We start from the raw sequence: 117,674 nt of genomic DNA on the forward strand, positions 1-117,674 counted from the left end.
ACCATGTACCATTGTATTCCTTTTGATTCCCATTGAATTTTTTCCAGATATCATATCTAGCTTATCTAAAATTCTATTTACTTCCTTGACTACTTATTTATTTATTTATTTATTTATTTATTTTTTGGTTAGATTTATCTAGTTCTGAGAGGGGAAGATTAAAGTACCCTGCAATTATAGTACTTTTGTCTATTTCTGCCTAATCTTTTTTTTTTTAAGTTTAGATGCTATAGTATTTGATGCATATAGGTTTTATATTGATATTGCTTCAATGTCTATGGAACCTCTTATCATAATTTTAGTTTTCCTGCTTATCTCTTTTAATTAAATCTATTTTAGCTTGAATTTTGTCTGAAATCATTATTGCTAGCTCTGCTTTTTTTTTTTTTTTGCCTCAGCTAATGCATAAGTTCCACTCTAGCCCTTTACTTTAAATTTTAAACTGTATATTATAAACAACATATTGTTAGATTTAATCCATTTTGCTATCCCTTTTTGTTTTGTAGGCAAGTTTATCACATTTACATAAAAAGTTATAATTATTGTATATTTCCCCCATCCTATTTTTCTTCACTATTGTCTTCAGCCTCTTTTTATTCTCAAACCATCTAGTTCTAATCATTACTCTCCTAATCCACATCCTTTTTATGTTCCTTATGATTTCTCCTTAACTTCCACTTCCTTATTTTACCCACCTCTCTCTTTTTTTTTTTTAATTTTATTTTATTTAATAATAATTTTGTATTGACAGAATCCATGCCAGGATAATTTTTTTACAACATTATCCCTTGCACTCGCTTATGTTTCGTTTTTTTTTCCCCTCCCTCCCTCCACCCCCCCCCCCAAGATGGCAAGCATTCCTATATATGTTAAATATGTTGCAGTATATCCTAGATACAATACATATTTGCAGAACCGAACAGTTCTCCTGTTGCACAGGGAGAATTGGATTCAAAAGGTAAAAATAACTCGGAAAGAAAATCAAAAATGCAAATAGTTCACATTTATTTCCCAGTGTTCCTTCTTTGGGTGTAGCTGTTTCTGTCCATCATTTATCCATTGAAACTCAGTTAGGTCTCTTTGTCAAAGAAATCCACTTCCATCAGAATACATCCTCATACAATATCGTTGTCGAAGTGTATAATGATCTCCTGGTTCTGCTCATCTCACTTAGCATCAGTCCATGTAGGTCTCTCCATTCATCTCTGTATTCATCCTGCTGGTCATTCCTTACAGAGCAATAATATTCCATAACATTCATATACCACAATTTACCCAGCCATTCTCCAATTGATGGGCATCCATTCAATTTCCAGTTTCTAGCCACTACAAACAGGGCTGCTACAAACATTTTGGCACATACAGGTCCCTTTCCCTTTTTTAGTATCTCTTTGGGGTATAAGCCCAATAGAAACACTGCTGGATCAAAGGGTATGCACAGTTTGATAACTTTTTGGGCATAATTCCAGATTGCTCTCCAGAATGGCTGGATTCGTTCACAACTCCACTAACAATGCATCAGTGTCCCCATTTTCCCACATCCCCTCCAACATTCATCATTATTTTTTCCTGTCATCTTAGCCAATCTGACAGGTGTGTAGTGATATCTCAGAGTTGTCTTAATTTGCATTTCTCTGATCAATATTACCCACCTCTCTTAAGAGTTTCTCTTACCTTTTTCCCTTGGCCTTCTAAATTTTAATCTACACACACTTTTAAACATTCTTCGCTTACCTTATCCCCTTGCTCTCTTATTTCTTTATAAATTTAGAAGACTTTTATACCCTTCTAGATATGTATGTGTGTGTATATGTATGTATGTATATGTTGTTTTTTTTAATACAGATATGATGAGAGTAAAAAGTTCCAACACTATTAGCCTTTCACCCTCACTTGCTTCCTTTGTATCAATTCTTCCATTCATTGTCTCATTTCTTTTTACCTTTTTGCTTTTTAGAATCTCCTCCATCATACTTAGCTCAGCCCAACGTTTCTTTCAAACTCCTTAAGTAATGATAGTCTCAACAATATTTATAACATTTTCACGTATAAGAAAGAGTTTGACCTTTTTGAGTCCCTTATAATTGTTTACCTTATATTCTTTCTGGAATTTCTATGTTGACTTTTCTGTTGAGTTTTCATTGAGTTCAGGTATTGGACATAAATACTTGAAAGTCTTTCAGTTAGTTAAATGCCTATTTTTTAAAATTCAGAATTATATTCAATTTTGTTGGGTGAGTAATTTTTGGTTGCGCAATCTCAGCTTTTTTACTCATGAAAATATATTCCAAGACTTACAGTCTTTTAATGTAGAAACCACAAGATCTCATGTGATCCTGATTATAGCTATGTAATATTAAAAATTTTTATTCTTGTTACTTGTGAAATTTTCTCCTTAACCTGGTAGCTTTGAAACTTGGTGATAATATTATTATAAATTTTCATCCTGGGATATCTTTCAGTTGATAATCAGTGGATTTTTTTTTTTCTATTTTACCTTCTTGTTCTATAATTTCACTTCAGTAATTATCTTTAATAATTTCTTATAATATTATATCAATATTCTTTTCTTTGATCATAACTTTCAAGTAGTCTACTAATTCTTATCTTGTGTCTCCTAGATCTGTCCTCCAGATCAGTTGTTTTTCTAATGCAATGTTTCACATTCTTCTATTTTCTCATTCTTTTGATTTTGTTTTATTATTTCTTTGTGTCTTGCCCAATTCTTGTTTTCAAAGAGTTATTTTTTCCTTAAGTTCTTGGATTCCTTTTTCCAATTGGTTTACTCCCTTTTCATAATTTTCTTGCTTATCTTAGATTGCTCCCCTCCCGCCCCTCTCAATTTTTGCTTGGTTTCTCTTATTTGACTTTTGAAGTCTTTTTAAAGTTCTTCTAAGAATTCTTTTTGGGCTTGTGACCACTTGACATTTCTCTTTGTGGTAGGAGTAGCTTTTATTTTAATTCACTGTCTTCCTCCCTATATCTTCTCTGTCCCCATAGTAGCCATCTACAGGTGGGTTTTTTTTCTCTTTTGCTTACTCATTAAAAAAAATATATATTATTTAATTTAATCCCTACAATAATTCTGTGAGGTTACTGTCCCCATTTTACTAATGAGGAAAGTGAAGTTAAGGTAAAGTGTATTTATTTGTAATTTTATTTTATTTTTGTATTTTATTTATTTTGAGAAGGGATCCTTTCATAGGTTCCATCAGATTGTCAAAAGGGGCTCATGGCCCCCCCAAAAGGTTATTTCTGCTTTAAAGCAGAAGGCAGCTATTTCTGGTGAAGGCAAAAGCCTCTGACAAAGTTCTTTTATAGAGTGGGACGGGGAGTGAGAGCAATTAGAAACCTCTGATTGTAGCGTCCAAAAAACCTGTCCACTAGGAGGAACCAAGATATGGGCTCAGCTCTAAGGAAAGTGAATTATCCTTATTATATGAGAATACTTTTCATACAATGTCAGAAGAATTGTAAAGACAAATGTTATGAGAATTCAGAGGTGGAAGTAAGATTACTTACTGTTGGAAGAAATGAAGGATTTTCTGAAGGAAATGATATTTGAGATAGACTTGAGGGCCATTATAATAAGTAGCATATAACAAGTGGGGAAAGCATTCTGGGCAGATAAGTTCAGATGGAAAAGAACTAAGCGTTTTATTTTTATTTCAATGGAGTATAATATAAATGTAGCATGTGGTAGTGTGAGAGTGAGTTGAAGTAGAGGGGAAACTAGATGGTTCGGGAGATAGAGCACTAACCCTGAAGTCATGAGGACCTGAGTTCAAATCCAGATTCATATACTTTTAACATTTTTACTAGCTGTGTGACCCCGGACAAGTCACTTAATCCCAATTGCCTCGACAAAAACAAACAAAAAAACACCCCACCAATCAAGAAAAAAAAAAAAAACAAACAAAACTGGGTGAAGTACAGAATATAATGGACTAAATGAAAAAGTAGTCTTATGTCATTCCTTGATTGCCTCTCTTCCTTCCCTCAGTAACCGGTCCTTCCTTCTCCTTCTAATATCATCTACTACTGCTATGAGTCCTCTGCTCCTCTACTTAGGTCCCCTTTGAATCTCTTCTCTCCCTTCTCTGAGGACTTTGCTCTCCTCTCTTCCACTCCTCGCTTACTGATAGACATGTCCTTCCCTATTGAAAAGGGAAGAAAATGAGAGATGGATTCCACTCCTGCCTTACGTTAATGAGGTATCTCCTTTCTTTCCCAGGTCAGTGTTGGCGTTGACAGAGACACTTGATGCTCCCTAAGGTGATTAGACTGGACCTAAATGTGATTGCCTGGGACGGTGTGTGTGCAAGCACCTGTGCACATGTGTGCACCTGCTATTTTTCTGCTACATGCTGAATGGGATGGTAGGGGTACATGTGCAGTATGTGATTGGGGTAGTGGGTGTGTATAGTAGGGTACTATTTGTAAGTAGATTTGATTGGAGAAGCTTCTGTGAAACTGGTAAATGATCATGGCTTGCACCGCTGTGTAGAAATACAATTTAGGTGGATTGTGTGGGAGTGGTGTTTCTTGGGGCTGTGATAATAAATGTCTGTGGTTGGGGGTTGTTTTGCTTGGATATAGGCTCAGACTCTGTGCTGTGACAAGGGCCATGAGCTACCCTATGACTTCTTCACCTAAGGAGCATGGCTTACCTTCATCGCCTCCATCCTCCCCTATTCTCCTTAATCAGGAAATTAAACCAGGTGAGAGGGGAAGGGACTGGGGATAGAGGGGAAGGTTAGAACCTGAGAGTATCACCATTATAATTTCAGCCTCATTGAACCAGTTCCTTGTTAGGTCTCATAGGATAAATGGCTGGAGAAAGATAATATGGTACTTTGGAAACTCATGGGGTCCAATCTTCTACCTATTAAAAGCCATGGAGAGGCCCCATCCACCATCCTTTCCTCTGTTACCTCTCTCGTCATAAATATTGCTCTGTCACTACACAATTCCTAGTCTTTTCCCACCTGTTCTGGGGGAGAGGTTGGGAGATGGTTCCCAAGCATTCTGTAGGCTTGCCAGTTACTCAGGACTAGGCAATCATTTACTTTGTATATTCCTCAAATATTTTATTGGGTGGGAATGTACAAAGAGGAAAGCAGAGAGGCTACTGAGACTTTTCTTCCTTATCCCTATTTTGGAGCTCTTCTCTTACTCATCTCTTCTTCCCTTCCTGCTCTCCCCTCTCTTTCTGTCTTCTCTCTCACATTCCTGTATTTTTTTTCTCCCTAGTAAAACCATTAGCCTGGGACTGGCAATCAAAACCAGAGCTGTGGGCTCAGGCCCTTCGTCAACAACTCAATGCCCAGCTGCAGCTTCCCCAGAAACTGGACCAGTCCCCAGCAGTGGAGCTCCTTTTAGCTGAACTTCAGGTCCTTCTGACTGCTGTACTCAAGGATGGTAGTCCTGCAGCTTGGTACTACTTATATAATGTTCTGGCCTCTCTGTCACCTTACCAGACGCTGCTTTGTAAACACCTTCACATAGTCCCTTTACTGGAGCAGTTATATGCCTGGGCCCCCCAGATCCAGGCCCAGCTTGGTCTGGATTTTCTGGAAGTGCTGAAACAGACCTTTCCGCCAGACACCTCTATGATGTTCCCATCCAGCCACACTTCTTGCAGAAACCAGAAGAAGATGAGAGTACCATACTCCCAAGCTGCTTTGGGCCCATCATGCCCCTTTATTCAAGATGAACAAGGGCAGACACAGAAGTCTGCAAATGAGGATGAAAACTGGGTGTACCCTGTGACCCTCCCTCAGCTACAATATGCTCTGGGCATTGTGGGAGTAGATGTGGCCCATGATGAAGCCTTCTGGATGAATGGCCTTGGTCTTCTGCCTTTGGCCTTGGCCACAAACATCCCTGTGAAGTACCTCAGCAGAAAAGAGGAGGAGGAGCATCCTGGAAGTAGTGCCAGGTAAGCAAAGACAAGAACCTGAAGAAAGATGGGAGTCAAGATACTCTGGCTTTCCTCTTATTCTCCTCCTTGCCAGTCCCTTCCCAACATAGCAATAGAAACTTTGGCTGATTGGGCCCCCTGGGTGAAGGTGAGGGAAGCTCTGCTTCTAGACTCTCTTATTGGTATAATCTCTAGATTGTACCATTTTTGCTTTTTAGCCATGGGAACAAAGCCATCCTGCTTATTTTTTGCCCACTATTGCTAGACATTTTATGCTAGGCACAGTTTTTTTTCCTTGATCCACTTACTGTACACCAGACCCACATGAGTATTCATAGCAAATGAATCCTTGCTTTCCCCTTCTGACCCACTTGAAATATTCAGACAATATGAGTACCTCTTCAGATGTTTATTCCAGTCTTGGAATGAAGTGGATGCAGTTTCAAGAGTGAAAGAACAGAAAGAGGACTGTTCCATGGGATTTCAGAAGTTCAAGGAAAGACTCAATAGGTTTGGAATTTGAAAGTGTAGAAGCTGCCTTTCTTGCTTTAGCTAGAATTTGTAACAAATTGTAACAAAAACAAGGTTTTGCTTGAGAAAATCTTGGCCCCTTTTTTTGGAGCTGGGAAGTCATCAATATCACCTCTAGATGACCTATTCTTGCCTACCTCTTAGAAAAATATTACATTGGACTTTTGACAGAAAGTCATTGTCAGTTATTGAGCAAGTTAGTTTTCACTTCATGAGAAAAGTTACAAAAATTGTTATAAATAAATAAAGCCCAACTGGTCAAGGTGAATAGATCTGGCATTTAATCAGTTTACCTCAGCAGTTCATTGTGGAAATTGGCCCCTAGAGCTACCAACAGGGAAGATTAAGGTTTCATTTCTAGCAGTTATGAAGAGCAGGGAGAAATTTTCAGTGGCCTATATACTATATAGCGTGAGATGTTTGTTTTTCTGGCATAGCCAAGTAACTGGCCTTTATCTTGAAAATATAGCCTAATCTTGCTCCTATAAGGGAAGAAGCAGAGCTTGCACAGTGCCTTTCTGTTCTCCAGTTTATTAGGAGAATGAAGTATTTGTAGTTGGGTATAGAGTTGCTGATCAGGACTCCTCAAATCAATTGATTTTCCAACTTCAAGCCCAGTTGATAAAACTACAGAAGTTAAGGAACAGACAACAGAGATAAGGACATGTTAAAATCTTAAACAAAATGTAAAAAAGTGCTTTATACTTCAACATTTTATGAGGAGTGAAGGTTTTTGGCTCACAATCGAAGTAGTGGATATTCAGCCAGTTTGCCAACTGAAGTCAGTTAAGGTGGCTCTGAGGAATGTTGCCCAGGTTAGAGAAGAAAGCCACCTATGGATTCAAGAGAGAATTACCAGTTAGGAGATGAGAATTACCAGCTAAATCCTGCCCAAACACAGATAGTGCAGTTTGAGAAGAGAAGGGATACTATAGAACCAGAGTTGTGAATTGCCCTTACCATATGTGTTTCCTGTGTGTTACCTCCTTTAGCAATATAAACTATATGTGTGCTCATTCTTCCCTCTCATGATAATCTTTGTGCGAGAATACATTTTAGGTATGGACTGAATGTTTGGTAGCTATTATCATCATTCAATATGACTAAAAGCTTTTGCTTGTAGGTAATTGTCTTTGCTGGCTAATTGTTAAAGGTTAACAGAATATTAGGTATTTGTGAGCCATAGTTTTAGGAGTTTGAACCCACAGAGCTTCTTGAACCTAGGGATAGTTGCCCAGTGGGGACCCAATCTGCAAGCATGAATCAAGGAGCATCCCAGAAGGGGAGTTACATTTTAAAACTATAGTTTCAGGTTTTCAAATCAGTAAACATTAAGTATCTTCTGGAAGAAGGGTATATCAGCATAAATAAGGATCTGAAGAGGTAGGAGAGAATCCCTAACTTGTAATACTATATATAATAAATGTGGATGTGTCTGTGTGGAGAAATTAAAAAAGAATATGAAGAGGTAGAAGGAAATTCTTACATAGAATTCAAGGAAAGAAGACATCGAAAGAAATATTTGGAGCCAAGATATAAATTTGAGCCTCTTTCTGAAGAGAGAAGGGAACTTGGTGGTTTGAGAGAAAGCAATTGTTTGTCTTCCAATAAATAATAAGATTAGTAGATATTAGGCTTGTCAGGTCAAAGCTCATCTAGTAAGGGTTGTTGAAGAAGAAAATAAAAGAAATCAGTGAGTCTTTGCTGTGAGGATTATTGAGATAGCCATTTAGCAACCTGATAAAGATATAGAGATTTCCCATTATTTCTAAATCATGTATATAAGATATGACCGGGAATCTGCTAAAATTTGTTAAAACAGATGACTACTATCCACTTCTGGTGATTCATGTGGGCAGAAATGATACTCAGAAGGAATCCAAATTACAAAATCTTGGGCAAGAAACAGATATAAGAGTACCAGTAGTGTTTTTATTACTCTTGCTCACTGAAGACAAATAATGTAGCAGAAAAAAGGAAATTTGACAACTAAAAGTTAAGATGATGATAAATGAGATTTAGATTTCTAGAACAAAACACAGGAACATATTAGCTTAAATAGCTTAAATTATAAGAATGAGAGACTCATATGGTGATGGAATTTACCTCCTCAAAGATCGTTGAGCACATCTAATGAAGAGGATTTTAAACCTCTTAATCATTACAGGATCATAAAATTTATGGTATATGTGATGGAATATTATTGTGCTATAAGAAATGATGAAGGGGATAGTTTCAGAAAAAGCTGGATATGAATTGATAGAGTGAAGGGAGCAGATTCAGGAAAACATTAAATGTGAAGATTAAATGAGATAGTAGGTGACATATAATATAAAGGTCTTTGTAAATCTTGAAATGCTTTAATAAATGTTAGTTCTATATAGCTTTTGTAGCTAAATAGCTAGTTAAGTGCTACTTTGCAAGTGACTTAATCTTTCAGTCCTCCCTAGCAACTGTGATTAGTTGTAGAGAAATTGCTAGTTTACATTGGGAGAGAGAGTTTCTACAATGGAAGTTTACTATAAAAAAAAATTATAGTTGCTATAATTTCAGATCTGGAAGGGACCTTCAAAACCATCTTTTATATACATGAAAAGGAGTTCCCTCTACAATTCTCCAAAAAGTTATTTATTACTTGAAATCCCCTAGGATGGGGTGGTCAACTACCTCCCAAGGCAACCATCATCAAAAGAGAGAATGAAGGAGGCAGAAAGCAATCTGTGTAAAACCACTAAACTACATAACTACCTAACAAACTACATAACTACATAACCTACTTAGAAAGTAGTTAACCATGTAGGAAGAATAGTAGCAGTTATGATGCTCGGATTTGAGACAAAATCCAAGGAAAGAAAACTAAAAATCTATGTAGACCTGAAGTCAGGAGTACCTTACTTTAGTTCAACATTTTCCTTAGATACTTATTAGCTATGTGACCCTAGACAAGTGACTTAACCTTTCCCACCTTCAATTTTTCATTCATAATAATCTATAATAATACTTTTCTCTCAGAATTATTGTTGAAGATTAAATGAGATAGTCGGTGACATATAACATAAAGGTCTTTGTAAACCTTGAAATGCTTTAATAAATGTTAGTTCTACATAGCTTTTGTAGCTAAATAGCTAAGTGCTACTATGCAAACGACTTAATCTTTCAGTTCTCCCTAGCAACTGTGATTAATTGTAAAGAAATTGCTAGTTTACATTTGGAGAGAGAGTTTCTACAATGGAAGTTTCCTACCAAAAAAAAATATAGTTGCTATACTTTCAAATCTGGAAGGACCTTTGAAACCATCTTTGATAATCTGTACATGAAAAGGAGTTTCCTCTACAATTCTCCAACAAGTGATCTATTACTTGAAATCCCCTAAGATGGGGTGGTCAACTACCTCCCAAGGCAACCCATTCTACCTTTGGAGAACTCTAATCCCTAGGAAGTATTTACACTTGAATTTATTTATCCTTAAATCTAAATCCTACTGCTTTGCAGTCTTCACTACTGCAGTCCCTGGTTAATAGCCTTTGGGGGACCTGGGTCCTAATGCTGATCCCATGGAGTAATGTTAGAACTTTGGGAGCTTCAAAAACAAAGGTCTAACAGATAAGTACATGTTGCACTGTCCTGAACCCTTATCCTTTGTTGGAAAAGAGAGTACTCAGGAAGAAGCCAAAGGACACCCAGAGTCTATATAAGGACCCAATTAAAGCAAATAGGAAGTATGTAACTGTGGAATGTGTTAGTAGTGGTAGTGAACCCCTGTTATCCTCTTCTATATAATGCCCCTTCACATACTTGAAAAAAACTATCCTGTATCAAGTCTTTTTTTCCAAGTCTGAATAGTTTTAATTTTTTATCTAGATCCTTTTACAATCTTTTGTTTAATTTTTTTTATTTTCAGTTCAAAATTTGTTCTTTCCCTTGACTCCCTACCCTTGCCTATCGAGAAAGCAAGCTTATACTTATGAAGCCATTATACAGATGAAGTCATGCAAAACATATTTCCACATTAGCCATATTAAAACAAACAAACAAAATATGTATCAATCTGCCTTCTTGAGTCCATCAGTTCTCCATCTAGAAATGGATAACATTTTTCATCATGAGTCCTCTGGAATTGTTGTGGATCATTGTCCTGATCAGTCAAGTTTTTCTCTGTTACTGCATGTGTTGTTCTCCTGAATCTGCTCTCTTCACTTTATCAATTCATATCCAGAGTTTTCTGAAACCATCCCCTTCATCATTTCTTATACCACAATAATATTCCATCATATATACCATAAATTTTATGATCCTGTGATGATTAAAAAGATTCAAAGCATAGTTTCTGGGTAATCATTTTATTAATAAGGCCAATAAGTTATTAATAATAGAAGGGTCATTTGATTGTCTGTCTTAAACCAAAGACAATCCTGGCTTCAGATTCACAGTTTGTGTATCCTTCAAAACAGTAGGTAATCCACCAAACAGCAATCAAATCTAATTGGTTAACATGATAGAAAGTGAGTTATATTAAAATGAAGGGTTGAGTGTCTCTTGGATAGGGAAAGTCTTTATACCAGACCACCCATAGTTTTAGGCTATCAATTCAAAGAATGTATACCCCATTCTAGCCTGAGCAAAACATAGTGGCTTCTGCCAAGTTAGGACCTTGAGCAAGAAAGTGAGCCCAATCTCATCATTATTAATCATTCTTAAGAACTGAATTTAAAGTCAGGACTTTAGAAAAAGGGTCAGGATCTGAATTTCTACCTCGCTCTTTAATTTTCACCTTGGTCATTAATAATAATTTCTCATAATCCTTTTATGATTTTAGGTCTTGATTCCCACAATCATTTGTCATCCTCCTCTAGACATGCTCCAGTTTATCAATGTTCTTTCTAAAATATGCTCAGAACTGAATACAAATTTCAGATGTGACTTGACCAGGAAGAGTAAAAATGACCATCACGCAATTCTTAGCCTTCTGCCCCATGCTACCTGAGATAGCAGGTTACTTTGACACCCAGACAAGAGATTATACTTTGAAGAGTATAATCCTTTCAGTTTTGGAATACATCCTGCATCTATCCTGTATCTAGGTTGGCTTCAGCCTTGTTTCACTTTACTCCATCTTTTTATTAGCCACTTTGCCATCTTATATTCCTCCCCATTTCTGCTCCTGTTTTCCAGTAACATGCCTTAATCATGAGGAATCTTAATCAAATGAATATTGATACTACTACTGAAAAGATTATATTAGTCTACTTATTGTTTCACCCCTCATGGCTGCAACTTTCTGAACCAAAATTCCCTCCTGGCTACCACTCTTCTAGAAGTATTATATCCCTTATCTGAATATAAGACTCCATGAGATTGGGAACATTTTTTGCCTTTGTATTTGAATCCCCAATGCTTATCAGAATGCTTGGCATTTAATGGAATGAATTCATGAATTCATTAGCTTTTTTGTTAGGTCCAGAACTTGAAACAAGGTGCTAAGTCAGTGGAGTTGATAGAGACAATCGTTATTTAGCATGATGCTTAATAGTTCTCTCGTTCAGTATATGTACTTAGTACTTAATGTAGGTCTATAAAATTCATACCTTTGATTAGAGAGGATATAAACTCGAACAAACTCAGCCAGAATGAGAAGGAGGAAAGACAGAGAAGTGGTGGCAGGTTCTCCTCCTTTGCTTCCCACTAAAACAAGATCCAGAAGGCCTCCAGAAAAAACTAGCTAAGCCTCCAGACAAAGCTTTGAAGGAGACAATAAAGGATTTGGACTTTAACCCCTGGCTACTCGTGTGGTGATTACTGAATTGAAATGAACAGAGAATATTACATTTTAGAGAAGAATATTACATTTTGGCGTCCGAACATGGGACAGACATGATCCTGATTTCAGTGGAAAAGTCTCCTCAACCCAGAAATTAGGGTGAGTCCAAAAATAGACAAGGAAACTTTGTTAAAGGGCTAATACTTCAGCTAAAATGAGACAGATGTTTAGAAAACAGCCTTCTTTTCCAATCGAAGGAAAATTTGTAGAGAGCATTGTGAGACTTATGAAAAGCCAAGATTTGATTATAATTTGGGAGCATATCTCTGAACTTTTAGAAACTGTACAGTACACATCTCCTTGGTTCTCTAAGGAAAAATAATTGAATTCAGATGGAAATTAGTAGGAGAACAACTATGTCAATTCTACAGTGAAAATGGACCTGACTCAATTTTCAAAGACACACTTAATACATATAATTTAATACAACTGGCTTTAAGAAATTGCATAAGTGTTAGAATAAGAAAAAAGAAGAAAGAGCAGGAGGGAGCAGGATCCAGAGAAACTAGGTGAAAAGAATGAAGAATCAGATAAGAATGGAGTTAAGTACAATTCTAAGTGTAGTGCTTCACAGCAGAAGCCATTAGGGCATTCCCCATCCCCTGACCTACTTCCTTCAATTAACCTTTCATGGGTGGAAGGAGAAGGAGGAGGGGGAGAGGCAGTAACACAATCAGCACCATCTACGAAGCAGCCTATGACAAGATTACAAAAGGCACTGATTAAGGCAAAAAATAAAGGACAGGATGTATCTGATTTAATAAATGCATACCCTGTGATTGAAGAGCTTGACTCTTCAGGTCAACAATGGAAAAGATACATTCTTTTTGATCTAGAAAAAAATTAACGATTTGAAAAAGGGTTGCACTCTTTATGAGGCTACATCATCTTATGTTAAGATGTTACTAGAGAGTTTGGCTTATGAAAATTTAACCCCCGTGATTGGAAATCCATAGCAATGACATGTTTAGAACCTGGACAAAACTTGTTGTGGCTTTCACAGTATCATGAATTATGTAGGATTCAAGCCCAACACAATAAACAAACTGGAGTTAATGTACAAATCACTAACCAACTAGCAGGTGAAGGTCAATATGCAGAGAATTCAGCACAGATTAATTACCCCATAGGAGCATATGAACAAATTGCTACTGCTGCTATATAAAAGCATGGGGCTCGCTCCTAGGGAAAGATCGAAAGGAAGCCTTCACAAAAAATAGAGCAAGGCAAGACTTTGAAGGAGACAATAAAGAATTTGGACTTTAACCCCTGGCTACTCGTGTGGTGATTACTGAACTGAAATGAAGGCTGCCTCCAGAGACCCCAAGAAAACTTCAACAGAGAAAATTACATTTTAGAGAAGAATATTACACTTTTTTGTCTTCTGTGTGCCATTGTTGACTCATTAAGCTCTGTGTCTGCTTGAACTGCCAGGATTTTTTGTGTGTTCTTTTTTCTTTTATAGGAACTATTTTCTAGTTATGCTGCTTCCATTTGGCTCTTCATGCAGTTGCTTTTTGGAACACAGATATAGGACTTCACATTTATATGTCTACAGTTAATATTAGATTTATACAAATTATCCGACATACCAGCTATATCTCCCAGCATATGTCATCTAGCAGTAACAAGTTGTGAATATGGAATTGCCCAGACTTGGTAACTGACTGATTTTTCCTTTTTCCTTCAACTCAAATCCAATGGGTTGCTGGGAAGATGGAGGTTTCATTAATGGAAATTAGAAATTTGGGAATAGAGATATGCTTAGCTGGGCAAAGATGATGGATTATAAAATTTCAGATTTAAAAGAGACTTCTGTGGCCATCTAATCCAACCAATATATAAATAGAATCCTTACTATAACTTAACCAAGATCTCCACAGAAGATAAATATATCTCTTGAAGCAGCCAGCTTATTTCACTTTTGGATACCTCTAACTGTTAGAAAGTTTTTCCTAAATTGATCTTTTCACTCTTCTAAGTACAAACAGAAGCCCACCCTTAAAACACTAATCAGCAATCATGTCTCTCCTGAGTTTTTTGATCACCAGAGCAAGCATAAAAATTCCTTCAACCAATCCTCATATGTTATAAACTTGAGCCTACATCATCCTAATTGCTAATCTTCATATACTCTCTAGGTCATTAATGATCCTCGAATTTAACACAATATTCCATATGAAGTTTGATTAAGGGCAAAGTACAGTGAAACTTTTACCCACCTCCTAATTTCTGGAGGATTTGCCCCCTTTTAAAAAAAATATAAAGCTTTATATTTTCAAAACTCATGCATAGATAGTTTTCAATATTCTCCCTTGCAAAACCTTGTGTTCCAAATTTTTTCTTCCTCTCCTCCCCCCAATTTCCTCCCCTAGCAGGCAAGTAATCCAATATGTTAAATATATGCAATTATTCTATACATATTTCTTTAATTATCATGCTGCACAAGAAAAATCAGATCAAAAAGGAAAAAAATGAGAAAGAAAACAAAATGTAAGCAAACAAGAACAACAAAAGTGAAAATACTATGTTGTGATACATTCTTAGTGTCCACAGTCTTCTCTCTGGGTGCAGATGGCTTTCTTCATCACAAAATCAATGGAACTGGCCTGAATCATCTCGCTATTAAAAAGAGCCACGTCCATCAGAATTGATCATTGTATAATCTCGTTGTTGCTGTGTACAATGTTCTCTCGGTTCTACTTCTCTTGGTTCTACTTACTTCTTTTGGCATCAGTTCGTGTAAGTCTTTCCAGACCTTTCTGAGATCCATCTGCTGATCATTTCTTATAGAACAATGATATTCCATTACATTCATATACCTTAACTTACTCAACCATTCTCCAATTGATGAATTTGCCCCTCTTAATGTACTCCATAGTCATGTTAGGTTTTTTGGCTATCATAATATAGTGATTACCATATCGAGTTTGCAATCCAATAAAATCCCCAGATCTTTTTCAAAACACTTGTTAATCTATTAATGTTTTCCCAGTCTTATGGTTGTGAAATTGATTTTTTTGTAACCAAGAACAAGACTTTACTTTTATCCATATTAAATTAAGTTTATTACTTTTTTAGTGGATATTGCTTCCAATTTTTTTTGCAATCACAAATAAATCATTTAACAAATAGCTCTTTTTGTTTTTGGTAATACTTTCAGATCATGTCCATGCCAGTTGTTATAAAAAACTTGAAGGATTGTTACGTGGAAAAGTTAGATTTATTTTGCTTTGCTCCAGTGAGTAAACCTAGGATATATGGGTTAAGATTAGACTTGTTTTATTTTTTAAATGTATAACATTCATTAAAAAATCAGTTCTATATTCTTAATTTTTTAAAAATGAGGTATTTGGGGGTTAGGTGACTTGCTCAGGGTCACACAGCTTATGTGTTGAGTATCTGAGACTGGATTTGAACTTAGGTCCACCTGATTCCAAGGTCAGTACTTTATCCCACCTCCCAAAATTCTTTCTTCTGCCTGTCTCCTGTCCATTGAGAAGCAAATTATACATGTGAAGTTATGCAAACATTTCCATATTTGCCACATTAGTTAAAAAATAAAATTAAAAAAAAAGGAAGAAGCATCAGTGGAAAACACATGCTTCAGTCTCTGTATCCAAAGTTCATCAGACATTTTTCTGAAGGTGGATTGCATTTTTTAAATTCCTTTGGAATTGGATCATTGTATTGATCAGAGTGGATCATTGTTACAATATTGTTGTTACTATGCATGATATTCTTTTTGATTCTGCTCACTTTTCTTTGCATCATTTCATATAAATCTTCCCACGTTTTTCTGAAACCATTCTTCTCATTATTTCTCATAACACAGTAGTATTCTATCATTCTATACCACAACATGTTTAGCTGTTCCTCAATTGTTGAGGATTTCCTCCATTTCCAATTCTTTGTCATTGCAAAAAGAACCGCTATAAACATTTTTTGAATTCTTTCCCCTTTTTCTTTGATATCTTTGGGATAACACCTAATTGTGAAATTGCTGAGTCAAAAGATATGTAGATAGTTCCAAATTATTCTTCAGAATGGTTAAACTAGTATAATTCCATCAACAGAACATTAGTCTGTTTTCTCACATTCTTTCCAGTATTTGCCATTTTACTTTTCTGTCATGTAGGTAATCTGATATGTGTGAGGTGGTACTTCAGATTTATTTTAATTTGTATTTCTCTAATCAATAGCGATTTAGATAATTTTTTCATGTAATTGTTAATTTGATTTCTTTGTTGGAAAACTTGCCAATTTTTAATTTTTTACTATTAATTGGAAAATGACCCTTATTTTTATAATTTTTGTTCAATTCTCTATTTTTAAAAATGGAGACTTTTATTAGAGAAATTTGCTATAATTTCTACTACCCTTTCATTTTCCTGCTTCCCTCTTAATCTTGCTGCATTGGTTTTGTTTGCAGAAAAACTTTTTAATTTTATATAATCAAGATTATCCATTACTTCCTACAATCCTCTTTATATCTTGTTTGGTCATAGACTCTTATCAATAGATCTGACTAGTAAAATTTTCCATATTCCTCCAATTTGCATATATCACATCACTTCTTATGTCTAAATTATATGCTATGTATGGATAAAAATTAGAGGAAGGCAAGTTTTAATCACCTGACAGAAAATTTAGTGAAAATGGCCAATTAGCCAAACATAATGAGCTGCCTCAAAAGTACTGTGAATTCCTTGCTACTTAGAGATATATAAGTGAAGCCAGGGTGAAATCAAGAATATTTCATATTGGATTCATATTTTGGTTTTTAGTTGGTACCCTGAGGTCCTTTCCAGATATAAAATTCTATCATTTTATATATATATTTGAGGGGGAGGAGATAGGAGTATCTATATGGTATAGACCTATCTGTGTAGTCATATGTGAAGAATGTTTTTATGTTATATGTGAGTTTCAATATCTATGTATGTGTACCCAGATTCCTCTTGTACCAAATCTCTTCCTTTTTGTTGATCTGTACATTAAGAATGAGTATATATAGTTTCTCTCTGCTCTTATGGAAAACAACAGTCAGCATGCCATGGACCCGAGCTGTCTTTATTTCCTTAATAATTCTAGGTAAAAGGATCCTTTGTTTTTTCCCCTACTTTTACCCCTTCTTTCCCTCCTCTTTTCCAGCACTTTAATATATTCTGTTTTACAGATACATACCTCAGCTCTTAACTGCTACTAAAGAAAGGAGCTCTGAAATGGTAAGCTCTGACTTCTCATCTGAGGCTAACCTGCTAAAGAACAAGATCATTTCTTTTCTTAAGGAGAGCAAATACCTATCTCAAATCCATTTCATTTACCTCAATTTGGCGACTACTCGGGGTTTCAGGTAAGGATCTAGAATCCAGGCATTCTTGATTTAGTCTCATAGCTTCCAGTCACTTTTTTCACTTGACCTCCTCTTTTTTGGTCAATGTCCTAAATCCTACTTTTCCCATTCTTTTTCTTTGTTCTTTTCCTATAAATCTTTCATCCTATCTTTATCTGACATTCTTTCCTTGGCTTGGAATCCTAGAATTAGAAATTACTCTAGAGGTCATTTAATCCAGTCTTCCCTTCTAGTTCAAGAGTTCTCTTTGTAAATGTTTATTCTGCTTGTTTGAGCAATTCCATTAACTTATCTCCAAAGGCAGCTTTTTCCATTTTTGTACAATTCTAATTGTTAATACATTCTTTCTTGTATTGAACTAAAAACTTCCTCTGTGCAACTTTCCATTTATTGGGCCTAGTTCTGTTCGGCAGCTCCTTCCTTTATCATCCCAGTATTTCCAGATCAACTTTTCCTTTTTGTACACTCTTTCTGATGCTTTTTTTTTTTTGGATCATTTCCAAGCATGAATCTCCTTTTGTCTCCTCCTTCCTCAGCTAGGAAAACTGTACTATGGAAGACTTTTAATTCATATAGGATATAGAAGAGCAGCATATATCACCATGTTCTTCTGAACTTACTTTACTTTGTCAATATTTTTCCTAAAATATAACACTCAGAGTTGATTGTAATACTCAGATTTGTCCTGAGCAATGTGAAGTCAAGTAGAACTGAACATTTCTTGTTCAGTTCCACATGCTAATTAAACATTGGATTTTGTTTGTTTGTTTGCCATATTGTCTTGTTGACGTGTTTAAACACATAATTCAACAAAATCCTAGAACTGTTTTGTAATCATGCCTCTTATGGCCATTATTGATGGAACTATTTTTAAAGTTAGGCTCAGGTCTTTTTATATAACCCCATTAGGTCATATAGGTGGTGCAATAGAGAGCTAGGCCTAGAATCAGGAAGAAGTGAATTTAAATATGGCCCCAAACACATTTACTAATTATGTGATCTTGAGCAAGTCGTTTAACTTCTGCTTGCTTTAGTTTCCTTATCTCTAATAAGGTATCCTCTAAATGAGGATAATCATAGCACTTCCTGCAATTGAGGTGAAGATCAACTAAAATAATATTGGTAAAGTACTTAGCAGCACAGTGTCTGACACATAACCAACACTTGTTCTCTTACCTTCATTAAGTTCTCTTTGGTTAGATAAAGTTAATCATTCTAGGCTCTAGAAATCTATTCCAATCTTGATTCAATCATCCAACTGTATCTTTGTTCCCATCAATGCAACACTCTCTGATTTAATAAACATGTATTCTAAATATTAACATAATTGATAAACATGTTGAATGGAATAGGACCAAAAGTATATGTCATGCCATTAGATAGCTCTCTATCACTACTCTTTGTGTGTGGTTGTGCTACAAATCCACTATCATCCGATCTTCATCACTGCTTTTTGCTTACAAGAATATCATAAGATACCTTGTCAGGTACCTTGCTAAAATTCAGTTTAGTATCATTTCTCTGATTAATCTACTAGTCAAGTAACCCTATAGGTTTGTTCATATAAGTTGTTCTTATATATCATATATCCATGCCACTTGATTGTGATTTCTGCTTCTAAGTACTCCCAGACCTTTCAATCAATAAATCACTTTGAGTTTACCAGACATCTATAGCTAGTAGTTTCCAATGGAGGGGGAACCTTTGTCTTTTTCCACTTATTTGACAGCTTGCTTTCTTCATGATTTTTCAGCAATTACCAATACCAATATCATATTCTTATGTTATTTGTGTGAGCCTAGAGGCTGATTCATTTGAAGTGATCCTTACTATGATCTTATCTCTCTTGAACTGCATTTGGTTTTAGTTCTTTCCTGCTTGAAGATTATAATGTCTTTTTCCTATTTCTCTTTTCTCCTCTCCTCCTCTCCCCCCATCTTCTATCCCGTTACTTCCCACCTCCTCCTTCTCTGTCTTATTTTCCTAAGCAATATAACCTAATTGTTGGGGTTGAGGGTATGTTTGTGTGTTCATTGATTAAAACACTCTCTTTATAGGCCATATTGCCTGACAGTGGTGCCAAAGAGACTGGCAAATCCAGAGCACTACATCTTTTCTCCTTTTGGAATCCTGCATGTGCATCCTGAGGAAGGCAATGAGTTTATAACCCTGGGGGTCTGGCACCGGCATGCCATGCTCTGGGAACGACTCCAAAACATCTCTTTCTTCAAGCATTATTTTGTGAGGAAAGCCTTTACTTGGTGAGCATGAAGTGATTGGGAGTGCATGAATGAAGCAGCAGTAGAGAGATGGTGGGAGGTGGGAGAAGGAATGGAAAAGGTGGGTGGGAAAAGGTTATGGGGAAATGAGATTATGAACATTGCTGCAGATTAAGGGAGGCTTCAGTGATAATGAGGAAATTCTGGGATTAGAGTTAGAGTCAAAGAAGGGAGAGGATGAAGAAAATTCTGACTGATCCTTATCTACAGCTGGAGGAAGAATGTTAAAAGGCAGGTGCTGCAGAAACGCCAGGATTTCCTGAGGAACTACCTGTTCTTTGCGATACCCCACTTTGGGATTTGTCTGCTTCATATTAACAGGTGAGATCATGATCTTTATTCCTTGAAATCTTTTTCTCTCTTCTCATCAGCCCTCTATCCTCACTCTCCAAGTGACAAAATGTCACATTCTCTATAGCTTTTTCCTTGGACAATGTGTAAGGAGCAGAAGACAAGTCTAGCTGTATTCTGAGGGTCCAGTTCCCTTATATCAGTCCTTTCTCACTTTATAGTCCCCTCCCTTCTTTGTGTTTCTCAGATGTCTATCTTCTTTTTAGGGTTTTGTTTACTTTTATAGACAGCTTTGGTTAAATCTTTCTAGGCTAGTCCTCATTACCAGGTCCTTCAAGATTGACTAGTAAATCTTGAAGAGAGCATATGAAATAGATTTCCTGGCAGACTCTTATAACTCAGGTCTCTTATCTTTTAGTCCATTATTTTTTCCTCACTCAGATGCCCCGATATTACCCTTTCTTCTTAGCTGGTTCAGTTCTTCTCTCTTGGCTCCTAGCTTATCCAACACATATCATTCCTTTCCATGTACCACATAGTCATTTAATATGAAGTAAACAGATAGTGATTTCCTGATCACAAGATCTTTAGAAATGATATTTACAGGGCAGGGAATTCTTCCTTTTTCCTTTTTCCCTGATTTTTCCAATCCCTCTTCTTAGATTTGTTTTTCTAGATTTCCTGTTTCCTTTATTCTCCTGCCTCCTTGAGTTTTTACCACAAATCCTCACATCCTAATATTTCCACCCCTTGCTCTTATCTCTTTTTTCCTTGACTGGGCTACTATAAGCCTCTGGCTCCTTCTTTCAGTCCTCATATATTTTCCTTTAAGGAGAGTAGGGTAGCCAAGGAGAGTCTGGTCCAATCTAGTAAGCATGTAGTATTTTGCCTCTCATAAGCAGCTGGTCTTAAAGAGTAAAAGCCTAGTCTCAGTCCTCAGGTTTTCAGGAGGAGGAACTCAACTCCACAAGGTACTTTTTCTGGGGTCAGAGAGTGAAACTGGTTTCTTTATGATAATAAGCTCAGGTATGGGAGAGAGGAGAATATGTGGTTATTGCCTTCATGGAATTTATTCTCTCTATATAAGTGGCTCAGGAAAAGTAGTGTTACCTGATGCTAGCCTAGATAAAGTATTTTTTTTTTAAAGTTATAGGTATACCTCTTTTTATCAAGTCCTGTTCTCCATCTCTCACCTCTTGATCTCAATGATCCTCTTTCAGCAAGTGCTACAAATTTTTTTGCTGAAGAGATCAATTCCAGTTTTCTGCTATGCCAATAAAGGCCAATAAAAGTCCAGGTACCACATCATGGGGGGCGGGGAGGAGGTAGGAGGAGAAAGAGAGGGAAAGGGAGAGAGAAGAGAGAAGGTGAGAGAGAGAGAGAGAGAAAGAGGGAGGGAGAGAGATGAAAAAGAAAAGAGAAAGGAAGGGAAGGGAAGAAAAGGAAAGGAAAAAAGGGAGTGAAAACTCAACAGGAATTATTCTTCTATCTCCATATAGATCTTGGTTTGTCCAGATCTTGAAAACAAGATGAAAAGAGAAACTAGAAGGATACCTAGTCTCAGGGGATAATTAGGGAGTTAAAGAAGTGGGAAGGGGAAGGCCCAGAGAAAATATCTTGTGGGGTTGAGACCTATCCTAACTCCTTCCCCTGAAAACCTGAGGGCTGAGACCAGGCTATCATTCTTGAAGATCAGTTGCTTAAATGAGAGGCAAAAATGCTACATGTTCATTAGGTTGGGCCAGACCGTCCTCGGCTATCTTATTCTTAAAGGAAAATGTTAAGAGGACTGATAGAAGGAGTGAGAGAATATAGTAACCTATTCAGGAAAAAAAAAAAAGATAAGAACAAAGGATGGAATGATTAGGATGTGAGATGATTTGTGGTAAAAACCCAAGACAGTTTACTTACCAAAATCTTGGTTCTGCCTCTGAAGTTTGAAAATAATTTTAGGACTCCTTCACCAAAAAAACTAAATAAAACTAAATAAACAATTTGTACAGGAGAAATTGACAGTATAAATCAGATTATTTGGGAGATGGTTCAGTTACCTAGATCAATCAAGAGAAGAAGATTGTTTTCTGATTTCTTAGAAGCTCCAAAAACCTAAGACATAATTAGACTTAGGAAGGGATACAGAAATTCTGCTGGTAAAATTTCTTATAGATATTCAGAGAAGGAAAGTGGGAAGTCCACAAATGACTCCCGTCCCTTTGTGTAGGGGGCCCCACAAGAAATTTTGATCTTAATAGTCTATGGGCCTTTCTTCACAGGTTTTTGCAAGAACTACATTCTGTTTCCTGGCTGCCCCAGGAGGAAAATCGATGTTATACACTAACAGAGCTGCAGCGGGCCCTGGCTAAGATGAATAGAGAGGCCTTGAAGGTGTTGCGACGTTATCTCCGCCTCTCTGCAGCTGTCCTCCAGTTGGTAGGCTTTCTAATCCCAAATAGATATCTCAAAACCATTCATTTTCTGTCCCCAAGGGTTGAAGATAATATAGCATTGATATAGTAATTTATGGTTTGCAAAATGCTTTATAAATATCTCATTTTAGCTTCATAATAACCCAGGAACATAGGTACTATTATTACTTGCTTTTTATAGATGAAACTTGCTCTTGCTCTGGCCTAACCTGTTGCCCCTTACCAAAGTGCTATTGGGCAGATCTTTGTGCAACTTGCTGAGGAGAAACTTTGATGAAGGACTTATCATGGACAGGGCTTTGACTCAGTCTGAGGAGGAGAGAAGGGAGCTACAAAAAAACGACTGATTGCTACCCTTTTTCACTACTACTCTGTTCCTTCGGTTACCAGTTCACTCAAATATCATTCTCTTGCCTTCCATCTCCAATTCCAAAGTCTCATCTACTCTTTTGGGTATGCAAATGTTCTTTCAAAAAGTAATTTATTATGTACTTTAAGCAGAGATAAAACCAGTCAATCATACACATAAAATGATTTAAGTTTAAAAATGAAATTCTACATAAAAATCCGTAGTAGCCTATTCATTACTCCCCTCTATCCCATTCTGTTCTTTTTGTCCACTTATGTTTGTATTTGTATGTGTTTAATATATCTCAAATGTCTTATACTTTAAACTGCATTGCCAATATAGTTCTTTGTATAAATTTTTTAAGTTATAATTTTTTTCAATTACATGTAAAAAGAAATTTTTATCATTTAATTTTTTAATGGTCAAATGGCAGTTTTATTTATTTGTTTTTGGTTAAATTTTCAAGTTCTGAATTCTCTTCCTCATTCCCTCTTCACCCCACACTAAAGAAGGCCACCATTTGACACAGATACATATGTAGTTATATCATATATATATATATATATATATATATGTATATATATATATTTCTTTCCATGTATTTATCCATGTTAACCATATAATGCATACTTTTATTTATCAGTTCTTTCTCTCAAAGGGGATAGCATTTTCCATAATAAATCTTTTGGAACTTATATATATATGTATTTTTTTTTAAATAACTTTTTATTGATAGAACTCATGCCAGGGTAATTTTTTTTAAAATAATTTTTTATTGATAGAACGCATGCCAGGGTAATTTTTTACAGCATTATCCCTTGCATTCATTTCTGTTCCGATTTTTCCCCTCCCTCCCTCCACCCCTTTCCCCAGATGGCAAGAGTCCTTTACATGTTGAATGGGTTGCAGTATATCCTAGATACAATATATGTGTGCAGAACCAAACAGTTTTCTTGTTGCACAGGGAGAATTGAATTCAGAAGGTATAAATAACAGGGTAATTTTTTACAACATTATCCCTTGCATTCACTTCTGTTCCGATTTTTCCCCTCCCTCCTTCCACCCCCTCCCCCAGATGGCAAGCAATCCTTTACATGTTGAATAGGTTACAGTATATCCTGGATACAATATACGTGTGCAGAACCGAACAGTTTTCTTGTTGCATAAGGAGAATTGAATTCAGAAGGTATAAATAATCCGGGAAGAAAAACAAAAATGCAAGCAGTTTATGTTCATCTCCAGTGTTCTTTCTTTGGGTGTAGCTGCTTCTGCCCATCTTTGATCAGTTGAAACTGAATTAGCTCTCTTTATCGAAGAGATCCACTTCCATGGAACTTATATTTGATAATATCTACAATCATTATATTTCTGAGAGTAGCTAAATCATTCATAGTTGATTATCAGACAGTGTTGCTGTTAAAACTGTGTAAATGTTTTCCTGGTTCTGCTCATTTAACTTTGCATCAGTTCATCTAAATATTTTTCTGAAATCCTGCTTATCATTTCTTATAGCACAAAAAATAGTGTTTCATCACAATCATATATCACAACTTGTTTAGCTGTTTTCCAAATAATGGTCACCCCTTCAATCTCCAATTCTCTGGTGGTTTTTTTTTTTTTTCCTGAAGCCATCCTTCCCTTTCTCTGGAGGGAAAAAAAGAATCTGGTGGTATCTGGTGCCTTCTTCCAGCATTATAATTTTCTTACTACTTTTGAGTATGTTTAGCTCTGTCTTCCTCTTTCCTTATTTTAATAGACCATAAAATCTAATGCCAGACTATTTTGTCTTGATTGCAGCCACCTAAAAGCTCTGTCACTTCTACAATTTAAATTTTTTTTGAAAACTAAACTATCATACTTTGTATTAATACAAATTCTCTTCTCCTTAATAATGCAGAATTTCTTGTAAAAAGTAAGTTTATGCACTTAATTTTAAGCATCAACAAAGCTAATATGTTTATAGTTCCATAAAGTGGAAAATTATGTTTTACATAAAAATCCAAAGCAGCTCCTTAATTACAACTAATGTATTCCCATCAGTTGTTTCTTGTTTGTTTGTGTCTAGGTGTATATGTATATATAGATATAGATATCTATATATCTATGTATCTATGTCTACAGATCTGTAGATCTATGTATCTATTTATATATACATATACACATATATACATGTAAATATATTTCTTCCTTATAGCTAAATTGTTGACTTTTTTTTGGTTTTAGTTTTTTCTCTTTGAATTACTTTATAAACGTTTCAAATTTCTTCATTATTATTCATACTTGTAATGTTTTATTGTGTTATACTATTCCATTGTATTGACAGACCATGATTAAGAAGTTTCATTAATTTTTGAACATTTTAGTTGTTTCCAGTTCATGGAGTGATGTGGTGACTAGTGCTTGAACCTCATCTTCTATTTAAACAGGTGGAACCATGGATATATATAGTATCACTTAGAAATGCTGTGTCCTACTATTTTTTTCTTGGAATCTTATCCATTTAGGATTATGACTTAACCAATTCTTTTAGGAGCTCATCCCCCAGCTTAGCTTTTTCACTCTTTCTTGTCAACATATTATTAGAGGATTGTTATCTTAGTAAACAATTCAACTGGATTAGGCATAAGATTAATAAAAACAGAAGTGTTTATTTCATGTAATATAGACTATATTTTGTATTCAGTTCCCACAACTAGTTTACTCTTTTAGGCTTGCATCATTTTCTTTCATCTCTCAGTCATGTGATGGGATTAAATCATGAGACCTAACCCAGAGTTTTGTTTTATTTTAGACTTCCTATCTCCCAATGAAATGGCAGCTGGATAGATGCAATTTAATAATTAATTTAGAAAGCACTATAGAAAACTACAAGATTCTTAGAGACACAGGCATATGGACAAATAGCAAGGAGGATTCTGACTTCAGGGTCTTGGTAATTCTGCTCCAGGATTTAGAACTTTACTGTACTTCACATTGTTCCTGCAGTCCCATTAATAAAATAAGGTGGGGTTCAAGTGCCAACAAAGTTAATGCTTAAATAGTGCTTCCTGTTTATGGATCTAATATTAAAAGTTACAGGGAACAAACATAGCCCCTGCTGCCCATATGTCTTTTCCATACTGTTTCTTTTCCTTTCTTATACTCTTATGTGGTGATGTCTCCTGCATAAGAGTTGTTCCTAAAGTCTACCAATCAAATCCAATGTTATTATCATGTTATCATAAAGCCCCTTATAATTTCTCAAATAAAATTTACCTTTCTAGGTTTTTTTGACTATTAAAATTTCAAAAATCTTATTCAACTGTTCTTTATATCCTTAACTGTCTTCTTCCATTAAAGATCTATTTTTTTCCTTGTAGGAACTTTGAAGGGTAAATTATTCTCATTTAACAAGCCTATGTCTCTTATCTTTTATAATATTGAATTTCAGGATTACTTCTCATCTGAAACTGTTAGGTTTTGAGTGACTCTGCATGTGATTCTTTGGTTCCTTAATTATTCTTATCATTTCCCCCTGGCTGCTTGCAGTTGTTGTTGTTGTTGTTGTTTGTTTGTTTGTTTGCTTGTTTTTTTCCACTTGGAGGGTTTCTTTTAGGAAGTGAGCAAGACTTTCTATTTTCTTCTTTGCTTTCTAATTCTGAGAGTAATTCTAATTCTGGTGTAGTTTTTACCTGTTTTGTATATTTCACCTGTTTTGTATATGCTTAAGCTTTTTAAAACATATCCATAATTTTCAAGGAGTCTGATGATTCTTAGATTATCTATCCTTTACGTATTATCCAACTAAGTTGTCTTTGGTAGAAGATAGCTTATGTGGATCGGCCGAGCGAACATAATAAAGATGACAATACTCCCTAAACTAATCTATTTATTTAGTGCTATACCAATCAGACTTCCAAGAAAATATTTTATTGATCTAGAAAAAATAACAACAAAATTCATATGGAACAATAAAAAGTCGAGAATCTCAAGGGAATTAATGAAAAAAAAATCAAATGAAGGTGGCCTAGCTGTACCTGATCTAAAATTATATTATAAAGCAGCAGTCACCAAAACCATTTGGTATTGGCTAAGAAATAGATTAGTGGATCAGTGGAAAAGGCTAGGTTCACAAGACAGAATAGTCAACTATAGCAATCTAGTGTTTGACAAACCCAAAGCCCCTAACTTCTGGGAAAAGAATTCATTATTTGATAAAAACTGCTGGGATAATTGGAAATTAGTATGGCAGAAATTAGGCATGGACCCACACTTAACACCAAATACCAAGATAAGATCAAAATGGGTCTATGACCTAGGCATGAAGAACGAGATTATAAATAAATTAGAGGAACATAGAATAGTTTATCTCTCAGACTTGTGGAGGAGAAAGAAATTTGTGTCCAAAGATGAGCTAGAGACCATTACTGATCACAAAATAGAAAACTTTGATTACATCAAATTAAAAAGCCTTTGTACAAATAAAACTAATGTAAACAAGATTAGAAGGGAAGCAACAAACTGGGAAAACATTTTCACAGTTAAAGGTTCTGATAAAGGCCTCATTTCCAAAATATATAGAGAACTGACTCAAATTTATAAGAAATCAAGCCATTTTCCAATTGATAAATGGTCAAAGGATATGAACAGACAATTCTCAGAGGATGAAATTGAAACTATTACCACTCACATGAAAGAGTGTTCCAAATCATTATTGATCAGAGAAATGCAAATTAAGACAACTCTGAGATACCACTACACACCTGTCAGATTGGCTAAGATGACAGGAAAAAATAATGATGAATGTTGGAGGGGATGCGGGAAAACTGGGACACTAATGCATTGTTGGTGGAGTTGTGAACGAATCCAACCGTTCTGGAGAGCAATCTGGAATTATGCCCAAAAAATTATCAAATTGTGCATACCCTTTGATCCAGCAGTGTTTCTATTGGGCTTATATCCCAAAGAAATACTAAAGAAGGGAAAGGGACCTGTATGTGCCAAAATGTTTGTAGCAGCCTTATTTGTAGTGGCTAGAAACTGGAAAATGAATGGATGCCCATCAATTGGAGAATGGCTGGGTAAATTGTGGTATATGGATGTTATGGAATATTATTGTTCTGTAAGAAATGACCAGCAGGATGAATACAGAGAGGACTGGCGAGACTTACATGAACTGATGCTAAGTGAAATGAGCAGAACCAGGAGATCATTATACACTTCGACAACGATATTATATGAGGACATATTTTGATGGAAGTGGATTTCTTTGACAAAGAGACCTGAGTTTCAATTGATAAATGACGGACAAAAACAGCTACACCCAAAGAAAGAACATTGGGAAACGAATGTGAACTATCTGCATTTTTGTTTTTCTTCCCGGGTTATTTATACCTTCTGAATCTAATTCTCCCTATGCAACAAGAGAACTGTTCGGTTCTGCAAACATATATTGTATCTAGGATATACTGCAACATATCCAACATATAAAGGACTGCTTACCATCTAGGGGAGGGGGTGGAGGGAGGGAGGGAAAAAAAAATTGGAACAGAAACGAGTGTCAATATAAAGTAATTATTAAATAAATATTAAATTAAAAAAAAAAGAAGATAGCTTATGTTTTCTTCTGTTTTTTCAATCTTTTCATTTTTTAATAATATTTTGTTGTTGTTGTCTCATGGAGCCATTCGTTTTTCTTTGATATATTGTAATTTTTATGGAATCTGCTATTTTGGCAAAATTTGCCATTTGACTGTGTGTGTGTCTGTGTGTGTGTGTGTGTGTGTGTGTGTGTGTGTGTACACCATATAGGTTATATATGTCTGCATGAATTGTCTAAATGTGGTATGTGAAAGGTGTTGATATCTGTCTTTGGAATCTTGTCTCCCTTTTCAAGGGAGATCACAGATTACAATTTCTGTCTTAAGGGGAGCAGAAGAACAACCTTGAATCTGAATGCTCTGTTCTTTAGTCTCTAAGAAGAGTATTGGCCTAGAATGATATCAATCTACTGTGTCCCCTTCTCTCCTCCCCACTTTGAAATTATTTGTCTAAGGGTAAGATTTAAGTTCAAAACAAAAAGCCACTTCCCTTGTAGTTCCTAAAGAAGGAGAGTTACCTTAAATATATCCATAGACTTAACTTCTTCCTATGGAATGTTAGTTATATTAAAGATTATCATAGACAGTTAATAGGTATCAAAACATATAGCAAACAGAATTCAGAAAATTTATATAGATTAGAATTAACAGAATATAGAGTGAATGGGCTTTTTAGATTAAAGTGAGATGAGATTTTGTTATAATCCTTACAAAGTGTTAAGTCGATAGAAACAATGTTTAAACCTTTTAAGAGTTTACACATTAGAGGTCACACATTAGAGTTCACAAATTCGGGAGATTCACAAGTCAGAAACCCACAATCCCACTCTCTCAGAGGAGGAGTCAACCTTTGGGTTCACACCTTTAAGAAATCATATATAAGGAGCTCCTGGAGTCAGTGGAGAGGAGGAGAACCAAGATTCAGAGGGAGCTGGAGGCGACAAAAGACAAGCTACAAGAGCTCTTGGAACCAAGGAGGGAGATAGGCCTCTAAGAAAGCTACACGGGCCCCAGGAAAGAGACAAGACTTGGAAGGAGAAAATAAACATTTGGATTTTATCCGCTGGCTGTATTTGAGGTGATTATTACTCTGAACTGAAACTAAGGCTGCCTCTAGAAACCTCCCCAAGAAACCTGCTCCCAGAGAAGGATCATATTTTAGAAAAGAAGAGCACACCACAAGATTTCAACTCAAACAAGAGAAAGGTCCTGATCTTTCATCCAAAGGAAAATTATCTAATCAGAAAAGCTTGAAATCAGGAACTTATTGAGGAGTTTTCTTCCCTATGTCTGCTATTTCCAGAGACTGTTTCTTTCTCTCCATATATTCAGAATTAGTCCCCAAAAGACTAATTTTTGGAACCTAATATATCCTTTTGATAAATATCTCCTCTCTAAAATTCTGGCACCTAAACTGCATTTTCACATAGACATGTACCCTGATGAAAATATACCATATTTGGAAGCCTGATTATACAAGTTTCTCTTTTAAGCTATTTATTCTCACTATTTCACTGTGTTTTTTTTTTTTTCAGAGATTTTATTTAATTTTTTTTATGTCTAGCATAATTTCTTTTAGGTATTTCCACAGTCCTTGTGGAAAATTTACTTTTTCCTTTGCAATTAATATTGAGATATTTTCTCCTTCTAGATTGTATTTTTGTATATTAAAAATTTTTATAGCAGCCTATATCTTCCCTGTAGTCATCTCTTTTAGATTTTTGTTGGGGCTTTTTACCAGAGCCAGACTCTGCCTTCTTTGGTACTTTTGAGTGATGTGGTCAGTTCTTTTTGTCCTTAGTTTGATTTATCTGAGCTCCCTGTTCTAACCGCTTATCTTTCCAGGTTAGGCCCCCTTGAATTTTTGAGGTTCAAAATGCTCCATCTTCAGGATACTTTGTGTTCTCAGGAGTTCCAGGGAATGTGTTTCTGGCTGAGTGCTGCTATATCTCTAGACTGATTACTTGGAAGCCCTGTAGCTTCTAAGATAATCTTTGTGGGTCCCTTGTTCTTCAACGGATTTATCAAGTAAGTCCTTCACTCTCTCCGACTGGGGAGAGAGAATCTTATCACCAATATATATGTCTGGCCCATCTCTTGACATGTTAAGAACCTGCTTATGTTGGCAGGTCCCTTGCTGACAGCCTTCTTTACTATTGCCTCAGGCTTTCTGGCTGATAGTTTCTTGATCAATTTCCTAATCATTATTTGATCTGATGATTTGTTGTTGTTGTTGAGACAATTGGGGTTAGTGACTTGCTGAAGATCACCCAGTTAGGAAATGCTACTGATGATTTTTTTAGATTTTTGTTTGAATAGATTTGGGGGAGCTGAACTGCCTTTATCGTCTTAGGCAGGCATCGTTGGCCAGAAGTCCCAGGTCTAGACATCTAGCCCTTCACTACCTCCTGAGTTCAGTTTTTGCATCATTAGCTACCTCCTAAACATATCCAACTGATATCTTTTAAGCATCTCAAACTCAGCATGCCCAAGACAGAATTCATTATTTGTACCTACCCACTTATAACTCGTATAAATTTCCCTTTTCCTTTTGTGGACCCTGTCATCTCTTCAATCAGGTTCACCACTTCAAGTTCAGTTTAATTACCTCATTGTTATGCACCCTATATATACAATCAGCTGTCAAGTTTCCTTATTGGTTTCCTTGTTTCATGTCTAACTTCTCTTCAATACATTCTCTACAGTTGTGAAAGTGGTACTCCTAAATAACAAGTCTTACCATGGCACTTTCCCCTGCTCCCTGCTTCTTGAAATAAACTCCACTTATTACCTCTAAGATCAAATACTGATTGACCTTAATCAGTGTGTTTTCCTTTCTCAAGATTTTTGTATCCCCAGCACCTAGAACAACCTCCAGAACATAGGAACTGCTTCATGAATGTGCTGATTGTTTAATTGATTGAGGAGGGAAGGGGTATCATTGGTCACTTGTCTGAAAGTCTTCAAACTTGGACTTTCCCCAGCTGAGTTTTGGTTCTCCGTATCTGCTTAGGACAGCCTAATTTGTTCAGATAAAGTTAGAGCCTTCTTAGTCTCTTTTTAAGGAAGAAAAAAGAAACAAGGAAGAGCTATATATGTAATCCTCTCCCACTTTATCTTAGCCCCAGTTGCTAGCTAACCTTAATCGCTGAATGAGTGTTTTCTCAGTCCAACTTGTTAAAGACCTTGGCTTGGAAAGGTCTAGGTCTCCCATTAGATTCAAGGCCATCTCCAGTCATCCTGATCTATATCTGGTTCTGGAGGGGAAAGTGAGGCAGGTGACCTTGTCCAGGCCTCCCTCGCTCCAAACCAATTTACTTGCATGCCGTGGCATCTTCTTCCTAATGTCTTGGTTTTTGTGAATGAAGGCCAAACAACAGTACTGTGTTTGGTATGGAAAGCCCTTTACCATGGATTCTTACCTGGCTTTCCAGTCTTATTCAGTATTACTTCTCTTCACCTATTACACATTTCAACCAAATTGATCTTGTTCTTCACATAGTACATTCTTTCTTCCATCTTCATGTCTTTCTATAAGCTGGACTCCTTATCTCTCATCTCTTCCTTTTGGAATCTAGTTTCCTTTAAATATTAGCTAGAGTGCCATCTTCTACATGGCACTTGATTGGGAGAGAAGTAAGGAATGAAGGAGAATGAGCCATTAGATTTGGCAATTAAGAGATTGTTCTTATTCTTGAAAAGTTTTAATGGAATGATCAGTTAGGCAAAGTTAGGATTACAAGAGGTTAAGGAGTGGATAAAAGGAAAGGAAGTAGAAGCAATCAATGTAGGTGGGTGCTTCCTTTTGTTTTTAGGAGTTTGAGGAAAGGAAGATCTAGACTAGAAATTTGGAAGGATGGTAAGGTTAAGTGAAAGTTCATTCTCTTACTTCTCTTTCCCATTGGGCCTTGTTTTCTTCCCCATCACCTGCCCTGAAGCCATATCTTTGGTCTCATAGAGATAGGCAAACTTTAGAAATTGAGTTCAACACCCTGATTGACAGATTAAATAAAACAAAACTTGTTGACTTTTAGATTTTTAGCTCTATACAGATCTATCCTTTTTTTCTTTACTTTTCTAAAAGGTTGTTCTACTTCACGTATTTTTGCTGCATTGTATATAAATGGTCTGGACTTTGGGTTATATTGGACTTATAACTGGGTTGGGTCTGTGGCTGTGCTTTACTGTATTTCCATTTTTTATGCCAGGTGCATGAAGACACATATCGCATGCGGCAGGGCCTCCAGGAGCGAGTGGAGAGTGTCTCTGAGTACAGTTCAGCAAAGGGCTCCATGTACCGAAAGTGGTTTCGTCGGCAGCAGCTAATGCAGAAGCTGAACCGAGCTGAGCTGTGGTGGCAACTTTTGGGGCGCCTTGCCTGCCTTGTTGACCTCATGACCTGTCAGAACCTCATTTCTATTTTGGAGAACGAGCTGATCACATTTGTTACTTGTGTCCAACAGGTAAGAGCAAAGCACTATGGGTAAGTACAAGTTCAGGAAAATAGAGGTTAGCTCCCCAACGATTTTTGTTGGGTATCCTCTCCAGGGTCCAAGGACAGTTGCCTTGCTGACAGGAAAGTTGGCCTTTGATGAAGATGGAAAGCTACGTGTGGTGCCAAGAGCAGAACAGATGGCTCATAGTTTATCTGAGGGGTTGAAGACTGTGGTGACCTCAGCCCTAACGGTAACTGGACCAGGGGTGGAGTTTGAGAGGGAAATATATTTCTCTGTCACCTAGTATCTGGGACAGATCTCTGCAAAGTTGTAGATATTAGTGTGGCCAGGCCCTCTACTCCACCAAAATTCTGTGTGGTAGGAACTCTGTCCTAGCTGTAGCTCCTACAGTCCTCCATGTACCTGAAATATATTTCTGGGGGCCACCTTGATTCCCACCGCCCTTCTTTCCTTTCTTATTTACCATCACCACCACCACCATCCATTCAAAGTGCCCACTGCCCTAATGTTCATTACCTTCTCTGTTCTTATTTTCTGCATTTTCTTTGACATCCTCATTTGAAAGGTCATGAAGACGGCAGATCCTCAAACCCCTGTACACCTTTTCCAAGCTTCAGGTATGTAACAAAAAAGACACATTCATTTTGGCCCTGGCTGAGGCCTGACCAAGCTTGGAATGATGAGCAGGAGAAGGGGGAACCAGGGCATTGGAGGAATAGGGGGAAAAGTGACATGAAAAAATTGCCTAGGATAGGTTATAGTGGCTTAGCTCCTTCCTTGTGACTCCAGAAAAGAGTTTTATGGAATTTGTGTTTAGTGAGAGAGTCGATCCAAAGCTCTGAGAGTAAATATTGAGCAAATATTGGGGGGGCAAATGAAAGTGTGATAGTGGAGAGAGTTTTTAAGAATATTCATAAAAGTAGATATTAGTAATCTGGTCTTATTTGGAGTTCAGTCTTAAGAGTTACTATGATGCTCTTTTTACAATTTGGCTCTTCGGCTTCAGGTATTGTCTTCTCTTTGTCTCTACCAGTTCTTTCTCATTGGGCCTTGTTTGCTTCCCCATCATCTACCCTGAAGCCAGATCACTGGTCTCACAGAGACAGGCAAACTTTAGAAATCGAGTTCAACACCCTTGACAGATTAAAAAAAAACCCCAAAACAACTTGATGACTAAGCTTTTTAGCTCTAACTAAATCTGTTGATGTCTTGACTTGAATTTAAGGGTTTCTTCTGGATCAGTGCTGAACTGGACTTTCTATTCTGTGGGCTCATCTTAGTTACTTGGCTCCTGAAGGAGAAATAAATTTTTCTTTCTGGCTTCAGGTTGCTTGTATTGAACTTGTACTTATTTTTGTTATCTCTTTCCTGGAAGTTTCTCTGCAGATTTTTTCCCCTCTATCTTCTCTTCTTTTTGGTACCTTATAAACTGATACTTTAATTGCCATTAGGAGTTTTCCAGGCAGATTAGTTTACGAGCACTGTAGCCTGCCTCTAAAGGACTCTTTAAGACCCAAATTCTGTCCTATATAGTTAGTACTATCTCTGAATGGGGTGAGGCTTGGAGAGAGGTGAGGGAGATTGCATAATCTTATAAAATCTATAAAAATCCTACACTTGTGAGAGGTCCAATCACTATACTGTGTACTCTCTAGCAGTAACTTTCAGAAATATAAACAAAATATTGTACTCTATGCACATGCTGGGTCAGGTAATGATTGAAAATGTGCTTAGGGATTAGGGTTGCTGTCTTATTAGAGAAGTACAGAAAAATGTCTGATTATAGGGCCAGATAGAGATTCCCTCTATTACCAAACTGAGAGCTTGATAAGTGTCTTGGAGAAATTTGGTTGCCAATTTCCTTATCTCCCAGCATTTGTTGTTTTGCTAAAATTGTTAATGGATAGGTTTCCTATCTGACGGGATCGGCTGTTCTCTGGACCACATTTTATCTTATGGCACACAACCTTACTGCTTAGCAACTTAGAAAACTTCATATGAGGATGCTAAAATTCCTTTTATGACTCACTTCACAAAGAGTCAGTCAATGCATGGCTCCACTGACTCTGAAGGGGGTGATGATTATTGATTGAATATGTAAGTGTAACTATTAGGTGTCACTGTGCAGTTCTATAGCAGGTATAAGGAAGTCAGGCTGGAGAGGGAAACCAAAATAATCGATTTCCTCTTTATTTTCCAACCTTCTTTCATGACTAATAATTATAACTGGAAAAATTATGAAGAGGCTTGGAATTCTGTTTTTTGATGTTTTAAAATCATTCATAAAACTAAACAATAGCTTGGTAAGTCTCCAAAAAACAAAATTTGTGCCCCCCCACCCAAGTCCCAATATGGAAGGTGATACTTCCAACTTATTTGCTCCTTGCATTCTTACACCAAAGTTAAAGCATATCAACAATTACATATCCTAATCATCATCACCTTTTATAAAAAAGAGCAAAATCTATATAAACCCCTTAGCATGTACCATGAAATAACTCAATCAATAGCCATTTATTTAAGTGCCTGTTGTATGCCAGGAACTGTGTTAAACCTTGGGGATACAAAGGAAGACAAAAAACAATCTCCTAACCTTAAAGAATTCACAATTTAATGGAGAAGATAACATACAAACAATTAGGTAGAGACAAGCCAAATACAGGATATATAGGAAATTGTTGTTGTCTCAAATAGGACCAATGATGTCAGGCATGTTTAGTTTTGACTTACAAGTGGGATTTGAATTGGATTTAAGTGAGACAGAGCCTCATTCTTTCCTCCAGTCTGCTGCATCCAGTAGCAAACCATGAGTCAACATCCCTGGCAATGGCCCCAGGGTAGTGAGAAACCTTGCCTTTTTAAGCTAAGGTCTTTCCCAAGTCTCAGTTTGTCTGAGGCAGTACTCATTCAACAATTAAAGCCTAGATTAGAATTGAGGCAAAAGATGGCCTTAGTTTGCCTCCACAAAAGAATCAATTAGGAGGGGAACACATTTTTGACTAGAAGGCTTTAAGAAAATCAGGGGGATGGACTGGAGTGGGGAAAAACTTGTGGCAGATGAACCAACCAGCAGGCTATTGCAGTAGTCCAAGTGTGAGATTAGGATGAGTGTAGTAACAGTATTAGAAGAAGGAAGGAAGTCTATTTGAGAGATGTAGGAAATCAAGAGGCTTTGGCAAAAGATTGGATATGGGGTGTGAATAATGGTGGTGAGATGAGGATGATATCTATGAATGTGGGGTAGTAGGATTATGTGGTGCCCTTAGCAGTAATGGGGATATTAGAAAAAAGGAGAATTTGGGTAGAAAGATAATGAGTTCAGTTTTGGACATGTTGGTTTTAAGATATCTATAGGATCTCCAGCTTCAGATGTTGGAGATGTGAGACTGGAGTTCAACAGAGAGGATAGAGTAGGATAGGTGGATCTGAGAATCATGAGCTTAGAAATGGTAGTTAAGTAATCACCTTCATAGAAAGAGAAGAGAACAGGCCTAGAACAGAGTAATAGTACCAACAAAGACTGAGAATAAGGGCCAGCCTGAATGATGATTAGGAAATCCAAGGAGGGCTTGTAGATAATGAGAAGTTAAGGAGGCCTAAGAAGAGCCTTTTTGCATGGGGACTAGGCTGGGACCTATAGCTGCATATAGGGCAGGGAGCAGGAAAGAAGTGAGTTGTTAACTGTGTTGACTTAACCCTGGATCCTAGCATTAGATCTAGTTCAGTAAAGGGTCTTTGAAGAAAGGCTTAAAGACTAAATTTAATTGTAGATTAAATAATCCTAAAGAATTTATGTCAAGGAATAGAAACAATAATCAAAGAAAATTATGAGATAACTCAAATATGTGGAATACAGCTAAAGAAGTACTTAAAAGAAAATGTGTCTCTAAACATTTTTATCAAAGAGCATGTTAATTTATCATACAACTAAAAAGCTTAAAAAACAAAGAAATTTTGAAAATTTTAATTGAACAGCAAAACATTAATTTTAAAAATCAGAGAAACAAAATTGAAGGCAAATAGTCCTTATTTAATTAATGAATAAAATAAGAAACTGTTGTAAAAAAATAATTCACAACAAATGAAGGAAAAATATATATAGGAAATTATTAGAAACAATTTTGCGCATATATATGTATATGCCAATGAAACTTAGAAAAAGAAATTGAATAAGTCATAGACTCCCCCCCAAAAATCCTTAAAACAAATTGGAATTTAAAAATTATATCAAACAGTCTCAGAAAAAGTCCAATGTGGTATTAGCTATTTGAAAAAAGTAGGAAAGAAATGGGTCTTATATTACTTTATATGATACTAGTATAGTTTTGATAACTAAACCATAAAGTAGTAAAACAAAGAAAACTGCAAAACTGAAAATATCTATAATAAATATGACAAAAAACCTAGAAAATGTATTACAGAAATATATCACAAAAATGATACATTCAAATCCAATTAGATCAAAGTTGGATTGTATCAAAAATACAGTTGATTATTCTTTTTTCTTTTTGTTTTCTAGTTATACATTTACATTAGTTTTTTTAGTACACGTTTATGAGTCATGTTGGGAGAGAAAAATCAGGACAAGAGGGAAAAACGACAAAAGGAAAAAAAAAACAAAAAAAGGTGAACACAGCATGTGCTGATTTACATTGTCTCCAAGGTTGTGTCTCTGGATGCAGATGATGTTTTTCTATTCAAAGTTTATTGAAATTGCTTTGGAACATTGAATTGTTGAGAAGAACCGAGTCTTTTCATAGTTGATCATCGCATAATCTTGCTGTTACTGTGTACAATGTATTCCTGGTTCTATTTGTTTCGCTCTTTTGTGTATATCTTTCCAGGCCTTTCTAAAATAGTTTTTTTTATAAAATAATATATTCCATTACTTTAATATACTATAACTTGTTAAACTATTCCCTAGTTGATGAGTATGTATTCATTTTCCAATTTTTTGCCACCACAAAAAAGAGCTGCTCCAAACATTTTTGAATGTGTGGGTTCATTTCCCTCTTTTGTGATTTCCTTGGGATATAAACCCAAAAGTAGCACTATTGGATCAGAGGGTATGCATAATTTTATAGCCCTTTGGGCATAGTTCTAAATTGCTTAACAGAATGATTGGATCATTTCACAACTTTACCAGTAATGTATAAATTTTTCTTTTTCCTATATCCCTTCCAACATTTTTCATTATCTTTTCCTGTTATCTTAGTCAATCTGAGAGGTGTGAGGTGGTACCTCAGATTTTTTTAAATTTGCATTTCTCTAATCAAGAATGATTTGGAGCATTTTTTCATAAGATTATAGATGGCTTTAATTTCATCATCTGAAAATTGTTCATATCTTTTGACCACTTGTCAATTGGGGAATGATTTGCATTTTTATAAATTTGACGTAATTCTTTATATATTTTATAAATGAGGCCTTTATCAGAAACACTGGCTGTAAAAATTTTTTCCCAGCTTTGTACTTCCCTTTTAATCTTGTTTGTATTGGTTTTATTTGTGCATAAAATTTTAATGTAATGTAATCAAAGTTGTTCCTTGTGCATTTCATAGTGTTCTCTAGTTCTTTGATCATAAATTCCTCCCTTCTCCAAAGGTCTAATAGGTAAATTGTAGAGGGCCAGAACTCTGGAGAAATATACTTGAAATGAGGATACTTACAACAAGGTGTTAACTCAGTGTGATTGATGAGATGATGGCTCTCTAGTTTACATATACTTAGTATTTAGCATGGTGAAGTAATGGTTCTACAATTGGCACATATTCAGTATGCTGTAATGATGTAATTGTAATAGGGTATTTAAGGCCTGAAAGAACTGGGGACACAGAGTCAGAGTAAACAGCCTAATGGAGACAGACTGTGGAGGAGAGACTGAGTGAGAAAGAGTGTGAGAGTGTGTGTGTGTGTGAGCTCGAGATCAGACTCCAGACTCAAGAATAAAGACTCCAGAATCTATCCCTGACCACCCTGGTGACTCTTTTGCTAAGACCAAGGTCTATCCAGAGATCCTTAAGAAAGCTATCTCGGCCATTACAGTAAACTACACCTTCTCTCCTAATTTGCTTATGGTATCACTCTTTACTTCCAAATCATGTACCCATTTTGACTTTAGTTTGGTATGGGATTGATTCAGTATTAAGAACACTGAGCAACATGATTGACTTTATTTAATAATAATAGCAACAGGTTTTTTTTAAATTGCTTTTTATTTACAAGTTATATGCATGGATAATTTTACAGCATTGATAACTGCCAAACCTTTTGTTCCAATTTTTCCCCTCCTTCCCCTCACCCCCTCCCCCAGATGGCAGGATGACCAATACATGTTAAATATATTAAAGTATAAGTTAAATATAAAATAAGTATACATGACCAAACCGTTATTTTGAATAACAACAGTTTTTATCAATAGATGCAGAGAAAACTTTGGCCAGAATTTTATCATTCCTATTTTAAAAAAAATTTTAGAAAACATAGGAATAAGAGGAAATTTCTTTAATGTGATAGATATTTATCTAAAACAAAGAGCTAACATTACATATAATGGGGCTAAACTAGAGGCCTTTCTAATTAGATCAAGGGTAAAGAGTGTCCATTATTATTATTATTATTATTATTTGATATTATGCTAAAAAGATTAACCATAACAGTGAGACAAAAATAAATGAGACTAAGATGACCAAAAAGAAAACAAAGTTATAATTTTTTTTCATATGATATGATTTAGAGAATCCTAGAGTCAACTAAAAATTAATTTAATAATTTAAGCAAAATAGCAGTTAACAAAATAAATCCACCTTTTGGAGGTATAATACCAACAGTAGGAATTGATAGATTCTTATTAAAAATAATTATATAATATATAAAATATTTGAGAGACTACCTTCCAAGAAGAACCTATATGAATAAACTACAAAATAATCTTTACAGAAATAAAGACAAACCTAAATAATTGAAAAAAAATAGTCTACATAGGTAGGCCAAGCCAAGATAATGAAAAATATTTAAATTACTTGTTCTGTACTGTATCAATCAAGTTATTAAAATGGTTACTTTATAGCGATAGAAAAATCATAAATTTATAAAGAAGTTCATTAATAATAGATTTTAAAATTCTTTAGGGAGTTAATAAAAAACACTAAGGAATAGAATCTAACAATAGCAAACTCAGCTATATTATATAGCAATAATCACAAAAATGATTTGCTACATAATAGAAATAAATGAAGCTAAATGACACATTTGATAACCCCAAACACTTCTGATATTGGAGTAAGGATTCACTAATTAATAAAAATTGCTGGGAAATTTAGAAAGAAGATTGGTAGAAAGAAATTTGGTATAGATCAAAGGTACAACCAATTGTACCTTTACATGAATACATGCCTTAGTTTTGAAGGGAAGAAATTATCCATAACTATGAATGGGGAAAGTTTTAGTCCAACAAGAATCACAGCAGATGGAGTGGAAAATTTTGAATATACAATGGTATCTCAGTACTTACCCTTAAATTGTTCCAGAAGGAACCTGCATGAATCTCCAGTCCACAGCTTAATAGGCCTTCCCTATTCAGTTTCCCAAAGTGGCAAGTGGGGCTAACAAGCTAGCTAGCCCTGCCCACTTAAGGCTCCTTCTCCCTTCTTGATCCAACTCATTTTTAACAGTAACTGTGACCTTCCCCCCAACTCCACCCCATCCAACCCTCCTGGAAAGGAGTGGGAGTGGGGGAGGACTGGATGTGAAGCTGTGGTCCAGCCCTGGCTGCTGCCTGGAACTCAGGGCTTCCAGGAGTACCTTTTGCGGCTGCTGCTGCTGCTGCTGCTGCCTCTGCCTGGGCTGCTGCTTGGGCCACCATTGCTGCTTCATGTCCCTTCATGTACTAGTGTTTTGGGAGCTGGCAGATTACACTGCAATCACATCATCCTATAGGAACTGCCCCATGACCTCCCCACCAATGAATGCAATCTCAGCATCCTAGGCCCCAACTTGGCAGTCCTGTGCACCAGGACAGCCTTCACTGGAGAGGAACTGCCTATGGCCAAGGGCAATGGTAGGGTGTTGAGGTTGGGGAGGGGGGAGGCGCGGTGACTGGGCAGTATACTGGCCAGTCTCACAGTCCTATGGCTCAACCAAGACAATAACCAGGTGTGGAGCAAGCATCAAGTGCTGAAGCATCTTTTCCTTGTCAAAATGTATCAGGTAGTGAATTCAGGTTTTGAAGCAGACAAGGACCTGGGTACCACTATTAGTCTTCAGATACTTAGTAGCTGTGTGGCCCTGTTTGAATTAAGTGACTTGCTTAGGGTCACACTGAGGCCAGATTTGAACTCCGGAAGATGTCTTCCTGACTACAAATTGGGTACTAGCTGTGCCACCTAGCTGTCCTTAAAGTAGTCACAACTGGCATTTATACAGATGCCAGTGTTTGATATATGGTGTTCCTTCTAGACATTTGCTTCATAACCTATTGAATTCAGTTTTTGATGCATTTTAACAAGGGAAAAATGCTTCAGCATTAGATGCTGTGTGACTATGGGCAAGTCATTTAATGCTGTTTACTAAAGTTCCTTATCTATAAAGTGAATTGGAGAAGGAAATGCCACTCCAGTATCTTTGCTAAGAATATCTCATATGGGGTCTTGAACAGTTGGATGTAGACTAATTTTTATAGCCTAATTTTTTTTTTTTTTTTTTTTTGCTGAAGCAATTGGGGTTAAGTGACTTGCCCAGGATAACACAACTAGGAAATGTTAAGTATCTGAGGTCAGATTTGAACTCAGATCCTCCAGACTTCAGGGCTAGTATTCTATTCACTCTGCCATCTACCTGCCCCTACAACCTAATTTTTAATCTAGACTTTATTCAAAGATCTTTAGGGAGGAGGAAACTATTATTTCCCAAAGCAGCTTACATTTTTATAGCATGTGCTCTGGGGTGTTTATTCTAACTCTGTTTCCACTGTCAGTTGGAGTCCCCAGAACTCATCTAGCTTTCAGATTTTTTGGAGTAGCCCTAAGGATTTGAAGATTGTGCTCTGTAGTTTATGAGCTCCCACCAATATATTTCCCATCATGTTTGTCAGTTGATTATTTAGTCAGCTAGACTTAATTAGCTTTTAGTAAGTGGTATTTACTGTAATGGCATATAGTAAGAACAATTGATGTAAAACACACTCTCACAGTCTGGGACATACACACTCATAAGTATAATTTGAGTCCTGGGAAAAGTAGACTTATGCGTAGAACATGTGGAAAGGTGGCAGTTTACAGTTCCTATATTAGAAGTTCTTTTCTTCCCTTCATGGAATGTTCAGTAAGTTTCCTCTATGCAAGATGTAGTTTCCTTGCAAGGCTCCTTGTAGATTCAGTCTCTTCTCCATTCCCAGTGGAGATCATTGTTGTGCTGGGAATACAATGATATTCTGGACTGCTCAAAGCTTGAAAGGTCCCCCTCTGGTTAAATTTGGGCAGAGAAAGGAGACCAAAGCTGAAGCCAAGGTAATCTCTTCTCCATCTCCCAAGTGATTTCCTCTCAGAGACAAATCTCTTTTCTGCTATCATGTACTCACTTAATTTCAAATCCCTTTGGGCCTAAAATGGCTTGATATTTATTAATAGCCTCATATTTCTTCAACCATTACAAATACTCTTCCTGAATGGTGTCATTTCTAAATCATTTAATAGCATATCAGAGACTTCTAAATTTGTCAAGGCCTTTTCACACTTTGTTGAAATGCCTTTGATTAATTTAATTCACTTCTTACCTTTAAATGAGACAGAGTAGGATGAGTTGATTTGCCCATTTGGTCTCTCTCTTATGCTACATTTGGGGACCACCTCCAGACATCCTGATCAATATCTTGCCACTGGACCTAGATGCCTCTAGAGGACAGAGAGTGTGTGACTGATGATTATGGACAGCCTGCCAATTTACTTACAAGTTATAATACCATCTTGCCATATAAGACATTATATGGATCCCAGAGACCTTTTTTTTTTTCCTGACAAGACCTATATCCAGGGGGGTACATATAGATATAAAATTATTCATGCTTTCTTCATTGTGTAATGCTGGAGAAACCGAGGCAAGATAGAGGTTAAAGAGGTTTTAATAGTTTTATTTGGATTTCTGAGAGGGAGAGATTTTCTAGAACCAAAAGAATCCATTTTTGACCGCAGGGCTGAATGAGACTTGTCTCAAAGAATCCAGCAGTGAATGTGAGTTTCCCATGAAATACATATAGCTCTAAGCTTGGGTAGGTAAACAAAGGTGGGAGGGTGGAGGGGGGTGGAGTTCAAACTCTGGTGAGCCGAAATCTCTAAGAAACAGACCATCAATTCAGTTCTGACAGGTTGGGGGGGTAGGACCACAAATACTTACAAATTGGGAACACTTAGGAGGTATCCAACTAGAGCCAGGAAGTCTGAAACTTAGAGATATAGACAATGACAATTAGATATCTGAGATAGGAATCTTATCTTCTGGAATGTCAGACTCCACAGTCATAATTATCTCAGTTCTAGTGAGCAGAAAAGAGGGGTTGCAACCAGGGGGTTTGAGACAGAACAATTCAAGGAATTGAGACAGAACAATTGGGGAAACTGAGGCAGGGTAATTTAGGGAAACTGAGGCAGAACAATTAAGGAAACTAATTGAAAATAATGTCAGAGTAGGCTCATGAAGTTATGTATGCATACATGTACAAAGAGGTGTAACTGTGCTGCCTGTGAAAGATATATGTCTACGTGGATTACCTGAGTGAAGCCTTTGGATAGGCATTATTTCTGCATTCTTTCCAATCCTTCTCCCAGAGAGATTGCAGATTGAAATTCTCACTTCAGGGATAAAGAGAAGGGGCTTGAGGCTGATTATTTTATAATCATTCTTTAAAAGAGAGGTCTAAGACTTGAATTATGTCCATCTGGCACCATCACTCCTTCCACCTCCTGGCCTAATATTGCTTGTCTATGGGTATGATTTTGATATGAAACAAACTACTTTTCTTATAGCTTTTAAGTGGAGAAGATTACTCCAAGCTTACATTCACAAGCATAACTCCTTCCTACCAAATCCTAGTTACACAAATTGTGAAGCACAAATAATGAATAGTGACTAAACTTATTTATTGAATCATGTTGCAAACAGCATTCAGAGAAATTATACAAATTAGGATGTACTAGAAAACAGGTAGACTGAATGAGCTCTTTAGCTTAGAGTTAAATGAGATCTCAAGCCCCGATCTTACCCAAGGAGAAAATCCCTGAATTTTCTGGAGGCAAGTTGATAATTGGAAATATTGAGAAGATGGCTGCCACTTCCAGTCTTTCTGTCTGTCTCCATAAGTGTCTCTTCATACTGAAGAGTGTATAGAACTTTCTCAAAGAAGGGGAAAAAATGTCTCCTCTTTAAAGCTTTTGCTCTTCCCTTTACTTATCACATTATACTTAGCATTCTCTCCAGCAGTCTGGAATCACTCATCTATAACATGAAATATCTCAGGGTGCTTTGTGCCTGTGTGACTTGTGTGAATTTGTATTTGTGTGTATTCTGGAGCTGATTTTAATGGATCTATGTATGTGATGGGGATACATGGAATAGACTCAATATCTGTATCAGGGTGTGTGTTTTGTGGACACCAGATGAGGCTCAGATGGGAGGAAGCACAACGAACACTTCAACTATGCTAGTGGAAGAAGAGGATGAAGAGGAATTAGACTCTGCCTTAATTTCCTTGGCATTACGGGCCCAGTCTAATGAAGCCGTCAGACTCTTTTGTGGCCCTGAGACAGAGATGGTGCGCTCCAGGAAGCCCGACTCCAGTGCTAGACCTCTCGAGGTACTTGGGCACAGAATAAGATCCCAGTATGCTCCTCCTAGCCGAATCCAGCTACAGAATGATTTGGACACAAATGATGGAATCCAAAAGGCTCTGGCTACCCAAAAAACATTATTAGAGGTAGGGAGTAAGAGAACTCCCCTTCTCTGCTCTTTCTTCACCTCCTCTTCTCCATTCTTACTTTTACTTTTACTCCATTGCCCTTTATTTCTCTCTCTTTCTTGTCCTCCTGCAGACGATACCCATGGTCTGACTATTTTTTCTTCCTTTTGAACTCTACTGGCTCAGACCTCCTTAATACTTAATGACCTCTTTCCCTCCTTGACTGTTCTTTCCCTAATCTAGACTATTTCTACTAGACCCCACTCCTCCATCTACTCAACTCTCTTACCTCCTATTCTTGTTAGTGCAGAAGAGACTGTGTCCCACAGCCTCTCATTGCTTGTTTGTTGCATCCAGGATATGCTGTTGGAAGTGAAGAAGTTCTGTCAGAATTATAAATGGCTCAGGAACATTCACCAGTTTCTGAAAAACTGGGGGCCCCAGAAATTGGAGTCCATTGAGAAGTGGCCTGCTACAAGATACCAGAGGCTCCTCATTGATCTGGAATCCTGGCAGAACCGAGTGAGTGAGGTGCCCACCGTATTGCTCACTGAAAATCTGTTGCTGCGCCTCGACTGTAACTGTGTGCAGACAGACATTGGTGAGTTTTCTTCTCTTGTTTCTCTACTGCATTCCCTCACCCGTTTCTCTTTCTTTCCCTTCCCTGACCTCTTTGCCCTACCTTATTCTCCTCTGCTCCTTTTCCACCTTCTCACTTCCTTTTTAGCCCCTTTCCCTTCCCTACCTTCTCATACCTCCCTCCCTTCCCTTTTTTATTCTTGCTCTCCCTTATTGCTCCCCCTCCTCTCTTTTCTTCTCCTCAGTCTCCTCTTCATTACCATCTAATGTACTTGGCCTATCAGTAGCACTCTAAATCTTATTACTTTCTTTGCCCTAACTATACACTGTAGAACACAAATCCAATTCAGTTCAATGATCATTTAAAAAGCTTGCACTATTTGCAAGGCACTGTGTTAGAGATGAGTATCATGTACATAGAGAAGAATAATAGATAATGGTGGATTATAATGGATTAGAAGTGGGTCTCTTTCTTGTAAATTCTAACTCAGGCAAATTGGAACATATTCTGGGGAGGGTCAATTAGTGGCATAATGGATAGAACATTGTCCCTGGAGTCAGGAAGAACTGAGTTCAAATTTTGCTTCACATACTTGATACTTCCTAGCTGTGTGATCCCAGACAAGTCACTTATCTCTGATCATCTCACTGCCTCTTCCCCCCCTCCCTGCTCCTTTTCTCCTCCTGGGAAAAAAATCCTGATGGGGGGGGATGGGGAGAGGGAGAGAAGAGTCTCTTATGTTTTATCAAAGAATCCAAGAGTTGTAGAAGAACAGAAAGTTGCATAACGTAGGCTACACACAGTCTAGTGTTCAAGGAGGAGCAAAGTGAAATCTTAGATTGAAATTTTTTTGTAGAGATATCAGGGAACTACTGAAGTTTTGTGACTAGGAGAATGACATAGTTTATACTTTAAATATATCAAGTTTGGTAGGTGTGAGAAAGATAGATTGGACAGGGGAGAGATTGTATTCAAGGACATCTTTTAACTGATGTTTATCAGTTAAAAGACTATTGTAATATTCTAAACTAGGAGGATCTGAAATAGTGTGGTAGTTGTGTGAATGAAAAGCACCATGACTGCCAAGAATTGCTCTATTTGATATTCCTACAAAATTCTAGGTGGAATTCTCTAGTAGGCAAAAAGTGATGCAAGACAAAGGTTAAGAGAAGAAAAGCCTGTTACCTAGATTTGGGGATCATTTTAAAATCAATAGCTAAAAGTATAAATAGCATGCTTATCAAATTTCAGGTGGCATAAGGTTGTAGCAATAGCTGGCATACTGGATGACACATCCAGCATCCAGAGATCTTTACAGATTAGAATGATGGGCCGAGTCTAATAGATAAAATTTAATAGAGATAAATGTATAGTTTTACGTGTGGGTTTAAGAAATACACTTCACACATAACAGACTACAGGAAGTACTGCTAGACAACACTTTGTCTGAAAAAGGTTTGGATGGATCACAAACTCAATTTGAGTCAGCAGTGTGAAGTGGTAACTAAAAAAATTCTTGAGACCTTAAGCTGCTCAAACTTAATGCATAACTTCCCAGCACAAGATGAGAAGAGTGTCTTTCTACTCTGTCACACCACATATGAGTGTTACGTTTGGTTCTAGATGTCACAGTTTAAGAGGAACATGAATAATCTGGAGAACTGTATGTTCAGAGGAGGGCAACTAGAATAGTGTGGAATCTTAGGGATTATGAAGACCATTTAAAGAAATGGTTTCAGAGATTCAGGAGAGATATGATAGCTTTCTCCATATATTTGAAGTAGTGTTCTATGGAATAGGAAACAGATTTGTTAGTGTTATCCCAGAGGGTGGAACCAGGAACAATGAGTAAAAGTTAAATAGGCAAGTTTAGAATTTTATCAAAAAACACTTCCTAACAATTTATTTTATGTTGAGTAGATTTTTTCCAAATGTAAGCAAAGGAGCACCCCCAGCTCTTGAACAAAAATTGAAGGTACAATATGGATATTGGGTATGGGGTAGCTTTTATTTTGCCCTGTAGAAAATGCCAGACACACAAAGAATCCTAGAGGAACAAATGAACAGATATAACACTCAATTAGACTGTCAGCTCTCCCTTTTCTCTAATAGAAACCAAACTTGGGTTTGCTAGTGAAGTAGAACCCTGCTTATTCCAGTGAAATTCCTTTCTTCCACAGGGTGAATAGCCCTTTCTAGACTCATACTGCCCCCTTGTGGTTTAGGCCCCATTCCCTTATCTGATTAGCATAGTACCAATAGATCAATGTCTCTTGGTACAACATCGTTTATATGGTTAACCTAAAACAGTAGCAGAAGCAGCAATATTTTTCAAGTGAAAAATGAAGAAGCATAGATCCAAAAAGCCAACTGAGCATTCAATTCTAGAAAGTCCACAATGAAGGACAAAATCCTTACCTCTGAATCTAGTTTCCTCAAAACTTTTACATTACCTTCTCCAGAGATTTTTAGACAATGTTCCAGAAGTCAGAGCTTGTAGATTCTATGGAAGCATCTTTCATCTCCATTATCATAGCCACATAGGTTTACATACTTCCTGCCTCCTGGGTTGTTGTGAAGAGAACACTTTGCAAATCCTACAGTGCTTTATAAATGTAAGTTATTATGATCATAGGCACTTCTAATGACCTTTCCATTGTGTGGTATGATTGAATTTCTCTATCATTGTCCTTCTAAACTTCTAGGTATAATTGTGTAGAGAAATGCACTTGAAGAAGAAAAGGAGTATTTGTTAGGAAAAAGAACCAGGAGACAAGATTGGTAACAGTAGGAAGAGGACTGCAATTTTCAATGATCTCTGAATCCAAAGAGTCAGTTCCAGGGATGGTAATGAGGGCAGGACGATCTATCCTTCAAGTTGTATTTCAGGGGCATTTAGTAAAGAGTGTAAAATGAAATTCCTCTGAAATTTCTAATATCTGGATCTAGTATCCTGGGAAGCTGACTGAGGGTCTATGAAACTGAGATTCATAGTTGGATCCTTGGCATCTCTTACAACTTCCCTTAGATTCTGAGACTCAATTGGCAGCTCAACATGCTGCCATCCCTTTGGAATGTGTGCCAATGTCTCAACTAGGACTTAGAGGCTTCTTTCCTTGGCTATAGCCTCAAGAACAGAAATATTTCTCATCAAGCAAGGTATTGATAGTCATAGAGTTGTAGGCCAGGAGTCCAAAGGTTAAAAATGTCCTCCTATTTGGGGATAAGGAATACTTAGGCAGTAACACTATCAAAGTTGGCAGATACTGAGTGGAGTTAGCACGTGAAATCCAGCTCTATGTGACTGGGTTTATCAGTGATCATTTGGTTCTAGATTCCTCTGCTCATTTGCTTAAGTCCAGGCTATTCATAGTCCTTTCATCTCCAAAGTCCAAACTTGAGTTGTTCCCTCAATCTTTCATCTGCTCTTTCCCCACCTTTCCCTGCTATCTATCCTTTCTTCCACTTTTCCTCAACTTCCATACTGCTCCTATCCACCCCACTATCCTTTTCCTAACTAACTCATCTCCCTGATACCTGCCTCCTTCCAGCCTACTTTTTTTTCCTCCAGGATCACAGTTGAAGAATGTCAAGGATGACATCCTGGCTCAGATGAATAGTGTGAGGGACACTGAATGTGAAGAGCTCATGAATGAACTCTCAGAGTTTGTGGAAGTTTTCCAAAACATCATTGATGACATCCAGATTATTACCAAGTGTTTCCAGAAGGTGGGCATATGAGTATATGATTATACCCCAGGGACCTCATGGGAAAGATCCTGCCCCTGACTACATGGAGCCTTGCTCTGATAGTGGTGTCCTTGGACAAAGCAAGCTCCTCGTTTGGTGTGGAAATGGAGGTGGTGCTTCTTGTCTTCTGTGTGACTGTTCTTGGATTAGGTTCTAGAAAAGGAAGGTGCTAGTCTGTGGCAGTTAGATAAAAGGGAGGAAGCTCCTGCTGAAGAGGAGGAGCTGAGGAGGAGAGGGCTTTGGATGGGGAGCTGGTGGGAGAGGGCATAGGTCCTGAGGTGAGGTGCCTGCAGCTGACAGAGGCCAATGAGAAGAGTGAAGACCTGGAGGAACGAGTAGATCGTGTGCTTACTCTCAACAACATCATCCGATATCACTTTGGCGAATTATCCTATGAGGATGAGGGGCTGGAGATTGCGGTGAGAAACATGCTGGACAGGACTCTTCCCAGGGCTTTTCCTCTCCATTCCCTCGGGGGTCCCTGGGCCTCCCTGGGGGTTCCTGTGGCTTCCCGGGGGTTCCTGTGCCTCCCCGGGGTCTATGTGTTTCCTTTGGGTTCTTGTGCTTCCCTCAAGGTCCCTGTGCCTCATTCGGAGTCCTTGGGCCTCCCTCGGGGTCCCTGGATCTCTCTTGGGGCCCCTGTGGTTCACTATCTCTTGCTCTGGACCTGTAGCTGCTAGATGCGTGGGAGACCTTCCTCTTTGAGCATCAACAGGCCTCTGAGGTCCTACTGGGCAGGCAGAGCACCTTGGTGCCCCAGCTCCAGGAGATGATGTCAGATGCCCTGAAAGAGATGGAAGACTTGAGCATCCAGGCTGTCAGTGGTCCTTTCATGGATCCCACCCAGGACCAGCACAGCACTGAGCAGGAACTTATCAAAATGGAGCATAGATATTTCTCCATTTCTGCCCACCTGGCGGAGCTGCACCATGCCTATGTCATCCTAAGTGGTACAGAGTTCATTCCTTGTACTGTGATGCCCCTTGTTTCTGTCTCTGTGTCTGTCTCTTTCTCACTCCTCGACAATCCCCCCACTCCTTTCCTTGGGAGAGTCAGGGGCCTAGAAGTACTTCCTTCCTCTGCAGGGGAATCCTCGCCAGTGCCAGAGCCTCAAAGAGGGCCCCGGCCCATTTTACTGCAGCAGCGTGTCTGGCATCTCTTTCGTGTGATTAGTGAGCAAATTGGTGAATGGAAATGTCTGGCTTTTAGGAAGGTATGGGTAGTTTTTGGGCTAGAAGTATTCTAAATTCTATCCCTCCCTTGATTCAGTCTCCTTCCACATCCTCAACCAATCTCATGCCACTCATAGCACATCTCTCATTGTTGCCCTGCCCCTGCCTCTGCCCTGGCTCAACTCCTGTGACAGCCCAGACAAAAGCCATTTGATTTATTTGTCAAGGTCTAGTGGGATCTGCTGACGGGTCCCATCATTCTCCTTAGTTCAGTACCTCTTTGGCCTGGGACAAGACAGATGAATGGTTGACTGAGGCTGCCAAGTTAAGCAGGCTATTCATGGTGGCAAATCCCGTAATACAAACCTGTATGCACCTGGTGGAGGAATTTCGGAGCTATTTGCCAGTGCTTTCTATGATGAACTACTCCCACTTGCAAATCAGCAGCTGGCACGCCATTTTTCGAGGTGGGAGAGAGGGTCAGTGGGTGGAGAAGCAAGAGATGCCCTAGGCAACCTGGTCAATTTTCTATCAGTTCTAGGACTTGGGCCCTTCCTTTCTCTGGTTTCCTTCTTTCATTGCCCGCTAGAGATAGGGTCCTCTCTTTCCCCTACTAAGTCCTAAGATTGTTGGCCTCTTTCTCTCATTTTACATATCTATCCACATCCCCTGCCTAGTAGATGGGGCATCCCTTCCTCATGTGGAGAAAGCTGAGCAGGCTCGAGCCCATGTGGTGGCTCTAACCTGCTCTGCTCCTAACTTTCTATAGCCATGGGGGCAGGCTGCCCTGAGAACATTGAACTCCTGACCTTGGGCCAGCTGCTTTCCTACCCTCTGCTAGAATACCGAAATCGAATCTCTCAGGTAGGACTGAGGCTGGGTTTGGGTTGGAGGATAGAGGTAGACATTAGTTAGGCTGGAGTTAACTTGTGAAGCCTCCAAATGATTATGTCTATAACAATCTCTGTTAGTATGAGTAGGGGGCAGGTTGTCAGGTTCCCCTCCTTTGAAGAGGGGGGTAGAAAAGAAAGCATTGTATTAGGGCCAAGTAAGGTAGGTCCATTAAGAATAAGCATTCTTAGACTAGTCCCATGTCCTTTCCTGATAAGATTATTAGTTTGGCAGAACAAAATAATGCCATAGTCCCAATATCTTTTAACTTCAGCAAAGCATTTATAAATTGGAAATAATTCATAGATAAATATAGATAAATTTGAAAAAAAATTAACACAAAACTTTCTGGGATAAGATATCAGAATAAGTAATTGAAGACTATCTTGGTGAAAACAATAGCGAGATGAAAGCTGGTTAAAAAATGGCATTCAGGAAATGTTTATTTAAATATAGATAAATTAGAAAAAAAATTAACACAAAACCTTCTGGGATAAGATATCAGAATAAGTAATTGAAGACTATCTTGGTGAAAACAATAGCGAGATGAAAGCTGGTTAAAAAATGGCATTCAGGAAATGTTTATTAATGGTGCTCAACCCAACTGAGGTCTTCAATAGGGTGTCCTAGATATTTGTCTTTGGAATAATTCCATATTATCAATGATTTAGATCCAGATAAAGAAGTCTAATTTATAAAAATTTACATATGACATAAAGCTGAGAGGAATAGCTAAAACATCATTTGGATGACAGAATATTACCATGGTGATAAAGATGTAAACTTTGTGTTGCGCTTTAATGATTATAAAAGCCTTTCCCTCCGATTATCTATCTCATTTTATCCTTATACAATGATCCATGTTGTCAGGGTAAGGATTATTATCTATATTTTATAAAATAGGAGACTCCAGGTTTTTTTTACTTCTGGTGTCCTCTCCAGCATTGCAATATTAGATTAAGAACATCTAGGAAAGGTTCAGCAGGGATAAATATAAAGTTATATGTGTAGGTCCAAAAAGTAAATCATAGATGTAAAAAATGGAAGTCATTTTCAAATGAAAATATCTGCTTTGAATTTGTTGTTTCAAATCACTATGAGACATACAGGACAAAAGCTCAAAAAACAGACCAGGACTAGAGATAAATAAATATATGTACATCTGTATATAGATATTGCTTATTGAAAACTTTTAATACAATCTTAGACTATGTTAATAAAGGTATAGTGGCCTAAGGGAATGCTTTTATAATTTTGTCTTTATCAGACCACATTTGGAATATTGTGTTCATTTCTCTGTATAATCTTTTAGAAGGCACATTGGCAAATTGAGACATTTTCAGATAAGTTCCTATAGAAAGGTGAAGGGAAATATGGAAAGTTCTGTTGAAAGAACTAGAAATATTTGGCTTGAAAAAGAAAATTTCTGATAGCTCTAATAGGAAATACACTACAAATTTGTTGTTCTTGTCTAGAAGGGCAGACCTAGAAGCAATAGGTAGAAGAACAATGATTCAAATTTTAGCCTCCTTAGGAAGAATTTCCCTTATAGTCAAGGCTGTCTGGCATTAAAATAGGTTGTTTACTTTATAAAAACAGTTTTTATAAAGTAATGGTCTCCCTGTTACAGGATATATCTAAGTAAAGTCTTTAATCATCACTGTCATAAATATTGTAAAGAAGAGTCCTTCATGGGCAATGAGGTTGGGCTTTAAAAAACCCTTTTCAATACTGAGATCGTATCATTCCAGATTTGGATTAATGAGAATGAGCGCTACCAGATTCAGGATAGTATGCGGAAGCTGGAAGAGACTTGGAAGGGCCAACAGCTACGTCTTCTCAATTTTATCCTTTATGTGCCCTATGAGCCGCCTCCGTCAGAGAATTCCCGGAGACATTCGCACAACCAAGGCCAAGGACAGCAGTTGGAAATAGTGGCTAAGGACAGCGGTACCTATATGCTGTCTGGTAATGTTTAGTATTCTCTAACCCTGCAGTTGTCCTGACTAGGACATAGTCTCAATTTTGTCACATCCTTTAACTGTGAATTCACTACTTTATAGAGTAGTTCATTCCATGGATAGAACAGCTTTAACTGTCAGGAAAGAAGACTGAAATATGCAATAGATGGATACATTATCTATCCTATCATTCTTATTATTCCTCCAGGATTTTAGAATGTTTTCTTACAGGATTATGCCACAATTTTTTATTTTCCATTTTCTGCATTAATTTCCACCTTCTAGACATGTCTTTTAAAAAATATGTTGGTCAGTTCTTTCCCTATATATTAACATAAGTCTTTTTTGGACAACTTCACCTTTTTCTTCTCCCCCTCTCCCAAATTTTTTGAGTTTGCAAAATTTCATTTTTCTGAACTTCTCATATCTTTTGGACCGACTTTCTCAGTAGAATTTTAGGTTATGGATCCTATCTATCCTTTCTCTGAACTTTTTGAATCTTCTGCACCCAAATCTTGTCTGCTTTTCAGATTGTAGTGTGAATATATATATATATATATATATATATATATATAGTCTGAATATATATGCCCAGTTTTCTTCTCTCTCTAGAACAAAGCTTCTTTGTTGCAACCCTATATAGGATTGCATAACTAAATATGGGGGATCATGAAATTATGATTTATTTGATGTCTCTACCTATTTTATATACCTGTATGCCCAGGGCTATGTAAAAATTTCTTGGGTAAAAAAGGGTGAGTGGAAAAGTTAAGAAGTCCTATTCTATAGCATGAATTCTAGAATGAAATGGTAATTTCATATATAACCGCTCATTGATATTCCTTTCATTTCTACTTGAGCAAAAGCTCTTCGTTTTTAGTTGGAAGCAGGCCCAGGATGGAAGATTCTTTCACTGGTTCCTCCAATACTGGAAAGATAAAATTATCATTAAGGATAGCTTTATTATTATATCATAACTCTTCTGCTTTTGTCACAAAGATCGCTCACAGATATCTGGGCAATTGAAGTTGCCTCTGTTCCAGGTTTGAGAGCTTTTTTCCTAACTCCTCACCTCTTCTTTTTGTCTTGGTAATCTCGTATATAATGCAGTAACAATGTTGCTTCTAATTTCTGATTTCATTTGATATTGAAAGGAAAAAGATTAATGCCTTGAATGCTTTGTTCTATATAACCTTTCTAATCTTTTATGAGCTATAATCATTAGGATAAAGAAATAACTGTGTGATTTATATTAAGAGCATAGTGCCATATTTAAAAAAAAAAAAAAAAAAAGCCCTGTGTATAATCAGACTATGATATAACACCAGGGAAATTGCTGTGCTAGTTAACTTTAGAAATGTAACTAAATCATTTTAAAGTGTGTATCTTAAGTATATGACCATAAGAATCATACCTATGTAGTAATCTTTACATTAAAATAATAAAGGGAGAAAACCTCATCAAAGGGCTAATTGAGAAGGAACAAAGAATGTCATAAAATTAGGACATAGTGACATGAAAAATGCAATCCTGTATGAATCAACTTCTTGAAGACTTTGTTACCATGCATGAATCTATAGATCTATAAATAAATGTAAATTTTATATTTTGGGGCCTCAAGCTTTCAGGTTTCTTTTTTACAATATTCACCTAAATACTCACCACAGTTCATTGCTTCTTGAGTTTTGGAGTTCTTCAAATAAACCTGTCTTTAAGTTATAGTACCTCTTCATTCCAATTCCTTAGTCTATTCTGTCCCTATTAAATAATACATACCTATCTAGAACCATTTTCCAATCATAGACACACCAAGTTTCAGTGATATAGATAATATCAAATTTGTTTCATTCATTGATTCAAATAAGCATTTATTTAGTGCTCTTGAAGAAGACCAAAATGACATCGCTATGTTGATATTAAGGTAAAGTACAGACTGTGACTGATCAGATCAATATGAACGTGAATGTTCTTTTATAGGTGGGGATAAATAATCTATACAAATATTTGGAATGGAGATGTCTCTAAATTTGAACATCTCATGTTTCTTTGTGCTACACTGCAATTCTGCTTCATTTATGGAGCACAGCATTTTCTTGGATGTGGGTGTGCCATGCTGGATAGTCCTTTGCCAGCATCTCCTGTGTCATGCAATCAACTCCAAAGTTCTTTAGAAAGACCTTGAGAGTGTTCTTATATCATTTCTTCTGATCACCATGTGAGCATCTTTCTTCCCTGAGTTCTCCAGAAAGTAAGTTTTTTTTTTTTTTTTTGGCAAATATATATTGAGCATTTGAACAATGTGGCCAGGCAATTGGAGTTGTGCTCTCTGCAGTAGAGTTTGAATTCTTGGTAATTTAGTCCATTTGAGAAAGAACCTCATTGTCTGCTATCTTATATTGCCAGATAACCTTCAGAATCTTCTTAAGACAATTCAAATGGAAGCAGTTTGGTTTCCTGGCATGATGCTGGTATACCTTCCAGGTTTCATAGACATACAATAAGACAAATAAGACAGAAGAAGAAATCAAGTCCTGACTATGAGTGACTTTCTATTTCTACTGTGGAAAGGATATAGAAGCAATCATTAGTGCAACATGACCAACTGGAGGGATATCTTGTTATCTGAGACTTAATCCCTGAAGAAAACTACTCTTTTCTTGTGATTCTTGAATGGTTTAGAGTTAAATATTATCTTGGAGGTCATCTAATAGACCTAGTTAGAGTTGATCCAGATCTTAGAAGTTGTCTAGTCAAAGCCCTTGTGGAGACTGAGATGTTAAATGACTCCTAAAGTCATCTCGACAGTGACAGGATTAGAATCTAGACATGGGTTTTAGGATTCCAGATCCATACTATCACACTGCCAGAAAGAATCTAGAAGACATCTTCAGGAATTATAAAATTCTACTCAGAAACCTAAGATTTTAGATGATGTTTTTTATCATTGCCATAATTTGAATATATGAAGAGAAAGGAAGATATGGAAAATGAACATCTTGCTAAGAAGATAGTGCTTAAAAATAGAATTTGGATTTCTAAATGGTGACTTAAGATGAACACCTGGGAGAAAGGAATGTATGAGGGCTTTCAACTGAAAAAAGAGAAGAAACATCACAAATGCAACCTCTAAACTACATATTATGGAGAGTTGCAAGTATGATATAGGAAGAATAGCAATGGAAGTGTCCAGTAGAAAGGAAGAAAAAATATCTAGGAAGAGGATCAGTAATAAATATTGTTGTCTCAGATTTCTTCTCTCTCTCTCTCTTTTTTTAATATATTTTATTTTATTTTATAATAACTTTATATTGACAGAATCCATGCCAGGGTAATTTTTTTATCCCTTGCACTCGTTTCTGTTCCGATTTTTCCCCTCCCTCCCTTCACCCCCTCTCCTAGATGACAAGCAGTCCTGTATATGTTAGATATGTTGCAGTATATCCTAGATACAATATATGTTTGCATAACTGAACAGTTCTCTTGTTGCACAGGGAGAATTGGATTCAGAAGGTAAAAATAATCCGGGAAAAAAACCAAAAATGCAAATAGTTCACATTCATTTCCCAGTGTTCTTTCTTTGGATGTAGCTGCTTCGGTCCATCATTTATCAATTGAAACTGAGTTAGGTCTCTTTGTCAAAGAAATCCATGTCTCATATTTCTTTATAGGGATTATGTGCAGAAATGTGCAGACTATGGGTACAAAGTGAATTTGAAATCTTAATTTAAGATTATTATGATCAAGAAAGTCTTAGGTATAATTGGAACTTAATAGGATATTTAGTTATTCCTGGAATATGGCAATAGAAAGCTATACTTCATTCAAAAGGATTACTGTAGATAAGACATGGTGAAGTCATATTGTAAATCAACATAACAAACTATGTAGAAATCCATGAACTAGACTATGGAATAAAAGTGGGAAAAGTGATGCAATTGTAATAGGGATTTAAACTGAGGACAAAGTCAGCCACAGACATTCTATCTTTGACCAACCTTGTGGTGACTCTTCATGCCTCCTGCACTAAGATTAGACTGGCAGAGGAGACTGGGTCAGACTATGACAGACACAGACTGCGAAGGGGACAATAAAGACTTTGGATTTTATTCTTGACCATTCTCGTGGTGTTTATTCCTGCTGAGACCAAGGTCTGTCCGAAGGACCTCCAGAAAACTAGCCCAAACATTACAAAGGAGAATTAAAGAAACTTTCTAATTACATTTCTCTTATCAACTAATTTTTAAAAGTCAACTGAAAATTAATATCAAACCATTACACAGGAACAATAAATTCTAGTCTAGATTCATGGGCCTTTGCTTGGATCAAGGTCCATTCTTGTACTCTGGAATGTTGTTTACAGACTGTGACTAGTCTTGAGTTTGGTAGCCAATACCAGGCCATCTTCAAGGTATTATGAGTCTGCTCCAAGTTTGTTTAGCTCTGCATAAGGTTTCCCTTTTTCACAAGAGATTCTTGGATTGTTTTTATGCTAGATTCTTCCCAGGGTCCTTCCCCCATACTACTAGACTCAGAAGTTACATCAAAACTGGGCCTACTTTTTGCCATAGGGAACCTGGCCACCTACCACTTTTAAGTTTCACTGTTGCCCTCCTTCCCTGCTACTGGGCAAGGGGGCTGTTTATGGGCTAGGTTCTTTCCAGGAGTTCTTTCTTGCCTCAGGGTTCTGAGGTACTGTGTTTGGGGCTTTTATGAAGTTCAACCTTTCTATTCTTTGCTATTCCTTCTCTCATTATGAGGCATATGCCATGCTTTCTATCGATCACAGTGCTTCAGTCTTGGGGTTCTGGTGAGATTCTGCAGTCCTCTTGTGTACTCCTGGTCTGAGTAGAAGAGCCTTTTAAATTTCTCTTTTCAGAATTTGATTTGTCTCTTTCATGTATGTACTTTATCTATAATTCAATCAACTGACTTGCTGTTCTTCACACGTCATTCCATCTCCCATTTCCACTCTTTTGCACAAGCTGTCCCTCATATTTGTTGGCTTCTTTTACCTTTTGATGAATGAAAGTATCATTAACCATTTATATCTTAGATTGTATGAGTGAGAGAAAGCTATTGTGTTATGTGACAAGTGAAAGATAAAATGATTGAGGAAAAAAAAAAGAGCATATTGAGTTATTAAACAATGCATGACAATTGCCCAACAAACTGGAACCAGACTATCTTACCTTAGGCTTTGAAAATGGAGAGAAACAGTTAAAATTTTATACATTAAAAACAATTATTTAGTTAACTAAAAATAATAAGACAGGTAATCTGATTCCAATTGGATGAAAGATTAGGGACTCTTCAAGTTGGAGGTGGGAGGAGAGTGAACAGGTATAATTGCCTGAAATCAGAAAAGGAAAGAAAAATCCTTTCCTTTGTGATTCCTCCCAAGTATTTATAAATAGTCATGGAAACTATAATTGATTACTATGGGGTCACTTTTCAGATAAAATGCATGGATAGCTTGAGATGTACAATTGTTCAATCTTTGGGTCTGAGTTTCTGGTTAACATAAGTCCTTAGTTAAGGATCTCAGCAGATAGAAGTTTATAATTTTCTCACAAGATAAAAATTGGATTAGACCCATAATTGAATAGCAAAGGAACTAAGCCAGATCCTGAATTGTCATAAGATGGAATCAGTGTAGTTAACTCAATTCTTACTTGCTGCCCTAATCTGCTCAGTTCCCTCAGTTATAGCCCCATACTTTTAAACTTTTTTGTTTAACTCAGCCACATATATCATTGAAATTATAAAAAGAACAAATTTGGGGTAGCTAGGGACCCAGTGGATAGAGCACTAGCTCTGAAGTCAGGAGAACCTGAATCCAAATTTGGCCTCAGAAACTTAACACTTCCTAGCTGTGAGACTATGGGCAAGTCACTTAACCCCCAATTGCCTCAAAAACAAAAAAAAAAAAGAAAGAAAAAGAATTTTTGTAAATTTAAAAAAAAACCATAAAAGTAATACAGAGTAGATCTGATTATTATAGTAACCTTGGGAACAGGTGCTTTTTTTTTTTTTGAGAAGCTAAAGGTTCTCAGTTCTCTCATTGTTTTCTTTTCTTTCTTTCTTTCTTTCTTTTTTTTTTTTTAATACAGCTTTTTATTTACAAGTTATATGCATGGGTAATTTTACAGCATTGACAATTGCCAAACCTTTTGTTGCAATTTTTCCCCTCCTTCCCCCCATCCCCTTCCCCAGATGGCAGGTTGACCAATGCATGTTAAATATGTTAAAGTATAAATTAAATAAAATATAAGTTTTCAGTTCTCTCCTTCTTCAATCCATTTTATCAAAACCTAGCCACAGATGGTATAATTGGTACTGCTTCTGGGTTAGAGTGAATTTTTTATCCATTTGAGATCTGGATTTCCTTTTTAAACACCTTCTTCATCTCTACCTTTCAATTGCCCCATCTCCCATCGGCCTTACAGGTATTAAACTAGAACAAGTAGCTCAAGAAAGAATGGGACTCTTATTAATTGTTCCTTGCCCAAACTAAACTATCATATTTTATTTCCAGATATCAGTAGCCTGCAAGATGGAATTCAAGAAAGCCTGCAGACACTACTCAAAATCTTGAACTCCCAATATACTGAGAATCTCCGGGACCGAGCCCAGGAATGGGTGTCCATCTTTCGAGGCTTACGTGAGTGTTGAGGGGTCCACAAGCAGAGAGGGGCAGAGGAAGATTTAAAGGAATGAAAAAGTTGTTGTTGTTGTGTGTGTGTGTGTGTATGTGTGTGTGTGTGTGTGATAGGAGATTGGGGGTAAAATGGGAGAATAAGCGCTCTTAAGGGAAGAAATAGGAAGTAAGGAAGAGGTATTTTTGAAACTTTTGAACGACCCTAAGAAGAGAATGTAAGAAAATGAGGGTGTGTGGATATAGCTACCATGTTAAAAAAAACCCAGGGACTGATCCAAATTTAAATGATAATTATGTAATTTAATCCTAGAGAAATGGTAAATTGTGACTCTGGCCAAGTCACTTAATCCCAGTTGTCTCAGGAATAACAAAAACAAAGCCAAAAACAAAACACCAAAAAATGGTAACTCAAATCCTAGAATTCTCAAAGAAAATGATAAAATTGAAATAAGACTTTTGGGATACAGTCAAAATGGAAAAACTTGTGAAATTTCATCAACGAAAGGGAAAAGGACAGCTCAAAAAATGCAACTCAAAAATTAGAAAATTTATAAACACAATGAAATCCCTAAATAAAAGTTTAGAAAATTAAAAATTTAACACAATTGAAAACAAAAACAAAAACAAAAAAACTTGTTGGATTGTTAAAATAAGATTTGTTTTTATATGTAAAATTATTAGGTAGTCTGATTTTTTTGAGAGGAAATTAAATTGTATATATTAAAACTATTATATTAAAAATGAAAAAAGCTTGCAACACAAGAATAAATGAACTAGAAATTATTACATCCAATTTAATGTTACTAAAACTGATCATTTAATAAAACAGATATTCACAACAATGAATATGAAACAAACAATATGAAATGTCCAGATAACAGAAAAAGAATAAAGATCTTATATAAGCAAAACTCAGAAAAAGAAATTGAAGCAGCTGGTGAATTTTGTATCAGACATTTAAAGAATAGTTTCAATATTTTATAAACCTTAAAAATTAGGAATGGAAGGGATCCTATCAAATTTTCCTGTGAAACAAATATGATCTGATATTCAAATCATGGAGAGAAAACTGCAGAGAAGGAAAATTGTAGGGCATCTCTAATATTGACAAAAATAGTTAAATGACAGCAAAGAAATTAGTATTTAGAAAATTGAATTTATAAGATTAATAGTTTTTTCAATGGTAGGAAAACTAAACATAACCATAATAACAAAAAACACATTATGCTAGTAGATTTAGAAATAGTATATGGGAGCAGCTAGGTAGTGGTATAGATAGAGCACTTGCCCATTAAGTCAGGAGGACCTGCGTTCAAATCTGGTCTCAAGACACTTCCTTAGCTATGTGACCCTGAGCAAGTCACTTAACCCCAATTGACTCAGGAGGAAAAAAAACTATGTGACAAATACAATAACCATTTGTTTAAAAAAAAAAAGTATAGAAATTATTTCTATACATTTTCATAAACAAAAAAGAAAAAGAAAGAAGTGGAATAAATGGACCTTTCTTCAGTAAATTATATATTTAAAACCTATAGCCAGCATTATATATGGTGACGAAACCTTGGTGGCCTTTCAAGTAATATCAGAGGAAATATCACTATTATTTGATATGATACTAGAAATGCTATATTTAGGAATAAGCTAAGAAAAATAAAGTATCCATAGTTAAAGAGAAAATGATCAAGTTTTAAAGATGTTCTTGTTGAGGTCTACCTTTGGGGTACCTAAATGAAATTAGGGTTAAGGTCTAGTGGCAGGTTTGGGGTACAGATTCGGTGCAAGGGGGTCTAGTAGCGGTGCGAGTTCCCAATAAAAGCATTTATTGGCCCAGGGAGCTAGATTGATAAAAGAGGTTTATTATTGGATAAGCAAAGTTAAAGTATAGGCGAAGGTAGAGATAAGGAGGGCACTGGACAGAGGGTCCAGTGGACAGAGGGTACTCACATGGTAGCCATGTTTGGAATCTCTGCAAAGAGGGGTTCCCAGCTTGGCCTTTTTTATAATAGGAGACTTAGCTCGAGGGGCTTTTGGGTGTAGCCCCAAAGTTGGCTCATATTCGGGTGGGGCTGGGAACAGGTCAGATCTTCTATTGGAATTCAAAGGGACCAGGATTTGTGAGTTAAAGGGCAATTTACATTATTAACTAGGAGAGGGTGGGAATCTAGAAAGGAATCTTTCCCGCATCATTCTGATGGATTAAAGAAACTTATTCAACTAAAATTAACAATTTTTTAAAAGTTGTAGAATATAAAACAAGTCACATAAATCTTTAGCATTCTGAATATTATTAAAATCCTTCAAAGGGAAATTTAATTTAAAATAATTATAGAATAGATAAAATATTGGGGAGTCTGTGTACCAAAACATACACGGGAACTATATCAATGCAGTTATAAAAGACTATCGAATACAGACCTATATAAAATGGAGAGAAATTAACTCCATAATTAAGCCATAACAATATAATAATAAATGATAATGCATCCTAAGTTAATACACTTATTTGTTGTCTTGTCAACCAAGTCCTTCCCCAAGAATTTACAAGCTAATGTTTGTTAGAACAAAAATTTAATTCATCTGGTGAGGAAAAAAATGTCAAGAATTTTAAAATAATTTTAAAAAGTAGAAAGGAAAGGGATAGCAATACCAGAACTCAGACTACATAGGAGTAATTAATCATCAATTTGGCTGGTTAGAAAAATAGAAAAAGTTGATCAGTCTAGTAGAGTGATGATAAAGATAAGATATAATTATCTTAAGTATATAATTAAAAAAAAAAATCCAAAGGCCCTTACCTACCAGGTCAGGACTTGCTTTTTGACAAAAACTGGAAAGCACTTATTTACTAGTTATGTGAACCTAGGCAAGTAAAAATCTCTATGTGGCCATTTCCTCATATGTAAAATGGGAATATTATACCAATTTCCCAGGGTGGTTGTGAAAATAAGATTTGTGAAGTACTTTGCAAACCTTAAAAAGCTATGTAAAATAATAACTTATTATATAATTTATCATCACCATCATAATAATTATTGTTGCTCTACAGTAAGCTCCAAATGAATAAATGACATAGATATAAGAGGTCACATAAGAGCAGCAAGGAAGAAAATACGTTTCTCTGCTTTGGATGTGGGCAAAATTCATGGCCAAACAAGGGACAGGATCCTAGAAAATTAAATTAGCAATTTAAATTATATAGAAGGTAACAAATTTTGCACAAAACCAATTGAGTTAAAATTAGGAAAAAGAGAGCTTTTTTAAAATCTGTGCAGCAAATTTCTATGATAAATATTTGGATATAGAGAAACAACAAATTCAAATTTATAAGAACAAAAGCCATTCATTCCATAGTAAATAAATGGGTCAAAAGAAAACAGATATGTTTTTTCTCCTTTTATAAAATTTTATTTTTTAGATTCACATTCTCTCTTTCCTAATTTGCCCTTTTCCCTTCCACCAAGAAAGCAAGAAAAATGAAACCTTTTACAAAGAAAGAAAACAAGTGGCCATGTTTTAAAAAAAAAGTTCTCAGTCTGAACTCGTAAGTTCACCATTTCTTTATCTAGAAATGAAAAACTTGTTTCATTATAATTCTTCTGAAATTTTAGTTGATGGTTGAATTGGCTAAAATCCTTAGGTCTTTCCAAGTTGTTTGTCTTTGTAATTTTGTTGTTATTGAATATTGTTCTCCTGGTTTAACTCATTTCACTTTATATCAGTTTATGTTTTTTCAGGTTTCTCCAAAACTCAACACCATCATTTCTTAAATTAGAACAGAATTCTGTCACATTCATATACTATAACCTATTTAACTATTCCCCAATTGATGGATTTTAAATTCTTTATCACCACAAAAAGAGCTTCTATATTTTTAATATATTAATCCTTTTTCTCTTAATATTTTTGGGGTATAAAACTAAAAGTGATATTACTGGTATTATACCAAACAAGCGATTTTAAAAGGAATGTTGTTAACATGAAAGAACAGTCTGAATTATTAATAATTTAGAGAAATGCAAATTAAGGAAACTAAAGATTCAATTGTAAATTGGGTTCAAATCTTGTCTCAGACAATTACTAGCATAAGTAGATTAATCTCTTCTTGCTGCTTCAGTTATTTTTTGGGGGGTTGTCTTTTTTATTTTTTAAATAGTATTTTATTTTTGCAAATACATGCAAAGATAGTTTTCAACATTTATCTTTGCAAAACCTCGTGTTCCAATTTTTTCTCCCTTTCTATCCCCATTCCCCCTCCCCAAGATAGCAAGCAATCCAATATAGGTTAAACATGTGCAATTCTTCTAAACATATTTCCACATTTATTATGTTGCATGAGAAAAAAAGGAAAAAAAAAGAAAAAACAAACAAACAAACAATAAAAAGATGAAAATATTATGCTTTTAATCCACATTCAATCTCCTTATTTCACTCTCTGGATGTTGATGGCACTTTCCATTACAAGTCTATTGGAACTGACTTGAATCATCTCATAGTTGAAAAGAGCTAAATCCATCACAGTTGGTCATTACATAATCTTCTTGTTATTGTGTACAATGTTCTCTTGGATTTGCTCACTTAAGTTAGCATTAATTCATGTAAGTCGCTCCAGGCTTTTCTGAAATCAGCCTTCTCGTTATTTCTCATAGAACAATAATACTTCATAATATTCATATACCATAACTTATTCAACCAGTCAATTGATGGACATCCACTCAGTTTCCAGTTTCTTGCCACTATAAAAAGGGCTACTACAAACATTTTTGCACATGTGGGTCCTTTTCTCTCTTTTTTTTTTTTTTTTTTTGATCTTTTTGGGATATAAGCCCAATAAAGATAATGGGTATTGGGTATATACAATGTGATAGCCCTTTGGGCCTAGTTCTAAATTGCTGTCCAGAATAGTTGGATCATTTTATAACTCTACCAATAATACATTAGAGTCCTAGTTTTCCCATATATATTATTTTTTCTTGTCATCTTAGCCAATCTGAGAGGTGTATAGTAGGTACCTTAGAGTTGCCTCATTTGCACATCTCTAAGAATAGTGATTTGAACATTTTTTCATGTGACTAGAAATGGCTTTAACTTTTTCATCTGGAAGATTAACCTATATTGAATTATTTGCTGTCTAGGAGAAGGGGGAAGGAAGGAAGAGGGAAAAATTGGAACACAAGGTTTTGCAAGGATGAATGTTGAAAACTATCTTTGCGTGTATTTTGAAAAATAAAAAGTTACTATAAAATTTTAAAAAAGAAACATTGAATATAAAAACTGTCCTTCACGTTTCTGTTTCCCTTTTAATCTAGACTATATTGGTTTTGTTTGTGCTTTTTTAATTTAATGTAACCATAATGCTAAATTTTGCACTTCATAATGTTCTTTAGTTCTTCTTTGGCCATAAATTCTTCCCCTTACATATACTATTCCTTATTCTCCTAATTTACTTAATCACCTTTTTTTGTGTGTCAAAATTATGAACCTATTTTGATCTTATCTTGGTATAAGGTGTTAGATGTTGGTCAATGCCCAATGCCCAGTTTTTGCGATCCTGTTTTCCAGTTTTCCCAGAAAATTTTGTCAGATAGTGAGTTCTTATCCCAGAAGGTAGAGTCTTTGGATTTATCTAATGCTAGATTATTATAGTCATTGAGTATTGTATCTTGTGAACATAATTTATTCTGTTGCTCCACTATTCTATTTCTTAGTACCAATAGTTTTGATGGCTGCTGCTTTATAATACAGTTTTAGGTCTGGCACAGCTAGGTCACCTTCCTTTGTACATTTTTTCATTAATTCCCTTGAACTTTTAAAACTTTTATTCTTCCAGATGAATTTTATTATTACCTAGTAATTTCTTGCCAGTTTGATTGGTATGGCAGCAAATAAATAGATTAAGATAGGATTGTAATTTATTATATTAGCTCAGCCTACCCATGAGTCCTTGATAAATTCTTCCAGTTGTTTAGATCTAACTTTATTTGTGTGAAACATGTTTTGTATAGCTCTTGGCTTTGTCTTGACAGGTAGACTCACAAATATTTTATATTGTCTACAGTTATTTTAAATGGGATTTTTCTTTCTGTCTCTTGCTGCTGGACTTTGTTGGTAACATATAGAAATGCCAATGATTTATATAGGTTTATTTTATATCTTAAAACTCTGCTAAAGTTGTTAATTGTTTCTTTTAGTTTTTTAGTTGATTCTCTCATGTTTCTAATGCAATATAGAATAATAGTAGTGATAATGGGCAACCTTGCTTCACCCCTGATTTTACTGGGAAGGCTTTTAGCTTATCTACTTTACATATAGTACTTGCTGATGTTTTTAGATAAATGCCACTTATTTTAAGGAAAACTCCATCTATTCCTATGCACTTTGGTGTTTTAATAGGAATGGGTATTTTATTTTGTCAAATGATTTTTCTGCATCTGTTGTGATAATCAAATGATTTCTGTTTGGTTATTGATATGGTCAATTATGTTGATTGTTTTTCTGATGTTGAATCCGTCTTGCATTCCTGATATCAATCTCACTTTGTCATAGTGTATTATCCTGGTAATAAATTACTATTTTTCTCTTTGCTAATATTTTATTTTAGATTTTTTGCATCAATATTCATTAGGGAAATAGGTCTGTAATTTGATTCTTCCTGAGTTAGGTATCAGCACCATATTTATGTCATAAAAGGAATTTGTTGGGACTTCTTTTTCTCCCTATTTTTCCATATAGTTTATATAGTATTGGAATTAATTGTTCTTAAATGTTTGGTAAAATTCACTTACAAATCCATCTGGCTCTGGAAATTTTTTCTTAGAGAGTTCATTGATGGCTTGTTCAATTTCTTTTTCTAAAATTTAAGTATTTTATTTCCTCTTTTGTTAATCTGGGCAACCTATATATTTTAAAAATATTCATCCATTTCATTTAGATTGTCAGATTTGTTGGCATACAATTTTGCAAAATAGCTCCAAATTATGGATTCAATTTATTCTTCATTGATATTAAGTTCACTCTTTTCATTTTTGAAACTAGTAATTTGGTTTTCTTCTTTACTTTTTAAAATTAAATTCAAAGATTTGTCTATTTTGTTGCTTTTTCATAAAACCAATTCTTAGTTTTGTTTATTAGCTCAATAGTTTTAATTTTATTAATCTCTCTTTTGAGTTTCAGAATTTCTAATTTGGTATTTATCTAGGGTTTTTTAATTTGTTTTTTTTTTTTCTAGCTTTTTTAGTTGCATATACAATTCATTGAACTTCTCTTTCTCTATTTTATTAATGTAAGAAATATAAATGTATTCCCTAGAAATATAGAATGTTCCCTAAATGATTTTGTATGTATCCCATAAGTTTTGTTTATTGTCTCATTATTGTCATTCCTTTAGATGAAATTATTGTTTCCATGATTTGTTTGACTCACTCATTCTTTAGATTAGATTATTTAGTATCTAATTAATTTTTGGTCTATTCATCCATGACCTTTTATTACTCATAATTTTTATTATATCCTGATCTGAAAAGGATACATTTATTATTTCTGCCTTTCTGCATTTGATTGTGAGGTGTTTATACCCTAATACATGGTCAGTTTTTGTGTAGGTGCTATGTACCATTTAAAAAAGATATATTCCTTTCTATTCTCACTCAATATTCAATATTCTTTTACAAAATTCTATTCATCTCATTTTTTTTTCTTATTTATTTTCTGGTTAGATTTATTTAGTTCTGATAGAGGAGGTTGAGATCTCCCGCTAGTATTGTTTTGCTATCTATTTTTTCTTGCAACTCACTTAATTTCTCCTTCAAGAATTTGGATGCTATATCACTTGGTGCATATAGGTTTAGTATTGATATTACTTCATTATTTTGGTAACCTTTAGCATAATGTACTTTCCTTTTTTAATCTCTTTCTATTAGACTTGTTTTTGCTTTGTTTGATCTGAGATCAGAATCAATACCCCTACTTTTTTTTTTTTAATTCAGCTGAAGCATAATATATTCTGCTGCAGCTTTTTATTTTTACGCTGTTTGTATCTCTCTGTTTCAAATGTGCTTCTTCTAAACAACTTATTGTAGGATTCTGGCTTTTCTACTCTGCTATCTGCTTCTGTCTCATGGGAGAGTTCATCCATTCAAATTCACAATTAAAATTACTAACTCTTATTTCCCACCATCCTATTTTCCCCAGATTAAACTTTTCTCTCCTTTCACCATTTCCTTTCTTACCAGTGTTTTGTTTCTGACCACCGTCTCTCTCAATCTGCCCTCCCTTTTTTCAGGCTTCCCTTTTCTTTCCTCTTTTCCTTTCTATTTTCCTAGAGGGTAAAACAAATTTTTATGCTGAACTAAGTATATATGTTATTTCCTCTTTTAGACAAATCTGATGAGGTTAAGATTTAAACAGTGCTTAGCCACCTCCCTTTTTTCCCTCAACTGTGAAAGGTCTTTTGTGTCTCTTTATGTTACATAATTTATCCCATTTTTACCTCTCTTTTCCTCTTCTCTCACTACAATCTCTTTTCCAGCCCTAATTTCTTTTTTATATTATCACATTAATCAACTTATACTTACAAGATAGTTTTCAAGAGTTACACGTATCATCTTCCTGTGTTGAGATATAAACATTTTAACCTTTTAAAAATTTTTTTCCTTCCTTTTACATTTTTATCTTCTCTTGAGTCTTGTATTTGAAGATTAAATTTTCTTTTCAGCTTTGGTCTTTTCAGCAGAAATGATGGGAAAATCCCCTATTTCATTCAATGTCCATCTCTTCCCCTGAAAGATAATGCTTAATTTTCCTGGGTAGTTGATTCTTGGTTGTAGTCCAAGTTCCTTTGCCTTCTAGAATATCATATTCCAGCCCCTTTTGTCCTTTAAGGTGGAAGCTGCTAGGTTCTGAGTAATCCTGATTGTGGCTTCTCAATATTTGAATTGTTTCTTTCTGGCTGCTTGCAGTATTTTTCTCCTTGGTCTGAAAATTCTAGAATTTTCTATAATATTCCTTGAAGTTTTCATTTTAATATCTCAGAAGGTAATTGGTGGATTTTTTCAATGACTTCTGGTTCTAGGATATCAAGGCAGTTTTCCTTGATGATTTCTTAAAAGATGTTATGCAAGTTCTTTTTCCCATCCTGGCTTTCAGCTAGTATACATTAATTTTTAGATTGACTCTCTTGGATCTGTTTTCTAGATCTTTTTCTAATGAGGTATTTTGCATTTTCTTCTATTTTTTCTTTTTTGGTTTTCTTTGATGTCTCAGTCATTTGCTTCCATTTGTTCAATTCTGATTTTTAGTGAATTATTTTCTTCAGTTAATTTTATCTCCTTTTGCATTTGACCAATTCTACTTTTAAAGAAGTTGTTTTGTTTGGTGGGTTATTTTTTTCATTTCATCAATTCTATTTTTTAAGAAGTTGTTTTTTTTAGTATATCTTTTCCGATTTTGCCAGATTTATTTATTATGTTGTTTTCTTCATATACTAAAAACACTCTTCCTTACCATGGCTTTTCTATGAGTCCGAGCCTCACACCCACGTTTCCACTATGACCAACTAATACACCTCCTATGAAAAAACTTCTTACCAATAACTTTAGCAATATGCTTATGATTTATCTCTCTATCCACCTACAATTTCTGTGCTTTTTCCCCCCCAAGCTGTTGGCTTTTTCCCAAAACTTAATAGTTCTTCTGCATAGCTCCCATTCCCCTTCCCTCCCCCCCCCCCATTTTCTTCTATCTCTCTTTTAAAATCCTTTTTGAATTCGTTCAAGAGACCCTTTTGAGCTGGAGATAGTTCATATCCCCTTTTGAAGCTTTACCTATTGGACTTTTGCTTTTGCTATATACTCTTCTAGGTTTCTTTTCTGATCTTCCCTGTCTCTATAGTAGCTTTCTAGGATCAGAGCTCTTTTTGTTTGTTTTTTGTTCATTTTAAAAAGTTGAGCTGTACTCCTAGGACACAGAGAAGATTGTTCTAAGCTTCTTTTGCAGGGGGACAGGAGCCTCTCATTTATTGTGCTGGGGCCAATGGGGCTTTCCGATTGTGCTTGGTGGGCCTAGCCAATTCCCACCTGTCATTCTAGGGTTTGCCTCGTGTAATTGTGTTAGATATCTCACAACTGGCCTGCTGATCCACTGGCCTTCTGAAGTAGGATAGAGAAGCCAATGCTGCTGCATTTTTAATAAGAATGTCCTGCTAGATTCCCCACGCTAAGCCTCCCTGTGCAGGGTCTCCTTACACTGGGCCTCCCTGTGCTGGGCTGCTTTCTCCTCTGCTCAGTTGAGACAGACCTTTCCTAAAGTCCTTTCAAAATATCTTAAATTGGAAAATTATTACATTCCAAATATCTGTGGGTTTTGGTTCTGTCACTCCAGAAGCCATTCAGAGGTATGATCCAGCATTCTAATAGAAGCTGGGGAGAGCTCAGGAAATAATCCTGTCTATTCTCCAGCATCTTGGCTCTGCCCCCTCATTTATCTTATCTTTTAAATGAGGATAATAAAAGTACCCATCTTGTAAGGTTGTTGTGACTATATAAGTACTTGCTATTATTATTATACACCTAGAAAAGGGCATCTTCTTGATGAAGGAGGGTATTCCTGTCACATGAGGTTTATTTGAAGGGACTGAGTATGTTCAGTATGTTCAGCATGTTGAAGAGAAGATTTAAGAGGAGCATAATTGTCTTCAAGTACTTGAAATACTGTTATATGGAGAATAGAATTAGCTGCCTTCTGCATGATCATAGAAAGCATAAGTTAGAACAGTGTAGGAATGTTGCAGAAAGGCAGATTACCTACCAGAACAAAGACTTTAATTGTTGCTGTAATTGAAAAGATGGGCAAAACTTCCTTTCCTGATTCTGGTTAGATAGCTTTCTAAAAGAGAGATAAGGATATTTGAATCAGGAAGGAGTGAATTCATCACTAAAGGTCTTTATTTGGAAGCAGGCTACTTATTAGGCTTCATGGTATGGTTAGGAGTTGAATTACATGACCATTGAGGGATCTTTCAATTCTGAGATTCTATGGTTCCAAAATATTGAAGGCTGTTGAATAGATCTTCTGTGGATGATTTATGGAAAAAAACGCATAAAAATGGCACAGCATGAGAAGGTTTGGAAGAGTAACAATTTGTAGTGGTAGAAAGAATGTTATATTAATGACAATGGATCCATTGTGATTATGCAGTCACATCACCACCTTCATTTTTTGCTTACCTTGTACATTTTTATTCTTGGGGTTAGTCTTCAGTTAAAATAGTGGGCCTGGATCTTTGTTATCCTTTACTAACCTGTAGTTCCTCAAGGACCCTAGCCCAGACTCTCTTATCTTTCTAGGTGCCTTGATGGAAGTTTGGGTAGTATTCCAACAGAAATGGATTTTTCTGAATAAAGTTATCTATGAGATGAAGATCAACTTGCCTAGCCCAGAACTGGTGAGAAGGCGGGCTGGGTATTTTATAGAACAAGTGGGGAAAGGAGCACTGGGAAAGGACTCCTTGCCTGGGCTCTTTTTTCCTTCCTTCACCTCCTTTTCCTACCATCTTTTTCAATCTTCCAACCTCTTTTCTTCCACAGAATAAAAGGTTTCAAGTGGTAGATTCTCAATATCGAGAACTCATGCAGGTCTCCTTGGAGGATCCTCTGGTGTTATCCCTCATGGTGCCCAGCGGGTCACGAAATCCCAGATTCCGGGACCAGCAGCTGCAGAGGCTCCTACGTGCGGGCAACCTCGAACTGGAGTACATAATCATTGCCCTAGAAACGGTGCTCTATGGGGTGCGCATGCGCTTCCCTCGCCTCTTTTTCCTCAGTGACGGGGAGCTCGTGGCCCTGATGTCGGCCCCCTGGGAAGCCGCTGAGACTCAGCATTGGGTGCACCGCTGCTTCCCCCACATTCAGACTGTGGTGTTTCAGCCATGCAACACCTCAGGACCCAGTATCCTGGAGGTCAAAGAAGAGGCTCAGTCCATCATGGGCAAATTTGGGGAGATCCTGGCCCTGCGCTCTCCCCTGCCCCTACAACATGATGTCCCCAAGTGGCTGACCAGCCTGGAACAGTGGATACGGTCAGCCCTGGTATATGGGCTATCAGACTGTGTGGCTGCTCGCCTGGCCCTAAATCAGTCCTTGGACCATGTTTTTCAGCAACCCCAAAGTCCTGGGGAGCCCCACTTGTATCTTCATAGTCATCATTGGCTAGACTTGGCCCAGGCCTTTCCAGTCCAGTGTGTGCTGGTAGCCGAAGAGGTGGCCTGGCGGATCCACGTAGAGGAGGCAATGCAGAATAAAAAGGTCCACCTCCTTAGTTTCATGCAGCTCCGTAAAATGGAGGCCCTGTCCAATTTTGCCCGTGAACAGCGGAGCACCCATATTGGTCACCCTCCCCCCTCACCTCGACTGTCCTTTCTGCTGACCCTGTTGCTTGCAAGGGTTATAGCCCATCGGGACACAGCAGTACTTTTGCAGCAGCAACAAGTCAGTGAGTCTGAAGACTTCCACTGGGCCCGCCAGTTAAAGTACTACTTGGGTCCTCAAAACAGCAGCCAAAGCCCAGATTCTAATGAGCCATCTGAAGTTGGCTCATCCCACAGGAAAAAGCCCACATGTTGGGTGGAAGTACTGGGGCATCCCTTCCTATATACCTATGAGTATGTGGGCCCCGGCCAGAGACGAATAGCCGCCCTACTGCTTGAACGACCTGCTCTGGGGCTGCTTTTGGCTCTGAAAGAAGCCGCTTGTGGGACCCTTCTTGGCCCTATTGGTGTTGGCAAGAGTGCCTTAGTGGCCAGACTGGCCTCTGCCCTGGGCCGTCAGCTGGTGATCCTACACTGTGTAATGCACATGGAAGCCCACTGCCTGGGGTCCTACCTGACTGGAGCCCTGCAGAGTGGCGCCTGGCTCCTGCTAAAAGCTGCAGGTGCCCTGCCAGTTGGCTTGCTCTCGGCTCTGGGCCAGCGCTTAGATGATCTGCGGTGTCTCTATGTACCTCTGCTTCTGGGAGCTCCAGAAATTTCTGAGTTGGATCCCTTGATGCCTCAGATCCTGGGCAGTAGCTTCTTTGAAAATCATCAAGTTCTTGTGCGCGTTGGCTATGGATGCTTTTTAACACTCACCCACTTGAGTTCTACCTTGCCCACCAACCTGCGCTTCCTGCTTCGCCCTGTGACCATGGCACTGCCAAACCTAAAACAGCTGACTGAAATGACCCTGATGGGTGCTGGACTCCGGGACGCTGTGCGCCTGGCATCTCGTCTGGCCACATTCTTCACCTTGGAGCAGGCCCTAGAGCCCAGGCTGCTGCCCAGCCGCCTTAACATCCTGGTACAGATCCTGGAGACTACCCTAAAATTCTTGGAAACTCCTAAGGAACAACAGGGCCCCCAACTTCCTCGAACCCTAGGTGCTGCAGAGGAGGCTGCTCTGCTTCATGCCCTGCTGCATTCACCACTGTTTAATGGTCCTGAGCGACCTCACCTCCTTATGCTACGTCAGCTGCTCCGTGACATCTTTTCAGGGGCAGGCAATGTGCTGGCCACACCATGGACTGTAACTCCACCCAAATTGACAAAAGAATTACGGAAGATTGGCCTGTATGTGGATCCTGATTTCCTGTGCTCCTTAGAGCAGTTGAGCCAGGCCTTGAGGCAAGTGCGTGGGATATTGCTCATGGGTCCACCTGGCAGTGGGAAGAGCACATGCTGGCAGGCCCTGGCTAAGGTCTGGAACCAGCTGGTAGCCAGGAACAAAGCCTCTAGAGATGTTAGGCCTGTGAAAACCACTTCCCTGTATCCTAGTAGCCTTAACTCAGAGGAATTCCTAGGCTGGTTTGAGGAAAACTATTGGAATCATGGGGTCTTTTCCCAGCTGTTGTGGGCTGGTGTAAACCAACCTATGAGGGACCCACAGGGAATTCAGCATTGGATCATCTGTGATGGAGTGCCTAGTGCTGCTTGGCTGGATCCTGTTGCCTCCTTGCTAAGTAATGCTGCTAAAATTAGTCTGCCCAATGGTCAACAAATACCTTGGCCACAAGATACCTGGTTCCTGCTTGAGATTGTGAACACAGCTGGTATGTCTCCTTATGTAATCGGAAGTTGTGCCCTGGTATATTGTGGAGGGCATCAGACATGGCAGGCTATGCTTGCAACTCTAATGACAGAACTGCCTCGAGAGTACTATTTGCTCCCCCAAACCATGGTTGAGTTGCAATATCTAGCGGATGACCTAGTGCCCCCCATGCTTCACTTCCTAAACCGCCAGGGTGCCAACTCTGTGCTCCATGTCCATGGACAGCCAACATCCAGCCCAGGTGTGGCAGAGATCCGCAGCATGACCCACCTCCTCCAAGGGCTGCTTAATCCCCACCTGCACTACACAGAAGAGGAGCAATACCACATCACCAATGGGGGTACGGGAGAAGAAGGGAAAGGGTGGATTTGAGATGAGGGAAGAGGAGGCCTAGTACTGAAGTGGGGAAGGAAAGAGCCAGGATATGGTAAAGGGAAAAAAGAAAAGGAACAAATACAACTGGAAAAGAGGGATGGGCAGAGGATTTGCTAGTTGAAGATAAATAGCCTAGCATCAGGGATAGGAAAAGGCCCTACAATCTAGGAGAGGGGATTGATGATAGTCTGACAAGAAGGAGCTTTTGGGATAGAGGTTTCCCTTTTGATGTTATGTTTTCATCCCAAAAGGCTCTTCCTATGTTTCCCATTTACAGACAACTTGAGCCGTTCAAGCTCAATGGTCCAAGACTCTGAAGGTACTCAAGAAAGCATATCTGCTGAGGGACTCCAGAAAGACATGGACGGGGACAAAAAACGTCGAAACCATTTGCTGGCTATCAATAGCTTCCTCTTGGCTTTTATTTGGGGCTTTGGATCCCATCTCCCATCCAGGTGCCTCCAAGGAAACCCCAGAGTGGATGCACTAGAGACCATCTTCTGGTCTTTGGAGAAGCAGGCACTGCTAGACTCAACAACACATTTCTGAGTGTGAAAGAAAGACTGTATGTGTGACAATTTCTGTGTGAGAGATTTTATGTATATGTAACTAGGAGTAACTATATGCATTCAGCACATGGACTCCAGGCCCCAGATGAGAATTCTGTAAGCATGCATCTTCCTCTTTTTATTTATACAGGCATTGGTCTACCTTTGACAACTTTGTTAGGGGAATTTTGAAGCACCACTGTGAATACCCTGAGCTGCCTACTTGTACCTCTGTGTTTGACTTACATCTTTGCTCTGAGGACGGATCGTTGGTGCCTTTCTCAGGCCTGTATTTGAGCAAACGGATCAAGGGAACTATAGGGACCTTCAACTTTTCAGCCCAGGTATGGATGATAAGTAGAGAGGGAAGAAACTAATGTGGGAAAAGAGCTATCTGGAATTGGCTTTCTTTGCCATCTGAATGTCCAGAGCTGATGTCCCACTTCCTGGTTCTAGGCAGAATGTGTATTGTATGTGGCGGATCTCCTCTTGTCTGCGGGACATCCTGTGCTGCTGACTGGAGAGACTGGCTCTGGAAAGTCTGCCTTTGTGGAAGTGCTGGTGGAGCCCAACCACCCATGTGTGCATATACCAATCCATTTGGCTCTTACCACAACTCATCTAAGAAATCTTCTGACTCAAGAGATCCATAAGCAGAACCAGAATTGGCCGGGGAAAATAGTGCCTTCCAAGGGCTCTTTTCTTTTCTATCTGAAGGATCTGCATATGGCAGCAGCTGGTAAGGGTCCAGAACTGGGAATGGGATGGAAGAGATGTCACAGATTACAAAAACAAAGGGCTCCTGAGACAGGAACCACGATCTAGAGGAGTAGGATGTTTTTTCCTCTTGTGACTATAACCTTGGGACTTTTTGGGTCTGATCTGTCCTCTACCTCTGATTTATTTTCTGTACCTTCCACAGTAAATTATTGGCACACCACACCCCCCTCCATTTCTGCATAACCATTAAACTAGTTAAATTTCCAACTAGCCTCATGCACACTCTTAAAACCATCAGATCCATCATCAAGCAATCTCATTTCTTAGTAGTTCCTAGGGAACCTCTGGGCAAATTGTCCATTTGCCCTTCAGTTCCTCAGTTCTCCTTTTTGCATCTCTAATAGTAATTTTATGGACCATGATTAAGTTTCCCCTGACACTCAAACTGGACTGCCGTCTCACTTTGCAGCTATCCTAGCCCATTTTCCCTGTTCCATGACACTCTGAATAAAGAAGACATTGTCTTACCTGGCTACCATACTTTTCACCTATATTTTAGGCTATCTGGTATCAACCTTTAGTCTACTCCTTTATCCTCCCTAGAGGTTTCACTGTCTCTCATTCTGATAACATCTTCAACATCTTCACATTTGACCCATTCTTCTTTTGTTCTGTTTTGCCAGAAGTTTCACTAGGAAGTTGTTTCAAGTGGCCCATGTTATAAGTGGCCCTCTGTCACCTGCTGGTTCCAACAAGAGTATTGAACTAGACTGTATACAATGCTTTAAGGTTTGCAAAATAGGAAGGTGCTATTATCATTCCAATTTTACAGATGGAGAAACTAAGACAGGCCTAAGTTATATGACTTGCCCCGGAATACATAGCTAAGTTTCTGAGGATGGGTTTGAATTCAGGTCTTCCTGACTCTTGTTCTCATCTTCCCAGTTTCCCATGCTATCTGAAGCAGCTCCACTAGATCTAATAATCATAGAAATTCCTTTGAATTGGAAGGGACATTAAAATATTAATTAATCTAACATACCTTCCGGCCTTTGGAGCACACAGGAGCATACTGATTTCCCTGATGTATCTCTTGCTGATACATCACATAACCCACATCTCTTCCCCTAAATTCCATACCACACACTCAACATCTTTCACACATTTCATTCTATACCCTTTATTCCATGTCATAGTTCACATTTCCCTAAGCAATATCCTCTCCCCACATACTTCTAAAATGAGGATTGACATTCCCATGTGTAAAAGACAATCGGGTTGATCATTCTCTACCTGGAAAGTAGAAGGCAGTGCTTGCCATGGAAAAAGAGCTGATGCTATTGCAAAATAGGAAATTGCCTGAATTGCTATTTAACTGATCCCTCTCCCCTTTCTACTACCCAGCTTCCTCTCCCTAAGGTTTAAAATGTAAGTAGTCATTCACATATAATATTCACAAATTTTGTATATTATTTTATTTCCAGCTAGAACTATGGAAAAAATCTCCAAAAGTACATAATAGGACTTCTTAATTTCTTTTCCATTTATGACCCCCTTTCTCCTGAGAAATTTTCACGTGACCCCAGGTATATAGGTATACAAATTAAACATTTACTGATCAAAAAAATCATAATTTTACATAATTTGTTCAGTTATGAGACCCCATGTGAGATGGCAGCCCATAATTTTAGAAGTCTTGATCTAGAATATTTACTCAGCTCTAAATTCTGTAGGCTCATTCCCCGGTCATTTTCTTCCCTACTACTAGGCAAATATCACCTTGCCTAACAACTCTTTCCACTTGAGATCAACACTGCCTCTGGAAAGAGAGTAGCAATTGTCTGCCCTGGTTTTCTGCACACCATTTCAGCAATCTCCTAGATAACAACACTGCATTTCCTGGCCACCACCACTTTATGTATATTTCCTGTCCTCCTTAGAAAGTGAATTTTTGCTTTTGTATTTGTATTTTCTGTAGTTAGTATAGTGTTTGGTCCATAATAAACACTTAAATGCTTTTCTATTCATTCATCCTGAAAACAATGATAATGAAAAAGATACAGTTATAAAACCCCAAGTTGTAACATATCATTCAAGTAGAGTCAGCTACCCTGTTACTGTTAATAGCTGGGTTGATGGTATGTCACTGTCAAGAGAACAAACATCTTTAGCAGAGGAAAGCTGTTGTTCAGTCTCTCTTAACCCCAGTATCACAATCCTAAGATAGTGGAATATTCCTTGTTAAGCAGTTCACTAGGGGATTCAGATCAAAAGCTATCTTGATCATTTCCTAAAGCTAGTTGCTGCCATTCTTTCCCTCACAAATCTCTGCTTAGTATACTGCTGGGCCATCTCTACCATTCTTTACTTGGACTCAGACATGCTGTAATCTGTGTTAGGATGATGAAACAGAGAAAAGGGGGAAAGGAAAGAGATTATACTTACTGTCTCTGCAAACTCTTAAGTTTCTAACTCCCCAACTGCTTCAGCATCAGTCATTTTATCACATGACACCATGTGACTTTGTGTCCCAAGGCAGGCAACTAACTGTTATCTTAGCACAATAAATGGTGTTCCTGAATGAGATTACCGTTACTTCTAGGGTACCACGTCTAAGTAGGAGCCAGACAAATGCAAAGGAAGAGTCTACTCTTCCTACTCTACATCTTGTGATGGAGATACAGACACCTAATAGACCTTCATCTCTCTCATATCACACAGTCCCCATTCCTACCACTTGGTGGCGGGGGTACCCCTGGTGAGGTGTGGCGGCCAGAGAGCATCCTTTTTAAAAGGCCTAACACTTGATCATCTCCCTCTGACGCCCGCAGACCCCACGAGAAAATGTCAACCTGTGCTGGAGACACTGCGACAGGTCCTGAGTCATAGCACATTGTATGATGACGACACTCTGGAGCTGCAGGCAGTACCCACCACTTTCAACTGGCTGGCCACAGCCACAGCCCCCTGCTGTTCTGAGCTGCCTTTGTGCTCACGCTTGACCCGGCTCTTCACAGTGCTGCTGCTGGACAACGTAAGCCGGGTGACCATTTTATCGAGGCACTGCGCAGGGGTCCAGGCCTGGCTTGAGCGCTTCCCCTCCCTAGAGAAGCAAGAATTGATGGCAAAGGCACTGGTCACTGCCACTCTGGATGCCTGGGAGGAAATGCGGACCCACTTCCCCGTATCCCCCCACAGACCTCACTACCGCTTCTCCTCACACACTATAGAACATCTGCTCAACAGTCTGCAGCTGCTCTACCCTCGCCCTCCAGTGCGCCTTGCTCACACACAGACTCGGCTGGAGCAGCTTCGTCGCATGTCAGGCCTCCGGGGCACCCACTTGGCCACTCTGGTGGCCATCAGGACTGTGGCCCACCTCTGGCTGCATGAGGCCCAACGCATCTTCGCCGACCGCCTTATTACAGACACAGAACGGGAGCGCTGTGTTCAGATGCTGCTGGCTGTTGCAACCAGTGCTTTTTGTTCAAATACCGCTTACAAGAGCATTTGGGAATCAGAAAAGGTAGAGGAGGAAAGGAAGGAACTGGTGCCTGAGGTAGAGTCTGAGGAGGAGTTGGCCCAATGGGAAGATCACAGCAGCAGCGAAAGTGAAGATGGGGATGAACCGGGGACTAGAGACTTGCTGGCCTTGACTGTGAGTTGGTCTCCACTGGGCCCTGGTCCCAAAACCCTGAACTTGCCATTGACTGGGCCAACACCACTTGACCAGGTCTCTCCATCAGTCATCTCTGTGACTTTGAGCCATAAGAATATTTCCTCTACAAAGCTAGAGAAAAAAAGTAAGATCCGGTGGCAGAAAGCTGGTCAACTGTGTATCTCCGCCCCGCTATTGCTACCTGCGCTGCTGCTGCTGCCCCAAGAACGGGCCTCTGAGCTGCTCTTCACCCAGGAACTGTCACTGGAATCCACTATGGAGGAATCTAGACTCTATTTGCAGCAAACCTGGGAGGTTCTAGAGAAGCAGCTGGAGACTGTGCTGCCAGAGTTGGGCCCAGGTCCCCGGCTTTCCTCATGTCGCCCCTTTGCCCAGCATGTGGCCCGCTTGGCCCGGGTATTGGCTGGTCCACAACAACATGGAATTCTACTATCGTATACCAGGGGAACGGGACGACGAACTGCTCTATACCTGGCTGCCCGACTTAGCCAGGCTTGCCTCTTTGAGCTGCCCCTGGAGCCAAATGAGGCTATGTTGAAATGCCTCAAGAAAGCCGCCTGGCATGCAGGGTTCGTGGGCAAGCCAGCAGCTTTGATGGTGCCAGAGGGAGCAAGTTCCTCCCTTTTGAATCTTCTTTTAGGGCTTGCACAAGAAGGGTACTTCCCTGGCCTGTACTCAGAAGAGGAGCTGAAAACCATTGCTGAGCAACTGCCTTTAGAGAATACAGCCATCAAGATTAGACCCAAGAAGGAAATGGTGATATTGAGGTAGGATGATGCAGGCTACCACAGAACGGGACTGGTGAGGCTGGCTCTGGGTTGTGGGAGAGGGAGAAAAAGTCCCATAGCTCTATTGACATGTAGTTGTAGAAGGAAATCTTTCCCATTATTGAAGGATGGGGAGAGAGAGAGAGTTGGAGGGGTTTGCAGAGGATTGAGAATGGGTTATTTGGAGAATTAAGTGGCTACTCATCAATCCCCTGCCCATAGGTTCCGCCGGCTGGTATGCAATAACCTCCATGTATTCATCTTGATGTCTGAGAGTTCCAGACCTCCTCAGATCCGCCCCACCACTTTTCTGGCTCTCCTTGATCGTGCTTGCATCAGCATTGACTATTATGAGCCCTGGAACAAGACTACCCTGATCAGCCTGGCCCAGCATTACATAGAGAGTATTTTTAACAAAAGGCTAGAACTTGGTAAGCCTGACTCAACTGATTTCTCTACCTTCCCTACCCCATCCTTGCTGAAGCTTCTCTTCTTTGTCACATCCTGAAAAGGCACCTTCTCCTGATGGGACTACCTTTCTTCTTTTTGCCAAACCCTGGTGAAGTACCTCCTCCTTTTCCTCACTGTCTCTTCTCCTCTTTCCCCCTTTTTGATGCTCAGTTCCTTTCTTTATTCCCCTTTTCTTCCCCACTTTCCCACATTCAAAAGGCTGGATTTCTTGCAGAGTGTCCTCGGCTCCCAGCTCTGCAGGCCTCTGTTGCCAATATAGCCAAAGTTATGGCTCTGATCCATCTATCAGCTACCAAATACTATCAGCTCCTCTGCCCACTGCTGCCCTTAGCTACGCCCAAGACTTTCCTGGACTTCTTGGATACCTTCTTGCTGCTGTACTTCCACCAATCCAATCGCATCCAGAACAAGATCCAGCGGTGGGATCCTATGCCCCTTTTTATCCTCTCTCTAGATTTCCCTACTCCCTGTCACCCACTTCCCTCCTATCATCCTTAAGCCCATGATCAAACACTGACCTGGCCTTGCCCTGATCACCCTCCCCCCTGCACCTCCCCTCCTCCACCCTACCCCGGGAGTTCCCAGGCCCCTTCCTGTTCTTGCCCCTTTTCTAAACACCTCTCCCTGCGACTCCCCTTCCCCACTTCTCCTTCCTTCCCTGGCATCTCTTCCCAGGATTCAGACAGCCCTGGGGAAACTGACCATGGTGATAGAGCAGAACAACGCCCACTATCGCATGGTGGAAAACCTAGAGAATGAGCTGCGGAATGCCCATGAGGTGTGAATGGTGGGAGATGACCCAATCTATAACAGATAAGGGGAATCGCAATGGAAAGTAGTTTTGGTCAAGGGTGTGAGAAGCAGCAGAGGATAATGCTGGCTTGGGACAGAACTGTTGAGATATGAGAAGTGTTGGTAAGAATAAGAAAAAAAGAATTGAATAGTTGAGGTTAGCTATATTCTTACTGGGAGCTGACAATCACAATAGCTAGGGAATTGTATGTCAGGAAATTGAAGTCACTGATGATAATTATTCTTTGAGGTTATTACTGGTGGAAATAAAGATCTGTGCCCAGAGCCCAGATGCTTTTGATTATTGGAAAGATTGGTCAACATACCTGTTGGGAGCCATTCTTAGCAACGCTGATGTACAATGCCTCTGGTATTATCCAGAGGATGGTCCTCTCTTCCCTTTCATTCAGGGGGAAAAGGTGAGTTTGGTGTGATTCTCTACTAAGGGAATGGGCTCATGTCCGAGGAAATTAGACAACATGGAGAGGGAGTGGATCTGTTTTCATCTATGGATTTTAGGAAATAACTAAAAATTATCCTGTCTCAGAAGCATCACTTTAGATAGCTGCCTAGAGAATGGTGGAATCCAGATTTCTTGGGGGCCCTTCCCTGAAAGTTTGTTCTGCTTTTGGTAGATAGAAGATTACTTAATAATAACATGCTTCATTCAGCCTTGACCAATCCAGATTATTGGTGGACTGGACCTGCAGAGAGAAATGTGTTGGTCCATTTCATCTAGTGTAATTCCCATGATTATTCCAGCCCCTCTCAAACTCCTTTCCTCATCTATCTCTACTCATATTGCTTAGGAAAAAGGAAAATGCATCTGTATTTTAAGGATATTGAGAGTTTTGCTTTTGTCCTTCCATGCCTCTTCCATTGATTTACACACCTTGGCACATCCAACCTCATAAAATTCTACATTTCTGATTGATACTCTTAGACTAGGGAATGGCATTGACAGAGGTGTGGTGTCCCTTCCTGATTTAACATAAGAAAAAGATCAGAGCAAATTTGGTCTGTACACATCACATTTCTTTAGGATGTGCACTCAGGATGTTTTATTTTTCATAGGTGGGGAGAAAATAAGCATTCAAATAGTGTCTACTATGTGCTAAGTGCTTTTAAAAAAAACCCAAATTTTATGGGGGAACTTTTTAAAAAATAAAATACTAGAACATAATTTAAAAAAAACAAACAAACACTGAAGTCAGGAGGACCTGAGTTCAACTATGGCCTCAGACATTTAACACTTTCTGGCTGTCTGACCCTGGGCATGTCACTTAACCCCAGTTGCCTCAGCAAAAAAAAAAAAAAAAAAAAAAAATAACAACCACATTTTACTTTTAAAACACAAACTTTACAAAGAACTCCTTGTAAAACAAAACCAACTCTTCACCTTAACATATAGAATTTCAGCCTTAACTTCTCAGCTAACATGTATCTTTCCAAATGGACTTTGCTCCTGCTTTCTTAGAATGGCACTTCACTATGAAGGTCTCTGGTTGCAGTTTAAGGACTGGTAATGTAGGGGCTTAGCTTTTTAATTTTATTTTCAATCAACGAGCATTAAATGCCTTGTTAAATGGCTATCAGACTGTCAGGAATGAGCACTTAATATATGCTAAGCAGTGTGTTAAATGCCTAGGATACAAAGAAAAGCAAAAAACAGTATCTTTTCTCAAGGAACTTACAATCTAATGAGGACATGTGAGGGATTAAGCTATGGAGTGGAATATTGGATGTAGGGAATATCAGCTATGAGAAGTAATGGTAGTAGGAATATTCTCTGGTGTGAGGCATAGAAAACTAAGCTTGAGTTTGGTGGCAATAGGGGAAGAAGGGTCAGAATGAATTAGCTGTTCTACTAACCTGTGAGATTTGTGTTTCAGGAAATGTGACCTTTAAAGGCCATGACAACTATTATTCTGAGAGTATCCCACACTATTGGTTGAGCAATTGGCTGGATTGTAACGATTCCCTCTGATCTCCCTGTATCTGTGGGGTAGGGATTGCTGAAAGCTGAAATTAGAGCCTGACTTCTCTGTTCACAGGACCTCCTTAATTGTCAGAAGCAGCTGGAGGCAGACAGGATGCAGTATTTTCAGTTCTTAAAGAATTGTGAGCAACAGGAAGTACTCATCGGCAATCTTACCAAACAGAGAGACGTACTGCAGAACCAGGAAGAGTCACTAGCTGAACAGGTGATCCCCTGCCCATTTATCTAATTCCACCTTTCAAACCAACATATTATCAGGATGGACACGGGACCCCTCACTGAATACTGGAGTCCCAGTTCAGACCTGGAATACCTATTGTCTTCTCTATCCTCACTCATTCCAGAGTTGCTAAGGGTTAGTGATACCTTTTTCTCTCCCAGTTCCAGCTTGGCCTTTAGGGATTCTAGATCTTGCTTATGTTTACCACTTTCTTCTTCCTTAGTTTAACCAAGGCTACAGATTGATTTTGCTAAAAGATTTAAACAGTGAGTAGGCATATGGAATGGAAGGAATCCTGGATTTATAGTCAGAAGGACTGAGTTCTAATCTTGGCTGACACTTATTAGCTGTGTGCCTTTGGGAAAGTTTTTCAGCATATTGGTTAAGTATTTACTATGTGCTAGGCATGGCATAAACACTGAGGATAGAAAAGCTAAAAACAAGTTTCTGTTTTACAGTATGAGGTTAACAGCATGAAATGACAAAAGATACATGCAGGAAAAATTGGAAATAGTATCGGGGAGAAGGAATCGACGTTACAGAGGGCCGAGAATGACTTCTTGCAGGAGATAAGAATTTAGTTGAGTTTTAAAGGAAGGTTAACACGAGAAGGGAGAAAGTAACAAAACTTTGGGAAATTAACAACCTTCCTAAACTTGAGATTCCTATCTGTTAAAAAATCTGTTATTATTTGCCTGTCCCATGTCTTGGGCTGTATGTTGTTTGACTGAATATCAACAAAAGCCTAATAAACTTGACAGCAAGAGGTGTTAAATCAGAAAACACTTTGTAATCTTTAATACGCAATCAAGGTGGGAACTGATATTAATGACTATTAGAAAGGAGGTAAAATAGATGAAATTCTGAGAATACAAAATAATTTAATTTTATTGCTTATTAATTATTGCTTATTAGTTTGAGAATATCACAAAATCCTATCAGTAAAAGAGACCTCTGAAGCCAGGTAGACCAAGAATTTTCCTTCACAATGTTTCCAGCCTCCTCTGGAAGACAACATGTGAGGAAGAGCCTGCTTTTTCCTCCCACATTTGGATGGCTCTAATTGTCAAGTCAAATGTACCTGTGCAGAATCTACCATTGCTAGATTCACATTGACAGTATTTGGGAAAATGTCACATGCTTCCCAGTTCTACTTCTGGCTTTGCCTTGCTCTATAAGTTTAATTTGATGAATTCTGGCTTCATAATTGAAGTAGGGAAGCTTTTTGCTCAAAGGCCCTCACAATATCTCCATGTACAATAATAGGCACATATAAGTTCTACCAATAAATGGCAAGGAAAAAAGCATCTTGCTATAATGCTTAGCCACAGAGATGTTGATAATAAAGTGCCAGAAAGGGGGAAGTGGATTACTCATTAAAAATACCCACTGTCAGAGATTCTTGGCTGGGGACTAATATCCTTCTGAGAAGTTTTATGTTTAGAGCCCTTTTTGCTCTCATCCCTTTGTGGTTCTTTTTCTCAGCTGGACAAGATTTTCTTGGGGCCCCTAATCCAGCTTAAGATGGCTGATGTAGAAGAGTTGCGTAGTTACAGAGCTCCCCCTGCTTCTGTGGTGGCGGTGACTGATGCCCTCTGTGTCCTGTTCCATTGCCCCCCAGGATGGGAGAGCGCCAAGCAACTACTAGGCAAAGAGGGCTTTTATGAGGTAGGAGCCTGAACCCAAATGTTAATAAGATTGGACAGGAAGAGGTGATGGGCAAAATGAGAATGAGAGATGTAGCTATTGGGGAAATCAGGGTAGGATTGTGATTGAGGTTATGGGAATTGTGAGGAGGAGGATTAGGGGAACAGGGTGATAGGGAAATGATCAAGAATAGAGGAGCATCAAAAAGGATGATGGGCAGGAGCCATATTGGAGGAGGAAGCAGTGATAGGGCCAGAAAATGGGGGAGAGAAAAAAAGAAGAGACAATGGAGCCTGAAAGAAACAAGAGGGGGGAAGATTGAGGTGGGAAGAATTGACAGGGCCCAAGTAAAGGTAGGTAGGCAGAAGAGTAGAGACAGAAGGGATGCATTTGTGCCCCTGAGCTAGTGTTTCATTCCCTTCTCTCTTGGGGACAGGACCTTTTATTCTTTAACAAACAGACAGTAGGAGAAGCAGATCTGCAGAGGCTGAGTCAGATAATGAAAGACCCAAGCATGAAACAGGAGAAGTTGTGTCATGTGAGCCAGGCTGCAGCAGGGCTAGCTTCCTGGTTGCGGGCTTTATTATGCTTTGGATTGGCACGGCGCGAAGCGGTACCCACATCGATCCTACTGAAGCGAGTGGAGGACTCGCTGTTGTCTGAGCAGAACCGCATGGGCCGCTGCCAAATGCAAACAAGGGAGCTTCTACAGCAAAACCACATCCTGGCTCTTCAGGTTGAACAGGCGCGGCAGTTCCACAATCTGCTGGCGGAACGGCTCAGTAAGGTGTTACAGAGCCGGGAAACAAAGGGACAGGTTCAGACTGCCCTGCTCAGCCCCATGAATGTATGGACTGGCCATCTTCAGGTAATCCTCTGTACCTGTACCATGGGATGAATTGTTCACCCTTTCCTCTGCTCAGCCCAGGATGTTGCTTCTCCTCTTGCACCTGCCCACACCTAGGAATTTCCTGCCCCTCTCAGTCCTGGAAATAGCCTTTCCTTTGTCTCTAACTAATCCAGAGACCTGGAAAGGCTCCCATCTGAATTCAGGTATTGGCTTAAATACGTATTGTCATGAGCCAGCCACCTAACTTCTCCAAATCTTAGCTTCCCCATTTGTCAAAAGAGAATCCAGAGACTTATAATACCTCTCTCACAGGGTTATTGTAAAGCTTTGTAATCTTAACTACAGAAATAACAGTTGTAATTAGTAGTAGTAGTAATAGTAGTAGTACTAGTAGTAGTAGGAGGAGGTAGTAGTAAGTAGTAGTCATCATAGTAATAGTAGTATTTAGTAGTAGTAGGTAGTAGGAATAGTAGTAGTAGTACTTAGTAGTAGTAGGTAGTAGGAATAGTAGTCGTAGTACTTAGTAGTAGTAGTAGGTAGTAGAACTAGTAGTAGGTAATAGTAGTAGTAGTAATAGTGGTAGTACTTAGTAATAGTATGTAGTAGGAATAGTAGTGGTAGTCAATAACATGTCCCAAAAGGCAATATGAACAGTCCACTCTTGCCTCTCTCTGCCCAAGAAACATCTCCCCTATCACTTTTCTCCTTCGTTAGCCCCATTTCCTTTTCCCCCTTTGCTTCCATTTATCCTTCCCTCCTGTCTCCCTCTCTCCTACTTGAGCCCGTTTTTTTTTTTTTTTAAATTTTTATTTAATAATTACTTTATATTGACAGAATCCATATCAGGGTAATTTTTTTACAACATTATCCTTTGCACTCATTTCTGTTCCGATTTTTCCCCTCCCTCCCTCCACCCCCTCCCCTAGATGGCAAGCAGTCCTATATATGTTGGATATGTCACAGTATATCCTAGATACAATATATGTTTGCAGAACCAAACAGTTCTCTTGTTGCACAGGGAGAATTGGATTCAGAAGGTAGAAATAACCCGGGAAGAAAAACAAAAATGCAAATAGTTCGCATCCGTTTCCCAGTGTTCTTTCTTTGGGTGTAGCTGTTGAGCCCATTTTTTTAACTTCTCCTTCCTGCCATCTCTTCCCTCTCAGAAGCTGAAAGGGAACTGCCAGACAGTACCTGGAGATGCCTTGCTCTCTGCAGCTGCCATCAATTATCTGGGCCCCTTCCCATCCTCAAGACGCCAGGAGATCCTGGACAAATGGTTGGCACTCTGTTCAGGTCGCCAGGACCATCTGGACCCAGATGATGTGGCCTTAGAATTGGACAGAGAACAGGGCCTACCAAAAGAATTGGAAGAAGTCCAGATACCCACCCAAATACCCTTTAGCCTATTGTCGGTGCTGAGCTCTGAGACTGAGCAGCACCAGTGGGACCGGGACCTGAAGCCCCGTGCAGTGTCTACACGTCTGGCTGCCCTTTTTCTCCGCAGTCCCACTCACAGGTGGTCTCGACGATGGCCCCTGATCCTCGACCCTGATGACCAGGCCTCTCTCTGGCTGCTATCTCTGAACCAGCAGGATAATGAAGATATCCTAAAAATGTCCCATTATCTCGAGAGATGTGAGAAAGGTATGTGATTTTCCAGAGAGGATTTCTGTGACTGCTTTTTACTGGAATCATAGAATCTTAGAATTGGACTAGTAGAAATGGGGTACTAAAAAAAAGGTGTAGTATAACTGGCTATATTAATCCAGGGTTCTACTCAATTTGTACACGATCACTTTTACTGTTTGAACTCTTTAGACTTGAAACTGGGCACAGTAGTTGTGTCAACTGGTGTGAAAACGAGTGGGCTTTTGGTGTGCGGCAAGTGAGGGAGGTCCCAGCATCCTGGAATTCTTTAGGGCTCTCTCTTTTCAGGAAGGCACAGAGGTTATTGCTTATCTCTGATCAATAGTGATTTGAAGGTTATTGCTTATCAAGCAAGCATTTATTATGCATCTACTATTGTGTCAGGGACTGTGCTGGGCAACAGGGATACGAAGACAAAGGGAAACATTCCCTGTCCTCAAGAAATTAGCATTCTAACTGAGGAAGGAACTTGTACATACAGAGACACATGCAAAATACATATATAGGTAGTTATAAACATACATAAAGCAGAGGCAAAATTTGTTTGTTTTTTGTTTGTTTTTGGAGGAAGGCACTAAGTGAAGCCAAAAATCAGTCTTTATGTGGAAAGAGGTAATTGAGCTGACCCTTGCAGGAAACCAGGGATTCCAAGTGGGGAAAATAAGAAGGAAAAGCATTTCAGGTATGGGATATAGCCAAGATAAAGGCACAGAGAAATGAGACAAGAATGTAATTACAGTTAAGTTAATGTGGCTAAACCACAGAGTACATGGACAGGGGTAATGGGGAAAGGTACAATGGGTCTAGATCATGAAGAGTTTATAATATCAAACCAAAGAGGTATCAGGAAAACTGGGGCTTTTTTTTTTTTTTTAATATATTGAGAGTGACAGGAGCAGACTTATGCTTTGGGGAAAAACAGAATGGGGAAATACTTAAAGCAGGGAGACTAATTAGATTAATTACAAAACTAGGCAAAAGGAGTTGAAGGCTTGGATAAAGGGAAAGACATGGCAGCTAGATGGCATAGTGGATAGAGTGCCAGGTCTGGAATAGTAAGGAAGATTTGAATTCATAGTCAACCTCAAATATTTGCTGGCTGTATGATCCTGAGCACATCATGATTAACTCTGTGTTTGCCTCAGTTTCCCCATCTATGAAATAAGCCAGAGAAGGAAATAGGGAAATGGCAAACTGAGTAACTTTGCCAGAAAAAGCCCAAATGGAGTCACAAAGAGTCAGAAACAACTGAAAATCACTACACACACACAATATGTATACATATGTATATATAAATATGTACATACACAACTTGTAATATATAACATAACATATATGCATATGTGTATATACATAATTTTCCTCAGTCTTCAGGCTTTTTGACCAGTGTTACACAACTAGGTAGTAAAATGGATAAAAACTTGAATTCAAATTTGACCTCAGATACTAACTGTGTGACTCTGGGAAGGCAAGTCTCTTAACCTTATTTGCCTCAGTTTCCTCATTTGTAAAATGAGTTGGAGAAGAAAATGGCAAACCACTGCCAAGAAAATTCCAAATAGGGTCACAAAGAGTCAGAAACAACTGAAAACAAGTGACACTGCTGATCAACACCTTCTTCTGAATATTGTGTCCTTCTTGAGTTTTTGTGACCCTACTTTGTTGCGGCTCTCTTCCTGTCTAGCTGTTTCTTCATAGTTTCCATTGCAAATTTGTTATGTTTTATTCCCTGTCAGTAAGGGACCTTGCTCTCTATTACTCACACTCTTGGTGAGCTAGATAGCTAGGTGGTACAGTGTATAGAGTGCTTGATCAGGAGTCAGTTTCAAAAATAGTGTCAGATACTTGCTAGCTGTGTGACTCTGAGCAAGTCATTTCATCTCTGCCTACCCCAGTTTCCTCCTTCACAAAATGGGAAAAATAATAGTGCCTACTTCCAGGATTATTGTCATGAAGACAAACTGAAATAATAGTTTTAAAGTATTTTATAAACTTTAAAACACTGTTTTTATGCTCATTAATATTAATTGTAGTAATATCATGTGATGTGGTCACATAAACTATCATCTCTATGTAGGTAACTTCCAAATCTATTTATCCAGCCTCTCCCTTCTCTTGAACTCTAGGCTCATTTCTCTATTGGACAGTTTCAGCTGATTTTCCTATAAGCATCTCAAACTCAGTATCTACAAAACTGAACTTATTATCTTTCTACTAAGCAAGAAGTCTTGCTTTTTTGTGTCATGGATCTCTTTGGCAGTCTGGTGAAGCCTTTGGATAAATTCTGAGAACAATATTGGTTGTTTGTTTATTTTAATAATGAAGGAAATAGTAAAGTTAGAAGTTAGTGGAAATAAGGTTATTTTTCCCATCTAAGTTCATTGACCTTCCTAAGCAACTTCTTAATAATTTCTATTTAAAACATCATCCTTTCCCAGCTTTGCATTTGAAGAGATAATCTTTGATTGTACTTTTTCATCATTGCATATACTCCCCATAATTAATTGTTGAGCCTTGTCAACTATACCAACTTTTTTATACCCGCAATTTCTCATACATATCACCTTCTCTCTACTTCATACCACAGTCATCCCAGTTTACGACCTCACCATTTGTCATTTGGGTTATTAAAATAGCTTTCTATAGTCATTGGTAACTCCATAATTAGTCTTTCACTTTACTAATTCATCCTCCCCACAGCCTGCAAGGTTGATATTTCTAAAGATTGTGACTGACCATGTTATTCCTTTGCTGCCAAACATACATCAGAGGTTGACTGGGTCCTCTACACATTTATTTTATCAAATAGCAATTGGGTCTTCAGAAATGCAGAGCATTCCCTTTGTCCTCTTTTAATGGATTCTTTTTCACATAACACTGTTCTATAACTTCTCGATTAAATCTCTTATATCACCCTATGCCCTTCTCAAAAAATGATCTTGTCTCCAACTTTACTTTAAAAATTGTGTTCATCTTGAACTCTCACTTCTCTACTATGCAGTATCTCAAAATCCATTGACATGTTTGCCTCTCATTTTATTCTCTGCTGTTCTAGGCTCTGAATAAAACACCCATTCTCCTTACTAAGGAAACCCCTCTAATTGATTCCATCCCTTCTCATTTCTTCCTGGAGCTTGAACCTTAAATCATTCCTGCCTTCTCTCCCTATAATTTCTCCTTGTCTACTAGTTCTTTCTCTTTTCTCTAAATTGACTTAGATTTTATATGTCGGTAAAAATCTCTTTCACTTGCTCATTTGATCCTGTCTACCCAAGCTGTTATCTTACATCTCTCCTCCCTTTCACATTTCAACTCCTAGAAAAGGCCATCTGTACTCATTTCTCCATTTTCTTTAACTCCATTCATTTCTCAATACTTTACAATATGGCTTCTGACTTCAGGATTGAAATTGGTGTCTTTTATGTGTTCTTAATAAAATAATTTTGGATCTTTGTGAACACTTTATTAACTTGTTTTTACTTAATTTTTTTAAATACAGAAGTTGAGGCTGCCTTGGATATGAAAGGTTTTTCACACTTTTCAGGTAAGATTGCTATATTGTTATTTTTGCTTATTTTATTTTGTTATAAGAGACCTATCACAGAGAGGAGATAATATATAAATCTTTGCATTATAAAAAACAAAACACATCAATAAAACTTAAAACACCCACACACATATGTGTGTGTGTATATATAGAGATATAATATATGTATTATATCTATCTCTATTTATTTATTTAATACTGTTGACCCTCTCTCATCTTGGATATTCATTTTTCTCTGGATTTTCAGAGTGCTACTCTTTCCTGGCTTTATTATCTGTATGACAACTCTTCATTCTCCTCTGCTGGCTCATCAACATTATCATACTTATTAACTCTGGGCGTTCCCCAATGATCTGTCTTAGGCCCTCTTAGCTCTATAGTATTCCTTGGTGACTTCATCAACTCCCATGTATTTTATTAATATCTCTATGCAAATAAATATTAGCTCTACATATGTTTCCATTCTTTCCCCTGAGCTTAATTAAATTCAAAATGTCCAAAAGAGAACTCATGATCTTTTTTTTTTTTTTAATAATTTTTTATTGATAGAACGCATGCCAGGGTAATTTTTACAGCATTATCCCTTGCACTCATTTCTGTTCCGATTTTACCCCTCCCTCCCTCCACCCCTTCCCCGAGATGGCAAGAGTCCTTTACATGTTGAATGGGTTGCAGTATATCCTAGATACAATATATGTGTGCAGAACCAAACAGTTTTCTTGTTGCACAGGGAGAATTGGATTCAGAAGGTATAAATAACCCGGGAGGAAAAACATAAATGCAAGCAGTTTATATTCATTTCCAGTGTTCTTTCTCTGGGTGTAGCTGCTTCTGTCCATCTTTGATCAATTAAGGCTCTCTTTATCGAAGAGGTCCACTTCCATCAGAATACATCCTCAAACAGTATCGTTGTTGAGGTATATAATGATCTCCTGGTTCTGCTCATTTCACTCAGCATCAGGAGAACTCATGATCTTAACCTCCAAAATCTATTTTTCAAACATCTTTATTTCTGTAGGTTACTACCATTACCTCAGCCTTCTAGATTCTTTATTTCAGCAATGTACTTCTTACTCTCCTTTATTATATATATAACCATCAATCACTAAATACTGTTATTTCTATCTCTTGCATTCTGCCCCTTCTTTCCACTCAACAGAGCTACCACCATAGTTCAAGCCCTTACAATTTCTCATTTAGATTATTGCAATAACATTTCAACTGATTTTCCTGCCCCAAGTCTTTACTAGTTTCAGTCTATGCACCAGATTGCTGCCAAAGTGATATCTGATCATCTTGCTCCTCTGCTCATTAAATTCTAGAAGCTCTATTGCATCTGAGATCAAGTAAAAATTCCTCTGGTTAGCTTTTAAAGCCTTCACAACTTGGCCCCAATTGATTTTTTCCCCATTCAACACTTTCAGTTTAGCCAAACTGGCCTTCCCTCTATTCACACACATGATCTCTTAAGATCCACTCCAGTTCCAGCAGAAAAAAAAAATGTATATAATTTTGTTGTTTGCCCTGATAAACCTGAAACTTTCTTGATGGCTTCTCTTTCAGTACTTATTACAGTGCCTGGAACATAGTAAATGCTTAATAAAATGATTGATTGATTGGCTAAAGAGATAATACACTGTGATAAGGCAACGTACACTGGCGTTATGAAGCCATATTAGAGTGAATGAAGGATAACTGTGTTAGTAAACATTACTGTGTTCAGTTCTTTGCACCAAATTTTAAGAAATATCCTTTAAGAAAGAATATTGGTAAATTGGAGAGTGTCCAGAGGACAGTGAACAGGATGAAGCAGGGTCTTAAGCATTTGCTATGATAATTAGAAGTAATTGGTGAGTTGTCCTGAAAGAATGCTTTCCTGAAGAGGAGATTTAGAGAAGCATTGTAACTGGAACTATGATTTCATTGCTATAAAGAGCTCCTGGTGAAGAAACACCTTTTACCAATGCAAGTTGCCACATTTTCTGAAACTTCAAAGTCTTAGAATCAGCTCTACCACAGAAAGGCTAAGGATACTGCCAGTATGTCTTAGCAGAATCCCTGCTTTGAGACTAGCTTGATATCTTCTATATACCATGCTTGCTAGAAGTGACTGGGGATTTAAGAGAAGAAAAGATTTAAAGGAGCATGATCACACTATTTGGAAGGTTATGTGATATGGTAGAAGAATTAAACTTATTTTGTTTGGCTACAGAAAACAATGGAGGAAAGTTGTAGAATGCAATTTAGATTTGATAACAGGAAAAAAAGACCTAAAAATTATAGATATTTAACAATGAAATGCATTGGAAGAGAAAAGCAGTGGGTTTCCCTGTCACTGAAAGTCTTCAAGCAATCACTTGTTGGACAGCTTTTAGGAGTATGAATTGTACTAAATGACTTCTGACTTCAAGTTGCAATACACATTTATTAAGTGTTTGCTATGTACCAGCACTTTGTTAGGTCCTCTCACAGACCTTTATTTTATTAATATAATTTGCTTATCTCCAGGAATCATTTGACAATTTTTTCCTTGAACTTCTTTATGTATCCAAGGTTTCAACCTCATGTTTGGGTTTTTTTTCCTGATAGGAAGTTTGAAAGTTTTCACATTGAATCTATGCTCCAGGCTGCATGATGTCTCATGGAATGCTCCTTTTAATTAATCTTATGCTCTCTCTAAATCTCTGAGGTCTCAGTAATTGGCAATCAGCATCAATTTGCTAGGCAACTCATTTAGGTGTTATAGCCCTCTTCTCTAAGAATCATTAGACATATTAAGCAAGATGCATAAACAAGAATATCCAAAAATATTTTCTGTTTACTGCATTTACTCTCTACCTAATCATTTCATGTGGAAGTTCCTCAGTTGTCACTACCAAGTCTATTCATTCACTTCACTTCTTGCCCTTTTCAAATTGCTCTCATACAAGCATTGGGAAATTATCAACAGTTTGTTAGCTGACTAATTTCTTAGTTGGTTCAGTCATTAGACAGAGTTGATAACTTGCAGAGGTTTTTGTGGCACCTCAAACTCATTATACCTCTTAGAATCCTTAGCTTTTTTTCAAGGCTCAATTCAGGTGCCACATCTTAGGAAAGATCTTGCCTTTTTTTTCCTTAGTTGTCAATGCTCTTTTCCTGTTCAAATTATATTTGTAGAATAGTAGAATAGAATTGTTTAGCTTCAAGAAAGTAGGATTCTTAAGGGCAGGAACTATTTTTTTGAGCCTAGCACAGTACTTTATAAACAGAAATCTCTTAATAAATACTTGCTAAATTAAATTTGAATTTCCCCCAGTCGCTAGCCAACCAGCCTCATGAGAAGTGTTCACAGAACACTCTTCTAGTATACATTAGAGTGTACACATATGCCTACTGCTCCCCATGTTTCCAGTATATTTCCTCTTTCCTCTTCCTTTTCTTCTTCCTTCTCACCTTTCTCAAGAAGATGAATAACAATTAGAGAACTTCAGGCTTGTCAGGAATGTTATGTACTCTTATCCCTCTCTCCCTCCCAGAATACTAGTGCCTTCCTCTACTTCCACAGCATTGATAGAATTATCTTAAATTCTGCCACCTTAGACCACAAAGAAACCAAAACAGCTTTGTTCACCCTGTTCCCCCTCTTCCACAGTTGTTCATACTGATCCTGTATCTCCCTTTCAGCAGCAACCTATTCCTTCCCTCATAGGCACCTATCTTTCCAAAGATGTCTCCCTTTCAGATATACTCCTATGTGATTGGATCTCTTGAACTTCAAGGGATGGGAAATTGCCCCCTGAAGGCCTGAGTTGACCAGTTTTTTAATGAGAAAATTGCACCTTTGGTCCTGTCTCTTAGGGAACACCGCTGAGGAGGACAGAAAAGATAAGGAAGACAAGTCTTATGAGAAAGAGAAGAAGGAAGAAGAAGAGAAGGTAGAGAAGGAAGAGGAGAAGGAGAAGGAAGAGGAGAAGGAGAAGGAAGAGGAAAAAAAGGAGAAGGAAGAAGAAAAGGAAGAGGAGGAGAAGGAGAAAAGAGAGGAAAAAAAGAAGGAAGAAGAGAAGGAAGAGGAGAAAGAGAAGAAGGAGGAGGAGAAGGAGGGGGAAAAGGAGGAGGAGGAGGAGGAGGAGGAAGAGGGACAGGAGGAAGAAGAGAACATGTCTATTCCAAGCTTATCCAATTCTGCAATTGTCTTCAGAATGCTTTCAGCCAATGATACAAATCTGGGAAGAGAACTGCTAGAAGCAGCTGCCAATGGTAAGAATTGACTTCTTGACCATTTTGCCCTTCAGAGGCTGTCTCTGTGACCCTCTTGCCCACCATTTATTTCTTCAGTCTTCTCTTATCTTTTTCCCTTAGTCACATACCCAAATATCAGCCCAGGATGCTCTCATCTTTTCAGAAATTAACTTCTCCAGAGTCCCTTTTGTCATCTGAATGAGAGATCAATAGTAGGAGTGTAAAAGACCTGGAATGCAGCTAGAACATGGCTAGACCCTAATATGAACAGAGCTGGTGGAGCTGGGAAAGGATACTGCAGAGAGGGAGTATGATGAGAATAGGTGTGCCCAGGATGGGGTTCAGCACTGGATTTGTGTGACCTGAAGACCTAGGCCCTGCTATTTAACTACATTCATAATGTGAACAGATCATTTCAATTTGTTGGAATTAGTTTTCTCAAATGTAAAATGGGAGGGTTAGGCTAGATAGCGTCTGAAGTCCCTTTGAACTCTCAGTTCTACAAGATAGGATCTAAGAGAGTGTCTAGCTAGGAGCACCCCTTGGAGGTTTATGGCCATGTGCAGGTGTGTAGCTAGGTTTGTGGGAGGCTGAGGTGAATCTCAATGGGCATTTCTTGGCAGGTGTGCCGGTGCTGTTGAGAAATGTGGAGCTGGGTCTGTGGTGTCCTGAGTTGCTGTGGCTTCTTCGGAGGGAGCATCTGTGCCTTCCCGAAGTACATCCCAACTTCTGCCTGTACCTGAGCACCAGCCTGCACCTTGAGGCTTTGCCAGCAGGTGAGGCCTGGACTTGGAGATTGGTGTGGGGTCACCTTCCCCATTTCTCCAGGATTATTTGCTGCTATCACTCAAGGACTCTTCCTCTTCCTCTTCCCCAGCCCTTTGCTACAAGATCCAATTTGCTCTTCAACATCTTGGATAGATGCCCCAAACTGTTATAATGGAAAAAGCATGAGGATCAGAGGCTAGATGGAAGCTGGAAGATGAAGAGAGACTTGGGAAGCAGTGGCTGAGTGAAGGGCTGGGAATAGAGGCTACCAAAAATGTGGGAGTAGATGGGAATAAGTCAGAGGGTTGAAGCAAAGGCAGAGGAAGAAGAAGGCTGATGGAGGATGGGGCAGAGAGGATAGTTTAGGGGCTTGGGTGGAGAGAATTTGCTTTTGAGGAAACTGCATGGGGCCTATTTCCAGGTCTGAGCTCAGAGACACTGAAGGATATGAATATAATAGAAATGCACACAATTCGAGAGGTGTTAGAGGAACAGCTTTTACAGGAAGTCATAAGAGCCGAGAAGCCAGATTTAGAGACAAGATGGCATAGCCTGGAGCTCAACATACTGAATGCTTATGAGCGAATTGAAGCTACTCAGGTGAGTTGGGGACTGAGAGACAGTAGAGGGGGAGGAGTTGGGGGAAGAAGCTTAGGAGGAATAGAATGAGGAAAGGGGATTAATAAAGAAGAGCCAGAGACCTAGTAGGACAGAGGTTCTTAACCTTTTTTGTATCATGATCCACTCTGTTAGCATACAGACCCCTTGCTAAAATAACATTTTTCAATGTAAAAAACAAATACATAAAATCATAAAGGAATTCAAATATATTGAAATAAAACCACCAAATGTTTAAAAAAAATTCATTGACCCCAAGTCTAGGACTCCAGACATTTGAGAGAAAAAAATATTCAGGAGGAAACAGGGTTAAGGGTCCAGGAAATGACAAGGCCCTTAAAAAAGGAGGGGGGGACAAGTATGGGAATTGTGATCTACAGGGAATGGGAAAAAATAGAATTGGGGTGAGGTGTGAAGTGGGTGGCTAATAGAAGAAAACAGACCAGGCTTTGAGCAAGGCGGGGGCCCATACAGGAAAAGCTGCTGAGGATGGTGTTAAATATGGAAACAGAGCAACTGGGCCGAAAGTATCTTCTACGGGACCTGCTGTGCTACCAGGCAGAGCTCTATCAACAGAAGGCTCACCTGGAAGAGCTGAAGGAGTTGGAGGCCCAAGAGGCCGAGTTTCATACACATTTCCGGGATGTGGCTTATCTAGGCACCGCCATAGCCCAGGCCACATCCTCTCTGCAGAATTTACACCCCATGTACCCCTTGGCCTTAGACAACTGTCTGACAGTGACCCGCAGGACTCTGGCCAGCATTGACCACCCGCTTCCCCCTCAGCATGGGGAAGACCTGGAGAGCCACCTGCAGGATTTGAGAAACCGATTAACTCGAAGGCTGCTGAACAATACTCTGCTCTCCTTACAGCCCCGCCATGGCCCCCTCGTAGGGGTGCTGGGGGCCCTGGCCTTGCTGCAGCTCTCTGGGCAGGCTCCTGTCCTGGAGAGGCTAGCGCTGTGCCCGGGACTAGCAGCCTCCCCGGTGGTGGAGCAGAAAGTGCTGACCTCAGATGTGGCCTGCCCCTCCTGGCTGGGGCCCAAAGCCTGGAAGGAGTGCGGCTTGCTGGAGCTGCTGCCCCCCTTTGTGGGCCTGAGGACTTCCTTGGCTGCCAACTCAGGGGCCTGGCAGGAATATCTGAGTTTGCCCTCCACAGTGGTGGGGCAAACCCCGGGCCTTGGCCCCAAGCCCCTGAGCTTGCTTCAGAAGCTGGTGCTATGGCGGGTGCTACAACCAGAGCGGCTGGCGAATGCCTTGGCTGACTTTACCACCTGCCTCCTGGGACGCTCTTTATCTGAAGATAAGGTTCCAGCTATCAACCCCTACAAGCTGAGCCGCCCTACACGGCCCCTGATTGTGCTGATGCCCCCACCAGGCCACCCTACTGCCTCTTCACACCCCTTATCCTTCATCTGGAAACTGGCATGCCAACATAAGCAGGAGGTGAGGCAGGAGTCTGAGGGACCCTCTCAGCATCCACTGTATGACCCAGGGCAGGGCAGTCTCATTCCTCTTTGTGTGATTCTGGGACAGCTGAGGCCCTGAGAGTAATGTCACCACAATAAAGCACATGGGCACAAAGTAGAACCCAGATCTCTCTAATTCCCTGCTAGATGTGATTTTCCCAATTTCCCAGACCCAAGCAGGGCACAGTCTGAGCTAAGAGTCTTTAAGAACATCAATTGGCTCTACTCCTTAAGACTTGGATTGACTGAGTCACACGATTCTTCCTTTTTCCAAGTTGTAAGAAACAAATGCTCCTTGTCTGTTTCTCTCCCAGCATAGGTTTCAGTCACCCCCCCCTTCTTGCCAGCCTGAAAGCTCCTTCACAACTAGTAAGGGCCTGACTCCCCTGTTTCCCCTGCACATATCACCCTAAGTTGGGGTGGCTGACTCCTGTGGTAGCTTTTTCTCCATCTGCCCTAGAGTACCTTCATTGACTGTTCATTTCTGGTAGCCAGTCAAATGAAGGCTCCTCATCTCCCTGAATCTGGGAGCAGAGCATTCTACAGAAGCCCATCCTCAAGCAGACACTGGCTGAGTGTGGCTTCTGACTACTTCTTCCTCACCCTGGTACTCCTCGCACCCACCTTGCTCCCCATTCAGGGGTCAACCCTCATACAGCCAGCTCCCTCCACTGACCCTTCCATAGATGGCCCTTTCGGAGCCAGCTGAGCCAAGGACTGTGGTATGACCCTGTGAAGTTCCAGGGATAAAAGCATCAGAGAACCCCTTTCGGCATCAAAGAGGGGTGAGGGGTGAGTCCAAAGAAGTCCACACCTGGCCCTGAGCCTCTGCAGACAGATGGTGACCAGGAGGCACTATGATTCTCACTCTGATTGCTCCCTGAAGGGGCTATGTAGGAGAGAATTGTTTCTTTTACAGACCATCTCCTTCAAATTGGCAAGGGAAGTATTCTAATTGTTTTCCCAGTAAAGGCACTAGGGGTCACCCTGTGGTTACTTGGGGCTATGATTCCTATAGATTCCTAAAAGCCACTCAAGGCATGACTATCTCTCTTGGGGCAAAAGCATCTGCAGGTCATTGGACTGGGTTCCTCTCTATGGGACTCTTCTCAGGCTGTGACCACAGCCCTCAGCGAAGCGATGAGAAAGGGCAACTGGGTAGTGTTGGACAACTGCCATCTGATGTCGTCTTGGTCATCTGAGCTCCTGGAACCTTTGTTGGGGATGTTAGATGGGGCTCAGGGTAGGTGAGCCTGCTGCCCCACATCTGTCCCTCACCTCATCTCTGGGCTCCCTTAGTGTCAATACATCCTTCTTGTGTCTTTGTCCTTGGCTATGGCTTCCTCATGACTATACTCACCTCACATATATAATCTGTGTCCCATCTTGTGTCTTTGCCCCTTTAGGAATGTGTCTCTGCTATCTTGTTACCCTTCTTCTGCCGCTTCCTTTTGTTTGTGCCTCCTTAGCGTTTTGTATTCCTTTCATATTGTTTTCCTTTTCATGTCTGTGTGCTTTCCTTCATATATGTTAGCTACCTGCCTCCAGGTGTTTCTATTCTTATGTCTATCTCCACTGTATCTTTGTTTCTTCCTTAATGTTTGCAGCTCATCTTATGAACATCATCTCTGTGATTTGTTGTGTGTGCTTTTATGAGCACTCCTATCTGTGTCCCCAGTCATTGCTTCACAATACCTCAGTCCCTCAAGTCATGTTTATGTCTTCTTTTATGTTCTCACACACAGTGTCTTTTTCTTTTTTGTTTTGTTTTCCACATTTCTCTGTGTCTCCTCCTTAGTAGTGTTTTCCATATCTGGCCATCCCTCATGACTGTGCTTCCCACAAGTCTGTATCAGCTTCTTCATGTCTGTCCTTTTATTTATTTGTTCCCTCCCTATGTCTGCTTCTTGCCCCTTGTTTGTGTCCTCATATTATTCTCTCTTACATTTGTCCCCTTATGTCTTTGCTCCTTCCTCCTCCTCAAGTTCTGTCTCTCCCCTCTGTGTCTGTGCCCTTTCCTTTGTGTTGGCAATATGGCAAAAGCAGAAGGGAAAAAAGAACACTGCCTCTGGAGGTACCAGTCTGCCCACATCTACAGTGGCCCTGTGTCAGGCCCTACACAAATGAGAACTGGGCAAAAACCAGTGAGAGGATCTAAGTGGAGACCTTATCCTAGGCATTTACTGATTGTATAACTTTGGGCATATCCAGTGCAAGGAATGGATGATTTAGTTTCTAAAGTCCAGGGCTTCAGATTTACGATTCTTTCATTACTTTTTCTTTGTGTTTTCCTTGAATCTTATGTTCCTCATAAGATTCTATCTTTCTCATGTCTTTGTCCCCTAATGCTTCTATCACCTTCATGTTTTTGTTTTTTTTTCTTGTGCCTGTCCCGTGAGTATATACTCAATCTTTGTCCTTCACTGTTTCTCTTCCCTTTTGTCTGTATCTCCCTTGTGTCTGTGTCCTTCTCATGCTGGTGTACCCCTCGAGTCTGTTTTCCCCTGTGTACCTTTCATCTTATATCAGTGTGTCACATGTCTTTATCCTTCCCCTGTGTCCTCATCTCCCTTACATCTGTGTCCCTGTCCTCATTTCTGTGACCTCCTACTGTCTGAGCTCCCTTGATGCATACATCCACTTTTATATTTATGTTCTCATGTTTATGTACTTCTGTACATTTGTGCTATGTGTTCATGACTTTTATTTCTCTTTCATGTATTTATTAGCCTTATATCTGTACTCCCCATTTATGTGTATGTCCTCCCATAACTGTCTAACATTTCTATGTCCCTTGCATGCCTTTGTCCCATTTATAACATAAATCTACTTCCCTTATCTTCCCTCCCCTCTTAGCTATGTCCTCATTTCTATAGCCCACTTTACTGGTGTTCCCCATGACTTGGCCATTCTGCATCTGTTTGTACCCCATGTCTCCACAGTGACATCAGAAGTTTTGCCTCAGGTCTTGCACCAATCTGTGACCAGACACAATCTAATTATAAATAAGAATTTCCGGCTATGGCTTATTTCCTCAATTAATGCTATTGACTCTCTTCCAGGTGAGAAAGAAAAGCCCTTAACCAGAATCCTAATTGAAGTGGGGGAGGAGAAGAAGAGTAGGCAATTGCCCAGGAGCTAGTTCCAATGACACTACCTTGAGAGAAGGCAGGACTGCTGGCTAGTATATGTTATTTGGCTGTAGTAAGAATCGTAGGTAGGGTTAGTGGTCCAGAGTTCTTTCCAGAATAAGTATGGAAGACTTCCCATTGAAAGTTGGTTGTCTATGGTTATGCTCTGCATCTTGCCATCCTCCCTTTCCTTCTTACTAGTGGTGGTGATACATCACTCAGTTCCTATATTCTGGGAGCAGTCACTGGAACTGGGCCACATCCTGATATGCAGCCTGCATGAAAGATCTGAGCAAATCCCAAGATGCCTGGACAGCTCCAAAACCTCAGTGTCCCTAACTTCGGCTGTGCCAGTGATGTTCCTGCACAGCCTTCTGTTGTACCGGCAGCTCTATGGGCCCTGGCTGCAGGCCAAATGTGGCAAATGGTAAGTCCCCCACCCCTGAAAGCTTTCCCTTTTTTCCCCCAAGCCCAGGACTCCCAAACCCAGCCAAGCCTTCCTTCTGCTCAGTGCCTGACTAGGGAGATCCTCCCTGGGAAAGGCTTTCCCTTTTTCTAAGCCTTACCATAGTGCCATTATTGACTTCTCACTGGATCTCATTTCTTCTGCCACTATCCTCTTGACTTCAACTCCCTCTATTTCCCACCATACCAACAGGAATCAAATGGTTCTGAAACAGATTCTAAAAGTACAGGAATGGATATGGAAGAAGTTCAGCAATCACTGGGTGGCCCTGCAAGAGCTGACTGGCAAGACCTTGTCCCTTCCCCCTTTCTTGCAGCTTCATATAGCCTCTCATGAGGTTCTTGTCATCATTCCCACTAATCATTTATCTTCTCTTCCTTGCCCTTTGGCTAACTTCATTTCTCCTTTCTTCTGTCTGTCCCCAGTCTCTGGCTTCCTCTGGCTCCCTCTACTCCCCCCTTTTTACCTTTCCCCCTTTTCTGACTCCCATCCCACCCATTTTTTAGTTTCCTTTGTTTTCCCCATTCTTGATCTCTGCCTCCTTAATCCTTTTTCAGGAAATGGACCTGCAACCTGAGTATCTTCTTCCAGGTGCAGAGCCCAAAGGCCAGGCAGGGAACAGATGGGGTTGGAGTATAGGGCTTTGAAGTATGACTATGGTTCTGTCTTCCAGGAGCAATTTTTTATGGTGGTCCTATGGCTGATCATGAAGACCGGGCTACCATATTCAGTCTTGTCCGGGTTTGTCTAGACTCCAAAAGTAAACTGAAACCACGCAGTTTTACCCCAAGGAATCTGTTGGCCAGTCTTATACCATGCCCAGGTAAATAAACCTCTGCTCTGTGGGGGTAAGAGATGGCCAAGTATGCTCCCCTTCCCTATTGAGAAGGAGATATATGTGTGAAAGGCCCAAACTCATAGATGAGAGGTGGTTTTCCACCTGTGGATAGACGCATTGGTCCTCTGTGTTTGGGGATGAAGGGAGTAGGAAGATGTACATGTGAGATTGTGTTTGTATGTGATATATGTGAGGTATCCTGCTTCTACATGTATATGTATAATTCTGAATCATTGGGTGTGAGAAGAGAAGGGCCTATCCCTGATTCATGTCATATGGTGGGGACTTCCTATTCTTGTGTGTGAGACCCTGTTTGTGTGAATGTTCTGGGGTGTTTATGGGGGAGATATGTATGTAGGCATGTGTGTGATCAAGGCTTTTTCCTTCCTTGTATGTATGTGTGTGCTTAGTAGTGATAGTGTTCCTTTCCCTACATGTGGGAAGCCATGTCTATGTGTATGTTCAAGAGATGGGGGTAAAAATGCCATCTCTTTCTCTCTTTCTGTGTATATGAAAGGAATTATGTTGTGTCCCAATGTATGTGAGATTTATGTGTGTGAGGCTTTGGGGGCAGGGCAAGAGATAGGATGGGAGAAAGGATAAAGTGAGGATAGATAGAAGCTGTGTCCTTATATGTGTGTGAGAGAAGGTACTCCATAGGAGAGAGGGAAGGGGGATATCATTGGCCTTGTCTTATAATTCTGGAAGCTCCTTGGATTCATATTTTGTGTCCATCATCATAGCTCAAGATATCACACTGACCTTTTTCTTCACTGGTTATCCTTAGCAAGACTTGTCTCTCTGTTTTTAATCTTTATTCTTTGGATCAAGATGTGGTTGACATGTTTTCTATATTCCCCATCCCCACCCTACCTAAATCTCTTCCTCTGGCTCTGTGTTAAGTCAGAATTTCTTTGAGCTTATCTTGGGGAATTTCTCACAGACTGATTTCTCTTCACACATCAAGATGATATGTCTCTACTATATAACCAACTTACTACAGTTCCCCTGTAGTCATGGGGTTCAGAACTTCTAATAGCTTTGCCAAATCAAGAAATATGTCTACTGGAAACATTTGCCATAGCTATTCTGAGCTCCTTCCTTCATTCTCCCTTTGAAATCTTTCTTTGAAATCTCAAGAGGCAACTGATGTTGAGGTATAGAGGTAATGACTGATAACACTCCTCAGTAAAGAGTGATTTTCCAGACATTAATTATGAGATGGTTAGTTTTGAAGCATTTAAGCTGAGGTTGAGTTAGGCAGATAACTATAGCTGCACACATAGCTTTAGTTCAATTTCTACTTTCCCTGATGATTCTATGTTCACAATCAAAACTGGTGTCTCCTAGATAAATGGACACCTTTTAGAAATGAACCAGAGAGTAATCAAGCTCTAGACTTGCTTGTCCAGGACCACAGCTCAGCAGGGATAACTGAGGCAACAGGAGGCAGTGGGACCTTCCAAGAGGCTGCACAACCTTCTGGAATAAAAGATTTATTTTCTCAGAGCAATTAAGTTTAGAGGAAGCATCAAGTCCATGTATCTTCCTGAATTTTTAGCTCTCTAAACTTCATCTATATTTTTCAGCTTTAATTTCTGAACAATACTGGTTCACCCAGGAGTAATACCACAATCATTCTGATTAAACAAATTTCAACCTAACTTTTGGATTATGTCTGCTTGGAAGAAGTCTAAGTTCTTTTGCCATCAAAGAGGATTACCTTTTCTCATAGGGAGGAATTTATATACTTAACATGTTTATGCCCATTCTGTCATAGATTAAGTTCAACACTATTACAGTAACTTATAAAACATAAGCTGGCTTTTAGCTTGACTACTCCTCCAGTTTGAAATGGGGTAGACCCCAAAGGCAACAAAATTATAACATCTGCCGACTCAGACTTCTAAAATAATTGTCACACTTTAGAGAACATCTGAGATCTTGAAAGCTGAAAAGTGTAACTCACCCTCACCATCCCCCAGCCACTGTTCCCAGTTCTGCTTTTTGCATTCCAAAGAAAGCAAATCTCTTTCACCTGATAGGCTTTTGACAATCTGAAGACATGTAATCAGCTATTCTGTCCCCAACCAGAATTTTCTTTTCTCCAGGTTAAACATCTTCATTTTTAAAGGTCCTTTACCATATTGGCTGTAATCTTCTGGATTCTCTCCAGTTAATTAATGTCCTTCCTAAGCTGTGGTCTTCAGAACTGATTCTCCTGGAATCCATTGTTCCATTACTGATAATTTTCCTCTTTCATATCCCCCATCCAATTAGTTGTCAGGTAGTCACTTCTACTTTCACTACATCTCTCAACCATTCCTTTCTCTCCTCTCATTTTCCAATCCCAGGTTAGTCCTCATCAGTTCTTGCCTGTATTATTGCAGTAGTTTTCTGGATTACTCTTTCCGCTCCCCTTTTCTTCCTTCTCTAAAAAAAAAATCTGACCATTTCACTCCTTTCCTGGAAAATTCTCCTGTGGTTCTCTATTGCTTCTAAGATAAAATACAAACTCTTCACCCTGACATTTAAAGCTCTCTGCAATATATAATTTCCATTGATTTTTCTTATTATATTTATATTATGCCTCTTCATGCATTCTCTGTTCCCATTGAACTGGTTTCCTTACTGTTCATAGCATTTCTATCTCCTATCTCCATCCATACGTTCCCACTGGTGGCCCCCTATCTGTGAAATACACTTTTTGCTTATATTAGAATCATGTACTCCATGTTTCCTTCAAAGAACAGATCAGATATCACTATCTACACAAAGCTTTTCCTGATTTATCAGGTTGTTACTGCTCTCCTCCTTTTTGAAAAGCCATTGTAGTGCTTTGCACATATGTATTGTTGTGTCATATTGCCCCAGTAGAATATAAGCTCTTTTCAGCAGGGACTATTTTATACTTGCTTTGTATCCCTAGCACCTGGGTGCATGCATGACATTACTGAAGTCAAAGAGAAGAAAGGTTTAGCCAGAAGAGAATTAGAGGAAATTAATGCTGGCTGTCTTCCCATATTTGATTTGTTCTGTTGGGCTCCAGGAGCCGGAACAAGTTGAAAATTCTCATGCAGTACAATCTACAAGCATAATAGTGGAGGAAAAAGTGCAGTTTTTATTTGGATGTTGGAAGAACCTGCTTCCCTCATCAGTCCAGAAGGGACTTGAGTCCATGCCACATGAAAATAAGTTAAAGTAATTGGGAGATATTTAGCCTGAAAAAAAAAAATAAGACTTAGGGAGTATATGATAGTTGTATTCAAGCTCCTTAGTTATAAGAGAAGCATATGGAAAGACTTGTCATATGAAAAAGAAATTATATTGGGCTTTTGGTCTCAAAGGGATGAACTGGGAACAATGGGTGGAAATTGCAAAGAAACAAATTTAGATTTGGTGTCTGGGAAAACTTCCTAGTAATTAGAACTATCCAAAAGTGTAATAGAGTTAACAGGTTTCCCTTCACTGGACTACATGTTTACATACTGGATATATAATAGTGGTGATGATTTTTCAGATATAGGTTGAACGATTGAGGTTCCTTCAATCTCTGTGATTCTGCACCATTTTGAATCCCTCTGGTCCCAAAGTGTCTTGGATCTTAAACTTAATCAGTCTCCCAAATATTTAATCTCAATATCCCTTGCCCAGAAGCACCATAGGTATAACTCTTTGCAAAGGTTTATATATATAAACAAGGTAGAGCAAAATTTCCTAACAACTGACAATGTCCCAAATTTGCAGAGGGCTACCTCTTCTCTGAAGGTCTTAAAATAGAAGATTCTCAGTGATGTAGAGAGGATTCCTATACAGCACCAAGGGTACCTTGCTCAGATGTGGGACTTAGAGAATCATTATCCCAGGATTAAGATTTGGTCCTAGCTCCATTTTGGCCTTGACCCTATTGGTGATATAGTCTATGACTGTATATGTCGCAAACTACCATTAGAACTAGGACCTAGACAGGATTGGGAACCTTCAGATCTACCTTATAAAGTTGTTGTTAGAGCTAAACTAGAAATATGTATGTGTGTGTGTGTGTTTGCAACCTTTAAAGTGCTATCTAAATCTTAGTTACTACTATTTTAAAATAATATTTTACTTTTCCAATTGTGTGTAAAGACAATTTTAAAAATTAATTTAAAAAAATTTTTTGAGTTCCAAATTCTCTCTCCCTTCCTTTCCCCTCCTTAAGGTAGTAAGCAATTTGATATAGGTTATGTATATGCAATCATAAAAACATATTTCCATATTAGTCATGTTGTGGAAAGAGAAACAGACCAAAAGAAACACACACACACACCACACACACACACACACACACACACACACACAAATAGTATGCTCTGATCTGCACTTAGATTCCATCAGTTCATTATTAGTCCTTTTGGAATTGTCTTGGTTCACTGTTTTACTGAGAATAGCTAAGTCAATCATAATTGATCATTGTACAATGTTGTCACCATGTACTTCTGGTTTTGCTCACTTCATTTCATATACGTCTTTCTAGGTTTTTCTGAAATCTGCCAGCTTGTCATTTCTTATATACTTACAGAATATAGTATTCCATTACCTTCATATAGCACAACTTATTCAGCCATTTCCCAACTGATGGGCATCCCCTCAGTTTCTGATTCTTTGACATCTGATTCTTTGAAATTTAACTAGAGCAGGATCCTGACTATCCTCAGAGAGAGAAGCCACTCTGTTTTAGCCAAGTAAAACTGAGATGGGTAACAGGGGACTTTGAAGAGATGAAGTCGGAAGCAAGAAGAAACAATAGTGGAAAAGTCTCCATTCCCAGTATTTATCATAAGACAGTAGAGTAAAACTCAGCCAGGAAAGAATCCATCCCCAGAAGTTAGCAAGCCATGATTTTGGGAGTCTTGCAGTATCAGAGTCATAGATTACTCCCTTCTCATTTGTTCCCTGGCCACGTGTTCCCTACAAGTGTGTTCCTCATACTTGATTCTTATTGTATCTGCTCCATCTATTTTATGGTAAGGGCTTCAGCTTTGTGGAAGAAATGGAGGAGTTACTAAATGTCTTTGCTTTGAAATAGTTGCATTTACTAACTAGAGAAGAACACATCAGTGGAGGCTTGAGAGCTATAATTTTAAATGAAGGAACCCACAGTACCTTGAGTCTGGATTAGCTATTTTGTGTTGATTTCCAATCCTTGAGATTGTGTGTGTGTGTGTGTGTGTGTGTGTGTGTGTGTGTGTGTGTGTGTGTGACACAGAGACAGAAAACAGAAAGACAGAAGAGAAAACAGAGAGAGTCAGAGACAGAGAGAGAGAGAGAGTCAGAGACAGAAACAGACAGGAAAAGGGAGGGGATGGGGGGAAATGAAGAGGGGGCTGAGATGGAGACAGAAACAGACACAGAGAAGGGGAGAGAGATGGGGAGGTGAAAGGGAAGTCGGGCCCTCTGTATGTGTGTGGGGAGGGGGTCTTTCTGTATATATCTGTGTATATATACATATGTGCATATACACACACACACACACACACACACACACACACATTTGTAAATACCTCCCTGAGGGTAGAAAAAGGCGACTTTGGGTATTTGTGTGTATACTTTTCCTCCGCATGCATCCTTTTGTTTCTTGTGTGGAGGCCCTGGGTCTGTGGGAGAAAGCCCTTCCCTTGTACATGTCGGGTCTGGAGTATCTCATTCTTCTTACCTTTCTGATCTCCCCTCAACTTCCTAGGTATGTCAGAGCTGGAGGCGTCTTCGGAGGTGGAGGCCCAAGCGCACCTGATAGCTGCACACTTTGAGCCTCGCTGTTTTGGAGTCAGTGAAGGGCCCCAGGCCTGGTTAGTAAAGAAGAAAAGTAGGGCCCTATGGGCATCTCTACACAAGGCCCAAAACTCCTGGGAGCCTTCTGGACTGCCTAGTGCCCAAATGCAGGCCCTCCATCAGATGGAGCATCGGCTGAAGCATCGAGTGTCCCAGGCTATCCGGAGACTGAAAGCACTGCAGGCCATGCTGACCTTGAGCTCTCCTAGCCAGTCTTTTGGGGGGAGCTCCTTCAAAGGGCTGCAAACCCTGGAAGGCTTCTTGGAGGGGGAGGCTACAGCATTAAGTTTACTGATGCTCGAGCTCCATAGTGATCTGAGCTGCCTGGAGAGCCAGCTGGCCGGGGGCCTTCCCTGCTCTTCCCCACGATGTGAAAAGGTGGCCATAGCTCTGCGGGCCGGCCGGCTGCCTCCTCCCTGGCGGCGTCACATGTCTGCTGGGCCCCAGCCTCCCTGGCTCTGGCTGCACCAGTTGTGGCACCGGGGACAGCTGCTAACCAGATACTTAAATCTATGTGCACAGCTGGATCTGGGGAGGTTTGAACAGCAGAATCGCTCATTTCACCTGTCTGCCTTCCATCATCCCAGAGGGTTATTCCTGGCTATTCGCTGGGAGGCTAGTCACAACTGGATTACTCCCTACAACACTCTAAGTTTAAGGATAAGTACAATTCCTGGCCGTGGCCATCCACCCCCGTCCTGCCCTGCCTCCTACCCTGGGGCCCACCCTCACTTCCAGCTTAAACCCAGTTTTATTGCCCTCTCCCGTGACTCACCCCAAAGACAGGAGCATGGCAGACCCAGATCTGTTCAGCAGAGTCATAGTCTTGACCTCCGGAGTGACTCTGAAGCTGGCCTTAGACCTGATTCCAATCGAGGCTCTATAAACAGATATTCTATCTATAGCCAACTTGGTGGAGGCACTGGCAGCAGCTCCAGGCCCAACATGGGCCACTTCCTGGGTACCAATTTTGTCTTTGGTCATAATTTCAACACTGCCATACCTCGACAAGGGATCCAAGGAATCAGTCTTCACTTTCGGGTAGGTATTCTCAAGTTCTGTTCCTCCCTTCTCCTCTTCAACCCATAAGCCTGATTCTTCCCGTGCCCTTCCCTGATGCCTCCCAGGTCATAATTGTGTCCTTAGGTGGAATGTGGACCCACACCCTCAGCTTCTGAGGATGGCCTTCTAATAATGGGACTGCTTCTCCATCATGCCGAATGGAATCCTGAGGCCATGGCCCTGCAAGATGGACACTCAGGCAAGCCCAGCCCTCTGCCCCCTGTTAGCGTCAATCCCCACTTCGTTAACCAAGAGCCTCCCTTGCCTTTCTCTCCTCTGCCTTTCTATCACTGTCCTGTCTACCTGGGAGGACTTGTGGGCCACTCAAAGCTCGACAGTGCCCACCTCTTGTTCCACCTGCCACTGCCCACCAAACTCTGTCCTGACATCTGTGTTCAGCGGAGGGTGTATGTGTGTAGTCCACCCCTGACTTGAGCCAATATCTGAATAAAGCATGGAAATGGCTAAAGGAGTGGGGTGTTGTAATATCCACTCTAGCTCTCTGGAGGGTCTCTGGATAGGCCTTGGTCTTTAGGTAGAGAAGTGATGAAGGAGGAGAGCCACCACAAGGCTGGTATAGAATGTAGTCCCATATCTTCTCTGTGTCTGTGTCTGAGACTCTTCTGTGTCTCCCAGCCCTTAAATACCTAAGTACAATTACATCACCACAGCATACTGAGCATCCTCCAACTGCTCATTACATCATTATCACGTTAAGTATATGTTTAGAGAACCATTATCTCACAGTGAGTAGGTGCTTACCTATAAAAGCACCCTGCTATCCTTGATTCAAGCATACTTTTTCAGATTCCTGCCCACTATATCTCCCGCCTTCTTTTGTTTTAGAACACAGGTGGTCACACCCTCCCTGACTTCTCAGAAAGCGAGATGAAAACACCAAAGGGAAATGGGGAATTAAACCAGATATTTTTTTAGCGGGTTTCTTAAGAATCTCACTTGAAACAGGTATACATAAATCCATCAGTATGGGAGGTATTATGCAAGCACATAGTAATACAACAGGCTAGTAGTGATGTAACACACATTATTCAACATAGTGATACAACAAACAATATGAATATACATGTCTAAAAGTCCTAGAAGGAGGGTATGTAAATAACAATCACACATACGCCTCCTTCAGCAACCAAGAGATAGTCTGAAATCAATGTACTGTCAATTACTTCATGTATCAAAGAATCCAATGATTCCTGCAGATTTTGAAGCCCTGCAATACTCATTATGTATCAGAGAATCCAGTGATTCCTGCAGATTTTGAAGTCCTGAAATAGTCTCATTAACAATTTTTGATGTTCATGAGTCAATTGCCATACACACTGGGTTAACAGCCATGCTTTTTCAGTGGCACATCCAAGTTTCTTAGGTCTTCTTCATTTCAAGGGTCTGCTCCATCTCTCTCTGATGGACAAGGCGAATATGGCTCGTTGGCACCCATCTGATTCCTTCTCCTTCTGTAGAGATACAAGCAAACCCTGTTCCCCAAGCAATTAACCCGTCGGGTCCCTTCCATTCATCATTTTCTGGATTTCTCCACATCACCTGGCAATTATCTAAAGATAGTAGAGCTGCTTGCACTGGGCCCTTCTCTAGTGGATTATAAAACCTGTCTGCTGGAGCAAGTGCATCTTTGTCAAAAATCAAGAAGTTAATAGTATAAAGACTAAATCTACAAGTTCTCTAGGGTTACCTGTGGCTTCCCTTCTTTTGTTATTGGAGGAATGTCTTGATGTCTCTGTTTCTCCCCTCTACTATTGCCTGTCCTTGAGGATTAAAGGGTATGCCAGTGGTGTGTAAATCTTATACTGTGCACAAAAGTGTGCAAAATGTTTAGAAGTATATGCAGGTCCATTGTCTGTTTTTTTTTGCTTGTGGCACACCCATAATGGCAAATGCTTGTGTGAGGAATTCAGTGACTACTCGGGCTATCTCTTTTGCTGCTGGTATTGCAAAAGTGAATCCTGAAAAGGTGTCTACCACAACATGGATAAAAGACAGACGACCAAAAGATTTATAATGGGTCACATCCATTTGCCAAATTTCATTGGGTCTCAAACCATGAGAGTTCTTCCCTGAAGGGAGTATAGGAGCATAGAAAGGAATGCAAGCTGTACAGGCTTTTACTATGCTCCTAGCTTCCTCTCTTGTTATTCCAAATTGTAAACATAAAGCTCGAGCAGCCTGATGATATTCAGAATGAGATGCCTGGGCTTCTTGAAATAAAGGATTATTGGCCAACATGGTTAGAAGGCTATCTGCCTTTGAATTACCATAAAAAATAGGACCTGGAAGTTCACTATGAGAGTGGACATGCAAGATGTAAATCTTAGCTGGATGCATTCTCACTTGTTCTTGAAGTTCCTTAAAGAACTGATATATATTACAGGCTACAAATTTCATTTGGGTTCTTTGTACCACACCTACTGAATAGGCTGAATCAGATATTAGCATCTCCTTGATAATAAGTAAGAGCTAGCATGATTGCATACAATTCATTCTGCTGAGTGGATGGAAAATGAGTTCTGGCTACTCTTATGGTTAAATCATGAGAGTATACAGCACAAGTGTTATATTTGGATGCATCTGTAAAGATAGCTTGTCCTTTAAGAGGAACCTTAGAAATCTTTTCTTCAAAAATCCATTGCAATTATGCAATAGTCGAGTTATCTTTAAAGGAGATCTGTGTGTAAAATTTGGAGTCGTGGCCAATAAAATTTGCCACTCTGGGATGTTTTCACAGCATGCATTAATTTGTGCATTGGTATAAAAGGTGTATATCTTGTCAGGTCTTATCCCAGATAATTGTACTACTCACTTAATGGCCTTTAATAAAATCGTAGCCACAAGCACTGGGTAAGGAGTAAGACTTTGTTCTGGTCGTACTGGGAGGGTCACCAACTCTAGCACATTGTCAACTAGATAAAGAACTGTTGTGGGTGCCTCTCTTGTAGCTGATATTTCTAAGCGTTTTGGAGTAACTCAACCACATTGCATAAAGCCAGTTCAACTTCTTTAAAAGCCTCTTGAGCTGCTTTTATAAGCTGACATGGTGAGTTTAAACCGGTGTCTCCCCTTAAGATGTTGTAATTGGTTGTAATTGATGGTAGTTAAGCCTAACACTGGACGCATCTATTGGATATCTCCTATCGATTTCTGAAAGTCATTTAAGGTGTTCAACTTCTCTGTTCTTAAAGAAAGTTTTTGTACTATAAGCACCTTAAGATATATTTCATATCCTAAATATTGAAAAGGAGCGTGTCTTTGAATTTTTTCTGGAGCTATATGCAATTTGTAGTTCCTTAGTGTTTCTATGGTCTTTTGTAGACATTTGCTCTTCAGGCACATCCCAATATACTGTCCTTGTAATGTAATAACCAAACTTTTGGTAATGCTTTTACTGGAGTAAGAGCAGCAGCAACATACATTTGACACATAGTAGGGCTGTTTTTCATTCCCTGTGGCAAAACTGTCCATATCTTTTATAAGGCTCAGCTAAATTAATGCTGGGTAGTGAAAAGGCAAATCTTTTCATAACCTCCTTATCTAGAAGGATAGAATAGAAACAATCCTTAATGTCTATAACCCAAAGAGGTCATTCTCTAGTTTCCATCTGTTCATTTACTTTTCTTAAAACAGTCAACATCCTTCATTTTCCAGATTTCTTTCTTACAACAAAATACAGGGGAATTCCAAGGACTTAGAGAAGGTTGTAAGTGTCCTTGGTCAAGTTGCTCTTGTATTATATCTAATAAGACCTGAATTTTTTCACTTTGTAAGGGCCACTGTTCTACCCACACTGATGTATCAGTTTTCCATTGAATAGGAACAGGTGAGAATGGAAGCAGGCCTTCAATAGCAGCCCTGCCTAAAGAGCTGAAATACTCATTTGTAATCCTAACTGCTGTAAAATGTCTCTTCCCCACAGACTAATGGGGATTTTATTTACTACAAAAGGAGTTAAAAAACTCCTGTTTCACCTTCAAATATCTCAAAGGGGTAGTGCTAACTTCAGCTGCTATTGATCCTCCTAAGCCAGACATATAAGTGTCTGCTTTAATCTTTGGCCAGTGATTGCATCAGCTAGCACTTCTAATGAACTGTACGATCTGCACCTGTATCTACCAATCCTTCTAATGGTATGCCATTTATATAGATAGTGAGCATAGGATGGTCAGCTGTAACTTCTGCAGTACAGAATATTCCTGGATTCTGTTGCTTGGAATCAAAATCTGGGCAACTATCACCAGATTGCATATTAGGAGTCTTTATCAATAAATCTGATGTTACTACTTCTCTTGGATGATAAATCACATTGTCTACCTGTATTAGTGACTGGGATATTAGCTACACATTCCCCAGTTTCTCACATCAGTGTATGGATGAACACTGTTTTCTAAGTACTCCCAGGAAGTGAAATGGTCAAGCCTGCTGTGCCTGGAGGCAAGGGATCCATAGGCCGAACAGGGACAGATTTCACTTCTTCGAGGGTATCTCAGTAGTCCCAGCTGCATACAACTCTATTCTCCCCAATTGTAATTCCTTTCTCCCATCAGGTTGCTTCCTGGCTGATTGATTGTGTAATCCCTTTTTCCCATCAGGTTGCTTCCTGGCTGATTGATTACATAATCCCTTTCTCCCATCAGATTGCTTCTCAGGTGATTGCTTCTCAGGTGATTGATCACATTGGAGTACTGAACTTCTAAAGACTCTCTGGGTGTAGCATCAGCTGCCATCATGCCCCAAGTTTTCTTTTTTGCCTGGGGCCCTGGAGCTGAGCCCTGCATCCCGTTTCCCTGAGTCAATCTACATTCTGATGCCCAATGTAAGCCTCTGTTGTATTTTGGACATGGGATTTTGGGTCTTGTTCTCCCACCCTGTTTTCTCACTGTCTTTATGCCAACATTGAGCTTTCAGATGCCCTACTTGAAAGCACTGACGAATCTCTCTGGAAGTCCCTTGCCAAAAAGGACCTTGTCTTCCCATGTTTGGATCTTAGGAAGTCTGCATTATAACCTGGGTATAAGAGGTATTTGTGCCCACTGTGGCACAGCATCTTATGATCTCCTCTAAAGGAGCATCCTTGTGTAGTCCTAGTATAATTCTTCTACAATCCTCATTAGCATTTTCTCTAAGTTATCTTATAATTTCTGTTGCTGCATTTTCACCAATATTTCCTATGACAGCGGTCTGCAGATGTCCCCCCAATCAGCAAAGGGTTCATTTGGACCTTGCTCTATTTTTGTGAAAGCTTCCCTCTATCTTGTCTTCCTGGGATGGTGCTCCATGCTTTGATAGCAGCAGAAGCAATTTGCTCATATGCTGCTATAGAGTAATTAATCTGTGCTAAAGCATCTGCATAAGGACCTACACCTGCTAGTTGATCAGAGGTGACTGGTATATTAACTCCAAGTTGCCTATTTTCTTGGGCTTGTATCATATAGCATTCACTATACTCAGAAAGCCACAACAGGTTTTGTCCAAGTTCTAAATATGTCCTTGCTATAGACTTCCAATCATTAGGGGTTAAAATTTCAAAAGCCAAATTCTCTAATATCTTAACATAAGATGATGTAGACCCATAAAGAGTGCAAGCCTTTTTTAGACCTTTCATTATTTCCAGATTAAAAGGAGTGTTAACTTTTTTCTTGACCTGAAGAATATATGCTTCTGTTCTCAAATCAGATGTATCCTGTCCTTCCTCTTTAGCTTTAATTAGTGCCTTTTGTAATTGTGTCATAGGAGGTGGGCAAAGCTGCTGCATGGATGGTGCTGATGGTGTCACTAAGAAGCACCCATGAAGGCGAAACTGGAGGAGGATTAGGAGATGGGGAATTCCCTAAGGGTGCCTGCTTGGGTGTAACTAAGCTGTGAAAGTGAGAAGCACCACACCCCTTAAATTATCAACACTGTACTTCTTTCTTGTTCAGTTCTCCATGCTTTTCAGCTGCTTTGTCAGTACCATCCCCCTCCTGCTCTTTCTCCTCTCACTTTCTTGCTTGGCAGTCCACCTTAAAACTTTTCCTTTTTTTAGAACTTGTGGGATTCTTTAAAGCCAATTGTATTATATTGTATTTAAGGAATGTTTCCTCAGGAATTGAATCAGGACTCGTAGGTTTGTAATATTCAATTAGTTGTTCTCTCACTATTTCCCACCTATCTGGCTCTAATTTTTCTTCCTTAGACAAGGATATGTGCACTCAAGAGTCCAGTTATCTGCTTCCAAATTACCAACACACCTTGCTTCTTTATTAACTAAGCATGCTACATGGTGGGGGAGGCTCTTTTCTTAGTATTTGTCCCATTTCAGCTGAAAAAAAAAAAAAAAAAACAATTTAGCCCTGACCAAAGTTTCCTGCTTGTCTATTTTTATATTCACCCTATTTCCGGGTCACAGGGACTTCTCCACGATTGTGTCAGTCAAACTGATTTGTGCCCTGCTTTGCAAGGCCCTGTGTTTCTGGGGCCTCACATTAGGTGCCAAAATACAATGTCTAGGCTAGCTCTCTGGAAAGTCTCAGGATGGGCCTTGGTTTTTCAATGGAGAAGTGATGAAGGCAGGAGAGCCACTATGAGAGTGGTCAAAGATGGAGTCATCTTCTCTGTGTCTATGCCTGAGATTCTTTTGTGTCAGTTGCTGAGAGACATAGTCCGAGTCTTCCCAACCCTTAAATACTTCAGTATGATTATTATCACTACAGCACACTGAACATGCACCAACTGCCCCATTACATCATCACATTAAGTATATGTTTAGAGATTGAGTGCTTAACGATAAGCACCCTGCTGTCCTTAATTCAAGTACATCTTTTCAGAGTCCCTCTACAGGGTGTGTGCATTCTCCTGTGAACACTTCCATTCATACATGTTTGGCCTGCTCTTGAGGCAAAGGGAAAAGGGGATGTCATGAAAACGCCCCCTTTCCCTCTTCTAGCAACAGTTATTTTGGTCTTTACATCTGGGGTTTGGCTGGTTTGGAGAAGGGAATAAAAAAAAAACACTGAACTGTTGAGGGGCTGAAGCCAGACTCTGGAACAGGATCTAAAAGCTCATCCTACTCAGTCCTTCTCTCTCTGGTATGCTATATGCCTCTTAAGGATACCTGTCTAATCAGAATGCCTTTCATCAAGCTAGAGCTCCCCAGGTTCAAGAAGGACATATTTACGTAAAGCACTAACAGTGACAGGCCTCAAAGCAGACACACACTGATTGTACGACCTTGGACAACCCACTATTTCAGTGTCTCACTTCACTCAGCATCAGTTCATGTAAGTCTTTTTAGGCTTTCCTAAAATTAAGTCAGGTAATTCTTCACTGATGTAGATTATAGAACTAAAGAATCTCAATAATCCAATGATAATTAATTTTAAAAATTAAAGACCTTCAATTTATAGATCATTTATTATAGTGTTTACACTGTTGCAGTGTTCAAATGTAGACAAATATTGGCTACAAGGTTCCTTAATGGAGGTTTATATTTTAAGCTGAGAAACGCACACATATACCCAAGATTTTCAACAAAAGATTTGTTCTTTGAATCTGATTAAACAATTGTTTTTATGACATCTTAAAGATCAGCTTTCATACATCTGGCCCCTCTTGGTTATTGTTGCCACAACCTTTTGTCTGGATAGTCATTACCTTGGACTCTAGTAACCTAGGAGTCTAGTCCAAGGTTCTTTGCTGAAAAATGATAGCAAGGAAAGGGAGACAATTCCTCAGGAGGTAGGGTTCAAAAACACAGCATATTAGAAGTGAAAGGGAATTTACATCAACTGGTCCAATAACTTCTGTTTATATAACTTATATAAGCCCAGTTAAGGGATATCTTCACAGTAACACAGGGAGCATGTGGCAAAATTGGGAACCCAAAATAGTGTTTTGAATGAAAAATGCATTACTATATGCTAAATACTTTGACTACACCACAGCCACTTGCCCACCACAGATTATGTGTCAGTTCATATTAG

The 117,674-nt window shown here is 38.9% G+C and overlaps 1 protein-coding gene across 1 annotated transcript; it reads left to right on the top strand.

The window, feature by feature from the left end:
- The first annotated feature begins 3,434 nt into the window (after positions 1-3,434).
- DNHD1 (dynein heavy chain domain 1) lies at positions 3,435-112,553 on the top strand. The gene is made up of 45 exons (XM_051990811.1): positions 3,435-4,275; positions 4,600-4,721; positions 5,254-5,941; positions 17,452-17,628; positions 19,686-19,889; positions 20,118-20,228; positions 22,472-22,628; positions 32,761-33,015; positions 33,101-33,238; positions 33,575-33,626; positions 44,658-44,974; positions 45,314-45,779; positions 49,108-49,265; positions 49,520-49,705; positions 49,960-50,499; positions 50,727-50,925; positions 51,228-51,322; positions 53,101-53,317; positions 59,846-59,971; positions 71,311-71,408; positions 71,551-74,383; positions 74,696-74,873; positions 75,118-75,310; positions 75,423-75,705; positions 78,518-80,132; positions 80,355-80,616; positions 80,649-81,022; positions 81,279-81,381; positions 83,450-83,599; positions 85,100-85,282; positions 85,698-86,129; positions 87,278-87,758; positions 91,261-91,305; positions 95,149-95,547; positions 96,153-96,466; positions 96,664-96,897; positions 97,390-98,361; positions 99,450-99,627; positions 101,327-101,446; positions 101,717-101,942; positions 102,174-102,549; positions 102,593-102,608; positions 102,655-102,804; positions 108,539-109,668; positions 109,774-112,553. Exons 2-45 carry the CDS (start codon positions 4,628-4,630, stop codon positions 110,122-110,124), a joined length of 15,876 nt encoding a protein of 5,291 aa, XP_051846771.1. The 5' UTR covers positions 3,435-4,275; positions 4,600-4,627; the 3' UTR covers positions 110,125-112,553.
- The last annotated feature ends 5,121 nt before the right edge of the window (positions 112,554-117,674 follow it).

The sequence above is a fragment of the Antechinus flavipes genome, chromosome 3 (assembly GCF_016432865.1).
Source record: "Antechinus flavipes isolate AdamAnt ecotype Samford, QLD, Australia chromosome 3, AdamAnt_v2, whole genome shotgun sequence".
NCBI lineage: Eukaryota > Metazoa > Chordata > Mammalia > Dasyuromorphia > Dasyuridae > Antechinus > Antechinus flavipes.

Excerpts from the sequence above, each read along its gene's own strand:
- DNHD1 (XM_051990811.1), top strand. The coding sequence starts at position 4,628 with ATGAGCTACCCTATGACTTCTTCACCTAAGGAGCATGGCTTACCTTCA. Across the intron at positions 45,780-49,107 it reads CCTCTCTTTTCTTCTCCTCA|GATCACAGTTGAAGAATGTC; the intron begins GTCTCCTCTTCA and ends TTTTTCCTCCAG. Across the intron at positions 49,706-49,959 it reads ATGAGGGGCTGGAGATTGCG|CTGCTAGATGCGTGGGAGAC; the intron begins GTGAGAAACATG and ends CTGGACCTGTAG.